This window comes from Hibiscus syriacus, unplaced genomic scaffold (assembly GCF_006381635.1).
Source record: "Hibiscus syriacus cultivar Baekdansim isolate YM2019G1 unplaced genomic scaffold, ASM638163v2 tig00117026_pilon, whole genome shotgun sequence".
NCBI classification, from domain to species: Eukaryota; Viridiplantae; Streptophyta; class Magnoliopsida; order Malvales; family Malvaceae; genus Hibiscus; species Hibiscus syriacus.
In genome coordinates this window covers 472534-616712 of record NW_024063529.1, presented here as the reverse complement: position 1 = coordinate 616712, position 144179 = coordinate 472534, and the positions used below count along the sequence as shown (strand labels likewise).

Below are 144179 nucleotides of genomic sequence, written 5' to 3'. Positions count from 1 at the left end.
GTGGGAGTTCAACTCAAAATGAAGCAAAAACAGTGCCACTGGATCAAGCGTTTAATGATTCAGGCGAAACACGATCAATATGGCAGTCTTGGGATGAGCATATGAATCAAAGATCGAGTCCGATCATATGGGAAAGGGGTAATACGATGGTAGGCGACGACTCATCAATTCATCAAGCTTTCGATGATTCGGTTGTTACTGCCTACACACCTGAGTTTATTCCACCTCCTCAAACATCCATATACGATCCCATGTTTGGATCGACATATGTATTATTGGGATAATGGTAAGCCGTACTTGATAACAACCATAGAAAGGAGGAGATCTATACAATATAAGAAAAAATTTAGCAAAAGTGAAAAATCTAAACTAAGTGCTACTGGATCAAGCGTTTGATGATTTAGGGAAAAATGATCAACATGGCAGTCGTGAGATGAACTATGAATCAAAGATTGAGTCCGGTCATATAGAAAATGGGTAATACAATGGTAGGCAATGACTCATCAATTCATCAAGCTTTTAATGATTCGACTGTTACTGCCTACACACCTGAGTTTATTCCACCTCCTCAAGCACCCATATACGATCTCATGTTTGGATCAACATTTTATTGTGGTGACATGACATCTATGATGTCAAATACGACTATTTGTCATATAAAAAGTGGTCGACAATAATTTACAACACCGGAGAATATGCCCTCGGTGAATGAGCAGGTTACCTATGATGATCAAACTCACAAGCAATCACAACGAAATCGATGAGCACCTCGACATTATTATTCAACAACACCCTGTCATCGGCAAGAATAATAAATGTTTCCTTGATCTTTGAATGAAAAATTATTATTAAATAAAATTTGTTGGCAACCTTGAATAGTTATTTTACCAATAATGTAGGATGCACAAAACACGTTGATGTGGAATTTATTTATATTTATTAATGTGACACTACAATGAAAACTAACTTGAAAATTTACAGTCGTCTCTCCTTCAACAATGGCGAAGGCTATTGGAAAGATATTTTATTGATCATCTTATGCAACGCCTATCAATAGTATATGCTTATATTGCTCGTACAACCATGTAGCATTTACTTGGACAATACGCTTGCAAAATGGAAATCATTCTATACATAGCTTGAATGCCCAAAAGAGTCTATGAAATATTCTTTTCCCTTGAAGAAGTTAACCTTCTTGGTTGTATGCAGTCATGGTTTGAGATTTCACTATAGTTCCCGGGATGAAACATTTCATAGCTTGTAACGAATCTGGTAGCTCATTGTATGATGTATCCTAATTGCCATATATCAACCTCATTGCCTTCTCTATTGTAGACCAAACTGGTTTGTATTTTATATTGTATCTGAATTGGTCTCGAATAGATGCAACTAACACCAAACAAGGGATTCTTGGATTTTGTTCAACGAACACCTTCACGTATTGACATATTACATCAAAATATAATAGTTTATGGTCTTGTTCGATGGAGTTTTGTAAACATGTGTGAGGGTCATTATACCTTGTAATGACTCAAGCATCTTGGTTCGTCATTTTGGATACTCTGATCAGCCACTTACACTCGGGGTCATATTTAACACACTTCGCATACAGAGTTTTCTGGTTGGACTCTACAACCTTGTAATCTATATGGCCTTTTATGCAATATTTTTAAATGTAAATGTAGCTTCATTTTTTCATTTAAATTGCTTCCCAACAGATAATTCACCCGAGTTTTCAGATGACTCAGTTATGTAGCCTGAAGTCATATGTGGCATCTATGTGAATTCAGGTGCCCTCATCACATCATAATCTATCTCGTACATGTAAGGAGTAGGTTGATACGATGTCGGATATTCATCATTGGCTAAATCAACTTCACCACCATAAAAAATAGTGTCATCGTTAACCAAATCAAGTTCCTCAGTTTCTTCATCTTCGCTGGAATCATCATGTGTTTCTCCCCAATGATTCTCAACGTCAATATCAATAGTCGATTTTAGATGATGTATACTTCTTGCCCTATACTATATTGTTGTCGATGTCTCACTGACTTCATTTGCACTTTTCAACATCGCCATAATATTGTTTATCAACTTATATGTTGGGTCCTCAAACTCACTTCCGAAAGTCATTTGAGATGAATTTCCAGCCACATTTTTTGACAACCCAGGAACATCAAATATCTTATGCACCTCAACAAATAACTCAAAAAATGAAATATTTGTTGTCTCATATACTTCAATCATTGTTCTAATATCATCATCTTCTTAAAGTGGTACTGCAACATACGTGACTAGATTGGGATATATCATAAACATGTACCTCAACCCATCAATTATAGCTCGTATTTTTCTTTCTATCATCTCCTTTATTTCTATAAATGTGATGTCTCTTTTAAACATCATATTTATTGTTTTTTTAGACTGAAAAACAACACCGACCTCATTCTCTATAATATGTCTATTATAATGGACAATCATGAAGAATTTTTTGCTCATTTTCCCCCCTCTCTCTCTCTCTCTCTCTCTCTCTCTCTCTATATATATATATATATATATATATATATATATATTTAGAACAAAAAATAAAATATTCTAACAATATTTTGTTATTATTTAAATAATAATTAATTTTTAATACTATTTTCAATAATTAATAAGGCAAAATGATATATCTGTTTAATCATTTGTAATCCAAATACTAAATCAATACTATTAAAATTTCATACTAATGATTCATAAGTCAAATAAAAACTAAAAATATTACAAAACTAAAATAGTAATACTTCAAATAAAATCTATTTGTACTTACTTCAAAACTTATTCCCCCAACTTGATTTACAAAAAATATCTCGAATCAACTTTTTACTCACTCTTTAATATGCAAATGAACTCAACAATATCATTTAACATAATAATAGGAGGTAAAATATATAAAAAATTATATAAATCATTCGAATACTTACTCAAGAAAATGATCATGCAAATTTGTTAAACATTTTCTCAAATGCTCCAAATGTTGGTTATTCCAACTGCTTGCTTTCTCTTTTGTTCATTATTTTTTCTTCGATTAAATAACACCCCCAACCCATACATATATACATCTAAAATTATTTTTAGACAAAGGTTGTTTTACACACATAGCAGGGCATGGGAACCTCTGCAGAGCATTGGGAAGTGAAATTGTTAGGTCTGTAAATACTGCATGGGAAGAGTGCTTCACTATTCACTCACGGGCTGCTACAATTGCTTCAGGGAGTCACTGCCAAATTCATTGATTGAGCACTAATAATTCACTACACCAACAACACTTCACTTCACGGGCAGCTGCTGCATTAAGGTAGCTTTGCATGCTGCACAGCATGGAGTAGATATAAACGTTGAAGACGCATGGAAATCTTGTAGTCTTCAGCTTGAAGACGTGTAGAAATCATGGGGTCTTTGTATACCCCCATGCAAGTTGATGACGTGAGGAAATATTGGAGTCTTCACTTTGAAGATGTGTAGAAATCATGGGCTCTTCTCCAAGTCATATGGAACGCTAAGCGTCTTCAAGAATTACTGTTGAAGTCACTCTATTTGGGGAAATAAACGATGGGGTGAAATATTTGGGGAAATAAAATTTCTCAATGCATTATTCTAGAATTTTTTTCCTCGATCATTTATATATTTTATTTTAAATAATAATAACGTGGGAGGAAAAAATGTAATTTTGACTTTCCAATTTCGACGCCCATATGAGAATATCTTTTGGAAATCTTACTGTGGTACTCTCTCCACCATAAATATTGTCGGTACAACGTAAACAAATAATAATAATAATAATAATAATAATAATAAGAGTAATGTACACAAGTGATCCTCTGGTTATAGGATGAAAATTTATCGAGTCTCTCAATTATTAAAAGTTATAAAATATTCTCTTATTATGGGATGTTGCTTTGTTAGTCTACCGACTATTAAAAGTTACAAAATGGTTACCCGACTATTCATATGCTTCAAACTCAACGGCCGTTTGAGTTGGATATTAACCTACTAATTGAGATATGATAAAATCATATTTTGATGATGTCTATTAGCATCATCATTGCTTTCAAGTATCAACTCAACAACACAATGTTTTAAGCACTGATTGGACAACATAATATAAACGGAGACTTAATCCACAAACACAACTCAAAAAATTCTAGGATCAGATTTTATCATATCTTAATGAGCATGTTAACGTCCAGCTCAGAAGATTGTCAATTTTTAATGGAAAATGACGAGTTTAGAACATATGAATAGTCGTGTGATTATTTTGTAACTTTTAATAGTAATAGGACTCAACAAAGCAACACTTATAATCAAGGGATCATTATATAACTTTTAATAGTCAAGGAACTCAACAAATATATATGCTATAGTCAGTGGACTATTTGTGTATTTTATAATAAGAATAATAAGGTAAAAGGGTACTTGAGGCCCTTGTACTTTTCCAAAAAAAACCAATGTGACCCTTGACATTTTCTTGCACTCAATGTGACCCTCGAACTTATAAAAAAAATCAATATGACCCTTTGACCAACAGTTTCTGTCGTTGACCATTACGATGCTGACGTGGCACTTCATGGTGTTGATATGACAGTCCACAGTGGCTGGTGATGTGGCTAATAGCGTGGCAGATGGGCTAAATTGGATTTTTTTAAGTTCGAGGGTCAAATTGATTTTTTAAAAGTTTAATAGCTTATTTGATTTAAAAATATATATTTTTTAAAATTCAAAATATAATATATTCAAAAATGAATAAAAATAAAAATTAAATTATTCAAAAACTAAAAATATATATTATTATTTTTTTATCTCGAATTTAACTTGACTTTTATCTATATAAATCTAAATTCATTCATATTGCACAAATTTTATTTTATATATTTATATCCAATTATCTTAAATTCCAAGTGTATTTCTAAATTATATTTCACTAAATTTTTATAACAATGAATTAAATAAATATTATAAAGTATTATAAAAAAATAAAATTTAAAAATATGAAATTATGAAATTAAAATTTATTTATAAATTATCATGAAACTATATAATTAAAAATTAAAAAAATATTTATCTAATTAAGAGAAGTATTTTTAGTGAATATAACATGATAGAAGAAAGTAAACTTCACCTAAACATAATCTTATAAAAAATAGGAATATCAACTTACCCCGGTAATTTCTATTAGATACAACTCTATAAAATCAAGGTAGATATAAACCCCACGTGTTCAAGATTTTTTTTGTCACCCCCAATATTTTTTTAAGAAAAATTCAAGGAATACCAGAGAGGTCTCAACAAAATAAAATAAATTAAAATTCACATTAGAACTCAGATGTAAATTCTAATTATATGAATTTTATTTTATTTTTTGTAAACAAAATAATATATATTTTATTATTTATTATTTTAATTTTTTATATTTTAAATTTAAAATATTTTTATTTTTAAAAAAATCAAATAAGCCCTTAAACTTTAAAAAATCAATTTGGCACTCGAACTTGAAAAAAACAATTTGGCTCATCTACCATGTCATTAGCCACGTCACCAGCTATTGTTGACTGCCACATCAGCACCGCGAAGTGTCATGTCAGCACCGTAACGGTTAACGACATAAATTGTTTGTCAAAGGGCCACATTGTGTTCTTTTTATAAGTTCAAGGGTCACATTAAATGCAAAAAAATATCGAGGGCCACATTTGTTTTTTTAAAAGAAAAGTACAGAGACCTCGTGTACCATTTTGCCTAATAATAATAAAGTCATCGTCGTATCTCAAAAGATCTCAATCCCCATATGAAGTGGACGACGAACGGACTCATCATTATTGTTGTATATGTCTTTAAGTGTATAGGGGCGAGACGAAAGGCGACTTTGTAAACAATGTCTCCATCATATATTCAAATAGCGGCATCTATATAGCAGACACGACGCATGCAGATATTGTTATTGAGAAATATAGTGGTGTGAAACGAAATCACACTAATAATGATAGATCGCAACCGTAATTTAGCTGGCAGCGACTAATTGTGACATTAGTAACTCGCTATTCTACTAATGTTCTGCTATTTTAATTATTTTTTTAAAAATCAGATTTTTTTTTTTTTAAAAAAAGAGAACTTCTTTAGAAAAAAAATCATAATCACGATACATCATAATAACATTTATTATATCCGTAACTACAATAATACAACGTAACAAAAAATATTATGGTAACCGCAATTTAAGTCCTAATCATTTGCATCGCTTCCAATTCCTGATAAGTTGATAATCCCGGTTAAATTCCAAAGCACGAAAACAAGTATCCGCCTCCTCCATTTCAGCACTTGGAGCAGAAGAAACACGCCAATGTTGGGGAACCTTACTCAGCACTGAAACCAAATCAGTAGCCTCAGTATAATCGGACAGGTACGGCTGTCATTTGTTGCGCAGCTCGAACGATGCTCACGCTCATGAACCCACACGTTACGAGCCTGCCAAAGGAGCTAATAACCATAACACTGAAATTCGACAAGTCCTTAGCAGAGATTTAATTCAGGGCAGACTAATGATCACTAAACTTTGAGTAATTTTTTTCTACTGAACTTTCAAGTGTTATAAATTAATCACTAATATTATTAATTTATAATAAATAAATCACTCGTTATTAATTAATAGTCGTTATTGGATTGATGAGATGCTGACATGACATATTAAATTGATTATTTGGCATCACTTGTCATAGGTTTGACTGTCAACTTTTGACTGACATTTGAGGAAAAATTTTGAAGAAAAAAGGTTCTCTTCTTCTCCATTCTTCTCCTCTCTTAGCTTTCCGCTTAAAAACCACGAAGCTCCATCTCACCATGAATAAAGGTGTGTTGCAGAGCTCAAACCAACGATGCTGAAAGCCTGAAACCAAAAGTAGAGACTTCTCAAATTCCTAGAGGCTTTGCACTGTAACACAAGTAGAGGAATTGAAATTTTTGATCGTCGTGTTTCCTGTCTGGGCTACTGGAATTGTGTTCTTTACTGTTTATGCTCAAATGTCAACTATGTTTGTCGAACAAGGGATGATGATGGATACAAAGATTGGTTCTTTCACTATTCCTCCTTCTCCCTTCTCAACTTTTGATGTTTTTAGTGTTGTTTTCTGGGTTCCCGTCTATGATAGGATAATTGTTCCAATAGCAAGAAAGTTCACAGGCATGGACAGGGCCTCTTATAAATGCAGCGTATCTGCGTATGGGAATCGGTCTCTTTATTTCATTCTTATGCTTGTCAGTCGCTGCTGTGGTGGAGATCAGGAGATTGCAGCTCGTAGAAGAGCAAGATTTAGTTGAAAAATAGGTCGTGGCACCCCTTAGTATTCTTTGGAAAATACCTCAATATTTCTTGTTGGGTGCTGCAGAGGTCTGCACGTTTATCGGACAGCTCTAGTTCTTTTATGATCAGTCCCCTGATGCCATGCGGAGTTTATGCAATGCACTTTCACCCTTAACTACAACTTTGGGCAATTGCCAAAGTTCTTTTATTTTGACTGTTGTAACTTACTTCACACCAAAAGGTGGGCAAATTGGTTGGATCCCGGACAACCTTAATGAGGGTCATCTCGACTATTTCTTCTGTCTTCTTGGCTGGCCTCAGCCTATTGAACTTGTTGGTTTACACCGTCTTTGTTTCCAAGTACAAGCAGAAGAAGGCTTCTGATTAGTTAAAGTTCTTCTGATATGGAAACTGGAGAGAAATTTAACTGTAATGTTATTTTAAGATAAAATCTGTATGCATCTCAATCTAAAGACATCCTTCCACTTTGAAAGTAAATGTCTGGTATCTTATTGTATTGATTTTAGTTTCTGTCTATTTCTAGCTTATTGCACATAAATAATGCATGTTTTTCAATTTATGTCATCCTTCTGTATTTGGACTAAACTGTTTGCATCTTATTGGATTAAAAGATTTGCTTTTATATATATAATTGATTGATTGGAGGTTTTGACAATCATTCTTGTTTACATAGGTACGATAAAAGTTGCAGGTTGTAACCATTCAACTGTGTTTTCAGCAATAAAAGCTCCAAAATTCATATCAGCTAAGTTCAACCGGTTAAACATATATAAAGCCGCACAAGAATTCAACTGTATTTTCATGCCATTAACATTGCACTGGTGAGCTCTGTAAGCTTCATGGTGGGATGGAGCTTCCGTGATTTTTAAGTGGAAAGGTAAGAGAGACGAAGAATGGAGAAGAAGAGAGATTTTTTCTTCAAACTTTTTCCTCAAATGGGGGTCAAAAGTTTTGGGAGTCAAACTTATGACAAAATAGTGTCAGATCATCGGTTTAACATGTCACATCAATATCCTGTCACTCCCAACAACGACTGTTAACAAAGAGTGATCGATTTGTTACAAATCAATAACGTTAGTTATCAATTTGTAAAACTTAATTAAACATTAGTGACCTTTGGTGTAGTTTATTCATTAACTAAATTATGATTATGTTCACGTTTTCGTTTAGGTTGTATTTATTACAATTATAGATATTATCAAACATTTCTGCGATGATTGTGGATATCGTAATCATATAATAATAATTTTTGATGATACTGTTATCACTCTATAACGGATGCTATTACAATAATAAATCAATATTTAAATCCCTTAGCATCTAGAGACTGCGCACAAGAAATTAGGCTATTACGAAGAGTAAGCCGTAGAACTTAAAACACAAGACAGACCTAACTCCTCCTAGACGACAACCGATCAAGGACATTCCATGAAGACATGTAAATTACTCTCGCCCACTTGATGGCAGCGGAACAAAAGGAAGAACTATAGTTTTAACACGTTAAACAATTTGTTTAAAATAAAGGGTAAATTACATCATTCATAACTCAATTATCTTTTCACTCTCATTTTGATTATTAAAGTTTTAATTTTTTTTTAATTTAATCACTCAAATTTTGATTTCTCTTGTTTTGGTCACCCTATAATACCCAAACCCCAATTTAGTAATTCAAATTGACCCGAGACCCATAAATAGAGCCCAAAAGAACTTATTAGAATAGTGTGGATCTAATTAAGTTGGAATTGGGTTAAGTTAGGCCCAAATGTTTAAGGGATGAGGATCATTTTAATATGTGGGATTTGTTAGGAGGACTAAAAGAGTAATTTACCCTCATTATTTTTTAAAGCTGAAAACCCCTTATTATATCATGATTCACGTATCCACTCCCCCTTAATCTCACTAAGCACTTTTCCTCATCATTTGATCCTACTACTCATCTTCTTCCTCACTCAAGTGAAACAAAGATTGAAACTTCAAGAATTTCAAGTTTAGTTGGATTAAGCGAAGTTAAGAAATGAAATCGCCATCCCAAGAGCTTCATTTTAAACCCCACATTTCAAGTTTTAGTCATAGTTTTCAACAACGGGTTCAGGGAGGCTTAGATGCAACAAGTGTTTCCACCCTGATCTTAGTAGATTCAAGTTATAGGAAATATTCTTAACCTTAATCCAAGCTTCTAAATGAGTAATAACTCATTTACCTTGTTTTTTATTAGTGAAAGAAGTGAGAGAAAACTCAAATATAAATGGAAAAGGGAAGTTGACTTTTGGATGATTTTGGGGAGTTTTTATAAGTTAGATCACCAAGGTAACACCTTTCTAACCTTCCAATATCAATTGTAAGCCCTTTTAGCATTGATGTAGCTTGCATTAGTTTTTCAAGGTTATAAGCATGTTCATGACAATTCATGGATTTATATGTTTCTAAATTTTAAAAATGATTCCTAATGACCTTAATAAACTCAAAGATACTAATAAGGTTTAGGCACCTCCTTATGGCCTTTAAAATGGTTTAGAAAGGGTTAAAGATGCCCAAACAGGGTATTTTTCAGGTGCCAATATTGATATTGTTCTTAGGCAAGACAAAAATCTAAGAAATTTTGGTACCAATACTCATTGGAGTATCGATATCAAGGGTTGAGTATCGATACTCCCCCATAGGCGTATCGATGCTACCTCTAATTTTAAGGTCAATTTAAAGTTGTCAGTATCGATACTCTAATAGGGGTATCGATACTCCTAAGTTGGTATCGATACTGATGAGTCAATATCGATACTACCTCGATTTTCTTTATTAAGGAGTTGGAACTTTTAGAAACATCATTGAGTGACCCAACCCACTCTTTAAATCTTCAATGAGACACCAAATGAGAACGATATTAATCAAGTTAAATTTCATGTAGAAACCTTATAACTTAGGGAATAATAAGACTTACCTTGTGTAATGTTCAAGAAATAAGATGAACCCCGAATCACTCTAGAACAGGGGAACATTTGTATGTTAAGTTATGGCCAACCCCAAGATAGTGCACTAGACACTTCTTTTCTAACTGGGTGTAGATGCCCCAAGGCTCAACGAAGCAAGTTAGTTGGGTGTGCTTTTCCGATGTAGAATTTTGAATTTCCTCCCTAGGTAGGATAGAGAGGTGTGTGAGCTCCGAGATGTAGCCCCTCAGCCGTACTATGATGCCTACATCTGTATGTATGATTTCGTTAGCATACTTGTATGCCATCATTTATGCCATAAGTATGTGAAATGGAGAATGCATATAATATAGTGTGGTTTTTACTGTGGCACTGAGTTTGTTAGCTCAGCGTTCAGAATTTGTTTCCTTGCATAAGTTAGTAGCGAGAGCTTTTGGGGGAGCAATCGTCTAGACCTTATAGCATCCAGCCGTCAACTTTTGAATATGTCTCGATTTTTGTTAGTGGGCATGTATTGTATATAGACCTTTGTATGTCGAGTCATAGTGATAGGTGGATTATTTTGAAAACTTATGTTCAATTATTTTGGGGGCTCCCGTAATTGTAAAAGAGTATTATAAACTTGTATGGTTGGTTATTTCAATATGTAGGTTTTTTAAGTGATTGAATGTGTTTTAAAAGAAATTTTTTGGGTTAGCGACTTCGGTGGTCCATGTGACGTAATAGTTTGTCGGTCTCCGAGTAGTACTGAATTAGGACGTTACACATCCTACCATTAAAAGAATTAACGACGTTATGACATCACAATCAATACCAAAACAACATAATTTTGGATCCAATAAAAAATCAAATTTAGACCAAAACAACATCGTTTTGGTCTAAATAAAAAGTTGTTTTTCTATTTTTTTCCCTTCTTTTCCCCTATTTCCTTCTTTATTTTATTCTTTTCCCTCTCATTTTCTCTCCTCAACCTAAAAGAACCCATATTCCAACCACCATACCGGTTGTCATTCTAATCATTGTTGGCCATCATCGCGAAAGACCAATGACTCCCAAAATTTCTCACTAAATGCATATCATCATTCTAAATGTGAATCCAATGTTCGTAAAGTAAGTTGGACCTGATAATATGGTGACCAAATAGTGTAAATCTAAAAATAAAATGATATGAGAAGAAAGGAGATAATTGAGTGATGAATTGAACATAAGGTCTTTAGTTACCATATTGTTAAGGGCTAGGTACTATCAGAACTTGAGTTTTATATGGGCACGATTAGGCTTGAAGCCCAAGCTCCTCTCTAATATCAAGGAGTATTTGGTGTGCGTGATGCCTTTTGGAATCAGTCATGACCTACAGTGGTGAATCCAAATAATATCATTGACTAAGCCAATATTAATATAATAAAAAAATAACCTAACGGAAGTATAACTCACATGTATAGTCTTTCAATTTAAAAATTTAATAACAACTAAAACTAGTATAAATAAATGTTCCAAAAAAATTTAAAATTAATGTAAAAGATACATAGTGAAAATATTCGATTTCTTTGAATTTAAAAAGCACATAATGAAAATAAATAAATAAGAAAGAGATAGCACCATATCATATAAGTTAGAAGAATACAACTCTTAATTTAAGATTTTAAAGAGGTAAAATTATAGTTAAACTTGAAATTAAATAGACTCTAATTAATTTAATTTTGATTAAATAGAATTATAATTAAAACCAAATTAGAATTAAAGTTTTCTCTCTTGACAATAGGGGACCAAGACTTAGATAGGCTCAGGCCTACCTCTGCCCCCTGATGACCCTGGTAAATTGAAGTTGAGTGATGAATGGTATAGTAAAAACTTGAGCCACTATGATTTAAAAGCAATCAATCGGCTATTCAATTTCTACATCTTTATGGTGTTCTTCTCCTCGAACGTTTCCGTCCCAACTTCCATACAAGGTTCATCTTCATTAGAGAAACCTACCGTAATGCCTATCGTGCATCATCCTGTGTCATCTATCTCCCGGTTTCGCCATCCAAGGCTTTACATTCGTCGTCACCAGCAAGTACTGGCTTCACCTCAATACCAGTCTCTTCAACTTTTGGATGATCCTTTACGCATCTCTAATGACAACAAATGCTTACGTGACGCTCGTGAGTGCACTCGCCCCAAGTTAAATCATCTGTTATGCCACCTTGATCGCCACCATTATTCTCTTCTTCCTCAAAGGGAACACGATTTCCATTTATTGGAGGTGGATCCACTACATCTCGGCCATCAAATACCCATTTGAGGCCTTACCCGTGAATGAGTTCAAAGTCGAGGAAATCTGCTACACACCGTGATATGGTAAGTGGTAACCAAGCAAGGTAGAGGGTGAAAAATATAAAAATAATATCAATAAAATATTTGTTAGTGCTTATGTGGAAGTTTAAAAATTAATAAAAAGAATTTATCTCATCACAATGTTAGAGAAAAACGGTAGAGTGACCATAATCGTTTAATATTCAAAGTTGAGTGATTAAATTAAAAATTCTTAAATTTAAGTGACCAAAGTAAGAGTGATAAGATAGTTGAGTGACGAATGATATAATTTACCCTGAAAGAAATGATGAGAAATGATATATTATTAATTCCAACTTTAATTTCGAATCAACTTATACCTTTTATTATGTGAAATAAAATAAGTTTCAATTACTAAATTTTATAATATATTTTCTAAGTTGATTTGTGATTTTTTACCCATATTAATTTCTAAATTCAAAATTTTGATATTCTAATGATATGAAACTTTATCTCTTAGTAATTCTATCACAACTATTTCATGCGAGTAATTTTGAATTCGAATTTAAGTTATGAATAATATAGTTTAACATAAATATTATTTTTTATCGATATCATAACATCTTAACTTGACCTATTAGTTATATGTTGCACCTCAGTCCCCAAGGTGATTGCTTCAATCTTCCTCAAGTCTATTTTATATTTTCCTTTTCTTTTACCAATAAATAGATAATATATATATTCATTTTATTGAAGGGTGTTAATCTATTAAGAAAAATAACACATGGGTATGTCATGTCAACTGACAATAGTGATCGTAATTTAAATTTTATAAATTTAGGGATCATTTTGTAGTTTAGCTTATTTTTAGTAATTTTTGTTAGGGTAAAGTATACAAATGGCTCTCTGAGTATAAGACATTACTTCATTGAGTCACTCGATTATTAAAAGTTATAGGGATATTGTAGACACACATTTTTGTCCGGGTCTTTTCTATATAATTTTATTTTAATTTATTATTATTTCATTATTATTATTATTATTATATTATTATTAATATTACATTTACATTTTTTGTGTAGGCCATCGAATCCCAGATTACAAGAGGCTCAATCCCGGAGCCCTACAAGCATCCCAAACCCAGATACACCCAAACTCAACATCTGGAACCTAGACCCGGCCCAGCGTCCTTGATCCATACCCGATTAGCGACCCGACCCGGTTTCCTAGGGTTTCTGAAACCCTAACCCTAGGGATATCATTAGCTCAGTTGCCGCCGCTGGATTTTCTTGCTCCCACCGACGCTCCAACTGCCGTTGATCCACCAAGCCTCTGCCAAGTCCTCTGAAGCCACGTCCAACGCCAACAGTGATCCATCCATCGAGCAGTGTCAAAAAACCATTAATCAGAAAAAGCATAAAAGAAAATCTAAACAAAATATATCCTAGAAAATAGGGAATCATTTCCCTACACAAAGGACCATTCATCAATCATCCATCAAGCATGCAACATAAAAGATAAAGAAAAGCACGCAGAGGAGGGAGAGGACCATTCGGTGAAGGAAAGTTTCAAAAACAAAGATAGAGGGATTCGGGGAAACCATTCGGGACGAGTTGAAAAAAAAAAGAAAATATATCTGACCCAAATAAAAAAAATAGCAGAGAGAACCAAATAGAAAGAAAAAACCATAGAGAAATTAGAGGAAAAGAGTGCTTATCTCGTTTTGGGTTTCACCAGGAGGCCAACGGTCACCGATTTCGAGAACCTTCGAAAGGTAAAGAATCATATATGGGTGTTGGGTTGAGTTTTAGGCTACAGGGAGGTTGTATTTGGGTTGAGGGTGGCAAGAGAGTTATTTTTGGATTGTTTTGGTCCCTCTGGCAGCCGTACGCCACCGTTCTGGGCGGCCCTTTCGTCCCCGATGAGGGAATCTCTAGTTTTGGAGATAGGAAGCAAATCAGAAGGTTGATGAAAATAAGCCTTGGATTTGGGTATAAGTACCCAAGTCAAAACGCAACCGTTTTTGGCACCCCATTCTCGTGTTTTCTGAGTTTTAAGGGGCTAATGGCATGTTTAGTCCCTGCAGGTTGAGAAACTCACCCGTGTTTCTCATATTTTTAGGGTAAATCACATTGTAGGTCCCAGTTCATTTGTAACCCTTACATTTTAATTATTAATTAAACTTTATGGAATTTTATTTTGAGCATCTACTTTTATCTGTTTTCATTTTAATCATTATCTGGTTGGTTATGATATTTTTATTAGTGTTTGAATTTGGATACAGTATTTATATTAATTTCATTTTAGTCACTGGTAGCATGTGTTGTATATTTTTACAAATGTTCGAATTTGGAACTAATATTTCTAAATCTTGTATTTTGGTCACTGTTGTTTAGTAGTTGGTTTAATTATTGTTGACCCTGTCGCAACCGTCTTTCGGTTGGGCTCCGAAATTGGGCTTCAACTTGAAAAATGTGGATTAGAGTCGCCACCGATCATTTATTTAAAACTAAATAGGTTGATCGGATACCTTATTTCTTACCTGATCTGTTTCTTTCCAAAGATGTGTCGGGTTCGGGAGTCGGTTACAGTCAAGGAAGGATTAGCACCCTTGAACTGCCCTTTCGGTACTATGTAATTTCCAGTTGTCTTTAATTAAGAAAATTATAAGTTTGAATTAAAAGATAAAATAATGATCCAAAATTACTTACCTTTGACGGATTTACAAATATACCCTTTAAAAGTCAAAATATGGGTTAGAAGAGATGAATAAATGATAAATAAAGTAAAACAAATAAAATAAGGAGATTAAGAAAGAAATAAAGTAAATATAAAATGAATAGAATATATAAAATAAAAAATACAATAACACTAATATATACATAACAAACAACTAAATAAAAATAAAATGATAATGCAAATAAATAAATAAAACAAGTAAAAAAAATATAAAAACATAAAATATAGGATAAAGATAAAAAGAAAATAGATAAATAAATGAGTAAAATATATAAAAAAATAAAAACATATATATATATAAGTAAAATAATAATAATAATAAAAAATCAAAAGTAATATACGTATTTATACAGGTAAAATAGGAAATATATAAATATATATATATATAATAACACTAAAAAATATATATATATATACATATATAATAAAATTAATAGAAAGTAACATGCATATATAACAAGAATAATAAAGTAGGAAAAAAATGATTTAGGGGGTAAATTAAATATTTAAAAAAATGAACACGCCTCGGGGGTAGAATTAAGTTCGAAACTTCGAAACCCCACCCTTTTTTGGTTATATGCGCAACCCACGTTTTGGGTTATTCAAACCAAATCTCAAGAAAAATAACGTGCACATGCGAGAAATGAACGAACCAATGTAAAAAAGATGCTACCTTTTATTTCCTTTTCGAATCGTTTACAATAGCTTTGCCTTTGTATTTTCCGTGTTTTCCTCTGTGTTTTGCGTGTAAATCGTGTGTTACAATAGTGAGTTACAATGGCTATTTATAGTGCTTGTGGATACTATCTTTAGGAGTTTAAATCATAGTAGAACTCTATTCTATTTTTAGGAGTTTGAATCTTAGCAAAATTCTATCTTATTTTTAGGAGTTTGAATCCTAGTAGGACGAAAAAGTGTGTTGACAGACCCTTTAGGATTCTGGTTTATTTTATTTTAGTCATATATGTTATTTATGGGTTATTTTTATTTTAGTGCCTGTGAATGTTTATATTTTGATTTTGGCTCTGTTTTTTTCCTTTATTTACTGTCTAGTCTCTTAAATTTCTGTTTTGCCATTTTAGTCCTTTAAATTTCGGTTGTTATTGTTTTAGCCCCTTTAAGTTTCTTTTTTCTCCACTCTGGTCCTTGTAATTTGTGTAACACTCACTTTGGTCATGGAATGAATTTGTTTCTGTTCTGGACATGTGTTTTTTTCTTTATTACATTCTGCTCATATGTTTCATGTTTTAGGATACTTTGAATTTTGATATTTAGTTGTATTAATTTTTATTTTAATCCCAAGTGATATTCATGGTAGTGGTATTGTAGTGTTTTCATTGTTTAATTTTTTCGGTGAATATTCTAATAATTACTATTTGATCTGTTTAGTCCTTTAATTTAATATTAGTTTTACTTAGTCCTTTTGAGTAAGCTTAACTTCCCTTATTTATATTATATTTTTAAATGATTCCATGTTTACAGTTTGGTCTTTATTTTATTAATACATGTTTGTATATACATGTGAATGATATTATACATTATGATTCTAAACATATTGTCGGAACCGTCTTTCAGTTGAGTCCCGGGATTGGGCTTCGACTTGAAAAATGTGGATTGGAGTCGCCACCGATTATTTATTTAAAAATAAATAGGTTAATCGGATACCTTATATCTTACCTGATATGCGTCTTACCAAAGATATGTCGGATTCGGGAGTCGGTTACAGCCAAAGAAGGATTAGCACCCTCGAACTGCCCTTTCGGTACTACGTAATTTCCAGTTGTCTTTGATTAAGAAAATTGAAAGTTTAAATTAAAAGGTAAAATAACGATCTAAAACCACTTACTTTGGATTGATTGAAAATGTACCCTTTAAAAGTCAAAAGACGTGTTAGAGAAAAAAAAGGAAAGCAAATGGTAAAGAACATAAAAACGTATGAAATAGAAAGAATAATAAGGAATGAAGAAAAATCAAAATAAGGCAAAGAGACAAATGAATAAAAAAATGAGAACAAATAATAATGACAATATGTACATAGCTAACAACTAAATAAAAATAAGAAGATAATGCTAATAACGAAATAAAATATAAAAGAGAAAAAAATGGATATAATAAATAAAATATATATATATAACGATGGTAAAAAGAAATAATAATATATATACGAAAAAACGTAATATACTCAAATCAATATAATATATAAAGGTATCAAAGCAATAAGCATAATATACAGATATATATATATATATAAGAAAATGGAACATTAGAAAAAATAGTAATAATAAATAAATGAAAAAGGAAAGAAAAAAAACCGTATATATATTAATAAAAATAAATACGCATATATGATAAAAAAACAGAAAATTTAAAAATATATATAAAAATAAAAGAACTAGATTGCTCAGGGGTTAAATCGAAGGAACCATAAACTATAGGTAAAAATTCAAAGCAATATTAAGGTGTGGATTCAATTCGGGGGTCAAAATAGCTTCTTGAAATTAACGAGGGGCCAAAAGGGTAGTTTACCCTATTCTAAAGCAAAACACGCTGGCATGAATATGGGTCGGGTCAGGCGGCTGGATGATTATTATTTAACCCAAATTTTTTTTAAAACCAGCTTCATTTCCCTCTTTCACGCGTGAAAAACCCTCTCTCCCTTTCTCTTTTCATCCTCTCATCTGTTCATCGAGGATGAAGAACACAGCCATACGCTGCCTCGCAACGGCGGCGGCCGCCTATCATCGGCGGCTATTTACAAAAAGTTTTGATTTTTTCGGTAGATCTCGACTCCCACTTTCTTAGTATCCGAATGATTCTTACAAACGAGATTGTGTAGATCTGACGAAATGTTTTCGAAAAAAACAATCCATTTTGGTCATCGACCGTACGTTTCAACAAAGAAACGATGAGAACAATCAATGCATACAAGGCAAGGAATGACTATAACAAAGGTAAAACGAAACTACCTTTTATTTCTCTGCTTTTTGAAAAATGATACAATGGTTCTCGATGGCTTTCTCTACTTGCTAGTAATCTCCTAGTAATTTCTGGTATTCGTAGTATTTTCTCTCAGCGTATCCCCCTTTCTGTGTTGATTACATACGTTATTTATAGCCTAGGATTTGCTAAGCATTTGAGTCCTATTCTAACTTGGTTGTCTTCGTGGGTTGTTGGTGTTGCCGGACGTTTCGGGATCGTTGCGTGTGACCGTGAAACTCGGACATTGGTGAGGGTTATTGACTGAGGGATTCGGCCACGGGACTCTTGGACGTGGACTGTTGACCATGCGGCGCTGGGGTGAGAGATGGAAAGTTGCTGAGACATCAAGAACCCTAATCTGTCTTAGAGTTTGTTACTGGGTCGAACACAAGTGGGCCGAGTAGACTGTTGTGTATTTATTTGGTCCTGTAAAATAAAAAGAAAAGTATAAATATATATATTATTATGTAATATATTCATTATATGATATGGTCGAAATAAGCGTCTACACATATTAAATGTATTTATTTACTATATTGCATGTTCGTGTTATCATCGCTTACTTTTATATATGATTTTATTATGTATCAACATATGCATGTTATATGTATATATTCATTTATGCCATATATTTGATACTTTTATACTCGTGTATATCTTGTTCGTCTTGAAGTTATTTTATGAGTTATTATGAATTTATTTTTATCCGAACATTTTAAGAACGTATTTGTAGAACGGGCGTGGAAAGTACTACTTGATCGAAGTGGTACAATCCAATACGACATTCGAACAAATACGAACTTAAAATAAATCCATTTTCTTTTACTAATTAATTTATTAAAATGATGCAATGTGTGTTATTTTTAATTCACTATTTATTTCCTTTTATTCGAATGCAAACGTCAATTTTATTTATATTCGATTTGCATATTTATCAATGAGGGAACATTCTATTATTGACAAGAAATAGTCGAGTTAGCTTTCCCGATGGAGGATTGCTAATTTCAATATTTCTTTTCGAATTAAAGAATTTTCCCTAACATTAATTAATTCGAAGCAAATTAATTAAATTTCAATAAATGGATCACATTTTAACTTTATATTCAATTTATATTTTCCATCATGTGCGACAATGTGTAAGCAACACAGTACCAGCTTGTGGGCATTGTGGGGGTGCTAATCCTTCTCCACACGTAATCGACTCCCGAACCCGTTTTAAATCGAATCTTTGGTTACACAGACCAATTTTTGTCTTATAAAAATGATTTTCCTTAAAATTGTTTTTAAAAGACGTTTTTAGGTTATTCGACCTACCTAACCCAAAGGTTGATGGAGACTCCTTTCAATCTAATTCCAATTAATCCAAAATCACTCAATTTTTCCAAATAAAAGTCATAATCGTTTTTTAAATAATACATAATTGTTTTTCAAAAAAAAAATGGTTATGACAGATATGATAGTCATTTTAGATTTTGAGATCAGATTTTATCATATCACATTCAAGATATTAACATCCAGCTCAGACTGCGATCAATTTTTTAACAAAAAATGATGATTTTAGAATATATGAATAGTCAAGTGACCGTTTTGTAATTTTTAATAGTCAGAGGAATTAATAAAGTAATGTTTATAGTTACATGACCATTTCGTAACTTTTAGAGTGAGGAACTCAACAAATTAGTATCTACAAGGGACCATTTGTGTACTTTACCCTTTTAGTTAATAGTATATTTTATAGGTTTAGACTTTGGAGGATATAGAGTATGGGGTTGTTTGTTTATCTCTTAATGGAACCATTCAGCGCTGAATGCTGAACGGTTCAACATTCAGCGCGTTTGTTTTGCACCTCTGAATGATTCAGTGTTGACTGATTCAACAAAACAATGTTGAATGATTCAGTACAGAAGTATATTCTGAATGATTCAGAGCCAGTAAACAAACAATATGTCACATTCAGAGTTAATTCATTAAGAGCCTTTGAATCATTCAGTATTTGAATCATTCAACACTTAATCATTCTGAAGTAAACAAACAGCTCCTAAGTGATTTAAAACAAAGTGGGCCTAGGTAGCAGGCCTGATCAATGATCGATTAATTGCAGCGGCTAATCCAACCTAGAGATGCCTATATTTGGGAGGGAACCTATGAGAGCTCAACTTAGACATGTTTTTAACGAATTATCCTTTTATTTTAAAAAAATTATATATTACTATTTTTATATTTTAGTACTTTAGGGTTTAATTAATCTTTTTAAATATTAAAAATCCCTTAAAACTTTCTAAAGAATTAATTAAACCTTTGATTATTTTTAAGAAAGATAAATTATATATATATATATATATATATATATATATATATATATATATATATATATATATATATATATATATTACATCATCGTCTACGTGTGCAACAATCATATTATGCAAATAATTTAAAATAAATAGAATTTTGAAATGACCTAACTTAAATAATCCCATTGACAAATCTAAACAAACCGAATCCTTAATGCTTGGAATTACCATGGTCCTTATGGATCAAATACGCCTAATCAACCTTATTTTGTGTACCAAAATCTACATTTCTTAATTGTCGGATTTTATCATAATTGTAATACCCTAATTTTGTCCGGGCCATTAAATTTTCTTGAAGATGTTCGATAATTAATTTGGCGATAATCATGCTTAAATGAAGATCTATTTCAAGTGATGAAGCGTGGAAGTTTGAGTTTGGAAGTTTTGGTGCTCATTTGGAATTGTAACCGTATATGGAAAATGAGACACAAATTGAGATCCAAAATCCAAATTAAGTGTCTAGTGTCCCTTTACATCGAACCCCAAACTAAATTAAAACACTAGACTAGCTAGACCCCAAATAACTATGGTCCAAATTACATATAGCCCAAGACCCGACCTAAGTTTAAGGCCTGATTCAGCAGCTTGATCCAGACCCAGTTGCAACTCGACCCGGTCACCAGCAGCCTCACATGAGGCTCCTTTGCCCATACGAGCACCAAGCCCGAGCTCCAGCAACCCATATTTTGTCTCCCACGTGAAGCTGCTGCCAGCACTACAACCGAGCAACACCAAGGCTCGGCTCCCCACTGCTGCCGCCTGTGACTTGCTCGTTCCCGTGACCTGCATACACACATGACAAGGAAACAAAACACGAGACAGAGGGCAAAACTGCAACCATATATCACCAGAGAAGAGGAACCAGAAAAGGGGGGGAGAACCCGAAAGTTATCAATCATGATCCAAGCAAAAGATCGATCAACTCATTAGCTATCATCGAAAAGAAAAAAAACACAAAACCAGAAAAACATAATCGCAAAACGGGTGATCATCGAGAGAAGGTTCAAACGAAAAGCCATCAGCCGCTAGAAAACCCAAAAGTCAGAAATCCTTACCTTTCCTGCCCAGATACGTTCTTCATCTTTGCTAGGAACCAATACCTCATCGAATCGAAGGTAAACCCCCTTCGTCTTCCATTGCTTTCCAGTCGTGCATGCCTGTTTGGGCCTTCGGTTTAGGGACTTGAGGGGTTTTCAGGTCTAGGAAGCTTGAGTTCGAGTTCTATGAGGCTAGGTTTCTGGGTAAAGGGAGAGTGAGGGAACCGAGGGGTCTAGGTTTCTCATCGGAACCAGTGGTGCAAGGTTGGCCACGGCGTTGGTCTTTGACTGGAGAGTGAAACAGAGTGGGATTCGAGGGTTTGGGTTTGAGTCACGGTTTAGGGTCGTGTTTATTTTAGGAAAAGTTCGGCTGGGGTTGTCGTTGGGGCTTACGAGCTCCTCATCGGAGCGTAGAACGGCGGAGCCATGGAGGCTCTGGGTTTCGTCGAGGGTTAAGAATGAGAGGGGGAGAGAAAACCAGAGAAAAGCGGCGAGTGTCTGGCAAGGGATGAGAGGATAAATGATTTAGGTAAAAAATATTATCCTAAGTATCATATGTATTCAATGACCAGAACGGCGTCGTTTAAAATAGGTCCAAAACGGCAGCGTCTTGATAGCTGAGGGGAATCCGTGTTTTGGGATGTTTGGGGTAAACCGCGCGTAAGGTCCATTAGGTTTGATCTGTTTCATTTTGGCCCCTATACCGAACTTTGTTATTTTTTGATTTTGTATCTTAATTTTCAGCGTGTTGCATCTAAGTCCAGAACCATGTTAGGGCCATTTTAATGATGTTTAGGCATTGGATGTGTAATTTGAGAAACTTTCAATTTGGTCATTTGCAGTATTTTGGTTGTATTATGTTTGCAGTACCTAAAAATGAAATGTTATGAAAGAACTTGTTATTTATTTTTTATGTTTTAGTCCTTCTAATATTTTATGCATGTTTGTTAGGCTAATTAGATTTATTTTAAATATGTTGCATGTGTATATTATTTCGAGCATGTTGTCCATACGCACTTAGGTGTATTTCTTTTTAAAGCATGTTAGCCTCGTTTACTTTAATCGCATGATCAATTAATCTTTGCATTAACATCACTTTTGTATGATTTGCATGATATCCTCATATGCATAATTTGACATTATTGCATAATCGGAACTAAGGGTAATGCCCTTTTAATCTAAAATTATCAGAATGGCTTTCCTTAACTTACAGGAAAGTTGTTTTGACGATTTTAAATAAAAATGGTATCCCGTCAGTAACGCCTAATTAAATTTGGATATATCATTGTAAAATTTGGGAGCGAAAGAAAAGGAAATATTCGACTATTTAAACTCTTCGAGAAAAGGTCGTTAGAACTGAACTAAAGATCTGGTCTCGATATTTTTAAATAATCGAATATTCTTTATCTTTCTAATGACTTGGTAATTTTAATTAAATCTGTTTTGTTCCTTTTCAATGTTTCAAGTTTGCATTTTTGTTGTCTAAAGGGATCATTAATCAAATTAAACTCAAACTTGTGAAATTCGTTGCAAAGACAATAATTAATCGACTAGGTACCAATTTAGGGCGTTGTGGGGGTGCTAATCCTTCCCCACACGTAACCGACTCCCGAACTCAGATTTTGATAACGCAGACCTCTACTTGTCGTTTTAATTAAAATTAATTTTTATTTAAAATGACAAAATGTTTTTGGGTGCCCAATCACACCCTAATCAAAGATTGGTGGCGACTCCTCGAACCTTATTACGTTACCGTAACGGAATTTCCAATTTTTCGAAACGAGAGGTTTTCTAAAATTGCATCGTTTTTAAAATTCAATTGAAAAGAGAACAATTAAAAATGACGCGGTTTCCAAATACCCCCCCACCCCGGGTTTAAAAATCGTTTCAACAGCTTGGCGACTCCGCTGGGGACTTTTTAGAGAGTCAGGCCTATAGTCGATTAATTAATTGTCTTTGCAAACGAAAGTTGTAAGTTCACTTTAATTTGATTTTTGATCCCTGATTTGTTTTAAATTGTTGTTTGCATTTTAATTTGCGTTTTAATTAACAAATAAATAGTTGTACTAACGTGTGATTTACATGTTTCAGTTTTTTGACCTTCACTTTAGTTTGTTGTGTTTCTTGGATCGAGGGAAAGGATTATAGGTTTCTCCTTTACAGTCGCAACAACCATTTTGATATTTAGAGCCTTCTAACTGTGCTCTGTCCCGTTAGGTAGGGGTGAACGCTACGCTTACGTGAGAAAAATTACTTTTCTCCGCATGGGCTTTAGCAAGTAACCTCTGGGGTACATGTCTTATGTTTACGAGTGAAACATTGAGTTTCCTCGCATGGACATAGGGAAATGTATCCTCTCGAAATTGAACTTGATCCGTTTTAAGCCTATAATGGGCGAGGATCGAGGGTTTGGCAAGCCCAAAGGGGCACCAGCAAAGGACAATTCGAGGACCCTTTTAGAAATACTGAAACTCTGCCCATCTTATGTTGAATTTCTGTCTGCAGACACGAAGGGGAAACTCATTCTAACCTTTTCCTCGAATTTATTTTTGCAATAAGTATGAGAACTAGAAAAGCATGCGGTTAGGTTTTATATTTTCGCACAAAACATGTGAATTAGGTACCATGCGGTTAGGATCTTTTATGAATGACAAAACATGTGGGTAGATATCATGTCGGGTAGGATCTACTAAAGCATGATTGGGTAGCCAGCATGTGAGGGTAGGTTTTATGTGATGTTTACGGTATCCACTATCTTGTTGTTTATCTTATGTGTACTAACCCGTTTTCGTTCTATGTCTATTTTATTGTGATTTTATTGCATTTGCATCCTCATGTCATCGAGGGGTGTTAATTCACAAGTGATTGACTAACAAGAAGGCTGACCATATTGAGGCAAGAAATTCTCCACTATGTAGTCAAAACCAGGAGATCCAGAGATGTTCAAACGATCCATGAAGGACACCCGATGAACGAAGAGATCTGAAGCTGATTGAAGAATTCCTTTAAAGCTGCAAAGGCCACGATGTTGACTCAAGGGATAGATACAGTCATACCAAGGACGAGAAAACCCTTCATAACGACATGAAGACCACTTCACATTGGAGGTGAGAATGGAGATTTCAAGATTCAATTTAAAGACATTCGACGTCATCAAAGGTGATGAAATACGCCAACAACTTTGGAGGTGCGATGCCAGATCCCATGAAGAGTACGACTCAAGGAAATGAAGAGATGAAAAATCGCAGTTGTATTTTGACTACATGGTGTACTTACGAAATTCTTGTTGTCTAAGTGAACGGTTGTTCTTAAGTGGTCACTTTTGGGATTAACACCTCGTGCATTTGCATTTGCATTTTGCATTTTCGCATTGCATGTATTAATTTAAGCATTTTACATGCATCAATCATGAAAAATGAGAGTAACTCGTGAATGATGATGCGGCAGAAGCTCTGAAAGCAATTGAAGTTACCCCGAGACGTGTTTCTGGAAAGATAGAGAGCAATGAATGAGATATTAGCACGAGTTAGTAGGATCGAGAGAATTCAAGAACGGCTCGTAAAGACCCAACAAGAAATGATTGATGAAGTAAAGAAGTTCCAAGTTGAATCTAGGGAACAAATGTCCAAGTTGATGAGCATGATGATTACAGTGATATATGGGGAGAAATCATCAGATGACCCTGTTGCACAAGAAAAGATGAAGACTTCGGGTGAGAATCTGAAGGTTAGCGCTGCAGCCAATGTGATGATAGCAAATGATCAAGAACCTGTTAGGGGATGTGGTAATTCAAGTCAACTCCAAAAATCAAGTAAGATTCCAGAAGATGCTACGGAGATCATACTGGGAAAAGCAGAAGTTAAGGGTGAAACTTCTAATACGAAAGTGGAGCCGGACTCAAAGAAGAGAGGCATAGAGGATGTTCAAATGCCAGTGAAGAAGGCCAAAAGAATAGAAAGAAGAAGAAGGGGATGTCTCTGATTTCGATTCCGATCTCATATTCAGACTTGTTACCCTTTCTTTTTGAAAGTGGGCTCCTAAAGCCTTTTCCTCCGAGGTATAATACTTATTTGCGTCCAGACTGGCAAGGTGTCAGAAGATCATGCGGTTATCATTCTCAAGAGTTTAGTCACTCTACAGAAGATTGTATGATCCTGAGATATAAAGTTCAAAACTTCATCACGGAAGGGTTGTTATGCTTTGAAAATGGAAAACCTAAGCTCCCCGGAAGCTCAAAACTTGTCGATGAAGGGAGATATGCAAATCAATGTCTCTCCCAAGATATTGGTCAAACGTTAAACCTTCAAAGTGAACGTTCCGGTGGTCAGTCACAGGGTCTTCAATATGATCATAATAACGGCAAGGAGAAAGTAGGGTCAAAAGAGCTTTCATATAGCCAGATATATCCCAAGTTGCTCCAAGCCCAGCTGATTTCTCCACGTCTGGCCAAGCCTTTGTTGCCCCCTTATCCGAGTTGGTATAATGAGAAAGTTTCCTGTGAATATCATGCGGGAGCCCGAGGACACTCCATCGATAATTGTAGCAACTTCAAACGACAAGTCCGAGATCTTTTGGCTCAAGGAGTTATAGAGGTGGATGCTAAACAGCTGAAAGTCAATCCCCAGAATAGAGTTGACGGGGTCAAAACAAGTGAAGTACATACGGAAGAGAGTGTTGAAAAAGAGAAGAGCAAAGTCAAGGAAATCGAGATATGTGAAGCAGAGATAAATTACCCAACTCTTGAGACCTCTCTGACACTAAAAAAGAAGATAGAAGTGGGAAGTGACAAGATAAAAGTCAAAGGAGAGGTAGTCCGAGACTGGCCGCAGAAGATGTCTTGGGAAAATACGACCCTCAAGGTTTTTCAAGTGCCCATTTCTGACTTGCTATCCCCTTTAATCAAGAATCAATACCTCACTCCAAGGCCATTAAGAATGAAGACTAGCCCATCCGCTTATGGCTATGACCCGAATAGTGCTTGCGATTTTCATCTAGGGGCATTGGGCCATCACACTGATAAGTGTATACCATTGATGGAAGAGATAGAAAGGCTCGTTGACAAAGGAGTCCTGACAAGAGAAGTGATCGAGAAATGGGGAGTAAGTGAGGGTAAAACCCTAATCCAATGGGGCACCCGCTATTCTAGGGAAAGTAGGGCCTTTTGGATGAACAAGTGAAGGTTGTGCTCCACCACAATCGCATTTTTCATTTGCGGCATCTTGTTTGAACATGTTTTTTTGTACTTTCTCATCTTTCTGTTTGTAAGGATATTTTAAATGAATTCATGTTACTTTAAGGATGGTGAGCATTGAATCGAATTTTCAACTTGAAATTCTTTGAATATCAATTGAATTAAAAGCTCTTTAATGATTAGAGTTATAAATCTTTGACAAAATGACAAGATTGAAACCCGATAAAACAAGGACCTTGACCTTACCCCCAGAAGATACAATCGAACACCATACCCTTTTCTTGCAGGAACCGATATAGCCTTCTCCTATCATAAGGGAATGAACCATAGGCTTGGTATTCAGGTATGCATAGGAGCGGACAACATGGGGCATCTTTTGCGTATGACATTACAAAATTGACTAGACCATTTTTGTTGACGACGTTCGATGATGATTATGATCTTTACGGATGAAATAGTCGAGTAGGTGAATCTAGTTTAGGTCAGTTGCTTGGAAATTGAACTCTAACGATGAGATTTTCTGACATTCAACAACACCTAGACTATGACAGGTTCTTCTTGACAAGCTTGAGAAATTGAATCCACATACTCATCAAAATATATAATATACATGTATACAATAAAGCTGAGCTATTCCACTAAGGCAATTGGTTATAGAGGAAACTCAAAAACCCTGGCTTTATGAATAGATTATACTCAAACCATGACCTTGATCGGGTACCTGGCAATTCGGTGTATGCTCCACTGTGATTGTCAAGTCAAAGACTTTGTGATGAGATGAACCCTTCAGCTAGCCTGATAAAGGCAAATTACAATAAAGCTGATTTCAGCTAGCCCGATAATGGCAAATTAAATCAAGTTTATCTAAATAAGGAGTTGCGATAAAATGGACTAAGGGAGTTAAGGAACACCTGTCATAGTCAATTTCACACGAGCACTCAGAAATTTCATTTTTTAGATCGATATTTCTGCACTACCTTGGTTAGAGGAGTCTACGAAGCTTGAACAAATGGAAGATTTCAGAGAACTGAAATGGAAGTGTTCGGGAAAGTCTAGTAATGGAGTATACTATTTGCGTCATTTTGTCCGCATCCGATTACAATACCAAGCCAAGAAAGAAGGGCATGTTGTGATGGTCACAACGATCAAGAAAGAGATGGTATTTTGGTGGTCGAAGCCTTAGAAAATAGGAAGCCAACCTAAAACCAACCCCTCAATTTTGACACTTGTCAAAGATTTATAACCCTGAAAACATTAAAGAGCTATTGATTCTTTTGATATTCTGTGAATTCATGTTTATGATTTGATTTGATTGTGAGTCTGAATTAAGGGACAATGTTTTATAAGATTCTTTCATTCTTTACTCCCTAAAATAAGAGAAAGAGAAAAGCATTTTCAAACAGGACAATTCAAATGTAAAAGGTCCTTGAAGCGGGTGAGGCTCATTGTGCCTCTATTGGAGAAAAAGAATAAGCGGCGCCATAACATGAAGCATTTCGCGACCTTGAAGTAGAAAGTCCAAGAGATCAGAATAGATGAAAGACAGAACTGGCAACATTTCTTTGTGACATTGTCAGTAACCAAGTAAGAAGAAGATTATCTCATCATTCAGAAGGGGCACATATCTCAGCCCGAATGAAAATGAAAGACATTGTGTTAGAAGGGTTGATCACTTCTTAAGTAGCACGAAAAAATGCCCTCAAACTATTTGACAACACTACTGTGTAGTGACACCATAATGAGAACATTCAAGTTGTGATATGGTACGACCGAACCCACGTCATGCTGAGATGAAAAGATTCAGACCAAGGAGGCACGAAGAATGAGCCTTACAATTTGAGGTGATGGGGCATTTTGAAGGCCCGTACCAGTGTAAGATAATGTTGGGGCACGACCGAACCCACGTCATGTTGAGATGAAAAGATTCAGACCAAGAAATTATTGAGAATGAGTCTCGCAACTTGAAGTGTCAGGGGCAGACCGTGAATTTGAGCAGAGCTTACCTTGTAAAGCAAATCAACTGAGCATCGATCAATAGCAGAGTCTTGGAAGAACAACTCTGAAAGCATAATTGAGCCAATGACGGAAATGGGGTAACGCAGTCGTATTTCTGACTATAGCAAGATATTGAGAGAGAAAACATTTTCTCCGAAATGAAGAAAGAAAACAAAGATGACAAGAAGATAGAAGAAGATCAAAGGGCTCGTCAAAATGCAAGTTGAAAACTATGAGTTGCTACACGAGTATAGAAAGCAGACCTTGGAAAGAATTATCAAATAGAAGAAGACTAAGTTCGCCACTTTGAGGGAAAACAAAGATTGATTCAACATTTATGCATTCATGAGAACATCATATGCATAAAAGAAAATGCATGACACGGATACATTTAATTGCATTCATGTTTTATGCATAAACACATGATTTTGACAGGTCTTCCATTGAAAAGAGAAGAGGCAGAATGTTAAAATCCTGATGATTGAAAGGAAGATTTCAAACCTCAAGTGCAAAGAGTTGTATTTAAAGAGGCATACACTGAAGAACAGAGAGGTCTAATCCACAGAAGAAGCATTGCTTTCAAGAGAAGACCATCAGATGTAGAAGAAAAACAAGATTTTCGTGTATGAAGAAAGACTTGCACACATGAGATTGGAGCAAAGTTAATCTTAAGCCTACACCGAAGAGAAGTGAAGCAAACCATCTGAAGCCTTCACTGGAGAATAGTGAAGCAAACCATCCTAAGCCTTCACCGGAGAATAGTGAAGCTAACCATCTGAAGCCTTCACCGGAGAATAGTGAAGCAATCAATCTGAAGCCTTCACCGGAGAATAGTGAAGCAAACCATCATAAGTCTTCACCAGAGAGTAGTGAAGTAAACCATCTTAAGTCTTCACCAAAAAGTAGTGAAGCAGATCCATTTTAAGCCTTCTCAGAAGAGTGTTGGAACAAACCATCCGACCATCAGATGTAGGAGAAAAAGAAAAAGTTTTCGAGTACAAAGAAGCTGATCAAGTGATTAAAAGGAAACACGCGCGAGGAGTCATTAACCGATTCAAGGTCCCATAAAGGGAGAGGTTCAAATGGCAGTCAAGTCAAGGAAGACTCTCGTATTCAATTGCGGCGAGACAAGCTCTCACAAGAGAAATAATTTCGAAAAGATTCTCTTAAATTTTAAATTTTTGAGTATAATGTTTTTCGAATCTTCAAGCATACATTAATGATTGATAATGCTTGATTTTCAGGTTCGACCTTTGAAGCAAATCAAACTCAAGCCTTCACAATAAAGTAGTGAAGCAAATGAAGATATGCGAGTTCTATACTCCTTAAAGAAAGAAGGAGCGAACCCGTTCGAAGATGTTCGAGTTCCATACTCCTTAAAGAAAGAAGGAGCGAACCCGTTTGAAGATGTTATAGTTCCATACTCCCTAGAGAAAGAGGGAGCGAACCCGTGTGAAGATATCCGAGTTCCATACTCCTTAATGAAAGAAGGAGCGAACCCGTTTGAAGATGTTCGAGTTCTATACTCTTTAGAGAGAGAAGGAGCGAACCCGTAAGAAGAAGATTTTTGAGTTATATACTCCCTGAAGAAAAAGGGAGCGAACCCAGTTGAAGATGTTCAAGTTCTATACCCCTTAAAGAAAGAAGGGAGCGAACCCAGTTGAAGATGTTCGAGTTCTATACTCCTTAAAGAAAGAAGGAGCGAACCCGTTTGAAGATGTTCGAGTTCTATACTCCTTAAAGAAAGAAGGAGCGAACCCGTTTGAAGAGATGTTCGAGTTCTATACTCCCTAGAGAAATAGGGAGCGAACCCATTTGTTGAAGATTGTTCGAGTCTTATACTCTCTGAAGAAATAGGGGACAGACGCGATTGATGAAGATTGTGGGTCTTATACTCTCTGAAGAAATAGGGGGCAGACGCAATCGTTGAAGATTGTTCGAGTCTTATACTCTCTAAAGAAATAGGGGGGAGACGCGATTGATGAAGATTGTGGGTCTTATACTCTCTAAAGAAATAGGGGGCAGACGCAATCGTTGAAGATTGTTCGAGTCTTATACTCTCTGAAGAAATAGGGGCAGACACGATTGATGAAGATTGTGGGTCTTATACTCTCTGAACATATAGGGGGCAGACGCGATTGTTGAAGATTGTTCGAGTCTTATACTCTCTGAAGAAATAGGGGGCAGACGCGATTGATGAAGATTGTGGGTCTTATACTCTCTGAAGAAATAGGGGGCAGACGCAATCGTTGAAGATTGTTCGAGTCTTATACTCTCTGAAGAAATAGGGGGCAGACACGATTGATGAAGATTGTGGGTCTTATACTCTCTGAACATATAGGGGGCAGACGCGATTGTTGAAGATTGTTCGAGTCTTATACTCTCTGAAGAAATAGGGGGCAGACGCGATTGATGAAGATTGTGGGTCTTATACTCTCTGAAGAAACAGGGGGCAGACGCAATCGTTGAAGATTGTTCGAGTCTTATACTCTCTGAAGAAATAGGGGGCAGACAAGTTTGTTGAAGATGATTCAAGTCTTATACCCTCTGAAGAAATAGGGAGCGAACTCATTTTTCTGAAGATTTATTGAATTCTATACTCCCTGAAAAGAATAAGGAGCAAGTACGCTGATTGAAGATTAATCGAGTCCTATACTCTCTGAAAGAATAGGGAGCAGACATTTTTTCCAAAGATTTTCAAGTCTCACTTACCCCGAAGGAGGAGTGAAGGAGATCTCTTATCAAATTTTGAAGCAAGAAGATGGAATTGGACAAAAACGCCCAAGTACAATATGAGTCGTCCGAGCCATTTTAAGCTTTCTTAGAAGAATGTTGGAGCAAACCATCGGATAAAAAAAAAAAAAAAAAAAAAAAAGGTCGAATATTCTCGGGTTTGTGCACGTGAGATAGAGGCGAAAGTCAAGAATAAGATTGGAAAAGGAAAAATGACGCTGCAATCAGACAAAATTAGGTCATTAATTGTCTTTGCTACATTCTTGTGTTCACAACAACGAGCAAAGAGGGGCAGCTGTAATACCCTAATTTTGTCCGGGCCATTAAATTTTCTTGAAGATGTTCGATAATTAATTTGGCGATAATCATGCTTAAATGAAGATCTATTTCAAGTGATGAAGCGTGGAAGTTTGAGTTTGGAAGTTTTGGTGCTCATTTGGAATTGTAACCGTATATGGAAAATGAGACACAAATTGAGATCCAAAATCCAAATTAAGTGTCTAGTGTCCCTTTACATCGAACCCCAAACTAAATTAAAACACTAGACTAGCTAGACCCCAAATAACTATGGTCCAAATTACATATAGCCCAAGACCCGACCTAAGTTTAAGGCCTGATTCAGCAGCTTGATCCAGACCCAGTTGCAACTCGACCCGGTCACCAGCAGCCTCACATGAGGCTCCTTTGCCCATACGAGCACCAAGCCCGAGCTCCAGCAACCCATATTTTGTCTCCCACGTGAAGCTGCTGCCAGCACTACAACCGAGCAACACCAAGGCTCGGCTCCCCACTGCTGCCGCCTGTGACTTGCTCGTTCCCGTGACCTGCATACACACATGACAAGAAACAAAACACGAGACAGAGGGCAAAACTGCAACCATATATCACCAGAGAAGAGGAACCAGAAAAGGGGGGGGAGAACCCGAAAGTTATCAATCATGATCCAAGCAAAAGATCGATCAACTCATTAGCTATCATCGAAAAGAAAAAAAACACAAAACCAGAAAAACATAATCGCAAAACGGGTGATCATCGAGAGAAGGTTCAAACGAAAAGCCATCAGCCGCTAGAAAACCCAAAAGTCAGAAATCCTTACCTTTCCTGCCCAGATACGTTCTTCATCTTTGCTAGGAACCAATACCTCATCGAATCGAAGGTAAACCCCTTCGTCTTCCATTGCTTTCCAGTCGTGCATGCCTGTTTGGGCCTTCGGTTTAGGGACTTGAGGGGTTTTCAGGTCTAGGAAGCTTGAGTTCGAGTTCTATGAGGCTAGGTTTCTGGGTAAAGGGAGAGTGAGGGAACCGAGGGGTCTAGGTTTCTCATCGGAACCAGTGGTGCAAGGTTGGCCACGGCGTTGGTCTTTGACTGGAGAGTGAAACAGAGTGGGATTCGAGGGTTTGGGTTTGAGTCACGGTTTAGGGTCGTGTTTATTTTAGGAAAAGTTCGGCTGGGGTTGTCGTTGGGGCTTACGAGCTCCTCATCGGAGCGTAGAACGGCGGAGCCATGGAGGCTCTGGGTTTCGTCGAGGGTTAAGAATGAGAGGGGGAGAGAAAACCAGAGAAAAGCGGCGAGTGTCTGGCAAGGGATGAGAGGATAAATGATTTAGGTAAAAAATATTATCCTAAGTATCATATGTATTCAATGACCAGAACGGCGTCGTTTAAAATAGGTCCAAAACGGCAGCGTCTTGATAGCTGAGGGGAATCCGTGTTTTGGGATGTTTGGGGTAAACCGCGCGTAAGGTCCATTAGGTTTGATCTGTTTCATTTTGGCCCCTATACCGAACTTTGTTATCTTTTGATTTTGTATCTTAATTTTCAGCGTGTTGCATCTAAGTCCAGAACCATGTTAGGGCCATTTTAATGATGTTTAGGCATTGGATGTGTAATTTGAGAAACTTTCAATTTGGTCATTTGCAGTATTTTGGTTGTATTATGTTTGCAGTACCTAAAAATGAAATGTTATGAAAGAACTTGTTATTTATTTTTTATGTTTTAGTCCTTCTAATATTTTATGCATGTTTGTTAGGCTAATTAGATTTATTTTAAATATGTTGCATGTGTATATTATTTCGAGCATGTTGTCCATACGCACTTAGGTGTATTTCTTTTTAAAGCATGTTAGCCTCGTTTACTTTAATCGCATGATCAATTAATCTTTGCATTAACATCACTTTTGTATGATTTGCATGATATCCTCATATGCATAATTTGACATTATTGCATAATCGGAACTAAGGGTAATGCCCTTTTAATCTAAAATTATCAGAATGGCTTTCCTTAACTTACAGGAAAGTTGTTTTGACGATTTTAAATAAAAATGGTATCCCGTCAGTAACGCCTAATTAAATTTGGATATATCATTGTAAAATTTGGGAGCGAAAGAAAAGGAAATATTCGACTATTTAAACTCTTCGAGAAAAGGTCGTTAGAACTGAACTAAAGATCTGGTCTCGATATTTTTAAATAATCGAATATTCTTTATCTTTCTAATGACTTGGTAATTTTAATTAAATCTGTTTTGTTCCTTTTCAATGTTTCAAGTTTGCATTTTTGTTGTCTAAAGGGATCATTAATCAAATTAAACTCAAACTTGTGAAATTCGTTGCAAAGACAATAATTAATCGACTAGGTACCAATTTAGGGCGTTGTGGGGGTGCTAATCCTTCCCCACACGTAACCGACTCCCGAACTCAGATTTTGATAACGCAGACCTCTACTTGTCGTTTTAATTAAAATTAATTTTTATTTAAAATGACAAAATGTTTTTGGGTGCCCAATCACACCCTAATCAAAGATTGGTGGCGACTCCTCGAACCTTATTACGTTACCGTAACGGAATTTCCAATTTTTCGAAACGAGAGGTTTTCTAAAATTGCATCGTTTTTAAAATTCAATTGAAAAGAGAACAATTAAAAATGACGCGGTTTCCAAATACCCCCCACCCCGGGTTTAAAAATCGTTTCAACAATAATCTCAGCTCACCTCAGATTATGTAGGAAATGACAAAACGATGAATCCAATTTAAATGGACGACTGAGATTAAAATTTTATGTATTATTGTTGTTTCTTTAATTCTTATAAAACAATAAATTATTTTATTTTAAGTTCAATTGTTCGTTCCACATTCTTATGGTTGCTTCTCTTTCTCCTTCCCCTTCAAGGCTTTAATTTGAAAGCGACTGTAAACTAATTCTTCGAAAGTTCAAATCATTGAAAGTAAAACTAAAATGAATAATAATAAAAAAGTTCTCAATGTTTCACTTTTTCTAGTTCGTCTTACTATTTTTCCTTTAAAAATTTAAACCCTAAACTTTATTTTTCTTAAATAGTTTTGGATAAAGTAAATAAATGATCCTAATTATGGGGTTGCTTTGTTGAGTTTTCTCATTATAAAAGATATAAAATGATTATCGACTATGAATGTCACTTTATTGAGTCTTTCGACTGTTAAAAGTTACAAAATGATCACATGATTATTCATATGTTCCAAACTCGACTTTTTCTGTTGAAAATTTGACGATATTCTAAGCTTAATGTTGGCTTGTTGACTAAGATATGATAAAATCTTATCCCAAAACTGTTTGAACTTAATGATTATGATAAGATTTTATCATATCTCAGTCAGAATGTTAGCGTTCAACTCTGACGTTTGTCATTTTTTAAATGAGAAGGACGAGTTTGAAACATTTGAATAGTTGGGTGATTCAACAAAGCAACGTCCTATAATCAGATGATCATTTTATATCTTTTAATAATCAAGTAACCTAACAAAGCAATACATGTGAGGACCATTTGTATATTTTATCCAATAGTTTTTTGGTTGGTGAATTAATGATTAATGTTTTATTCACGTGATATGACAATGTTAAAGGTATAATTGAAAGAAGAGAGGATGTGGTAAGCAACTTAATATCGCTTAAGCAAAGTATTAGGTTCAAGTTATTGTGTATTCAGAAAATTCTCGTTAGGACACTCACCAAAATCATATTTGTAACTCGGGTTGATCTGGATTAGTCAGGACGAAGCCTTAGAACTTGAGGTGGGGGAAAGTAAGTGTCAAGTGCTTTTTATGCTAATCATATATCACTTTTTATTTGTAATTTTATTTTAAACGGGTAAACTATATTATTTATATAAAGCAATGTTTGAAAGATTATGAAATATGAAAAATAAGATAGACTACCAGAAGTATGTGATTATAAATAAAGTTATGAATTATATTTTAATTTTATTTATCTTGATAGCAAATGCATTTATTTTTAAATTTCACTATATTATTAAACTTATATTTGATTAGTACGTAACATGTCACATACGAGTAAAAGTATCAGATTTTATTACATTCATAATGTTGGTGGAAGATGTATAAAAATTTATTCAATGAAAGATCACAAGTAGAATGATACAATATTTTTATGTAGATATATTAACCTTGTGTTTAATCATTAAGTAATAATTTTAGTTATTTTATTTAAATAAAAATAAAATTATAAATCAAAAAAAAGAAAGGTATAAAATAAGAAAAACAAGCTTCAACGTTTGTTTATTTTTCATTTGTACCCCTGATAATGTCATGCCATTTCGGTAAAAATACTGATAACTATTAATCATTTAAAAATAATTTATTTAAATAAATTAAAATTTTAGAAGCTAAATTACCACACACAAAACTCTAAAATACAATTGAAGAAGTGATAAACCTTAAAGACTTGGCCTATTTACCAGTCTGCCAAACTATAAACTCATCTATCTGTCACTTTTGGCTTGGTAGATTTCTATTTAATGAACTTTAATGCCTTGGGGCCTGTTTTTATGACCACTCGGAAGGGATGACAGCCGCCGGCTGGCTTGCTGGTTGGCCTGGCTCCATCTATTTATCATGGACAACTAAATTTTTTATATGTTATTCAGGTTCGGGTATGTGTCGAATACAGATATATATCGAACATATTAATATATATATATATATATATATATATATATATATATTAAGATAATATCTTTATTTTTAAGTATCAAACACGAATAATTCAAGAAAAAATGAAGAAACTATACAACATACCTTTTTTCATCCAAACTTAAAAGATTGTTGACTTTTACACGGCAACACAAAAAGGGTAAAAACTTGGGTGGTCCATTGTTAATGCTAGTGTTTACTTGTGCAAACTGCAATTTGTTGATCCACAAAAACTACCCTTTTTCTGCTAAATACTCTCTTTTGCACATAATGAAGTTGGAACTATAATTGCATACAGGTTGATCTTCAGCTCTCAAGAAATAGTTTAATGATCTTCAGCTCTCAAGAAATGGATCCATCCATTTGGTTGTTTCTGCTATGTTTTTTACTTCAAATGTGTGTCACAGCGGCTACTACTGATAGTGGTGATTGTAAGTTTCTTAATTTACTGCATACATGATTTGCACTTGAATATTGCTTGTATGTATGTGATCAAGGGGAACTGTTGCCCAATTCTTCTGCAGCTGCCGCTCTAAGATCACTAACTGATGAGTGGAAGAATTTGCCTCCCGGATGGCTGCTAGGCGACCCTTGTCGCGATGGATGGGTCGGAGTCGAGTGCAGTGGTTCTCGAGTGACCTCGATGTAAGTTGTTGGTTCCTTGTACCCCTTGAAGCATTGTTTGATTCTGTTGTCACAAGTAACAGATTTTTGCTGGTCCAGTACATTGCCAAGCATGAACTTGGAGGGAGAGTTGTCGGGAGACCTTTCGATCATATCGGAATTGCAGCAATTGTAAATCCTTTATATCCACTCTCTGCCTCCATTCTTCATACTTGGATGCAGTAGTTTCCATGGTTTGAGATTTTGCTTCATTTTTTTCAGGGATTTATCGTATAACCGTGACCTTACCGGACCTCTTCCATCGACAATAGGGAACTTAAAGAAGCTAACGAACTTGTAAGGAGAATCTTAATGGCTCTTTTGAAGTTCTTAATCATATAAATTTCTTTTGAAGTTCTTAATTGGCCTCTCTTTATCATATAAATTTTGCAGAATCTTGGTTAGCTGTGGTTTCACTGGTCAAATTCCTGATACAATAGGATCTTTGCCGCTACTGAAATTCCTGTAAGAATTCACCTTAACCGAAAGGCGTTATGTGACTACATGTATTTGTGATGTTTAATGGCCTATATTGCCTGCAGATCACTGAATTCTAATGCCTTCACAGGCACTATTCCACCATCGATCGGTAATCTATCTAGCCTTTATTGGTTAGACCTGGCCGATAACCAGCTTGAAGGACCGATTCCGGTTTCAGATGGATCGACACCAGGGTTGGACATGTTGGCTCATACCAAACACTTGTATGCAGGATTTCTTTGTACATGCCTTTTCTTTCCATGGTGGTTCTATTTTGCTTACAGTGATGTTGTTCTCTGCAATCTACAGTCATTTCGGAAGAACAAACTCCGGACAAATTCCATCTAAACTTTTCAGTTCGAATATGAGTGATACATGTGTAAGTTCTGTACAGTTTGCTATCAAGCAGGCTTTGCAACGTATAACATTCCATTTATTGTGCATCGTTTCGTTTGTCTCTCTTTGCAGGCTATTCGAAAGCAACAGGCTGTCTGGACTCTTCTCCCACTCTAGGACTCGTGCACACTGGAGGTGGTGTGAGTATCCCAACCGAGTACTTGAGTGAGTTCATGTTGGTGTTTTCGATTCCTTTTAAATGATGAAGACGATTTCGTGTCTGCAGACGCTTTGATAACAATTCACTAAGTGGGAAACTTCCATCGAATCTCAACAATCTTACAAATGTTCATGAACTGTAAGCCATGGAGATACAAAGGCTCATAGTCTTCTACACTAGTTAATCTTCGACAAAAGGGAGCTATACCCTCTCTTCATTAACTGTTCGATGTTGATTTTCAGGTTTTTGTCCAATAACAGGCTGATTGGCCCTCTGCCTAACCTTACTGGCATGAGCACTTTGAACACCCTGTAAGTAACAAATGCTTTAGTAACTTTAGCCATAATATTTGCCATCACTAATATTTTCTTCTCCCTTTTCTATTCCATGATTTTGCAGATACTTGAGCAACAATACTTTCGATTCATCGGATTTCCTTTGTGGTTTCAATCTCTGTCGTCCTTAACAGTCTTGTATTTTCCTCTCTCCCCCTCAACTGTTTTAAGTGTAGAAACAAGATCCTTTTTCGACAACTCAACTTAGTATAGGACCATGCATTCTCATGTTATCTACAAATTGTCTGCGATTCTCGGCATTGGACATCTATGCATAAGTTCTGTCTGTACAGCTTTATAATCATTTCCCTGGCAGAATGATGGAAGATATCAGACTTCAAGGTCAAGTTCCTGCTACATTCTTTGAGCTTCCACATTTGCAGACTGTGTGAGTATGCCTGATTATATATGGCACAAATTGTGTTACATAGTTGTTGCAATATCGAAATAAATAGTTGGTTCCCCCCCCCCCTTTTCTGTTATGTCATCGACAGGGTACTAAAACAGAACCAACTTAATGGTACATTGGTCATTAATCCAAGCTCTAGCAACCAACTGCAAATCATAGATTTGCAGAACAATGAGATATCCGATTTCAACAATGCGGGAACATACAACTTTGAAATAGTGTAAGCCATTGCCTGCAGTCATATATACTTGATGTTAAAGATTACTGATGCCTTTTAAAATCACTAAATTTCTTTCTACCAATCTCTGCAGACTTGTAGGTAACCCGGTGTGTGAGGAGACCGGAAAAACCGACACTTATTGCAAACCACCCCCATCGACTTCCTTGTATTCGACCCCTCAAAAGAACTGTCAGCCCATTTCTTGTCGTTCGGGCCAAATCTTGAGCCCCACATGCAGATGCGCACATCCATATACCGGAACACTAGAGTTCCGAAGCTTTAAATTCCTTGACATGGGAAACTCAGTTCCATATGAAACTCTTGAGCAAGATTTGAATAAGTTCTTTCAGTCCCATCAAGTTCCGGTGGAAACCGTTTCGCTAAGCGATCCAAGGATGGATTCATCTCAATATCTTCTCTTGAACCTTGGTGTATTTCCATATGGCCAAGAGAGTTTCAATAGAAGTGCAATTTCAATGCTTGCATACGTGTTTAGCAACCAGACTTACAAGCCTCCTTCAAAGTACTTTGGACCGTATGTTTTCAATGGTGACAAATACAAGCACTTTTCGGGTAATGCACGTACTATAGAACTAATGGCCTTCTGAGATTTTTTAAGTTTAGATTAATTGTTTTCCTTGTACGTGTGTTTAATAGATGATCCTGGAAAATCGAAGAATACAAGTCTTGCCATCAAAATAGGAGTTGCAGCCGGTGCTTCGGTGCTGTTTCTGCTGTTAATGCTTGCTGGGGTTTATGTTTATCGACAGAAGAAGAAAGCAGATCGAGCAACCAAGCGGAGTAATCCGTTCGGTACGAGAAATATTTCATTTGTTCAGCATTTTTCCAGTTGATTTTAGGGAGTATCTTCGGTTTATAACTGATTTTGTTCTGTAAAAACATAGCACACTGGGACTCTAAGAAGAGCAGTGGTAGCATTCCTCAGTTAAAAGGAGCAAGATGCTTCTCGTTCGAAGAGCTAAGAATACACAAACAATTTTTCAGAAGCATGCGATATCGGATCAGGAGGTTATGGAAGGTTAATTTCGACTCTCATTCTCTCGCTATGTCGAATATGTTTTTCATGTATGCTCACCGAGACATGCATTGATGTATCACCTTGGCTCCATCGAGGTGGTCTCATGCTAATACCTGCATCCTTATAGCACCTCGGCTCCATCGAAGTGGTCTCATGCTCCATGTCATGTTGGGGATTTGGTGTGTTGTATTGCTGCAAGACATCGAAATTCATAATTTATTGCTGTTCCGTGGTGGTCAAGCCAACAGACATTGTGTTTTCTTTCTCTATAGAAAGGCCATGGTGATAGTTACAATGATTTCCTTTTTCCAGATAATTCTGAATTTCTTTTGTTACAGGTTTATAGAGGAACTTTACCAACCGGGGAACTCATTGCCATCAAACGTGCTCAGCAAGGGTCTATGCAGGGTGGCCTCGAATTCAAAACCGAAATCGAGCTTCTATCGAGAGTTCATCATAAAAACGTCGTCAGTCTATTGGGATTTTGCTTCGACCGTGACGAACAAATACTAATATATGAGTATGTCGCCAATGGTTCTCTTGCTGATAGTCTGTCAGGTACCCTTTCTCTGTTTCCCCCGCTTTTTCTTCCTAAATCAACAATAAAACGGAGTTTTATCATGCAGACAGGCTTGCATTCTTTACTACTTTATCACATACTTAAAAGGCATCTTATACTATATCAAGAGCTCTTTGTTCACCCATTTTTTCCTTATTCGGAACATACTAAAATGCAGGTAAGTCGGGAATCAAACTGGACTGGCCGAGACGGCTAAAAGTAGCCCTCGGATCAGCTAGAGGTCTTGCATATCTTCACGAGCTTGCGAATCCTCCGATTATTCACAGGGACGTCAAGTCGAGTAACATCTTACTAGACGAGCGGTTAAATGCTAAAGTCTCCGATTTCGGTCTGTCCAAACCTATGGGCGACAGTGAAAAGGGTCATGTTACTACTCAAGTCAAGGGTACAATGGTGAGTTACAGAGTTCTTCCAATTTTGGATAATGCTAACAGTATTTACCATCGTAACGGTTGTCGTTACCCTCGTAGGGTTATTTGGATCCTGAATATTACATGACCCAACATTTGACCGAGAAGAGCGATGTCTATAGCTTCGGAGTGGTGATGTTAGAGATAATAACCGCGAGAAAACCGATAGAGCACAGGAAATATATCATACGAGAGGTGATGATGTTGATAGACAAAACGAAAATTTTATATAATCTCCGAGAGATTCTTGATTCAACTGTCGGTTGGGATTCAGTTACTCTCAATGGCTTGGAAAAGTTTGTGGACGTAGCATTGAGTTGTGTTGAAGAATCAAGAGTTGATAGGCCTACAATGGGTGAAGTGGTGAAAGAGATCGAAAACATCATGCTGATATCTTGGCTTGAATCCAAACGCAGAATCGGCATCGAGTTCATCGACTTATGAAGATTCAAGTAAGGGACTTTCTCATCCATACCGTGGTAAGGCCTAACAGTGTACACGGTCTGAGCCAGATCAGATTCAGGTTGAATTTGTGTGGTATCAATACTGTACACACTGATTTTTCTCAGCATGGTTAGGGCGGGAAGATCGAGTAAGGCCTTACGGCCATCGACTTTGAATGCCGTATCTCATTCAACTGGAGTCTTTTTTTTCTTCTTTCAAAATTCATAAACATGGCTATCTATCTGTTCGACGTAAAATTAATTATACAACAATCATGCATTTACATACATCCCTATTGCCGTCCGAATAATATCAGATGCAATAATACATCTGCACATTGCCAAACAGTCTAAGACACCAATTAAGTAGGAACCATATGTTCATCGATCAAAACTCGAACATCGAAACGATACGGTCATAAGACAATAGTAGAAAAGAATTTCGCCGATAAAGATTCCTATGATCTCGAATCAGTCAAGCATGCAGGCAGACAGGGCAGAGATATTTTCTCTCCTAAATTTAAAGCCCTAAGCCCTATGAACTCAAACCAAGGACCAGAAAGCACGCAAAAAATGACTTTTAAGTGATAGAAATGTATCTTACCGATACGATCAGCTTTATCTTCTGAACTTTGAAGTTCTCGAAACCTTCCGTCGCCATCAATACAAGAAACTCTGCCTGACATGAATGTCGTCAAAAGAGAATGATGTCGTAAAGGGTTCACCATAGAAGCTAATGAATTCTCGAAAAGTAGCAAAAGCATATTTGTGAAAGAAGAATTCCGAAAAGCTGTTTCCTATGGAAGCCAAGTACTTCTTATGTCTTCTTCGTAGTAAAACAACTGTTATACAGAAGGGACAAAGCCCTCTCACTATTTAACTCGACTCAATTGTCTGTTTCGAACTAGAAACGCTATCACTCAAATCCTGACCCATAGTCTCTACCGGGAACAGAAGTATGCATATCCCCGCCACAAAAATTATAACCTCAAACAACAAAATGGCAGCGGTTTGATGACATCCATGCACTAGACCCACCGCCACGAGCGGACATACCATCCCGCCAATTCTTCCCATCGAGCTCGCAATTCCAACACCGGTTGATCTAAGAGATGTTGGGTATATCTACGGGATAAAAACAAATGAATCATTACTTCACACAAAATGTTAATGAACGTGTTAAAAGATCAAAATATCGGAACTCTCTTCTTATACATAATCCCAATGCAATCCATCAAGTGCTATACTAATGATTATCAATAAATTTTAATGCTCGATTTATTTTCCGTGCTTTATAAAGGGATAAAAGGAACTTGCATTACCTCCGGCGCATATATATACATAACCGTGAAGCTTGCCGTGATGCTTGCCGTGATGCATATTCGAGCACCGAAGAGGAGGCCTGTTGTCAGTCTCTGAGGCTGATGGACTACCAGTGGGAGCAGGAAAACGCAAGACATGAAGAAAATAACTGCCATTGAAAACTTACGACCGTATCTATCGACAGTGAAAGCAGAAATGAGGAGGCCAGGAAACTCTAGAAAATGCATCAAAAGCTAGATGTCAGCGAGGTGCCTTCCGGGATTGTCAAAAACAAACTTTTACTATTAGATGAAATGATTACTGGGACAAGCAGAGAAAATTACCGGCAAAAGTAGTAATGAAAACATCTTTGTAGCTGACGCCGTCGAGCTTTTCTGATCGCAGTGCTTCTGGATGACAAGTATTACGTCCATTGTGCAACTCCGTTGTCAGTAATACAAGTCCATAATATGAAAATGCATTTCCAAAGAATACCATCCATAAGAGCATGGTTGACCGAACTAATTCTCGTGAAAGAAGGTGCAACAGCTATGAGATGCCTCCTGCGAGTTTCATATCCGTTCTCTTCTGATTGAAGCAACTGTGTATCTTCTGTTGGAACACTCTTTTCAGCTAACTCAATTTCATTCTCAGAAACAAGAATTCCAGAAGGCAATTTCGCTCCATTCATTCTAGCTATTTTCTCCAGGACAGCAAGTGTTTCCTCTTTTCTACCTTCCAGGCATAGATACCGGGGTGATTCAGGTGCAAACACATAGAATACAAGGAGAACCGATGAAGGGATAGCAGACAGAACAAGTAACCATCTCCAGCCCAATCTAGGCATGACAAACTGAAAGAAAAAACAATATAGTAGATCGGAATCAATATGATTGAGCTCTGAATATGACCTAGTACGACACCAATGGACACCATTCCCATCACAATCGAAGTTGGATTGAAAATGAAGCAGAAGCAAATAAAAGATGATAAAGACATTATATGCATACCCATGCAAGTGAGGCCTCAGAAACTGTCCCAAAAGTCCAGAACGCTTGGAAAATAACCATCCAAGTGCCTCTGCTTGGGGCAGGAATAAATTCTAGAAACCATGAGCAAAGAACGGGGCCACCGTCCAACCCAAGACCAACCAAACAACGAAAAATAATCAATGAAATGTAATTTGGAGACAAGGCGCTCAAAAAGCCAGCTCCAGAAGTAACTACAGCTGTGATGAGGAACCCTTTCCTGAATGACAGAAGTAAACCGATAAAAACAAAATATCATAGGGCATAAGAATATTCAACACGGAACTGCATCAAATTCACTTTCGCTTCCATTAGGGTAGTTCTAAAATTCGCTTCAATTCTTCTAAGTTTTACTTCTCAACTAAAGCTATAGCATCTATGTTCGCATGACTAACAATAATATTTCCCAAAGCAGGAAGATCAATGAGAAATCCAACTCTATAGAGCTTCATTTGATCATATTTTATAGAATGGACTCGAAATCATTATTCCACAGATCAAAGGTAATTTCAATTAGAAAGACTAAAGACTTTTCGTCCAAAAGCGTGCAGAAAGACCAAAAAGGAAGATAAGAAGCTTAACCAAATTGCAGGATTCCAAGGCAGACAAGTCGAGCAATAATTCTACACGATAATCACACCAAAATAAAACACTAACTTGTCTAGTTTTCTGGAACGAAAAAGAAAGCACTAGATGCCACACACTTATGAGCGTGCTAAATTGGAGGCAAAACAAGATACTAATATCGAGCATACTCATCTAAAGAAATACGGGCCATTAAAGCAGGGATTGAGTACAAGGAAAAAACCATGAATATGAAAAAAAGTTCCCACCTTCTTCCATATTTATCTGAGACAACACCCCATGTATACGCTCCAACAAGCATCCCGAGGAAAACAACACTGGTTATTAGGCCCTCTTGATGGTAAGTGAGACCCCATAAAGCTTGAACTGCAGGACCAATAAAAGAGAGAAACATCATCTCCATAGCTTCTGAAACCCAACCCATTCCGGCATAAGCAAGCACGAGAATTTGGAATTTTCCAAACCCCATGTGCAAAAGGGTATCATCCACAGTAAAGGTGGAGGCTCCATCCTCTCCCATTAATCACTGTTACAAGAGAAACAAATAAGCAAATTAGGGTTAAAATCATATGATTCTATGTTCAATAGCTTTATAAGAATATCTAAACATAAAATTCAACATTTCTTTGCTTCAGCTATTCAATAATATTAGCAAGCCTGCAATCACAGTAAGAAAAATTTCGCTTCACGATAAAACATAGGATAAACAAACTCAAAAATTCCATCCTACTTGAAGAATTTGAAAGTAATGTTGATAAAAAAAACAACAAACTATATTCAGCAAATATTTGTAACACTTTTTTCCTACTACTATTTATCAGAATCATACCAGGAAGAAAGTTATATCCAGATCAGATCATCTAAAATCTAGGGAGTAAACAAAAACTGGTGAACACTGTGACCTTTGAATGCTCAAATATTCAATTTTTGATATGTCGGCAATATGAATTCCATTCATTCAAGAACTCCACACACAAAATCAATGAAAACAAAACATATATGAATCAATTAACTAACAGAGACAACAATGCAATAATCAATCACACAACAAGCCTTGATTAGATTTCAGGGTGAGAACAAAAATTAACAAAAACCACAATTGAAAAAAAAATGAAAAGCAAGATCTTTACAATCTTTCAAAGACCATAAATTCGAAAAAGAAAAAAATAACCTGATTGAAGCTTGAGAAAAAAAATGGGTATGGTGAATCTTCTTCCCCTCCAGCCTTTGTATGAATGTTGAAGGGAAATGGTTAATCTTCGTGCCAAAAAGAATGGGGTTTATGAAAAAACAAACAAATGAAATAAAGGGTTGACTTTAGATGAATAAATCAATGTTGAAAATAGGATCTTTGTATGTCAGCCATTGCAGATAAGGGTTTTCTTGTGTGTGTGTGTGTGTGTTTTCCCCTTTCTTTTTTATTGTGGACTGATTCAACAGCTGCTCGAGTTTAGAAATCAAAAGGAAAAAGGAATGTTTTTTGTTCAAGGAGCTTTGTTTTCTTTGATTGAACTTCTGGTTTTCCTTTTCTTTTCCCAGAAAACCTGGATTGGAACGTACTTTGATGAGATTATATAACAATTACGTGGATTAAGGATGACGTTTTCATAGATCTTTAGATCTATTTGACTTTGGGCTTTACTTGAAATTCAATAAAAAAAATTAAGGAAAACCTTTTTCAGTTTCATGTGCACAATTAGCGCAAGTAAAGCGTCGGCCACTGCCTTACTTCCAGCTCTTTTCACTCGCTTTTCGTTTTCGGCGTGACGCTTTAATGTTGGAGTTGGAATATTTTTTAAAGATTATTTATTTATTATTAATTTAATATATGTTCTAAATATTATTAATTATTTAATAATGAATGTTTCAATATCATATAATTATTGGTATTCAAATCCAGAACCTCTAACGATAATAATTATTCTTTTAATTATTAAGATAGTTTGATTAGTGTTTTTAAAGATTATTTATATTGTAAAAGATAAAGTACACTAATGATTCTTACTATAAAATATTATTTTGTCCAATCATTCGACTATTAAAAGTTATAAAATGATAACTCAAGTCTATATATGTTATAAAATATTTTTTGGAGGGAGTATCTCGAGCAACTGTGTTTACAATGAATCTATTTGTTGTTAACAGTTAAAAAAATTCTAAAAAAAATACTATTTTTAACTACATTAGATTATCCAAGAGGAAAAAAAGCCTGCGCCAAAGGTTTCCTCATATCCTATATCATGCTCTTGGCCTTAAGAGTGTTCGTTTTGTTAGAAAAGGAAATTGGCTGTGTATGCCAAAATATGGGCAACTGCCCAACGACAATGAAACAAGAAAAAGCATATTTAACATTACATCATTGTATCATCATAATTTAAAGGGGTTGAATGACAAAAAAAATTACATCGGAAGAACAAAAAGCTTCATGGTGAAGTTGATAATATCATTTAGAAAGATATAATAGTTTATGAACTTAATAAAATAATATTCTATAATCGATAAATCATTTATACACTTTATAAAGAAAATGAAGCACGCAAAATCTCCTATTGAAGTAATAACTATGATATTATCATCAATAAAAACGTTGAAGAGTCAAATGACTACATAAGCATAAATGTGGGGATTTGAAGCAAAGACTGAAATACAAACTACACAATTACAGTTATAAATGTTATGTTAGTCCTTTTCTTTCCCTTCTTCTCTCAAGTGATCTTTGAGTTTGTCCTTTTAAAGCACTACAAGAATTAATGACATTGAGGTTTTATTATCAGCATCAGCTAATAAAATGGCGCAGACTTAATCTTTTAAATACAATATTTTGTAATTTATAACCAAGCAAAACAGATGGTGCAATGGTTGTGAGGCGCAGCTAAGTTTCCTTCAGATCTAGCTAATTTATTATATTAAGGGTAAATATATAAATAGTCCCTGAACTTTTAGTGCGCTTGCATTTTGGTCACCCAACTTTTAAAACTTGCAATACGGTTATCGAACTTTTAGTTCGTTTTCAGTACGGTCCTTGCCATTACCTCCCATTAATTTTTTCTGACATGACAGTTAACCTTCTTTATGTTTATTTTTTAAGTTATTTAAGTGTAGTTACTTGTAATCCCAAATTATAAGCAATTTTAAAAAGGGAGTGCTATCTACCCCATTACAGTTGAGGGGGGAGAATAGGGCAAATTTGTATACTTGTTAAGACTATTTTTTACAATTCAAGGTCCATCAATCCCAATCAATACTTGAATTTAGAGGAAATGAACCCCCTCCCAGACACACACACAATGAAAATAAGGTTCTTACTATATGAGTACTACGACCGTCGAATGGGCAATGCTTAACTTGGTTCCAGAGAGAGACATAAAGAATGAGTTGGATTAAGAGAGAAGAAGAAGAAAGAAGAAGAAGAATAAGGGATCAACGGGAGTTGAAGAAGAAGAAAGAACCGCCACGTCAACAAAAAAATAAGGTTAACGAAAGGTTAACTATCACGTCAGCAAAACTAACGGGAGGTAACAACAATGACTTTACTAAAAATGAACTAAAAGTTTAATAACCATATTGCAAGTTTCAAAAGTTTGGTGACCAAAATACAAGTGCCCTAAAAGTTTAGGGACTATTTATATATCTTACCCTTAAATTAAATCAAACAAAATAAGATAACATCATGTGCTCAAATTACGTGTCACCACTTGATTTGATGAAAATTTTATTAAATTGAACTAAATTATAATTGATAAGATATGTAAATATTAAAGACTAAATACATAATTATACTATTTTATTAACTGTCACATCAATTTTCTTGTTAAATTGATTGAACCTTTTAAATAGTCAGGTAATCTGATTGACAAATTTTAAAATTAACTCATTTAAATAGTTAGGTGATTTAATTGAAAAAAAATTAAAATCGACAGTGAAAATAAAAAGAGATAATAATTAAGAGATCATTTAAATAATTTCCCCATTTTTTAATAACATTTCAGAAAATTACAAACATATAATGTCATAATATGAGTGATTCGCGAATTTTTTAACAATCATAACACAATTAACCTTATAATACATTAACACCTACTTTGATTAAAAAAAACTTTCAGCATCTAAAAATAGACAAGAGGTATAATTTAAACACTTATTTTTCAAACTTAAATCATATGATGAATTGATTATGGCACAAGGTAATACTTAAATCATTTAACTTGGATGAACGACTCATGACCATGTTCCATTTTCATAGACCACACAATATCATTGAAATGATACTCCTTAATCGAGATATGACTTCTTATCTACAAATGAAACTATATTGTATATAAGTCGCATACCCATCATATCAACCATCAGCTTACTATCTTGAGACACATTGGTTCTGTATTTACCCGGACTAAATAAATATATTCTAAATGTCACAAATGAATTTAATCTATAATAAATAACGAGTTTACTTGGGATTAAGTTCGATCTCTTCAGAGAGAAAAATATCCCAAGAATAATAACATGAGATAGTAAAAATATTACAAAAAAATTTGAAAGATCCTAAAACATGAGAAAGAGATGTTGACAAAATATGCTAGAAGGTAAATGATAAGAAGTGGATGTCATTGTAAACGACAAAGACAGAATAGCTTATAAATCAAAATATGTACCAAAACATGCAGTGCCGTCACCTGCACTTTGCTTTCTGCTTACTAACGTAACATTAATATTCCGTGTATCTTTCCAACTGCATTTTTTTTGGTTGAACCACACACCATCAAGAAAGATCATACCACAGAACTCATCAATCAAGTGGTCTCAATGGTTAAAAAGAGTTACTCTCCTTAGAGGTCATGAATTCAAACAGTTGTGTCTGCAAATATGTGTGCATTATCAACAGCTAAAAAAGATTATGAACAAATATTACATGATAATCACCCTAAGACTATTAAAAGAAAACACCGTACTACAAAACACATCCTCACTTGAAACCTATAATATATATATATATATATAATAATTTCATAGTATTTTTAAGAATGAATGGATGCAGTTTCATCTCTATTTCTACTTATTGTTCCATTTTTAATTAAATGACCATACTACAAAATGGGGAGGGAGGGTCAATGTTCTAAAGGGGGAAAACATAGCAAGAGAGCAAAAAGAATCGAGGGAAAACCTAAAACAAAAGATTTTGAAACTAACCTCCCACATTCCTCTGTAAGAAAGCAATTTTGACAGATTAAATAGATTATAGTACACTCCCACCAAAGGCAGAACACATCGGTATTCGAAGTCATCCGAACGACAGAGTTGACAGCAGTTGCAGGTAGATATTGAAACCACATTAGCCTTCTTCATAGGGAATTTAGTCACGGTTTACTAATGAAAGTATTGTTCCCTTATCATTCCTTTTTAGTAATGTATGCATAACCCCTTCAGACACTCTAGATTGGCGATTTCTTTTCGTCACTTGCCTAGTTCCAAGCAGTGGGCAACTTTATTCGTGTCGCTAGATAAGGGAGCATTTTTCGTTGAAGCACCAAAATGTATGTTAAAACACTTTGGTTTTACCCAGAATTACCAGCAACCTCTGCAGCTCTCTGTCTCATCATCTCCATCACAGCAGCCCTGCGCCGAGAATCAGATTGTTGTTGAAGCCTCCTCAAATGTTCCTTAAGGTCCCTGTATTAACAAGTTCAAATCTATTAGCTTTAACTTGAACACGAGCACAAACAGAGAATGGCAGTTTAGCAGGGATAATGTACCTGCAACGTGGTACGTGGCATTGAGATTCTTTACATGCTCTAGCATGAAGTTGCAGCAAATACCACATTTTCTTGCATAGTACACAGCCACCAGAAGCACGGATTCTGCATTGAATTCCATGGCGGAAGAGCCCCTTCACTTTCCGACAAATTGGGTATTGGCAATGTGCGGAACGACATTGTGATGCATGCACCAAAAGGTCAAGCATTTTCCTCAGCTGAAAATTTCAAGAACCAATCCAGTCAGATGAACACATCAAGACTCTCATGTTTGCAGTCATAAACTCATTTTTCCCACAATCTACTTGCCAAATCAGAAGGAAACTAACATATTCAGGGAATATAAACATTTTACACTCTAGGATATTTCAATGTTCAACTGCAAAGTGCTAATAGCATCTTAGAAGCATCTAACTATAAAGTTCCTTAGACACACTTTTCAATGTTGTCAAGCCCATTATTCATAACCCCATCCCCTCCCCCAATAAAAGACAGTAAGTCCACAGAAACGCCACCCTCAGATGTTCATTGTGCTGATCTTTGAACAGATATTTATATTGTTGTAACTATACTAAATACATGCTTTACTTAATTATAGGGCCTACTGTTGGTAGCTTGATTTAGGATCTGGCTAGATTTAATTTGATTACGTTCCGCGAATATAATTAACGATTGCACTGTAGAAAACAGAGTAAGTCTCTGTTATTTCATTCTTATCTTTTTCAGGACATATTACATCTTTATATACAAATTATGTCTCTAAACAAGGAAACTCTAAGTTAGGAAAGATACTAATCTTAGGAGATGTAATCCCTTGAAATAAGGGATTGAAAAACAGAAAGAATAATTACAGAATCTCTTAAGAGATGGAACAACTCATTTCTATAATTCCTACAACCTTACACTTACATAACCTACATGTACTAAAGGTAATGAATAAAAAGAAACCTTTCTTCTTTTTAAACATATATGACTTGACAAGATCTAGCTAAAGGAGTTATTTATTAGAAAAATACCTGAAGAACCCGTAGTTGCCTAGCCTCTTTATTTTGTGCATCACGCTCCGCAATGGATGGATGGTTTGTTAACTTATGAGGATGATCAATGCCCCCATCCTTTTGGTAACAGGCATTGCACACATCATAATCAGGGCAAACTTCGCAGCGCCAACCTTGGCCGGTTTCGATGTCCAGATGACATACATTACATGTAGTGACAAATGCAGGAGCAGTTGGATTGTGAAGATGGTAGAGTACCATCATCGAGGAATGTTTAGCCCTTCTTAGGGTATCATACTGATAATGGTTCCCTTGACAGAGACTCAAAAAAGGCCTGCCTAGTATCAAAGAATTCACTCTCGAGAATTTCATCTTTATCCTTCATATCAGTAGGTACATCAGTTATTTCAATCTGCATGATGACAATTTGTCCACAAAATTCAATTAGAAAAGAAAAGAAAAATATGCCTACAGAAGCAGCAATAGACACATGCTAGAAATAAATTATTGTAATACTATGACAAACTTACGGGATAAAAAACATGTTTTTCCCTCAGATGTGTGGGATGTCTCTCTCTTTCTTCACGTTTCATTTCTGCTTCGTGGCACCTGCAAAGATAGAAAGAAGCAACTATAAGATACATTTATCTAACCGACAAAATCCTCACGTACTAGAGTACCATCACCCATCCAACACCGAGCCACCCTGCTCCCCAACCAAAAAAAAATAGAAAAAAAAGAAAGAAAAACACACGCACAGAGAGCTCAACTATACAGGATGTTTATGATACACAGCTAAACAGAGGAAAGCTTACTTATCACAAATCTGATATTTCTTGCACTGGTTGCAGACCCAGCGGTTTCCAGATACCATTAGGATACAACAATGAGTGCAGCAGTGCTGCAAGTGGACCATGATAAAATCCTCCTTCATTGGGGAAATGGTCTCACCTAGCTGCAGTGAAGAAGAAAGGAGGGAAACAAGTCACCAGTCCCCTGGGTCGTGATATAAAAAATGCCAACACTAAGATAGCAAAATTGTAATTTCCACATTTACTGGCTTTGCACAGAACATCATCATACAGGAAAATAAGCTGAAAGATTAGGAAGAAAAGAAACTACCTTATGCATCAGCAGGAGATCCTTAGTTTCATTAGCAGAGAGATCAGACTGACCCGATGCTGCTTTTAAAGCCCTTTTTGATATAGTCTTTTTGAATGTTGTTTTTTTGTTCAGCTTTCTGCCATCTTCTTCCTGACGAAGCTGGCTAATTAGATCTTCAGCAGCCCCAGGCCAGTAATCACCATCAAAATACGGCAGCCTAGTGGCCGTCACTTTGGCCTTACATTCACCAGTAGTTGTAAAGAAGTGATCGTATAAATTAGTAAGATCAACTACAATGTTTTCCTTGGAAGCCTTCCTTAACATTGCTAAATACCTGAAACAGCATGCATTCATACAAGGGAAGTTAGTAATAACGGATAAATAAAAACATAACATGAGATGCAAAGTAAAGAATTAAAGGAAAAAAGAAATGCTTGATAACTATTTGCCTCACCATTCTCGCAGTTTATCTGATTTAGGTGTTTTCTGAATTTCCGGATGACAATATAAGATATAATCTTCCCCCTTAAGCGGAGGGCAAGCCCATATATAGCAACTTGTAAAGCCACGCATCTTGCAATATTCAAGGTATCCAATCTGAAAATTTCAGATTTAAAGTTCAATACGTTAGACAATGATCACAACTTACTAGAAGTCTAGAACTATACTATATGTGAAATTAAAATCATAACATAATTGTTCCTTAGCAGAATCCAATAAGAGTTTGGACTTACAAGAATTTCATGGTAAACAAATGTACGGAGAGCTTCTCCAGTAACCGCTTTAACCTCAGGCCGAAAATACTTGACTGAATCTAGGTATGACAGATAAACACGGCGCTGATTTGGAAATGCACATTCTGATCCAAATTCTTGAACATACATACCAAATAAGCACACTTCTACCCCTTCTATCTTCTGAAACAATAAAAATTACCTAAAAGAGAAAAGTATGTACTCATAAGTATTACAAAACTACAATTTAAATTACCCCTTTCAGAATATAAGTATGTGTTACACTATATATATATATATATATATATATATAGATATAGAGAGAGAGAGAGAGAGAGAGTGGGAGAGACACAAGTTACACTTAATTTATATCCTCCACACCTTTGATTTATAGGGAAATTCAAGTGGATAATTCTGTTCCTGGAAGATTTCAAGAAACTGCTGCTTCACTTCCAGTTTTTTGTCAACTGATGAAACAACTCTAATTACAAGTGCCTCAGCCCCAGGCACCTGGAAATATCAAGGAAAAGGGAATCAAATATATTTTTCCTTTTGTATCTATATGCATGTGAATTGGTTTTGAACATCTTTAAGCAACATCAAAGTAGCAAAACAATTGCCATAAACAACATAGAATTAACTGTCATCGGGAGAATATTGATCACCTCGTCATAACTTTTTCCTTGAACCCTTGCTCTTTCTTTTCTTTCCTGTTTCAGTCTCCTGAATAATCGCTGCTCTATTTGGTCACTAAGGATTGTTCTTGGCAAATCTTTGGCCCCAAGGACAGCACTCTGAGGTAGGGGATTACGCTCGCCTCTTTCAACCTCAGCAATATAACAATTAGGGCATGTATATTCAGCTTGTCCACCATCATTCCTTCTACCATTGAATAAAGCACAAATTTGATGTTGCCAGGCCTCACACTTGTCACATTGAACCCACTGGAAAATTTTATTGAAGAGACAAAAAGAAAACATGTAAGAGCAACTTTCGGGATGACAATAATACAAAAAATGGTATGTATTGCACATACCCATTCTTCAATCTCCTCATCGTTCTTCTTCTTCTCAAGCCTTGCCTTAGGAATGGCAGTTCCATCAACAACAATGCTATCTCCACGAGCCTCATTATGGCACGGAATACAAAAGTAGTGGGGGTATCACCAGCTCCCATTGTGTAGTACAATGCATTTCGCTTAATGCGAGCACCACAAGGACTGCAGTATATAGGTGGTGGTTCAAAAGTAAGTTTCTCAACTGCACATAACTGACAGGAGTTCTCGCTCATTGAGTGCTCCATTGCTTGATTCCTTTCAGCCTTTGCTTTACTCTGTGAAGGAAAGAAAAAAATAGCTATCATAAGTATACCTAGTTCTGTCTCAAATTCCAGTTTTTCAGTACCTCACATATCAACCAAGCACATATCAACCTAAGACAACTTGTGAATGATCTACATACAATAACAAAGAACAGTGTCTGAAACAAATCGCAACACTATAATAAAGATACCTGGCCAATCCATCGCCTGAGACCTGTAATATGCTCCCGAACTTGCTCAGGGGTGAACAGTTCAGTCAGTGATACCCCCTTTATAGTTGGTTTCCCAGACTTAGTTCCAGCTGCACGTTCGGAAGACTGTGCCACATTTTCTTTTTTAATGGAGTCAGGCTCCCTTTCGATCTTAGCATTTCCTTGCTTAGGAAGACCACCAAAATCATCAATTGTAACACCCTCATCATCAGTCTTCTGTTTGCTCATGTCATCTACAGAATTCTTCAACTCAATAGTAACTGGAATATCTGTAGCACAACTCGTGGGGACTTCAGTCTTGACTTCCATAGGATGAGGTTTAACTGGCATACACTGGCTAACATGTTGATAATCTTGGTACTGGATATCCTGAGATATAGTCTTCACTTCCATAGGCTGAGGTTTAATTGGCATGCGCTGGTTAACATGTTGGTAATCTTGGTGCTGGATATCCTGAGATATGTGAGGTTCAGCGATAGAACCTGATAACACAGAACCTTCACTTTCAGCAGTAACAGACTGAGAAGACTGCTCTATCTTCATGCGTTTTAGTGAAGGTTGTATGCCTACGGAAGTATCATTCGACGCAGCTGTAGAAGTCATTCTAACTGAAATGTCTCCAGCATCATTTGTTTTAGCAGATCCACCATCAGACAATGGCAAAACAGAAGCAGAGTTTTGACAGGCTCGTGCCATCTGAGCCTGCAGATAATTTTTAACAGGAATACAAACAGGGCATGTTGAATTCGCACAAGTCTTGTAGTGACGAATCAATATCTTAGAGGGGTGGCATCGCGGATGTGAGCACTTAGATGATTCACATTTATCCATATGACTCAACAACGTTCGTGCTGTGAAACAATAAGCGTTACACCTACCCTCAGAGGCTTTACAACTACGAGCATGGCGTAGAAACAAAAGCCACTTCACTTGATTTCTAAACTGCCGATCATGGCTCCCATTTTCAGATTTGGATATGCTGCCCTTAGAATTTAAAGGGTCTGATGAGCTTCTAGCAACAACCATTGGACTGATGGTGGATCCATCTGCAGATAAATTGCGACACTGAGCTTCATCCTGCCCAGATGTTCTCTGGCAGAAATCTTCTTGGAAAGGCTGCTCATGTGAGAGGTTCCCTGGAATTTGAGCCCAATCTTGCGAGTGAGGGTGCCACTGGCTATACACAGATGATTCCAACTGTGCACCAGCTGAAAGTTTATAATCATTTCGAGGCTCTGGAATCAACTGGTCTTCCTGCAACATCTGTTGCATTTGTTCGGAATTTTGTGGCAGTGATGAGAACATACCCAGCTGCCTAGGGAGCTCTGCACCATTGTTCTGCAGAAACTGATTCTGAAACTCATGGCGCTGAAATTGTTCAGGGGCTTGTTGACATAGTACATCGCCATAGTGTTGTAGTCCAGGTTCACACTTTACTGACTACCTATATCAGAGGCCAATGAAGACTGACTATAACCACTACTGCCCAGCAGATTTTTGTGCTGCTGATTTTGCTGCTTCTGTTGGCGTTGCTGTTGCAGAAACTGCTGTTGTTGGAACTGAAGAGACTGGTGCTGGGATCGTTGCTGTTGATTAACTTGAGGAATATCATCTCTCGAAGTTAAAGCAGGTTGGAAATTCATCTTTTCAAGCTGATCCATGGACTGGGGCTTCATAAGGCCAGCTGATTGCACAGCATGTAAATTTGACTGATTACTTGTTATAGAAGAGTTTGTTCTGGATATAGACTGTAAATTAACAGGACTCAAATTCTGAGTGTGTGTCACTGATCCAACAGATGTTGCAACACCGTACAAGTTTCCAGACCCAAAAGAATCAGCAATGTTAAGCCCATATCCATCAGCTGATACAGAGAATTGCTTTCTTTGAGACAACTCATACATCTCAATAATAATTATTATGATTCACTATTACTAAATCAAATAGGAATAGAGAAAGACAAATGAAACCAGGATGTTACCTAGTGTCACGGGTAGCTGATGCTGATCAATTTTTTGTTGCAAAGGTGCAGTATGATATCCCACAGATGTCCCAGGTTCACTAACAATATTCATATTATTGCTCACCATACCCAATGCACCATTTAGGGACCCATTAGGTAATCCAAAAGCTTTCTGCTGCAAGCCTGACCTGATGCTACTACCCATTTGGCTTCCAAGGGTGTGCAAAATACGACTGTTTTGACCACCGTGTGGCTTTTGCTGCTGTGGTTGCGATACCGTTGTTGATTCAACTGTTGAAAGACCAAAATTATTAGAAGAGTGATTATTACTGCCACTGCTATTGTTAAAACTATTAAATCCAGGAGTGGGAATCATTTGGCTAGTCATTCTTTGCACACCAGTTGATGACATTCCACCAGAAGCAAGAGGAAAATTGGCAGGTGACTGTTGATGCCCATTAGATATATTTCCTATAGAAGTGCCATTTTGTAACTTTTGGTATAAAAGGATATTTAAATTATATTAAAAAAAGATTGTGAGGCTCAAATTTACCTTCAGATCCAGTGAAGGAAGCACTAAGCATGCCACTAGTAGGCAACAAGCCTCCTGTATTGATATTCGTAGGAGCTATGCTTGCATTGGTAGCACTCATAGATTTATCTATAGAAGATGAAACCAAAATGCTAGGATCGCCACTGTGTGATATACCGGGGGTAGGAATCATAGTACCAGCTGATGCTGAATTAACAAGCTGTGGATGTCTTTGGTTGTGCATATTTCTGCTCCCCCTTAATAGAATATGTAAACGGTGCTCTAGAGTACTCAAATTTGTATAGTCCTCCTGGAAAACGAATTTCAAGCATTAAATACATAGGGAAATAAATGAAAGTTCTAGCACAAAGAATTAAAAGTGATAAGAAGAAAGCAAAAGAAATGTGCTTCTACAGTAAATAGAGAAAAAAAGGTGAAAAATATACAAATAAATGCATAGAAACATCAGCGAAGAAATAGATTTGCAAACATAGTAATTTAACAAAATAATTAACCTTTGTATGAGCAATCTTAAATAGACCTTCTTCCAATCGTCTTGCAAAATCCCGATACTTTATCATTGATGCCTCAGTAATAGGATGCTGGTTCCGCAATTTTAATACATCGATGCTGAGATAAAAGAGATTAAAAGCTGCATTAGTTTTTTTTAAGGAACGCTAAGTTTCATTATATTATGAAAAGAAGTTCTAAGACGGAAATGCATAATAATATGATTGATGTCTCATCAAAGCTATGTAGCAATAATGATTATATGAAATTAATGACAGGAAAATAAATTTCCACGGCACATAATTTAAATATACATCTCCATAACAAATTATTACAAGGATCATCACATACATGGATTCTTAAGAATCCACAAATTTAAATGGCCAGTGTCTAATGCAAAAAGGAATGCACAAACTTGAGCTTGAATGAAATATAGACATCTAAGTCCTACAGTGATTTTGCAACCAATTCACTTTTATATGCTAAACTCTATGCACATATCTGTAGAAGTAGAGAAACAAAAAAAATATATCATACAAACAGAAAGGGGTGATTTTCAGTGGTATAAAAAAAATTTAAAAATCCTAGATGAATTTCAACTTGAGCCAAGAGCCTTCCTTATTGCACTGGACATAGGCCACATAAGTTTGTTGAAACAACCTTTCAATGATGCATTAGTCAATGTAAATCTCATGAAGAGTTAACATTACCTACAGGCTCGTAAAATCCTACACAAACAGACACATAAGTATTTATATGCAAATACCTTTTTCACTGTTTCCTTTGCACAAAAATCCTAGCAATTACACTTAATATAACATAGATCACTGACTTCAAGTGAAAATATACACACCTCAATCCAACAGTGATTTTGCAAGTTTTCGATGCCAACTTCTATGCACATTTTGTGCAAATAGAGAAACAATAAACCAAAATAATAACAAGCTTCCAGTATCAAATAGCATTCAGACAGAAAAAAAGACAAGGTTAAATGCAGCTTTTATTTCAAATTTCTCCCTAATTTAAGCTAAAATCAATCAGTAGATGCAAACATTTCATACATTCAGCAACACATAAACATGCATCTTTAAACAATGCTACTTTCAATATAAAATCTTACATCTTTCCTCGCATATATTCGCGTGTCCTGAGTAGGTCAGGGTTCATATTTAACATATTATGTGAGGACCTCCAGCACCGACAACTCCAGCAGCAGTCACACCTCCAGCAACACCTGAATTCTGCATCTGGGCAGGCTGAAGAAGGTTCCCATTTTGCTGGGTAATCCCCCTTGGTTAGCTACCTGTCTTGATATCTGTCCACTCAAATGCGCCTGAACATTCATTTCTATCCTTATTCCTACTTCCTTTTTGTCTCGTCTCAGTAACTATCACAAGCAGCATAACTTATTCAACACTCCGGCTTTACAATCACAAAATCGACTACTCTCATACTTCCTTCCTTTTTCCCTCCTTTAATTGTCACTTCAAATGCACTGCTTTCATTGCATTTCTGCATTTCATGCACCACACTTAAAGATATTTGGGAAATTGAATAAATTAACTCAAATTTCAGTACTTCAATCTCAAATTTCTGCAATATTTGAAACTGAAATTTTCCAAAATGGATTAAATTTAGGGGGAATTTTCGGTCAATGAAAGAAGAAAACCTCCAATTTGGGATCCCAATATAAACACGATCCTAATTCGTGAAATTAAACACTAAACATAACTAACCGTAGTTTAATTATAAAAAAAACATTACTTCCCTTAAACGATCAAGAAGAAAATGAAAACCCTAAAACATAACCTGGGGAAAATGCGAATTCGAAAGCAGAAGACACTGGAGATTGGAGCTTCGAGAAATCCAATGGTAAGACAGAAAAACCCCGACGGCGAAATGATCAGAAAACAAAACCGGCGAAACAGAAATGGGTCGGCGAAGCACCGCCTGAATCGCACGTGCGAAGAGGGGATTGACACGAGCCGACACGAGCCAACACGATGGGGAGGAGATGAGAAAAAGGAGGTAGAAGATCGACGAAGGGAAAAGCGAAATAGTTGAATTAATTTTTATTACAAATAAATAAATAAATAACTCAATTGCTATTTTATTTTATTTTCAGGCCATGTGAAATTAGGAAACAAAGTCGAGATTTTGTGTTTTTTAATGTTTTAGTAAAAAAATTATGATTATATTTTAATTCCACATTTATTATTGTAAGATTTGTGATATTGTGACAGTGAGTTTGAACGGTGTAATATTTTTTAAGGGTTTTTAATTTAAACCTCAATGAAATTCGAGTTATTGAAGGGTAAATATGTTCTAATCATAATTTTTGAATTTATTATAATTTTAATGGTGAATAATATTCTATTTAATTTTAAAAAATATTTAAATTAACCAAATCAAATTATTTTAATTATTTATTTGATTTCAATTTCTAAACTCAATATTTTAAGTTAATTTTTAATTTTTTATATACTTTAAAGTCTTTAATATTTTATCATTAGATTTAAAAATTCATAATTATGATTTAATTATTTAAAAGATGATAGTGTATACTAAATTTTATTACATATTTTGGACGAATGAATATATTTTTATATAAAAAAAATCAACAAGCAATTATAGGTTTGATAAATAGTTTGTATCTATATTCATTAATTATTTTAATTCAATATGATATAAAATTATATATATATATATATAAGACTTTTTTTTTTTTTTGAAGTGGATATATATATGACTTAAATGAGCATAAAGCATATGTTATTTTGTCTACTATTTTTAATTGAAAAATCTTTTTCTCTAAACTCTAAAATGTTTTAGTCACTTACCTTGTTTTTTATTTCTTTGGTTAACATGTATTACTACTACACTAGTCTTAGTGTTGATCGTGGACAATTAATTTTTTTTGTTTTTCCTGTACTTTTATATATCACATTTTTACTTTTTTAATTTTCAATGACTCAATTTTTATGATACACGCTTTTCTCCGCCTTTTTACATATTCTCAATTTTCTTTATTAATCGTTTTGATCATTCTTTTTGTTTAATTTTCTATTATTAAATTTAATATCACATCAACTAATTAATATAATGTTTATTTTTATCCTACTAATCTTTCCTATTTTGAACTCTCAGATTTGAATTTGGATAAACAATTTACATTCGGAAGTAATTTCTCATGTCACTCGACTCTTATTTATATTTTAGAATTTTATATATTTCTTTAAAAACTTGTTATAATACTTTGAAAATTTCAAAAAGGAGGAAAGTAATTTTTTAAAATAAATTTGAGAATATTCTGTATTTTTTTATTTTTAGGAATATCATTTTTTAATTTAATATTATTTATGTCGATAAAACTTATAAACACAAAAAAATGAAAAAGTTCAAAAGTTTAAACCTGATGCATAGACTTCACTTAATGTTGTTTAACATCATAAAAAATGTCATATATTCATTGTAAATATATAAACATAGAACATGGAGAAAAAATCAAAACAATTAATAAAAATTATGAATAAGAAAAGGAAAATAGGAAAATAAATGAATGTTAAGAATTTCCTTGTCACTGTTCCAAGACATGTAGTATGGATCACTAAGAGGTCTGCCAATTGTTCAACACACAAATTATTTATTTATTTAGAATGCATATATGTACGTATGTTACGTATGCATGTATGTAAGAAAAAGAAACTTGCCTTGGCTTGATAACATAGAGAAGTATGAAGAAGGCTGCCAAAAACAAGCATATCCTTCCTAAAATGATATATGTATGCATGTATGTATTTATGTTATGTATGTATGTAAGAAAAAAAAACTTTCCTTAGTTTGATAACGTAAAGAAGTATGAATAAAACTGTCAAAAACAAGCATAGCCTTCCAACAATGACATATGTATGCATGCATGTATGTATGCATGCATGTATGTAAAGAAAAAGAAACTTGCCTTGGCTTGATAACGTAAAAAATTATGCATATCTACATATGTGTGTGTGAAAAAACAACTTGCCTTGGCTCGATAAAAGTGTGTATGTATATATATGTATGCATGTATATATGTATGTATATATATATGTGTGTAAGAAAAAGAAACTTGCCTTGGCTTGATAACATAAAGAAGAAGACTGCCAAAAACAAGCATAGCCCTCCTACAATGATATATGCAATTCCCAGAAAATCATTTTTCCCACCTATCCAGCTTGTGGTTGAAAGTACCACCATCTTCTTCCCCCAAAACTGTAGGTGTTGTAATTATTTTGTATTTCAACCTGTATTTTCTTGTTCATCGGTAGGTCCTCCTCTATCTTCCCGTACAGTTTCCTGAATGTCGGCAAAGCCGTTGTCCGCATCCATACCATCAGATCCTCTTGTTTACTTAACTACATCCACAAAACACACATTCTGTCTCTTCTCCCTCCGAACCAAACATGAACATAAAAAGCATTCCATATATATATGTTGAAAATTAAACCAACTTTCGGTGGAAAGTTGGATTTAATTAATCCACCGAATACAATTGTCAAAAAGCAGTAAACAATTATTGATTTTTCAATAATGGTAGAACCTCAATTTTAGCCATTATAATTTAGGGTATTTACAAATTAGTCCTTAAGCTTCAACTATAAATACCCTAGCTCATTTAGCTCCAAAATCATCCCAAAGCATTCTAGCTTTCTTCCAATACTAGAGAGAATTTAGAGAGTTTCTTGAGAGTTGTTTTCTCATTTTTATCAAGAGAGAATTATCATTGTTTTCTCCTTGGTAGACCGAGAGAAGTTGTAATTCTTATTTTCTCATAGTGAAATTTTTCTACCGTTGCCTGTGGTTTTTACCCTATATTTTTTAGGGGTTTTCTACGTAAATTTTGTGTATCTTTTATCTTAATTTTTATTTTCTCTAATTATTAGTTGTTATTTTGCTCTATCTGATAGTCGTCTTCCGCAACAATTGGTATCAGAGCCAGATTTGAATGTGTAATATCTGCTTATTGTCTTTGTGGTTGCCACCAAAAGGTGGATCCTCCAACATAAGAAAGTAAGAAGTTATTACCCATTCTTTGAAGGTTCCAAAGAACTATTCATGATAGTGAAATAGTGGGAGCTATCCGTAATAGAAGCTATGACAACGAAATTTGATATTGAAAAATTCAATGGGAGAAATTTCTCACTGTGGAAATTGAAGATGAATGTCATCCTGAGGAAAGACGGTTGTCTAGCAGCTATTAGTGAAAGGTCGGTGGATTTCACAGATGACAACAAATTGATCGAAATGGACAAGAATGATATGGCAAACTTTCATCTAGCATTAGCAGATGAAGTATTATCAAGCATCGAGGAGAAGAAGACAGCTAAGGAGATATGGGATCATCTCACAAATTGTACGATGCCACATCGCTACACAATAAAATTTCCTTAAGAGAAAATTATACACTCTTCGATGCCAAAATCTAATTCAGTGACGGAACACTTAAGTACACTTAACACTTTATTTTCTCAGCTTACATCCTTAAGCTGTAAAATATGAGAACAAGAACGTGTTGAACTTCTACTTCAAAGTTTACTGGATTCGTATGATCAACTCATTATCAACTTGACAAACAGTAATGTCACCAGTCTAGTCTTCGATGACGTTGCAGCTGCTATTCTATAAGAAGAAAATCGGCGCAAGAACAAGGAAGACAGACAAGTAAATCTGCAGCAAGCAGAAGCATTGACAACAATGAGAGGGAGATCAACAGAACGTGGCCAAAGCAGCAATCACAAACATGGTAGATCGAAGTCGAGAAGCAAGAAGAATTTAAAGTGCTATAACTGTGGAAAGAAGGGTCGCTTGAAGAAGGATTGTTGGAGTCTAAATAAAAACTCCAATCCACAAGGCAATACCGCAAACACTTCAGATGATGGAGATGCTCTATGTTGTGAAGCGTCAACCACCGTGGAAGGCAGAAAAAGATTTGCAGATATATGGCTCATTGATTCGGGAACAACATATCACATGACCTCAAGAAGAGAATTGTTTCATCATTATGAACCTGTCTCAGGATGATCTGTGTATAGTTGCAATGATCATGCCTTAGAGATCATTGGCGTGGGAACCATCAAATTGATGTATGATAGAACAATTAAAGTTGTTCGAGATGTGCGGCACGTGAAAGGCCTGAAGAAAAATTTATTATCCTACGGATTATTGGATAATAATGCAAGCATGATTGAAACACGGAAATGAATCATGAAGGTGTTCCGTGGAGCGCTTGTGGTGCTGAAAAGTAAAAAGATACCTGCAAACTGGTACATGCTGAAGGGAGAGACTTTGATAGAAGAAGAAGCCTCTGTTGCCTCATGTAGTTCAGATTCGGCAATGCTATGGCATCAGAAACTTGGACACATATCAGAACAATGAATGAAAGTCCTTGTGGAGCAAAACCTACTTCCAGGCTTAACAAAGGTAACACTTCCTTTATGTGACCATTGCATAACAAGTAAGCAGCACCGGTTGAAATTTAACAAATCAAATTCTAGAGGCAAAAGTGTTTTAGAATTGGTTCACTCTGACATATGGCAAGCACCAGTTACATCCCTAGGTAGAGCAAAATACTTTGTCTCATTTATTGATGACTACTCTAGGAGATGCTGGGTGTACCCTATTAAGAAGAAGTCAGATGTATTTTCAACTTTCAAAAACTTCAAAGCGCGGGTTGAACTTAATTATGGAAATAAGATCAAGTGTTTCAGAACAGATAATGGAGGAGAATACACAAACGAATAATTTGATGACTTTTGTAGGAAAGAATGTATCAAAAAATAGTTTACAGTGGCGAATACTCCTCAACAAAATGGAGTGGCAGAGCGGATGAACAAAACCTTGTTAGAAATAACAAGAGCAATGTTAAGGGATGCAGGCCTAGAAAAACCATTCTAGGCAGAAGCAGTCAATACCGTCTGTTATTTGGTGAATCGAGCTCCATCAACTGCAATAGAGCTGAATACACCAATGGAGATGTGGACTGGTAAACCATCTGATTATTCAAACCTCCATATATTTGGAAGTGTTGTGTACGTGATGTACAACTCCCAAGAAATTTCAAAGTTGGATCCAAAATCCAGGAAATGCAAATTCTTGGGCTATGCTGATGGTGTAAAGGGGTATCGCTTGTGGGATCCCACTGACCGCAAAGTGATCATCAACATGGATGTTATCTTTGTAGAAGATAAACTAAAAAGAAAAGAAGATGATGATAGCACTGAAAAGTCATAGACTACACAGATATATGTGGAAAAGGAGGTTGAACAAGAAGATTCTTCTTAAGTAGAACCAGCACATGATGAACAAGAACCAGAGAGTTCTGAAGCTCCAATAACTCGTCAATCAGATCGTGTGAGAAGACTCTCCAATTGGCACTCAGATTATGTTATAGAATGTAATATTGCATATTGTCTTTTAACAGAGGACGGTGAGTAATCAACATACCAGGAGGCAATAAACAACTCAAATGCTTCATTATGGATGATGGCGATGCAAGAAGAAATTGAAGCCCTTCATAAAAATAATACATGGGACCTTGTGCCACTACCACAAGGAAGGAAGCCAATTGGTAACAAATGGTCTTCAAAATCAAGCGAAATGGTGACGATCAAGTTGAGAGGTATCGTGTAAGACTGTGGTCAAAGGATATACTCAAAAAGAAGGTATTGATTTCAATGAAATATTTTCTCTTGTGGTTCGACTAACAACAGTTTGAGTAGTTTTGGCAATGTGTGCTACATTGGACTTACATCTAGAGCAGCTAGATGTTAAAACAGTTTTTCTTCATGAAATCTTGAATAAGAAATTTATATGCTCCAGCCTGAAGGTTTTGAAGAAAAAGAAAAGAAGAATTTGGTTTGCAGGTTGAACAAATCTCTGTACGGTCTAAAGCAGGCGCCGAGGTGTTGGTATAAGAGATTTGATTCCTTCATTATGTGTCTTGGATATAACATACTTAATGCAGACCCTTGTGCTTATTTCAAGAGGTCTGGTGATAACGATTTTGTTATATTGCTGTTGTATGTGGATGACATTGGTTGCAGGACCCAACAAAGATCATATTGACGAATTGAAGACACAACTGGCTAGAGAATTTGAAATGAAGGACTTGGGATCAGCAAACAAGATTCTAGGGATGTAAATTCACCGAGACTGAAGTAATATGAAGATTTGCCTTTCACAAAATAATTACTTGAAGAAGATCTTGTCACGATTTAGCATGCAAGATTGTAAGTCAATTTCTACCCCTCTTCCTATTAACTTCAAATTATCCTCCAGTATGAGTCCTAGCAGTGAAGAAGAGAGGATGGAGATGTCTCGAGTACCGTATGCATCAGTAGTTAGAAGTTTAATGTTCGCTATGATATGCACAAGACCAGACATTGCACAAGCAGTGGGAGTGGTTAGTCGGTACATGGCGAATCCAGGCAAAGAGCATTGGAATACAGTAAAGAGAATCCTGAGATACATTAAAGGAACCTCAAATGTTTCATTATGTTACGGAGGATCAAACTTACTAATAAATGGGTATGTAGATTCTGACTATGCAGTGGAATTGGATAAAAGCAAATCTACTACATGATATGTGTTCAAAGTTGTTGGTGGAACTGTAAGTTGGGTTTCAAAATTGCAGTCAGTTGTGGCTACATCCACAACAGAGGCATAATATGTAGCAGCTACACAAGCCAGTAAAGAAACAATTTGGTTGAAGATGCTATTGGAGGAGCTTGGGCACAATCAAGAGTATGTCTCTCTGTTTTGTAACAGTCAAAGCGTCTTGCATCTAGCAAGGAATCCAACATTTCATTCAAGGACAAAGCATATACGAGTTCAGTACCATTTCATTCGTTAAAAGGTAGAAGAATGGAAGGTAGATATGCAGAAGATACCTACCAAAGACAACATAGCAGATTTCATGACGAAAACGATCAATACCGATAAATTTACTTGGTGTCGATCCTCTTGTGACCTGTCAGAAACGTAAGCAACATGATGGTACAAGGTAGAAAGAATGGTGTGAAGATATGATTGTTTCAATCAAATCTTCAAGTGGGAGATTGTTGAAAATTAAACCAACTTTCGGTGGAAAGTTGGATTTAATTAATCCACCAAATACAATTGTCAAAAAGAAGTACACAATTGTTGATTTTTCAACAATGATAGAACCTCAATTTTAGCCATTATAATTTAGGATATTTATAAATTAGTCCTTAAGCTTCAACTATAAATACCCTAGCTCATTTAGCTTCAAAATCATCCCAAAGCATTCTAGCTTTCTTCCAATACTAGAGAGAATTTAGAGAATTTCTTGAGAGTTGTTTTCTCCTTTTTATCAAGAGAATTTATTATTTTCTCCTTGGTAGATCGAGAGAAGTTGTAATTCTTATTTTCTCATAGTGAAATTCTTCTACCGTTGCCCGTGGTTTTTACCCTATATTATTTCGGGGTTTTCCACGTAAATTTTGTGTCTTTTTTATCTTACTTTTTATTTTCTCAAATTATTAGTTGTGATTTGCTCTATCCGATAGCCGTCTTCCGCAACAATATACTTACAGGTAAGGAGGAGTTCAGTTTTGCAACTCCGATCAACCCTCCAAACTGGAAATTTTTCGGATATACATCCTTTCCAAATTTATGATCTTTGTCGCTCTTCTACGCTATGTCGTGTTTGTTTACTTGTATCGCCTTATTATCCAGTGAAAACCAATATGTGTCGTTGAACAAACTCCATGCAACCAGGCCACAAGGAATGATCGGACCGTCCTTCGTTTTGTCTTCAAGGGTACAATCACTCACGTCGTTCGCAGCTGACTTTCTCCTCAATTGTTTATCACTCCTACTTTTTACGTAACTGCAACCATTTTTTTTCAAATTTATAAATAATTTGAACGATGAAAACTAAAAGTATTGAAAGGTTATCTACAAGCACCGTAGAAGGAAATGCATAAGAAATACTACTAAATCTTTCATGAAACAGTTATATATCATGAAACTTAAACACGGTATTTGAATATGATTTCACACCCCGGCGATGGTTTTGGTAGTAGTTATCAAGCTGATAATAGATATAAATAGGCTTTTTCATCAGCTTAGGAACCTGGAAAAAAAGAGAGGAGGAAAATAAGAAGAAAAAAAAAAGTATAGCTTAATGCTCGTTAGTGGAACCGACGTGTTAAGATAAAATGTTTGAGGAATACGTAAAATAGATATGAGACAGTAATTCCTTGAACACCATAAATAAAAAGAGTAGAGAACAGAGAAAGCATTGGACTAACTGGCAAAAATCCTAACGCAAGACTTGTCAGTATCAGCGCTTTGGATAAACTTAAGCTTATTATTGTAATAATCAGAAGGAACACGACTGTCATCATAGCGATCCACAATTTCGACCACCTATATGAACATCAGAAACAACATAGATTTCAAAGTTCAGCACGAATCGAACAGCAACAAACGAACACATTTAGAGACGATAAAGAGAGAAGAATTCACTAAATGCTCCGACGGGGCCATGATACAAGTACCAATGGGATGAAGACGATTCCAATGACGGTAAATGTTGCAATGACCTGAAAATCCTCCCCCAAAATGGAATCTTGCATTAAAATAAACGTGAAAGAAAAATCATAGCATTCTCCTTCCAAAGAGTCTAGGCATAACCTAATACATGTATTCAGGTACTTCATGTAAGGAAAGTTCCATACATGCATGCACACCCCACACAAACACATACATAAATAAATGCATACATACATTTATCCAGAAAGAAAAAGAAAGAGAATTGGAGACATACCAATCCAGGCGTAAGAACAGGTTTGCAAGCAGGAAGCTCTTGATGGGGCCTGGGTGAATTTAGAATCTGCAACCCCAACAAAACAAGAGATGAAAATCTACCATAACCCCAATTCTTGATTCTCAAAACTATACTAAAAGCTTCAACAAATTATCAATTTATCAGCACATCAAAACTATATAATCAACTATTGCAACCAAAATCCAGAGTTTCTTTTCTCTTGTTGGGTATTATAAGCCACATTGCATCCCGTTTCAACAGATTGATAAAAAAAGGGAAATTAAATTAAATAAAAAAAAAAAAACCAATCCAGGAAAGAAAGGGAAAATACATTTGGGTTTTCTTGAATGCTTTTTGGTGGAAGATTTTGAATTCGAACCACCGGCGGCGGCGGAGTTCATGGCGTCTCCGTTAGCATCCATCTCGTGTAATCGGGAAAATCCCATTTTTTCCTTTCGCCGGAATCCCTAAACGAACACAACACCATAATCTTTTCATTTTAGTAGGTTAGTATCAAAGAAAAAAAATAAAACAAATTATAATCAAGAAAGTTGGAAAATTAAAACGATTGGAAAAGAGAGGATTTGGACAGTGTGTGTACTTACGGCAAATTTTATCAAATAATCGTGTGGAAAAAAAATCGTTAGATAATGTTGTTGAAGAATTAAGTGTTGAGATAAGATTTTTGCTACAGTTCGAACACAGATCGCCAAGCCGTCCCGACCTGAGCTGTGTGATCCCTGTAGGTCGCCATGCAAGCATCACGACCTGGAGGTTTGGCGGCAATTGATCTTACACAAAAGCAAGTTTTGGACCCGACAAACAAATTTTGTAAGAAGACATCTGTAAGCATTTGTTGGCTCAAGCCTTATTCTTCTTCTTCTTTATATATATTAAAACCAACCCTTAAAAGAAGACAAGTTCTCCAACTTTAATGTGGTTGTCTCCAGAACTTGTTTTTGTGTAAGATCAATTGCCGCCAAACCCTCCAGGTCGTGGTGCTTGCATGACGAGCTACAGTTGGATGGGATCACATGGCGAGCTACAGTTGGATGGGATCACATGGCAACCTCAGCACTGGTCGCAGGGACGGCTTGGCGATCTACGTTCGAATTGTAGCAAACATCTTATCTCACAGCAAATAATTCTCCAACAACATTATCTCACGAAATTTTTTTTCCACCAATATCTGATAAATTTTACCACTTACACTAACCCACCCAACCTATATATACACACCGTTTGGTTAAAAGGAAAATTATTTCATTTCTGGTTTATGTTCTGAATTTTAAATATTTTTTACATGTTAATTTAAAACTAAGAGCACTGAGGATGAAGAAATTCATAACACTTTAAACATAAGAAATACTTTGTTAATTACCAAATAAGACTTGATTTGCATTAAATTCAGTGTGTCGAATAGTGAAAAATTCAAACTTTATGAATAAAAAATAATATAAAACTTCGAGATTGAAAAATACGAACACAAACTGAAAACAATTTGAAGTTGAAACTAAAATTAAAAATATATATTTACAAGAAGCTGGTGCTTAAACAGATTCATATTTGGTTTCTTTTTCTCCCTTCTTCTGCATTGTTGTACTATTTGAAAACATCTACTTATATAGCTCATAGAATAATAGAATAGAACATATTTTCATATACATGTGTGTGTGTGTATATCCGATTCATCTTTCATTTGGAATTTGTTGAATACAATCTTCCTGAAATGGCAGCTGCAAGTGCCGCAGTGAAATTGGGGTCTTTTGTTAAAGAAGATGCCATATGTTCCACCAAATATTGCTTGATTTCGGGTGATTCTATTTTCGGTTTGGAGTGATTCCTAGCTTCATCAACGCCGGACTTTGGTTTCGTGAGGTCTAGAGTAATGGTCGGTCCTGCCGACTTGACCAAGGCCGAACCGGCAGGGACCGAACTGAGGCTCACGCAACGGCTGGAACCCGATGTTGCTTCCATTTGAGATGGGGGAAGGTGATTATGCTCGCCTTCATATGTTGCAATTACAACACACTGGTCATCAACGCTTCTTTGTACCTAAGAAACGTCAAACATATATAAAAAAAGTTCAAAACTCGGATTATCCAAATTACTTCTTAAGTTTATATGCATGTTATATATAGATAGATATACAGATAAACCGACCTTCTTTTTAACGGGGCAGCTAGGTGCGAAGGAGCACTTGAAGTAAGCTCTTGGGGAAGGATTATCCCTGGTGACCTTTTGGCCATATTTCCTCCATTGATATCCATCTTTTACGACCTGAATTACGAATCGAAATCGGATAAATAATGAAAAGCCTTTCCTAACAGTATGTATATAATAACATACTATTATACGATATACATGTATTTGTGCAGGCATGTAAAGGAAGGTTTTATAGACTTACAAGACTGGTATCAGAAGCATCAGTTCTCACATAGGCTCTTGAAACTTTGGCCTTGATGATTTCTTCTCTAGGTTTCTTACATGATTCTTCATCGGTTGAGCTGCTCTCAGAATTTCCGACGATGTTGTTCTTGTTCTCATCGTCGCCGTTGCTCTCGGACTTCCGTTTCTTCGTCGGACTAAGCTCAAACTTTTCCTGCTTGTTGTTGCTCATTAAATCCCCCAACTGGCTTTGTAATGCATTGTAACTCTCACACATTGCTGTTAGCATCTGCGTCAGCTTCTTATTCTCTTCGTTCACACGGTTCAATTCGTCCACTAAAGCATCCGTCTTCATAATTCACACATAATTCACATACAATGAGACTCGAATTCGAGAACTCAGAAAATCCGGAATTAACATAAAATAACCATTAACAACAACTCAGTAACTCACCTCTTCTTTCACTGTAAGTTTCCTTCCAAATACAACAAAGTTGCTGCCATTTGTCTCCTTCTGCAACACAAAAGCTTCTCAGTTCATCAAATCGGTTCCGACACCGGCCATATACATACCGGTACCATAACAAAAACGATATACCCATCGATGCGGTAAGGTACAGATCGAATATAATGACTTACCGGAGTAGTAGTTTCCAGTTGAAGGGACCTAGCTGAAGCATTAAGATCCAAGGCATCCGCCCAAGAAGAAGAATTCATATCTATTTCCTTTTAATCTTCAAGAAAAAACCCAGATCAAATATATTCACCAATTAAGAAGAAGAACTGAAGTTCCAAAACCAGTTGTTCCAATTGGATCAAATGAACTTAATGATGGAGCATAAATGGGAAGCAAAAGGCTAAGGAAACTTGGTGGAAGAAGGGCAATAAATGAGGTCAGAGGAGGCTGGTGATGTGCTTTTTAGCAGAAAGTGATAAAAGAGTAATAACTAATAACAGGTCTTTGTTTACTTATATAGGAGGGATAAGCATGTAGAATGTGCTCATATATAATAATAATAAACAAAAAAGAAAACGCCTAATTCTGGTTTTAGTCCTTGTACTATGTTTAAATTTGGAATTTAATTAATCACTCTACTTTGATTTTGGTTGTATTCATATGAAATATTGAGTGTGATTGTATTTTTTTTAATTATGAGTTGAACATAATTGATTGGAATTACATTACCTTAACTATGTGATCGAATTTTAGTAAAGAAATCAACATTATTAATTTAATGGCATTAATTAACTGATTATTAATTTGACTTACTAATAACATTGTAAAAATAGATGAATCATATTATGTTTAAACTAAAGTAGATGGATTAAACTCTAAAAAGTAGCATAATGAAGGGACTGGGATCAAAATTAGACCCAATAGAAAATAGGATGAGATGGTGTAATTCTGTATGTTTGGTTTGAAAACCTTAATAATTTATTGTGGTTTTGTCAAAGTCATGAAACACGCCATAAAAGTAATGCAAAACCCTGGGTGGGTGCTGTTTGGTTTTTATGTTTCTAGTTAGAGAAGTTCATTGTTGACCAATCTCTGACATACAAAAAATATTAAACATAAACATTGATATATATATTTGTCTTTGTTTTAAAATATTTTATTTTATCGAAAACTGAAATTTCAGATATCACTAGATTTTCTTGAATGACTCGTTTATACAATTGAAGTTGTAATTTCATCAATTATAACATTAAATTATTTTACATTTAATTATGACACTCTATCGTTAATCGCTAATGAGACGATGGCATAACTAACAGTTACTTAGGTTGTATGCCACACCAAAATAATATAGTTTGGTCTAGCTGTCCTGATGCCTAAAACGACAACATCGTTTTGGATACTAAACTTTAGTAGCATAACAGTTTTATCACTAAAATTCTAAATGATATATTTTTTTGGCATTACACTTTCTGTATGTTGTCAACAGTCAATTACAGGCCACTAATAAATTATCTTTCACGATAAAATTAGTACTAGAATGTTCATATTTCACTCTTCTCGTGTAATTAAATTTTCACAAACTCACTTAAGACAGTCGTTTTGAAAAATATCAAATATTTGATAATAAAAATTAAAATTTTATCGAATATAGTTTAACGACTTAATTACGAATTTATACATAATATAAATAATGATAACACTAAAAATGGTATGCATGAGTTTGAAAATTATTTTTCTCGTTGACCCTTTCTGTCAAATCAGAATTAGGTTTAGGCATTGCTTATTGCTTATATATCAACCAATTTGGACTTTATTGTACACATTATTCCTTTCACATTTTAGGAAAATGACAAAAATCAATTAAAATCGGTAATTTTTAACAGAAAATGTATCTTCAATGGATTAAAATAAAACTTGTTAAACGTGTTCACCAAGATTTCCCATAGAAAATATATTTGAGAAAATAATAAATAAATAGTCAAATTGACATTACGAAATCATGATTAATTACATTACACATCACTTCAAATATTGAACTGAAAGGCTTTGCTTTTTGCTAGGGTTTTAGTCCACAAACTACGGCCGACGCCCGTAATTGAACGAAAATATTTTTCTTCTTATAGTTTTTTTTTTTATATTAATCTAAATTAACATGTCTTAATCATTGGACAAAATCTTGATTTTACGTCTTTACGATATACTAGGTTAAATTATGTCATTAGTTCCTGTAATATGTATAAGTTATAAAATTAGAATATATACTCTAATGTGATCAATGTTAAACTTGTACTTTTTAAATTTTAAAATCTCAATCTTGATCCATGTAATACAATGGCAATACAATTTAAGACTTTGATTATTATCTATTTGGATTTTTATCCACATTTATCCGTCAATTTAGATTTTTGGATAACTTTAAAATACCATGTTATTGAACTGATTAAATTTTTTATGCAAATAAAAGTCGTTTTTTATATATATATATATATATATATATATAAAATTAAGCATACAATTATGACATTTTATAACTATTGACACAGCAAAATAGTCACTTGAGATCATACAAGGAAAAAAATAAAAAATAATTCCTTAAAAAAACTCAAACAAATATAAATATAAATAGATCTGACTGCATCGACAAACGAATCACAACAGAAAATCAAGCTAGTGAAAGACCACGACAATCACAAATCAGAGTCGAGTTTTATGAAGAAACTATCTCTGAATACAAATCTCATATCCAAAGGGTTTAAAACAAAAAATATTAATATGATTATAAATAAATGATATTTTAATAAGCTGAAAAGACATCAAATTTAACTCTAAAAAAGTTAAATAAAAAAGACCAAACGGTCAAATGAGGAAGAATAATCCAGTTTTACATTTTACATAAGGCATAATACTAAAATTACCTCCCAACGTTTATCAAAATAGTCGTTTCAGCTCCCATTCTTTTTTTGGAATATTTTGGCCCCAACATTTTATTTTGGGGCAAAAAGTTAATCTATGTATGAAAATAGTTAGTTAACAAACATTTAACGCTAAAAAATATGAACTTTTTTATCCTAAAATGAAACGTTGAGGGTCAAAATGCTCCAAAAAATAAGAGTCAAACTGTCTATTCCATCAAACGTTATGACTTTTTTGCCGTAAAATGGAACGTTGAATCTAAAATGCTCCAAAAATATATAGAGGGTAAAATGGCTATTTCAATAAACATCAGGGGGGATTTTGGTATTATGCCTTTCCAAAAACATGCATGTGTTCTTGGTGTTTGGTCAATTCATTGAACCTGTAAAAGTAATGTGAAAGCATCGTTAGACGGTTCAAGTTGTGTGATAGGGTTGGAAGAATGTCCAGGTCCAATTAATTAGATGACCAGATGTGAATAGCGAAGACCGACTAATTTTGGATTGGGATATTTTATGTCCCCCTCCTTTTAATTCTTTCGACAGTATTAAGAATGCTTGCCACGACCAATTGACCAAATCACATGTACAATAACTCAGTCAATCATCTATTAATAAATAAATATTATATTAGCCTTCAATGAAATTGACACAATATAAAAAAGAGTTAATTGCACCATATGTCCTCAAATTATAACCCTAATTTTAAATTAGTCCCTAAACTTCTCAATGTTTCAATTTCATCCATAAGCTATGACTATCATTCTAAATTAGTCCTCAAACTTTTGAGTTTTCAATTTCATCATCAAACTACGACCCTCTTTCTAAATTGGTCCCCCAACTTTTTGAGCATTCCGATTTCATCCCAAACTATACGTATCTACAAATCACATTCCTTGTCAATAAAATTGTTTGTCTAAGTTATATTATTATATGTTTGAAGAAAAACAAAATCTAGTTTAAATTATGATTGAAACTAATTACGCATTTGGAAGAATTTGAGATGAAATCGGAATATTCAAAAGTTAAGGGACCAATTTAGACATGGACATAGTTTAGGGATGAAAATAAAATGTTCAAAAGTTTAAGGTCTAATTTAAAATGGGAGTCATAGTTTTGGAATTAAATTAAAATATCTAAAAGTTTAGGGACTAATTTAAAAAGAAAGTCATATTTTGGGGACATATTATACAATTAACTCTAAAAGAATCTAATATGTTTATCTTAGTCGCATTTTGATTTTAACATTTTTTAATATTTTAGATTAGAGTAAAATGACTTCTGTTTTATGACGTTGAGTGTTTGTTAACTAATAACTTTTATGTAAAAAAATTTGTTCTAAAACAAAATATTAAGAACAAAAATTTTAAAAAATTAGAAACTCAAATAATTATTTAGTTAAATGTTGAAAAAAAATTACTTTTTTTATTAAACATAATATATACAAAGATAGATTAAAAAAATTTGAAAACGTACTTTTAGTTTTGAAAACTAATATGAAGCAGCCAGTTGAATTAAAACATTTGCTGGCATGGATGTGCTCACATCAAATTCCCTAGCGGCTCTCTTCCTTCACCTTATCCTCTCCTTTTTTTATTTACAATTTGTGTCTTTCTCTATAGATCGAATCAACTTTTTCTTCTTTGACTTTGTTTAGTCGTCAGTGACATCAGTTTTGATACTGGTTGTCGACCGTCGGTTATTTTTTTTATTTGTTTCTTTTTAAATTTTCTAATAAGAATAATTATGTCTTTGTAATATGTTTATCTCTGTCTTTTGGTACTTTTCGATTTTTTTGTCGTTGTTTTCGTTTATCTTTTTTCTTAGGGTTGGATTTTGCATCGCCACTACTGATCAAAATGGCGCTTATCTATTATCATGTTGATCTTTCATGTTTTGGACTCTCGGATTGATTTGGATATGCTTTTGCATTCGTGGATAGTTTCCTCACGTTGCTCGAGTCTAATTGTGATTTGTCGGTGGTCTCTCAGTAGTTTCATCCTCTTTTGTGGTTCATTTACCGATGCAGTCAGATTTATTCATACATTTATTTTATTTGAGATTTTTGGTTAGGTTTTTTAACAGTTTTCTTATATGTTCATTATGTGATCTGGTGACTAGCTTTTGTCTCAATGGTAATAGAAAAATGCCATAATTATATTTTAACCTTACGATTGTGCTTGTAAATCTTTATTATAATTTTAAATATTTTTATTTTTAATAAAACTAACAACTTTCTATAAAAAAAATTGAAAATAACTTATGTATAATACAATTTTAAATTAAAACAAAAAAAAACTTGCATATTATCAACATAAAATGGGAATAAAACATGAATACTCGTAGATCTAGACCATGACTTTTACCAAAAAAGACTAGCGAAGATTTATACATATACCATTCTAGATTTCCTAATAAATCCAAAAAGAAATAAGAAAAGATAGGCAGCCACGTACACAAGATCACAGACAAGAATCCTTAAAGTGATGAAAATTATGGACCTTTCTTTTTTTTAGGCTTAATACATTTTTTAAGTATCTAAATTATACCTCAAATTATTTTTTAATCCTAAAAAATATTTTGTTAAAAATAGATATATAATATTTTCCGTTAAACTTTCATATGTTTACAGTCATATTTTTTACTTTTTACTTTTTTATTTTTTAATAATAATAATAATAGTTTAAAAAAAAAAAACTCCAATGTCATCTCTCTCCCTCTCATCCCCACCTCCGACGATGACGAAAAGCCACCACTAGTTGAGTTTTGTTCTGAGCAGGGAGAGAAACTTAATGGTGGTGGCCGTGTAACATACGGCTAGTTGTAGTCATCAAAATTGTTAGAAAATAGAGAAGAAAAACTTAAAAAATTGACGACCCTTCAAGACACTTTTCACGACGATTGACACAGTTTCACAATGAGTGGGAGACTGAGTTTTGGTCGCGGTGGGTAGAAGATTCTGATAGTGTTAACAATGACAACCACATATCAACGATGGTCGATCAACGGTTAGATTTTGGATTTTTTATTTTTTTTAAATTATACTATTAAATTTTGTTTTAAATATATTTTTTTAAAATTTTATATGCATGACACGACACGTATTAGGTAACTACCAAATTTAATGACCGTTACAGTCCAAACAACTAAAAGTATAACGTTGAAAACGTTAGACATCTATTTTTAGCAAAATATTTTTTAGATGCCAAAAGTCAACTTAAAGTATAGTTTTGGCACCTAAAAGTGTATTAATTTTTTTTTGTTACAAAAAAATATGGACCTTTCTATTATTAAAGTTTATAGAAAATTTAATTATTGATTTAAAGATATGTGACATTAGATTTTTTAAATAAGATTAAGAGTATGATTTTTGATGTTATGAATTAAAAAATGAGGAAAGATCGTCCTCATAGTTACAAGAATTGATGTAAATATTTTTAATAGAGTAATTAGTTTTATTAAAAATAGAAAAGGTAAACTAAAAGTTTGATCACATTCATTTAAGTTTTGTAAACTCTTACTCACATAATTCAAAAAATATAAGATTTTGTCACTTTCGTTTTTATTTAATTAATATGTGGTCATTGAGGGTTAGTTGTTGTTAAACCTTTAACATATTATTAACATGCACAATGAATTTATATAATTAAAAAGGATAAAATGCATAAATGATCATTAATATTTGAGTAAATTTTTATTTTCCCCATTGAAGTTTCAAAAATAAAAAAATGGTCACTAAAACATCAAATAGGTCCTTGAATAATGGTTTTATATCTAATTTATTCCAAAAGCTTTCTAAAAAAATTTATTTCTCATTAATTATTCGATTGCTTAATGTCTAAAAAAGTTAATTTCTAACTTTTTAAAAAAATTAAAAAGTATATTTATATAAATTGGAAAAAATTAGAAACTTTTCGAAGTAAATTAGATATAAAATCATTGCTCAACGACCTATTTGCAATTTTAGTGACCATTTTGTTACTTTTGAAACTTTAGTGGGCAAAAGAAAACTCACTCAAATATTATTGACTATTTGTGTAGTTTACCCTTTTTAATATTATATATTCACTGTGTCATGTCAATAATTCGTTAAATGTCTAACGACAGTTAACACTCAGTGACTGCATATTAACTAAATAAAAACGAAAGTGATCAAATCTTATGTTTTTAAATTTAGTTAAGAAAAGTGTACAAAATTTAAACGAAAAGTAATCGATCATGTAGTTTACCCAAATAGAAAATATTCAAAACTAAAATGAATTTTTACAACCATAAATGTAAACTAAACACTTGATTAATTACATTTTTCTATAATCATTAACACAAGAAATTAATCACTTGAGATCATAGAATGATCATACAAGAAAAATGTAAAAAACCCAACCGAAAACTAGAACAAAAGATAGAAACGAACAAATTTGATTGAATTAACATACAAACCATAACAAAAGATCAAAACAACTAAAAGATCATTGACAATCACAAATCAGAGTCGAGTGCATGAAAAACTATCTACAAACATAAACTATGTATTCGATTATCCAAAACAAGGAAGATCAACATGATAACAAATAAGTGACATTATGGATCAGTCGAGACAATGTCAAATCTAAATTAAAAAAGATAAACAAAAAATAATGATCGATAAAGAAGACCCAAAGCATGTTAAGGAGAACATGAAGTAAAAACAGAGGAAAACATGTCGTAAAGATGGAATTATAAAAAAAATTAAAAAGAAGTGAGAAGCAAAAATACAATATAATAAAATAATAATAATTACAATCGTTCGACAATCAACACCAAGACTTATGCCACCACTTGTCAAACCAAAAAGAAAAAAAGAAAGAGCTATTGACTATGGAGAAAACATAGGCGGAACCTAAATTTTACCCTATAATTCAATATAAATTAATCAATTAATAAATCAAATATTAATATTTCTAAAAAATTATAAAAAAGTTTGGGTGATACTAAATCAACATGGAACATAATTACAAAGGTATTATTGATACATATGTGGTGTAAAATTTGCCTTTTATATAATTTATTTGTAACCCCCTTGACTCAACCTATGCCTTAAGACTAAGTATAGTGAATTACATTAAACAATTCTCAAACATTTATAGCCCCTTTCAAAATCGAGTAATGAAAAACATAATTTAAAATTAATAAAGTTCAAACTGAGTAAAGATAACAAGAAACATCATGCATAAGTATGGAATACTAAATAACCAACATTGTAAAAAAAATTATGCATCAGTAGTAAAACATAATGTATCATAAAACAAGTATAACAAAATATATGCACATGTCACTCATAATAAAGACAGTCTGGAAGATAGAAACATTGCAACAAAAGTACGGTACAAAATGTGTCAATCCTCCAAGTGTAAAGTCCAAAAAATGTCTATCCAAAAGTATTTGAAAGGAAAATTTTGGGGGAATGAGCTAGGGAGCTAAGTGCGTTCCAATAGTGCATAATAAATCATGATGATATTTCAGAATATAGTTCAATAATTTTTTTATAAAAGTGACAGTAAAGTTTTCGATAAAAACATTTAGTTACCCTTCACCCATACACCATATAGAGTTCCCCATGCTTATCCTAGGCCCATTTGGCGTAGGAGCCAACCTAAGGGAGTACCTTGGGGCCTATGAGCCTACCCAAAGGTCACCTTAGGTCCGTAAGGATTTACCAGCTTGATCAGAGATGAACCTCCATACTCCAGCCTACACAGATAAAATCCAAATAAAACAAATCAAGTAGTAAGTATAATTCCATAATCTAAAAGTCAGACATATTCAAAATTTTCCAATAAAAACATATAGCAAGATATCATGTATAGGGTAAACATAATCCATAATCATTAAATTAGGAAATCATGATATCGATCAAGTAAAGCATTTATAAATTAACTCAGCTAAACCATCATATTTCAGAACAAATAAAACAATTATATAGACACAAGAAACACACCTCAAAAAGGAATCAGTCAGGGCAATCTACTGCATACCGGCCTCACTACGTTGTACAGCGAAACTCGAATCTAAATCATAATGAATTTGGGTTACTTCTGAAATAATATTTAAATCTAATTATTTATAAGGTTACAAAACAATATGAGTAAACACGGGCTTGCACAGTCTAACGACTCGGGAGTCGCTGGGTCGAGCTGATGAGCAGTCGAAAGTAGGGGTGTTCGCGGTCAGTTTGGATCGGTTTTTGGCTAGAAATTCATCCAATCCGAAAGTATAAATGTTTGCAGTTTGGATCGGTTTGGATGTTTTTAAAAAAAAATCCGATTTGATCCGATCTAATTAAATGCGATTTGATTCGGTTTGGCAAAAACCTTTTCTCGTTGTACTATCCTTTAGCTTCCCCCAGTTTTGAGATTGAAGTCGAAAGAAAAACACGGTTACCCAAATTTCCTTAATTTGATTCCAGTGCCTTTTCATGGTTTTATCGTTGTAACCAAAGCTTGCCATTTGGAATGAAGAAAAGATATCTCTATTTATATAGATATGGTTATAGAATGTCTTTATATATTATAATATGATAGCATACACTCTCTAAACAAACATATTATTACAATACTAATACTGATGCATAAAATTAAATATGAAAGGATAGAGAAGGGAAAATGAACCAAACACCCAATGTTTGTATTATCAAGAAAGCAAAAGGAAAAAAATTAAAAACTAGGAGCCTATCCGGGTTTGAACAGGTGACCTCTTGATTTGCAATCGGATGGTCTACCACTAAGCTATGGAATGGGTTTGTTTCAAACTTGTAAATTAACTATTCTATTTTATCGGTTCGGTTCGGTTTAGATTGGTTTCAGATTTCCAAACTGAAACTGAACCGAACCGAACCAATCGGTTTAAAAAAAACCAAACACACTAAATTAATTTCGATTTTTTGGATTAGTTTTCGGTTATTTGTTTGAATAGGAATGGATCTGAACACCCCTAGTCGAGAGAGTCTCGAGTACATTCAATAATTAACAACATTAATCAGTCATTGACCTTAATTAAAATGCACGTAAGTAAAATAATTAAATACATATGTATGCTCAGGGTTTAGCTTTCTATTTGAAGGCTTTCGAGTTAGAATTTCGCAAAAGGACTTTGGATTTGGACTCAAGACGTCAAAAAACATAAAATATGACTTTTCAAAAATTTTGACTTTTTGGTCAAAGTCAAAGTTGGTCAACAGTCTGGGTCAAAGTTAATAGGTCAAATCAGTTCGGGTTTACTCAAATCGATTTGAGTTGACTCGACTAACTCAGCCTGAGTTGGCTCGGTTCTAGAAATTTCAGGCTGCCAAAGGAGCACCACGCATAGGGGCACTGAATGTCGGCGCATGTGGTGGTAATAGGGGTAGAGAAAGGTGGTTGATTAACCGGAATGCTCTACAACACCAAATCCAATTTATATTATCTCAATAACTCAACTAAACATTGATGAAAATTAAAACAAAATGATTGGCTTACCCAAAGACGAATAACGACAAAAACAGCGATGGTGGGAAGTAACACCAGTAGGGTTTCGGTCGGACAAGCTCGAGGATCCTAACGGTGGAAGCGGTGAGGCTATCGGACGACTCAATCGATCGGAAATCACTAAAAATAACACGGTGGGTTTAAAGTTTCTAGAGAAATTTTGTACAACATTTTGTGATGACCGACGATGTTTCATGACACGAGGTTAGAGGGGTTTTGATCGCGGGTAAACGACAGTCAATATGGTAATGACGGTGTCACAAACATCAGTCGGACAACGACTAAAATCGGTGATGAAGCACGAAAGACGGTGGGGTTTTAAAACTTAGGGAAATAAGTTTGGGGATTTAAAATCCCAACCGAGTATCTTAAAAAAATATAATTTTACCTCATTCTGACATAAATAGTACGTAGAGCTTTGCCCTATTGACTGGGTTTAAAACCCATCTGCCTAATTTTTATTTTTATTTTTTCCTTGCAGGAAAAGAAATGGAAAACATGGAGTTGGGTCCCTAAACTTCTTAAAGTTTTAAAAAAATACCCTAAATTTTTAGAATTTTATAAATTAGTCCCAAAATTATTTAAATTAATTAATTAAAATTTTGAATAAAAATAAGGGTGTCACAATTCTCCCCTAAAGAAAATTTCATCCTCGAAATTTACCTGAAGCAAAAAGATGAGGAAATTGCTCCTTCATTGATTCATCTGTTTCCCAAGTAGCTTATGTGGGACCATGGTTACTCCATTGGACCTTTACCATCGGAATATGCCTATTCCGAAGAACTCTTTCATCTCAATCCAAAATCTGAACAAACTCATCATTATACGATAGATCTGGTCTCAACTCGACATCCTCGGCCTGGATGATGTGACTTGGATCTAGATGGTAAAACCTTAACATAGACACATGGAATACATCATGAATGTGGCTAAGCCGGGGATGCAACTCTAATTGATAAGCAATAGGTTCGACTTTTTCAGAATACGATATAGTCTAATAAATCTCAGACTCAGCTTACCCTTAGATTCAAATCCCAACACTTTCTTCCATGAATATATTTTCATAAAAACCTTATCCCTAACTTGAAACTCTATTTCCTTCATCCTTTAATCAGCATATGACTTCTGCTTGTCAAAAGCCTCCCTCAGGCGATCACAGAACAATTTGACAATATCATCAGTCTCACGGACTAATTCTGGGCCCAAAGTCTTTCTATCATGCAGCTCGGTCCAACAAATAGGAGTGTGACATCAGTGCTCGTACAGAGCCTCATATTGTGCCAAACGGTTACTAGCGTGATAATTATTATTATAAATAAACTATTCCAAAGGTAAAAAGTCCTCCCAACTACCACAAAAGTCAATCACACAACCTCGCAGCATGTCCTCCAAGACCTTAATCACTCTTTCAGAATGACCATCAGTCTGAGGATGAAAGGCAGTGCTGAAGTTCAAACAAGTACCCAAAGCCTCGTGTACGGCCTCCCAGAACCTTAAAATAAATCTCGGATCACAGTAAAAAAATGATAGATACATGAACCCTATACAATCTAACAATCTCTGAGATATACAACCTAGCCAACTTATCCATATAATAATTTACTCGAACGGGGATGAAATGAGCTGACTTGGTGAGTCTATCAACAATCACTGAGACATAATCCTTTTTTGAAGGACTAAGAGGTAGTCTGGTAACAAAATCCATAGCAATGCACTCCCATTTCCATTTATGAATCTTAATAGGCTGCAATAAACCAGATGGATATTGGTGTTTTTCCTTAACCTATTGAAAAGTTAGACACCTGGCCACATAGTCATAAATATATTTCTTCATGTCAACCTACTAGTATCGTTCTTTCAGATTATGGTACATCTTATCTCTACCTAGATGTATAACATACAAAGTAATATGAGCCTCATGAAGAATGATCTGTCTCAACTCTGCATCATCAGGCACACAATACTGACCTTTGAAGCATAAAACTCCATCCTGGTTAAAGGCATAGTCTGAGGTAGATTTCTGCTCAACTTGATCAATAATAGAAAACAATGAGCTATCTAACAATTGTTTGGCCTTGATCTCCAAAGTAAAGGTGGGTTTAACCTGTAGCATGTCTAATAACATGACATCATCATATAATCTTATCCTAGCAAACAAATACCTCATATTAGATATCGCCTTGCGACTCAAAGCATCAACAACAACATTAACTTTACCCGGGTGATAATTAATCTCGCAGTTATAATATTTGAGAAGCTTAAACCAACGATGTTGTCTCAGATTAAGTTCTTTATGGGTAAGAAGATACTTCAAACTCTTGTGATCATTGAAAATATAACACTTATCCCCATAAAGATAATGTCTCCAGATCTTCAAGGCGAAGACCACAGCTGCTAACTCTAGATCATGGGTCGGGTTATTACACTAATGCAACCTCAACTGACGTGACACATAAATGACCACCCTCCCCTCCCACATTAGAGCACATCAAAGTCCAGTGCGCGAAGCATCACTATAAATCATAACATCTTTACCTTGCTGAAGTTGAATTAAAATTGGGCCCTGAGTCAAAGATGTCTTCAATTTATCAAAACTTTCTTATTGAGCATCACCCCAAACAAAATGAACACCTTTCCAAATAGCTTCGTCAAAGAGGCAATAATGATGGAGAAGCCCTTGACAAAACGCCTATAGTACAACCCAAGAAACTACGGATTTCAAAGACATTATTGGGTCACTTCCAACTCACAATGGCCTCAATCTTGCTCAGATCCACCTCAATACCACTAGCAGACACAATATACCCAAGAAAAGACACCTCTCGAAGACATAATTCATATTTGCTTAACTTAGCATACAAATGATGCTCTTTTAGAGTCTGCAGAGCTATCCTCAAGTTCTCATCATGTTCTACCTTAGTCCAGGAATAAACTAGAATACCGTCAATAAACACCACTACAAACTGGTCTAAGTAAGACTAGAAACACAGTTCATCAGATCTATAAAAGTTTTTAGAGCATTGGTTAACCTAAAAGGCATCACTAGAAATCGTAATGCCCATAACAGGTACGAATAACAGTCTTTACAACATCAACATCCTTCACCTTCAACTGATAATACCCTGATCGAATATCGATCTTCGAGAATACAGTGGTTCCCCTCAACTGATCAATTAGGTCAGCAATCCAGGCAAGGGATATTTGTTCTTGATTGTCAACTTATTAAACTTCCAGTAGTTGATATACTTTCTAAGCGATTCATCCTTTTTTTCATAAATAAAATCGGAGCTCCCCACGATGAAGTATCGTGCCTGATAAAACCTCGATCAAGCAACTCTTATAATTGGGCCTTCAGTTTTTTAAGTTCCTTTGGAGCCATATGGTACGGTGTCATAGAAACATACGCAGAACCCTGATCAGTCTTAATCTTAAACTCCACGTGTCTATCCAGAGGTAACCTTGGCAACTCTTCAGGGAACTCACAAATGGTGTAATTTCTTCGATCCTGGATAAAGAGCCTCTAGTATTCAAAATACAGACAATGAAGTTCTCATACCCCTTACAGATCATCCGATTAATAATCAAAACCGACACGATATTATAAAGATATCCTCAGTGTTCTCCAATTAATACCACAGTCCGATCATTAGAAGTCTTCAAAGTAGCCCTCTTGTACTCAAAATCCAGATTAACTCGATGCTCGTTCAACCAATTCATCCCTAAAATCAAATAGAACTCCTCTAAAGGAAGCTCCATAAGATTAGCTAGAAAGGTTTCTCTCTGAACCTCTAAAGGACAATATTGGAGAATTTTATTTACAACCACTAACTGGCATACTGGGCTCATAATAGTCATTGCACTATCCGTGTCTTTGATTAAAATTTTAAGGTATCGGGATACGAAACTCAAAACATAGAAGTGGGTGGAACCATTGTCTAGAAATGCAAAGTATGTATCAAAATAAATAGTGAAAATACCTACGATAACCTCTAGCTCGTCTCTATCATCGCGAGGTCTGGTGACATACACAAGAGCTGGTTGTATAGCCTCATATACCACTAGGCCTCTACTTTACTGTGAACGGGTTCTAGTGTCAGTTCTAGAAGCATGTCTGAAAACTCTCCTATGGCTATAATCACTAGTTGGGGTTTGAATAGAGGTCTAAGAAGGTGTGGGAGTCTGAGTAGATGATCGTTCTATAGAAGCTAGTCATGGGTAATCCTTTCAAAAATGACCATTAGATCCACAATGAAAGCAAGCATCTGACTTCTTATAACACTCTCATTTGTGTCGATTTCCATAAAACTCACAAACAAACACTTGAGGAAAACCCGAAGAATCACCTTGACTAACAGTTGAGGGTAGAGAAGTTGTAGACCTGGAACCAATATTACTCTTATGGGGAGTAGAAGTACGAGCCCTCTTCCCAGGTCGTGCAGAAGACTCAACCGAGCCAGATGACTTCCTAGATCGCCCTCGATCTACTTGGTCTCTATCAAGAACGATGACCTGAATCTCTTTCGCTCTTTCCACTAAACCATCCAGTACCTCATCCTGATGGGTCACCACCTGCCTATTCAGCTCATATATGAGTCCTCGAGCAAACTTACAATACTTATTCCTATCAGTAGGAACCAAACTTTCACCATACTTCATTAACTTCAAGAACTCTATCTCGTACTCGGAGACTGTCAATCTCCCTAGACCAAATCCTGAAACTATCGTCGTCTCTTAGCAAGATAACTCTCTCCCAGAAAATGTTTCCTAAAAAGCTCCTTGAAGAAATCCTAATTCAGACGATCAACAATAATGCTGCTCACTATAGACTCCCATCAAGTGTGGGCATTCATATCCAAAATCAAAACGGCACCCAAATATCTCTTATATGGATCCAAACCCAACTAATACACACGTCTCTCAGTATCATAAAGTCAATCCTTAACCTTCATATGAGCTCCACCAACCGGGCCTCCAAATGTCCTAACTCTATTAGTAATCAGGGTCTGCGAAATAAAAACCTCGAGTGTGGTACTAACTACTCTGACTACACTCTGAATCAGCTGAAGTAATTGTCTACCCAAAGTTTCATCCAAAACAACTCGTGTAGGCTCAGTCCCAATAACTGGCGCTCCTCTAACATGTGTCGTCATATCGATCCTGGGAGTAGGCAATGAATCTTTCGCAACTGACGGGCTAGCAGTGGCGGGAAGATCTACTCCTAATAGTCGCGGGTCTTCAATCGGATCAGCAAATATAGTAGGTCGGCCTTGTGCACGGAAAGGTCGAACGACATCGTCTAGCACTCATACTGGCAGATCTCATGACTACACAAAGGTAATAACTTATGATTAGATATGACACTTTGAGTACTGTACGCGGTTAAACTTATAAAAATCTTGTGACGCGGCCTTTAAAACAACTTTTGAAAACTTTTTCAAAATAATATTTTTATTTAGAACTTATCCACTTTCCGAGATTTTAAAAACCAAAAGCTCTGATACCAACTAAATGTAACCCTTTAGACCTAACCTATATGTCACGACTAAGTCTAGTGAATTACATTAAATAATTCTAAAATATTTCTAACCCCTTTCATAATCGAGTAATAAAAACATAATTTAAAATTAATAAAGTTAAAAACGAGTAAAGATAACAAGAAACATCATGCGTAAGTATAAAATATCAAATAACACGCTTTGTAAAAAAATTATGCATTAGTAGTAAAACATAATGTATCATAAAACAAGTATAACAAAATATAGACACATGTCACCCATAATAAAGACAGTTTGGAAGATGGAAACATTACAACAAAAGTACGATACATATGTGTTGATCCTTCAAGTACCAAGTCTGGGAATGCCTATCCAAAAGAATCTGAAAGGAAAAAGTTAGGGGAGTGAGCTAGGGAGCTCAGTTTGTTCCAATAGTGCATAATAAATCATGATGATAAATTTCAGAATATATTTCAACAACATTTTTATAAAAGTGATAGTAAAGTTTCCGGTAAAAACATTTGATTACCCTTCACCCATACACCATATACAGTTCCCCAGGCTTACCTTAGGCCCATTGGGCATATGAGCCAACCAAAGGGAGTACCTTGGGGCCTAAGAGCCTACCCAAGGTTCACCTTAGGTCCGTAAGGATTTACCAACTTAATCAGAGCTGAACCTCTATACTTCATCCTACCCAGATAGAATCCAAATAAAACAAATCAAGTAGTAACAGTAATTCCATGATCCATAAGCCAAGCATATTCAAAATTTTCCAGTGAAAACATATAGCAAGATAACTTATATCGGGTAAACATAATCCATAATCCGAAAATCATGATATTGATCAAGTAAAGCATTTACAAATCAACTCACGTAAACCATTATATTTGAGAACAAATAAAACAATTATATAGCACACAAGGAACACACCTTAAAAAAGAATTAGTCAGGGCAATCTACTGCGCATCGACCTCGCTACGTTGTACAACGGAACTCGAACCTAAACCATAATGAATTTGGGTTACTACTCAAATAATATTTAAATCTAATTATTTATACGGTTACGAAACTATACAAGTAAACACAGGGTCGAATAGTCTAATGGCTTGGAAGTAGCTGGGTCGAGCTGATAAGTGATCGGAAAAGTCTCGAGTACCTTCAATAATTAACAACATTAATCAGTCTTCGACCTTAATTAAAATACGCTTAAGTAAAATAATTAAGTACATGTGCATGCTTGGGATTTGATTTTCTATTCGAAGGCTTTCAGGTTAGAATTAGGTAAAAAGAACTTCGGATTCAGACTCAGGATGTCGAAAAACATAAAATATGACTTTTTCAAAAAAAATTACTTTTTGGTCAAAGTCAAAGTCAATGCTGGTTAATATTCTGGGTCAAAGTCAACGGGTTAAACCGGTTCAGGTTGACTCAGATCGGTTCAAGAAGTTTCATGCCCGCAGACGAGCACCACGCGTAATGACCGCACGTGCGACGGCGATAGGGCGGGGAAGGAGGTCGATTAACTGGAATACTCTATAACACCAAAGTCAACTTAGATTATCTCAATAACCCAGCTAAACATCGATGAAAATTAAAATAAAATGATCAGTTTAACCAATGACAATTAACGATAGAAACAACGATGGTGAGAAGCAACACCGGTAGGGTTTCGGTCGGACAAGCCCGAGGATCCTAACGGTAGAGGCAGTGAGGTTGTCGGACGACCCAATCGACCGAAATCACTAAAAATAGCACGGTGGGTTTAAGTTTTTGGAGAGATTTCGAACATCGTTTTGCGACAATCAATGACATTTCGCAACACGAGGTTAGAGGGGTTTTGGTCGCAGGTGAACGATAATCAAGATGGTGGTGACAGTGTTGCAAACTTCGGTCGGACGGCGACTGAAATTGACGATGAAACACGAAAGTCGGTGGGGTTTTTAAAACTTAGGGGCTTTTGGGTTTTATTTCTGAATGGGGGAAATGAGTTCGGGTATTTAAAATCCCAACCGAGTGTTTTAAAAATATAATTTTACCTTATTCTGTCATAAACAGTGTGGCTAGGGCATGACTACCCATGTCCTCTTGTCTGGGTTTGAAACCCACCGACCTCAACTTTATTTTATTTTATTTTTCTGCCCAGGAAAATAAGGGGCAAACATGGAGTTAGGTCCCTAAACTTCCTAAAGTTTTAAAATGGCCTAAATTTTCAAAATTTTACAAATTAGTCCTAAAAATTAATTAAACTAAATAATTAAAATTTTGAATAAAAATGAGGTATTACATTATTTATTTTAATTTTAAATCTTAAAATCTAAAACCCTAAGTTTTAATCGCAAAATCCTAAAATCTAAATTATAAATCTTATAACATAGACTGTTAAATCTTAAATAAAATACATATTTTTAAAATAAACATATTTATATAAATTAAAATCTATATAATCTATATATTAGATAATTTTTTATAAATATAAATATTTTAATATATATATATATATATATATATATATATATTTTTTATAAATATATATAAAGTACAAGTCTTTAGTTGCGTGTGTATAAAAATACCGCTAAAATACAGTCTTTAGCGGCGTTTATATAAAGCGCCATTAAAGTACGAGTATTTAACGATATTTATGCTTAAAACGACGCGATATGCATAAAATTAGTGGCGTTCCTAACAAAATGCCGCGAAATTTGTTATTTTGTGGCGTTTGTTCAAAAAATGCCGTTATAAACTCATTTTGATGTAGTGTATATAGTGTAAAACTAAAAAAATTTATATTTTTTAAAGATCGTTGTATGAGAGGAAGACTGAGACTAACAATATAGTAAATGAGAAGATATTTACAAATGAATAGTTAATCTCATAATTTGATTTCCCTTCATACAATGATCATAAAAGAATACATTTATAAAAATTTTATATTATATATAAGTAGATTTTAAATCATATATATATATATATATATATATATATATATATATATATATATATATATATTGCAATCGTGCCATTTGAAAGGGATACACCAATCATCAAATTCATCCCAAAAGAAAATATATACTTATAAGACCAAAAGTTTGACACGTTTTCTCCCTCGTCGTGGATAGGGTCTCCTCTCCTCATTCAATTACTTTAAATATTAAAAAAAATGGTTACAATCAACATGCTAGACGAGTTGTAATGCCTTTAGAATAAATATTATTAAAAATGATTATTAAATAAATATTATTTTATTTTTTATAATATAAATTATTTAATTTAACAATAGTATATAAAATTATTCATCATAGTATCAAATATAAATTATGTTATATCAACGATGAGCAAAATTCTTCAAGTAAAAAAAAGTTGATTCGTTTAGGATGTTGAAATATTTATTTGTTAAAATAGAATGATTGGTACAATATCGATAAGAAGACGTAAAGATTAATTAATGCTTTTAGGAAGACGCCTAAAACATTTGATATTTTTTGGATCACCACCCTAAATGTTTTTCCTCAACATATTATTTAAATTATTTTTTTGCCAATTATGGAACATTATACATTATACAAACGTGTTGACTTGGACTTGAAGGAGTGAGACAGAGGGTAGTCGGTGTGTCCGAAATTTCAACTAGAAAACTCGTGGGTCGTGAAATTAGACTCTAAATCAAACCCACAGCACAATCAATAATGGTCTGTGCTTCCAAGTGGCTGCCCTAATTTCTACAGCTACTGTTTTGAGGATAAATAGTTAAAGCTCCACTCGAGGATGTGACATGACATGGGACTTTTGGTCCTTGTTCTTTGCACGTGTCTTGGAATTGGAATATTGGGTGGATCCAAAAGTTTTCCAAATTCGGGATTTTCTTGTGAAGTACTATCCACGTATAATTTACTATATTTATCCCATCTATTAAGTAATTTTAATAATAAAAAAATATTATTCTTTATAAAATTCATTAATTAATTTTAAAGATAAAAATGTTAATTTTAGAGGTTTTAATTGTGTTTGCAAGATATGCGTGCAGTGTTAATTGATTTTAAAAGTTATGAAGAAGTATTATATTTTAATATTTATTTTTAGAATAGTCTGAGATGATTACAAGATAATAGATGTTTAAATTTTTCTAACACATTAACAAGGCACACACCCAACAAATATAGTTCGAATCGAGAATTTATAAAAAGAATAACATTTTTATACTATTGAGACCACTTACAAATTTTCGTAATTCTAATCATTCTAGTATCTCAATCTTACTATTAAACTGAGGTTGCATTAGCTTTGTGATAATTTCCTTTGTTATTGTAAGAACATAATAAAAATAATTAAAAACGCTAGTCAACATAACACAATGTTAAACGTAAATAAGGAAATTAAATTTCGAATACTTTAGATTTGGATTGAAAATGGTAAAAAGTATATTTGAGTTATCTCCAACCTAATCTCTATCAAACGATCTACAAAGCGAAGTCTTCTTATTGACCTACATGACATGATGGTATACTCCAATTCACAAACCATACATGCATGGCTGCCTAAAAGAAGTTTCAAAAATATGATGACATGCATGATATCATCACACTTTTATGAAACACATAGATCGACCGAGAGGGACGGATTGTGTCAGTTGTCCCCTTAAAAATTTTAAATTATCTTATTATTTAGATTTTTTGTTTATTTTATATTGATAATTTATTTTTGTTCCTCTAAAATATTATAAATTTACTCCCCTATAAAATTTTATAAGCTCGTCGCATAACATAAAATCGTACGTATGTTCACGATGATACACTTGATCATATATAATAATGGGAAATTTTATTATATGTATTTTTGCTCTTCTTTTCTTGTTTCTCGAAGGTCCTACCTATCCCATTTTGTCAAGGTTCTTCCCTTGAAATTCCTTTAGCCTTTAGTATGAATTTGATGTGCTTTTTTGTTGTTGTACTTTTTCGAAGGCCCAATGCAATGTTGCATAGAAACGTTATAGCCCAAATTTAAGAATGAAAAGATGCAAGTCGTTACACGGATTTTGTATTGATTCATTTCGAATAAAATATTTGTTTTAAAAATAAATTTAAATGGAAATGCTTAAAAACTTATTCAAATTAGGGAAAAGTATTATTAAAATTGGGTAGAGTACATAAATGTTCCTTCAATTATAGGATGTTACTTTTTAAATCCTCTAACTATTCCTCTAACTATTAAAATTTATGAAATGATCCTTTGATTATAGTACATTACATTGTTGTCTCCTACTATTCATATATTCAAAACTAATTATTTTATATTAAAAAATTGATGACAATCTGAGCTAGACGTTAACCTGCTGGCTGTGATATGATAAAATATAATCCAAAAATCTCAAACGACTATCATATTTTAATAAACATGTTAACGTCTAGCTTAGGCTGTCATCAATTTTTTTAATAAAAGAGAATGAGTTTAGAATAATTCGGGGTGACTATTTTATAACTTTTAATTGTAAGAGACTAAATCAAATAATATTTCGTAATCAAAAAATCATTTTCTAATTTTTAATAGTCTAAGAACTTAATAAAATAACACCGTACAGTCAAAGATATCGTTCATGTACTTTAGCTATTAAATTAAAATTTTCATGAATAAATTTCGGATCGATATCAGCTCTAAATACAGTAGGAGGAAGGTTGATTGAGGATTACGCAATATTACAAAATTGCCGTTGGGATTTCGAGGTTGTAGAGCCATTGTTTTGAAAATCGGACCGGACCGGTCGGTTCAACCAATTGAACCGGGAACCGTGTGTTAGTCCAGTTCAATCTAAACCGGTTGAACCGCTATTAATGAATCGGTCAGAACTGTTGAACCGTTTAAACCGGACCGGCAAAAAACCGGAAAAAACCGGAAATTTTGTTTAAAAAAAAATTAAACCAAACAACGTCGTTTGTTAAACGAGCTAAGTCGAACTCGAGTATTGCTGAGCTTGACTAGAACTTGAAAACTTTAAAAGTAAGCTCAACTCGACTCAAACTCACAAGCTAAAAATTATCAAGTTCAACTCAAACTCGAAATATAATATTGAAACTTAAACTCAAAAAGGCTTGAACTAAAAAAAAATTTAGAAGCTCGATTGAAGCCTAAAATTCGAGCTTGATTGAAGTGAAAGAATAGTTCACTCAATGCTCACCAAAAGGCTCCATGATTTTGAATGCCAAATTACCTCTATTATTTATAGAAGTTAGTTGTGATGCTCTTCTATGTTTCTTAGCAATGTGAGATTGTTTTGTTTTCATATTTTTACTCTTTAGACTTTTGGGATGCTCTTCTATGTTTCTTAGTCATGTAGGATTGTTTTTTTTAAAAAAATTATACCAAACAATATCATTTTGTTATGATTTTTTTAACCCCAAATTTATTTTTTAATTATAGTTATATAATTATATTTATTATTTAATATGTTTTACCTTAAATATTATGTTGTAGTTAATTTGAATCATTTTGTTTCACTTGATTTTATGGTACTACCAATCTCTGCCTCCAAGCAACCGTTAAATTCCCTCGTTCCATTTCAAAACGCACCGTTTGGCCCTTGATATTCTTTTCAATTTTTGTATAATATTTATTTATACATAAGAATACAAACACAAGTAAATTAAAATCCTCAGGAATAAATTTCCAAGGATTTTGTAAAAATTAATCGAAAGAAGAATTTGTTAAGCGATCGATAGACGATTAACGATGGAGGTGCCGATCTCATGGGATGCTCTACGCAAACAGGTTTTGCTGAATTTCTCTCTCTCCTCTTTTGGCGCTTAATTATGTTTGCCTAAGAATCGGGATAGAAAATAACCTAGGATTTTATAATTCTATTCGATTCGGTTGATTAGGTTTCGATTGTTGAGGAATTTGGGATTCTTTAGGAAGTTCTTGAGCTTTGTTATTGGAATTTGTTGAAATGAAATGGTAATATGGGATCTCAATCAATTGAACCTGATTTCCCCCCCCCCCTGAGGCCTTGAGGGTGATTATATAGAGAAACACAGAGAGATTATGGATTTTTTGATGCTCATAGAGGAAAGGAATTCTTTATGTTTATTTCCAGCGTTGGATCCGTTTAAAGTAATCAGGGCCTTAAAGAAGAGTTACAGTTTTGCTAATACTTGTTGCCTTTTCTGTTTGTTTTCATTAATTTTTTTTGAGATGTCGAGCTTTGGTTTTCCCTAAGGTAACTTGTTCAACACATATTTGGGACATGGTTATGGGGGTATACTCTAAATGTATAGAAATGATTAGGAAAAATTGAGCATATTTGCTTAGGAAAAATTGAGCATATTTCTGTTTTGTTTTCATTAATTTTTTTTTGAGATGTCGAGCTTTGGTTTTGCCTAAGGTAACGTGTTCAACACATATTTGGGACATGGTTATGGGGGTATACTCCTTTAAATGTATAGAAATGCTTTGGAAAAATTGAGCATATTTGTGTCTAACAGATATCTGACTAGCTCCAAGTCCGGTTAATGTTCTGTTCTATCTTTCTCTCCTTAGTCATTGTTGAAGATAAACATTGTATTTATTTTTTAAAGTATTCATATTATCTTCCGGGTTTGCTGTGTGGTTGATGCTGCAAAATAAGACGAAGGGCAATTTAACCTTGTGTCAGTTTACTTGCTAACAACTGGAGTTGAAAGTCACTGAGGTCGATCTTATGATGTATAGGTGTTTTATTAGTTTGTTATCTTACCTGGCATGGATGAGAGTGATGACAGATGAGTGTTAATTGATTACCTTCCTTGAATATGGTAAATGGATGACTTTTCCAAGCAGGTCTACATAGCTTATATAACTGGTATAGTCCGACAACTATAGCTTATATAACTGGTTCAAAAATTGACAATACGTGAGAGAGGGTTCAATATGCATTTTCGGATTATCTTTATATGTTAAGAATGGAAAGTATGATTTTGGTCACTAATATCAAAAAGTTTGGGAAAAAGGTTCTTCATAAATTTCTTTTGGGAACATTTCTCTTCGCCTTTTAATATTTTTCTTGTTAACGCCCATATTTCAATGGGCTTTTCAAATTGTAGGGGCAATTAATTTGACATCCTTAAATTTGTGGCATTGGGATTATGCTGTTGAACGACCTTCTTTGGTGTTAATAACCTTTTATTTCCCCAGAAGATATTGAATATATCCTGAAATGCAATAATTGAATAATTTATAACTTTTTTTCACTATTATTGCAGGCAAGGAAACTCGAAGCTCAGTTGGATGAGCAGATGAATGCATATCGCAAGTTGGTCTCCAATAAGGTTTCGACGAAAAATGACTCAGAAGAAAATGATATTGAATCTGGTATAGACCGATTGCTAAAACAGCTACAACAAGTAAATTTGAAAATGCAAGACTTGGTCTCATCTGGTGGTTCTGAAATGGTTTCTCATACCTTGACTAGGCATCAGGAAATTCTTCAAGATCTCACTCAGGTAATGTGGTTTATAAAATATTTTTATCTATCTGTGTGCCACACAATCATCATCATTCGCTTTTCTTTTTAGACCTTGTAAGACAAACTTTTCTCCTTTCTTCCCTTTTTCAATTTAAAACTAAACAAAAGTGGCTTCTTGTCAGTCTGTTTGGAAACCAATAATAAAAGAAAAAAGGAGACTAAAGGCCTTCATAGTTAATGTTAAATGTCTCATATTTTCTTATCTTGCAGATATTCCAAGTATGTTTTGTCTCCACAATCATTTTTTATACCCTGCGTACTAGTTTAGTTTGACATCTTCATGAGTTCTTTCGGAACTTCCAAATATACATTCTTTTGTTATGAAAACATTAAGGGGAGTTACTATGATTGAACTGCTCAGAAACTAACCTGATATTAGATCCGTTTGAAGCACAGGAGTTCTATCGTCTTCGCTCTAGCCTTAGAGCTAAACAAGAACACGCTTCCCTACTGGACGATTTTAGGGAATTTGATCGGACTAGATTAGACTTGGAAGAAGGTGTGGGTTCCACAGAACAGGCACTAATAAAGGAGCATGCAGCCATCAGCCGGAATACAGGACATGTATGTAACATTAATAGTAGTTAACAATAACTTGATTAAGAATGATTATATTACTTAATTCCTTCTACAGAAATTCCTTAAATTTCAGTTAATGATGGGAAACTTGAGTTTAATAATCAATCAATTAGCAATGAGATCGAGGATAGACAAATGGAGCAAAAAGAATTTCGAATCACATCATGGATATAATTGTGTCATCTTTGCATTTGTTATAGCTTCTTTCCTTTTACTTCATTTTAAGGTCTAAAAGGAATGGTTACAGCTGGTTAACAGTCTGAAAATGTTATGATAAGGTTGATCATCATCACTGCTTGCACAAGTTCGTCAGAAAATCTTTAAGAATTTGCTATGTATTCTTTATGGATAGATATAATTTGCAGGTGTCATCTCATTCAATTAATTAGTGGATCTCATCACTTGGGATCTTTACATGACACTTATGACTTTTGGAGTATTTGGTCATTCTTGTTCAAGAAAATTTAGAGTTAGAGAAGTACACATTGACTCTTAAAAAGTCTTAAACATGTCAACTTCCAAATATTGAGAGGTTGAAAGAAAAACTTAGTTCAAATCCTTGTCATTTGTAATGAATTGAAGTCTTCTTACCTGTTTGATTTATTTCTAGTATTTACATATAACTACCTGCCTACCTGGTTCTTAACACATTGTAAAGAAGCACATTAACAGTGGTGGTAGTCTTGCTGTTACTTCTACCTATTTTTAGTACAAGTGTATAGTTCTATTAGAAGTATCTTGATGAATTCCATTGCTGTTCATGTTTTTAATCTGTCAAAGCAGGAAAACCCTCATCTATCCTTGGTTCATATTAAGTTTCCAACTGAATTCTGGTTTTCTAGATGGATAATGTAATTTCACAAGCTCAAGCAACTCTTGGTGCACTTGTCTTTCAACGTTCTACTTTTGGGGGGATTAATTCAAAGCTCAGCAATGTTAGCAGCCGTCTACCAACGGTATGAATACTTGCAAATGTTGATAGTAGTGGTTCAAGTTGCATACATTTATTAAGTACTTTAACAATCCAAGGTTTAAGCGTCTGACATGCTATTTCCCTGTTATGATTTCCACATAGTTTGATATATCTGCAAGAAATTATCATAAATGATCAAATATACTACATAGTTTATGCTATGTTTGGGAACATGAATTTGAAAATTTGGATTTACATTTCATTTACTATATAATTTGTAAGAGTGAAATGTACTTTCAAATTAAAAAATATCTATAGGAATTTCAAATTCACTACTAAATGCACACACACATGTATGTTTTATCGAAATTTGTTGTAAACCTTTAAATGCTTGTGGAGTCTTAAGAATTCCACTGGAAGTAACCAAATAATTTTCTTTAACATCTCTGTGGAGTGGTTTTCAACTGTTTTTTCATGTCCACCATCATCTTGTACTACTGTGCAGGTGAGTCAGATTTTGTCTTCAATAAAGAGGAAAAAATCTATGGATACCATCATTCTTTCTCTGGTTGCATCTGTATGCACATTTCTCATCTTCATCTACTGGTTGAGCAAGTGACCATGTATGTATCCATGCATGCCAATGATTGTGGTGAAACAGGTTCCATCTTCGGTTTGATGCCATGTATCGAGCTAAGAAGGGGTGTTATCTTGTAAGTTGATATTGGACATTCTTAGCGGGCACTGCCACTATGGGATTCCCGATATATAGGTCAAATTCAACATTCACGTATGCTTAATTTCTTTTGTTTTTTTAGGTATCATCCCTGTAAAGCGAGTGAAAGGGTACAAATAAGAAGATTATTTCATTACCTTTCTTATTCATGATGTGCAAGCCCGTTTCTAAGATTATGTGGCCAATTGGGCCTCTAATACTAAATATCCAAAAAAATAAATTTTAAGAGTAAAATTAAATTGATTTATTTGTAAATTATACATTTTTATTACACTCAATGAACTATTTAATAAATCCAACAAATTTTAAATGAAAAAATTTAAATTTTTTTATTAAACACCCGAATTACTGGCATAAAATAATTTCTATGAACATTTTTCAATGTGAAATTATTAATAATACTGTCTACATTAATATGGTCTAATGTATTTTTCTCAATGCATTAAATGAATATATCATTAAATCTTTCTTATAACATTGAAGATTTCAAGTAATTTTTAATAATTTTAATAAATTTGTTTCGACAATTGTATTTGCCATTGACATAATTAAATGGAACCAATAAACAATTAAAACATTTGGATAATAATCTACAATTTTAATTAAGCTGGCAATTCAAATACCGATATTTACTCATTTGATAAAGTAATTTGCAACACTTCTGATTCTGAAAAAAAATTATATGTATCAATATTAGATAGATCATTATAGAAAAAAGTAGTCTTAAAGTTGTTGTAAGATTTTTTTTTTGTAATTCATCATTATATTAAGATTTTAATCTTTTTGAGTCAAATAAAAGTCTCAAAATATTATCAAATAACTCTAATTGTTTAAACCTATTTTGTTAAAATATAATCAAATCTACTACTACAAATTCAATTAGCTAAATTGTAAAATTTTAAGGGTAAACTGCACGTTTAGTATCTCAACTATCATATTTGTTATGTTCGATCACTCAATTATTTTTTTAAATCATACCTAACTTTACATTTTGGTCACCCATCATTAAAAAATTAACAGAACTATTGATGTAATATTATTATTTTTTTAAATGATGACATGACATTATATTATGGTGAACAACAACATTACCTTTAATTTTTTACCCGTTGTGACCAAAACGAAGCTACAACTAAATGTTAGACATGATTTAAAAAATAGTTGGGTGACCAAAACTGAACAAAAATTATAATTGGGGTACTAAACATCTAGCTGACCCATTAGTTGCGGATCTATTATGATTTTTGCGGGGTATGTTTCATTTCCATTTTAGGGTTTATCTTGGGGGTTCGGCTTGTCCCTTTCCACGAACTAGTCTCAAAGGTTGAATATGAGTTTTCTAATTTGGAATGCAATGTGCCGTGTTTTATTATTTCTTTGCATGCTGTGTTCTATTATTTCTTTGCATGCCGTGTTCTACGATCATCAAAATTCCCAAGACACATTAAATAGCTAGTCTAGCACACAGTTTTGAAGCTCCTATGCAGTCTTTTGAGGTGTTTTTCTTGCTAGAACTAGAAGAATTAACACCTAGCTCAAAAAGTTCCAACCTTTTGACACTAGGAAATGTCTTCATCCAACGTGTTGTGGGTTCGGGACAAGTGTAATTATGTCACAAGTTTTCATATTTTTAAAAATTTTCCATCTATACCTCAATTTTGAGACATTGAAGCTATATTTGTACTTTAGAATTATGGTGAATTGATGGTACTAATGTGTCAAATCAATTCTAAATTTACTCTAAGGTTGTGTTCCTCTCCATAAATTTGGTCTGGATAAAGATTGATTTAGTTCACCCGAAAAACCATCATCTTATAATTTTATCAAAACCATGATAAACAATATCATACATAATAGTCATATCATATTATTTTTCATATTCATATACAATACAAAACTTTCATATCTCATTTTCATCTTTCATCTTTCACTTTCACATTTTATTTTCATATTCACTTTCACATTTCATTTTCATATTCACTTTCACATTTCATTTTCATATTCACTTTCACATTTCATTTTCATGATATGTACTTTCACATTTCACAACTTATTCTCATATTCATAACTTGTTTCCGGACTCATAACTTATTTCAATTCATAACTTAATTTCAGATTCATAGCTTATTTTCAAGTTCATAGCCCAATGCATATTTATGAGAATGCAAGGTACGTGAGTCAGACGAGTGTGCGCAATAAGCACTTCAGTGCTATCATCAAAATCAGATCATGCACTCCAAGTGCAATCATATCATGCACTCCAAGTGCAATCATATCACTTGTACCAACGGTGCTATACATAATGTACATAAATGTACCAGATCATAATCATAATCACTCTACCTCATGGCATGCCAATTATACCTACGACTCTCAATGTAACATACATGGGCTTTTCCATTAATTGTTATATGTTATATAATTATCAAAGATATCAATATATCAACATATCCAACTTTTCATATCATAACATGATGGGCAGTCCACACCCTAAATCATTCATAAAAATTTATAGAAATATCATGGAAATAATTCATAATGAAAATAAAAACGTACTTTAAAATAATATGAGGTTGACTTATCACAAGTCTTCCTTGATCAAATAATTAAACAAATTACGACACTTACCTTTCTTTAACATACACATCATATTCATCATGGAATAAATACCATAATTATTATGTTAACTATAATAAAGTTGACTCATTTTGAACATTTATAATTTCATATAACATAAGAGTAACTTGAAAACACAATTTATGACAAATTTCATATACTGACAGTTTGCACTATATTCAAAAAAAATATTATTTTATATTAATCTACACACTTAAAAATTATTCCGTTTATAGCAATGGAAACTATACTCGAATACAAATCTAACCATATAATACACTCATTCTAGTTCATCTTGTACAATTTATAGTGAATTTTCAAAGTTGACTTACATAAGCTGTTTTGAGCAGAATATGCTACACTGTTTTCTGACCTAGGCTCGATTAAAAATTCATATCTTTTTGTATACTTCTTGAAATCAGTAGATGTTTATTCTCAACAACACTAGACTGATATACGAATCCAACTGCATAAAAATCATCCCCTAATCATTTCTATAGTATTTATGGTGATTTTATAAACTTACAAATAGCTTTCTAAAGCTTCTAGGATCCTTCTTACATCAGTTCTAACCCTTATATAATTTTTTCATAATTTTTCTCACTTCCAAAAGCTTAGGCCGAATGTTAAGGGGGTAGGGTTTCATTATTTCACTTGATTTTTTTTGATTTGAGCATGAATCAACATCTATTAAACATTTTAAAACCTCTACAATCAAACCTATTGGGATTTGCGGAAGCTCGAATCGACAACCGAAACGGTTTGCAAAGAGGGGTCAGAATGGTTTTTGTGTTTAGGGAGTAAGGAGATTTAAAGATAGAAAATTTGCACAACGATTAATAGTGGTTCGACTTCTCAACCAAGTCTACATCTACTACCTTAGCTCCTCACCAAGGAATTTCTATCAAATTCACTAATTTGTTCTTTTTTTTACAGGACAAAGAGATAACCTTTATAACTCCCTAGTTTTTACGGGCTAAACTAGAACCTTTCCCTAGCTTTTCACGGGAGAAACTAGAAATTTTTCCCTTTACAAGGATAAAAGAAGTAAACAAATAAACCTCTCAAAGGTAGGTGTTTACAAGAGTTAAGCTCACAAGAACAAATATTTACAAGAGAAAGATGAAATAAGAATGAAAAAATTCTTCTCTTGTGTTTGAATGCTTGGATAGGTGTTCTCTTATTTCTTCATCTGTTCTCAGCTTGTATTTATAGCTTGAAATTAGTTTGAAGTCGTATATAGCCATTGGGGATGTTTTGGAGTCGTTTGGGGATTATTTTTCTGCAAAAATAGACTGTCCAAAACAGGGGGTATTAGTACCCCTATATGGGGTATCGATACTACCTTTGTTAAATTCAAATTTAACTAGCCGTTGCTAGCCGTTGGAGCCTTGTAGGTATCAATACTGCCTAAGGGGTATTAGTACTACTTTGCACTATGGTATCGATACCATTGCATGGTATAGATACCCTTGCATGGTATATATACCCTTTTTGCATTCGATGTTTGAGTCTTCATAGGGGTATTAATACCCATTCATAGGGGTATCGGTACCCATTCATAGGGGTATTGATACCCATTCATAGGGGTATCGGTACCTCTTAATATTTTTGCTTAAATCCGAATTTAATGAACTTTGAATTATTTTTGAAATCTTTTGAAAACTTTGAATAAATTCAATTCAAGTCCAAAATCATTTTGCCTTAATTTGTTATATCGAAACATAGTTGTACAAAACCCCTAACTCAACTTCATCAAATCACAAACTTCCCTAATTTAGGGTTTACGTCAAAAATCAATATAACATTTCTAGGTGGTTTTGATCATCAAACAAGCTTGGAAATGATTCTATAGCTTTAACAACTTCAAAATCCATCATCAATTTATAAAACCCTAACATGAACATAAACCATAAAATTTGGGAACTCAACATTCAAGAAAAATTAGCATGCAATAATGGTACCAAATGATATAGCTCTGCGAATAAACCAAATTTCTATTTCACGATTCGATACAAAATCCAAAAGAAATTGCTCAAAAATGAAAAGTAAAATTTCTCTCACCTAGGTTATGAGGAGCATGAAATGGAGGTTGAAGAAGGCATTATTTTCATGAAATTTCTAGTTAATTTCATGTTAATTTGTCATTTATTAAGCTTAAATGAATTTAAAAATTCATTTAATTAGGAAATGACAATTTTACCATTAATGAAACTTGATAATTACATCCATACTAAGACACATGTTGGTTATCATCTTCCAAATTCAAAGATGAACAAAATATTATTCCCTTGACAACTTTATCCATTCAACTTTCCAAGAATTTCAATCTTGTCATTTTCATTCAACGGTCGAAATTGAACTTGGAAATAAATTCTCAAATTCAAGGTCCATAATATTTTCCGCCATTTTAAAATGTGAAAATAATATTTCTAAGCTTAATTTGATATCGTTCAAATTTTCTATTCGATCCGATTTACTGAATTTTTACCGGACTTTAACACTTAATATCTTTTAACATAAATTCCGGATCAAAAATCTGATTCTCACCAAAACGTCATTCTTGGATTGAACTATTCATTTATGGGATCAAAAAAACCTAACTTTTGAAAATCACTTTTGGTTCATGAACTATTGGAAAATTACCCTTTCAGCCCTAAAATTACCAAACTTTATACTTTGGCCACTAAACTTTCAAAATTTACATTTTGGTCACTAACCAAAATTTGGGCATTATAGTAACATGGTCGATGAGAAGGATGATGATCAAACATTAAGAGGGTGTTTGGACCAAATTGATAGAATTAAATGTAGCATGTTAAATTTTCTAATTTATCGAAAATTAGGATCATGTTAATCCGATTCAACCAAAATCTAAGTTTCATAAAAAAAAATCTGACCATATCAAATCAAATTAGGTTAAAATATGTCAAGTATGATTTTTTTATCATCTCTATTTATTATTAATTTATAAATAAAAATAAACAATATGAGATCAATAAGAAATTGATCATATACAGAAGACAAGACCTAATGCGACTCAACTTTGCTTACCCCAACGGGCGAGAGAAACAATAATTCATTATAAATGTAAATATCACAATGAGTATAAATATATAAAATTTCATGTTACTCAAAACCTTGAGATATCTCATAAACTTTTTCACTATCCAAAACTAATCTCTATAACTTAGACATGAATAACTGTAAAGATGACAAAAATCATTGTATTTTTTTAAATAACTATTTTCTATAATTTAAAGATGATATATTCTTACCTATTAACATAATCGTCAAGTAATCTTCAAAAGATATAAATACATAAATTCATGTATCCCATAACGTTATATATATATATATATATAGACATATATAGATATATGAATACCCGTTATATCTCAGAAACTATTCCAACATTCTTACAAAACAATCTTTGTAACATATATCTCAAAAGTTACAAAGATCACATAAAAGATTATATATCTTCAAAATAATTATCTCTTATAATTCTAAAGGGTTGGATCAACTCTATAAGTTATATTTATAGAGAAAACAAAATGATCTCTTAAAAAAATGAGGGTAAGCACACATATATTAACAACACAAAATTTTTATGTATGGGTGGATGTAAACAAGATATAAAGGTGTGCACTATTAATGAAATAGATAACTAATAAAAAAAAGATTTCAAGGTGGGTACTTCACCTTAAACGAGTCCTGCATCCTTCACTAATGACCAAGAATCTTCATTCCCTAAAAATTCTTACACAAGTAAATTTTATTATAAAATTATCTTCAATCACTAAAATTATAACAAAATACATCTTTTTTCGAAATAGATTAGGATGATTACAAGATAGTATCTGTTTAGAATATTTCTTAGCTATTGACAATGCACACCCACCCACAGATACAATTGTTTGAATTCAAAACCTTCGTGGAGAACAATACTCCATTTAACCATTAAGACCATTTGATGAGTTCACAATAAAATATATCTTAATAATTAAAATTTAAGTGAATATAAAATACTAATTTAATTAAAAGGTTTGGCCTAAGAGAGAGATCAACCATCAGACGGAGTTATTAAGTTGTTGGGAGCAAAAAATTAAAGGAAGTAATTAAATGCAGGAGAGGCGTTATTCTCATGCAAGAGAAGTAAATATGGGAACTGAGGTCAATGAAGCGGGCGTAGGGTCTGGTGTTTGGCGGTACCCGATCGAGTCGTGTTACGTTTCCACCAGCCATTTAATTGGCCCTCTTGTTTTGTGGGTCTTTTCTACCTGACTTACTATAGCTCGGATTTCGTAAGTGAAGCAACCAACCGTGGTCCATCCCTTCATCAATACCATGTACCCATCATCATCTTCCATTCACCTTTTCATGTTGTTTCTTTCACGTTTTCCATTCACCTTTTCTTGGGACTCTCAACCTATCAGTTTTTAATTCATTTCAGTTTATGGTCAAAATGAATGGTTCACACGAACCAAATGATCGCGGTGGTTAAATGATGATTGTTATTTTTGGAGGTTCTAAGGTTCGAGCATGATGTCTACATGATATTTGAGCGTTCATTATTAAATGATTGATAATCTTTTGAACATATTATACATTTTAATCACTCTAGACTAATAAAAGAATAATTTGTGGTTGATTGTTTAATAAATTTATTTTTGAGCTTCGAGTGTAAAAATTTTCATTTAAAATGTGATGTAAATTACCATTACATCCTACACTTGTTGAGAGATCGAACTTATTTAAGTAATGAGAAATTTAAGATTTCATTGAATACTATTATGTAAATTTGAAGACTTGAAGTAAAATCAAACTATTTGAGCTGGATTTATGAAGATCGCTCACATGGTTTGCATAGCTTGAGCTTATTTGGTATACGCTTTTTTTTTTACAATTAAATAACAAAATTTAAGGTTTAAGTTTTAAGTTTATATATACTATTAGAGTTGTATGACATAATTTTTTTATTAGATCCGAAATGGTTAAAAAGAAATTTATTTAAAATAAAGATTAAAATGAGGATATACGATGGTTATGAATAGTTCAAATTGTGTAAAACTCTACTTTCTTCTTTTTATGTGTTGATAAGGAGTATGAAATTCAATTTGAGTAGATTTCTTAGATTTAGAAGTAAGTTGATTAAACCCTAAATCATGTTTATACGTGAATCTTTATGTACTCTTTTTGGGTGTAGTGATTTTTTCTCTTCTTTCGTCTGTGATTTTTTCTCGAAACATAAAGCAAGGATTTGAGCATTAAGTTTATACGATTACACTCTTCCCCAAAAAGATGTTAAATTTTCGATGTACGATTAATGTCCCCCATATCTTTAGGGCATGATATTCTCCCCTACTCAATCTTGTGACGTCATCGTCACAGTTGTCCACCTTGTTTACCCCCACTTATTGAGGCGCTCGATGTAAAATTAGACAGTCAAAGAGTCACTTTGATACTACTTGTCATGAGTCATTACACTCTTTTCAAAAGATATATTTGATAGGATATGCTATTACTATTTATCATAATGTGGAGGGGTGAGCATTTGGAATGGGTATTGTTTGCACTTTGGTGGTTCTCTTTTATTAGGAGTGCATTTTGCAGGGATGAGAATGGATGTTTATATGTTTTGTACCGTCTCTTTTCTACTTTGCTGGGAGAATGTACTATTTTCCTTCATCTAGACTTAAGAAGGTTTTTAATGAGGCATTCTCCTTTGGCCACGACTTTATGATTACATCAATAAAATTCATATTTGTCGAGAAAAAAAAGATATGATATACAACGACACTGCTTAAAATCTCTATGTTGAGTTAATCGATTGACGAATATGGCCAAGAGGGGGTGAATTGGCAATTAAAATTTTGGTGGAAGCTTTTGCAGAAAATTGAAAGAAATTTGCACAGCGATTTAGAGTGGTTCGACTTTCTCAACCAAAGTCTACGTCCACTACCTTAGCTATCCACACTAAGGATTTTCCACAAATTCACTAATTTGCCTTTCTTTTGAGGACAAAGAGTAACCTTACAAACCCTCAAGAATTATTCCCCAAATTCTCGAGAACACTCTCTCCCAAAGACAACAATATAAATTTGCAAACTTACAAGGAAATCCTCACAAGGTAGATTGTTTGCACAATTCTAGAACAAAGAAAAGAACACTCAAGAATGAATACAATTGAGCACAATAAGTGTTCTTGAAAGCAAAATGAATATTGAATGAAAAATAGGCTTGAAATGCTCAAACTTGAGGTTTGATGCTTTCTCTTTGATTCTCTCTTGATTCTAGTTGCTTGATGTTTCTTGTTTTTGATCAATGGCTTCTAAGCTTGCTTAAATACACCTTGAATCACTTCTGAACGTTGGGGGATCATTAATGAAGTTTTTGGAGCCGTTTAAGTGTGAAAACAATTAATATTTCTGCTTGGAGCGTGGGGGGAATCGGTACCCCTAATGGGGAATCAGTTCCCTAAGTGTAAAATTCAAATATTTCGACCGTTGAACAGTGGGGGGGGAATCGGTTCCCTCCGAGCATACTGGAATTCTTGGAGCCAAACCATTCAGGGGGAATCGGTACCCCCTTGGGGGAAATCGGTTCCCTCTGAGCAATCTGGAAATTTTGGCTTTGAAATGGTTCGAAATATTTTGTAAAATTGTTTTGAAATTATTTTAAGACTAAAACTTAATTTTACAATTGAGTAAGGATTAAAAATGACATTTGAAAGATTTGGAATAATATTTTGATATTCGAATAATTATATCGAATATACTTAGAAAATCTTTTTTGAAAATCTTAAAATTCATTTAACTTAATTTGTTATATCGAAATATCAAAATGTATTATAGCGACCATCTCATGAGTGAGTTCATTAATACGAGCGTTGGTTGCTTCATTGTTTGCACGAATCTCTTGGAGAATTTACAATTGTTGAGCTCCCATTGTGGATAAATGAGACTCTATAGAAGTAAAGCGTGAATCTATGGTAGCATATCGGAAATCGAATGTCTCCATAAAAGATTGAAAATATAGAGGCATTTGATTTGTTTGTTGTGCTTGCTCCTTGGGCTGCTCAGGCTCATCTTCGGCTTCATCGATGTCTCGCATTAATTGTTCAAGCTCGGGATAGTCGTCAGCTTCTGGTGGAGCTCGTGAAGAACTAGCTCCCGGAGTATTTTCAGAAGATCGAACCCATTCACCAGTTTCCTTATCCTTTATCCATCCCTCTCTCGTTAAGGAAAGAAGATTAATTTGTTTCTTTAGAGGAAAGACGGCATCTAGACCTACTCTAAGCCCAGCTTTAGAAAAAAGATTACTCAGAATGCAACCGTAAACTAGAGATGAACAGAGTTTCTTGTTAGGAACAAGATTTATGGTTTCAACGATTTCAGCAAAAATAATCTGAGGTAGGTTTATTTTAATACTGTTTTGGAAACAATGTAACCACCAAAGATCTAAAGCACGAAGAGTAGAGTAACGACCTTCGGATGGTCGAAACCATCAAGAAATCATTAGATGAAGAAAACGATCATGAAGGTCTAAGACACTCGCACTATCCCTTCTTTTATAACGAGAACCTAAAATCTGTTTTTCATTTGATATACCATCATTATCTAATCCTAATGCTTTGGTTATGTAAGCCGAGTCAATATGTAAGAATTGTGCTAGGAGGTAGGAACGAACTCCTATGGTTTCAGTTTGAGCTCAGTTTTTGACACAAACGACATTAGAATAAAAGATACAAACAAGTTGATGGTAAACTATAGGTTCAAGGTCACAAAGTTTATCAAATTTCCACTCTTGTAAAAGAGGAAAATATTTAAAATCAATATCTATCATAGCTTGACGAGAAGGGATACGTTATTCTCTAATTTTGTAAGAGTCAAAATATTGATAATACCAAAAACGATAATTTCTAGGACCATGATGATTGAAGCACGAGTTTTGGATAGTCATATTAGGATCAATGGGATTAGGATTAGGAATTGGAATTTCAGGAATATGAGGAGGATTTGGAGGTGGGTTGGATTGAAGGTTTGAGCGACTGGATAACCTGCAATTTAGAAAACACATATATGCAATTCAATCAATCCCAAAACTCAATTGAGTCCTCAATATTTCAAGGTTCTCTAAACCAATTCTAATGGGCAAAGTTTTTGAAAACTATTGAAAAATAAGGTTTTGAAAAACAATATATGTATAGTTTTCATAACAACAACATAATTCAATTAAAACACAATAATTTGAAAAACAATTTTTTTTATTTCAAAATTTTCAAAATTTTTTGGAAAATTCTTGTGTTTTTAATTAAATTAGTTGTAATATTTAGTTTCTAATCACTAAACAATCAATGTCCGATCACTATTTCTATCTAGAACTAATTAAAACTAGTTCCATGTTCAAAATCAATGAAATAGAGAGTTTAGAAAAATTTACCTTGAAAGATGAGATTGAGTGGATTTTGATGTTGTTTGCACGATTTTAATGATGCAAGCAAGTTTAGAAGATGATATTTGAAGATAATTCCGATTAAAAACATTGTTTTGAGGTAAAGTGGAGATATGGAGAGAGTAGAAGAGGAGAACGACGGCAATGAGAGAAGAAGAGGGTTTGAGATTTTTAGGAGTTCTGCCCGTGTTAAAATCCAGAACCCCAGGGGGTAGCGATTCCCCTAAGGGGGAATCGGTTCCCCTTTAAAGGGGGAATCGGTTCCCTCATGACGGTATCGATTCCCTCTGCACCAAAATGCTAAAATCTGATTTTAAACACACAAAATGCTAAATTAACTTTCTCTAGTGGTATTGGCAACTCATATATTGAAAATTAATCATGTTCAAGCAATCAAATTAATCTTTAAACTATATTTGAACATAAAGTTAATTTTCATCAAGAATCATAAACTCCCCCTAACTAGTAGCAATGAATGCAATCAAAAATTACTATTCTAAGCGTTTTTCATTTAGTCTTAAAAGTGCTAAAATTATTTTAAACACTAAGTGAAGATAGGTTGATTAAACCTAATTATCTCCTAAGTGTGCAAAATCTTTCCTTGTCTAAAGGTTTTGTAAAGATATCCGCTAATTGGTGCAAAGTATCAACAAATTCTAGAACTACATTTTCCTTAGCGACATGGACTCTAATGAAGTGATGTCTTATTTCAATGTGCTTAGTTCTAAGTGTTGGATGGGATTTTTAGTGAGACAAATAGCACTAGTATTGTCACACTTGATAGGAATGGTACTTACTTCAATTCCATAATCAAAAAGTTGTTGTTTCATCCATAAAACTTGTGCACAACAACTACCAGCTGAAATGTATTCGGCTTCAGTGGTAGATAATGCAACACAATTTTGTTTCTTTGAAAACCAAGAAATCATCATATTTCCAAGGAATTGGTAAGTACCGGAGGTGCTTTTCCTATGTAATTTGCATCCTCCATAATCCGCATCAGAAAAGGCATGCAAGCTAAAGCTAGAGTCTCTAGGATACCAAAGTCCTAAACTAGAAGTGTCCTTTAGGTATCTAAAGATTCTCTTAACAGCTAGTAAATGTGATTCCTTAGGGCATGATTGAAATCTAGCACATAAGCAAACACTAAACATAATGTCTGGTCTATTTGCAGTTAGATAAAGTAGAGATCCAATCATTGACCTATATAATTTAACATCTACACATTTACCTCCTTCATCTAATTCAAGCTTTGTTGAAGAGCTCATTGGAGTGTCATGAGGTTTGCCATTTTCCAATCCAAACTTCTTGAGCATATCTTTGACGTACTTAGCTTGATTGATGAAGATGCCATCTTTTCTTTGCTTGATTTGGAGTCCCAAGAAAAATGAGAGCTCCCCATCATGCTCATTTCGAATTCTCTTTGCATTAGTTTAGAAAATTCTTGGCAAAGAACATCATTAGTAGAACCAAATATTATATCATCAACATAAATTTGAACTACTAATAAATCTTTACCTTTATGCTTTAAAAACAATGTAGTGTCAACCTTTCCTTTTGAAAAGCCTTTTTCAATTAAAAAATCTGACAGTATTTCATACCAAGCTCTAGGAGCTTGTTTTAAACCATAAAGTGCTTTTGTCAATTTAAGAACATGATCCGGAAATTTTGAATCTTCAAAACCTGGAGGTTGTTCCACATACACTTCTTCTTTTATAAAACCATTTAAAAATGCACTTTTAACATCCATTTGATATAGTTTAAATTCATGAAAACATGCAAATGCTAATAACATTCTAATTGCTTCCATCCTAGCTACGGGAGCATATGTTTCATCATAGTCTATGCCTTCTTCTTGAGTATACCCTTGAGCAACAAGTCTAGCCTTGTTTCTCACTATATTACCACTCTCATCAAGCTTATTCCTAAATACCCATTTAGTACTTACAGTAGATTTATTACTAGGCCTTTCAACTAATGTTCATACTTTACTTCTCTCAAATTGATTTAATTCTTCTTGCATAGCCATAATCTAATGTTCATCTTTTAATGCTTCTTTAATATTCTTAGGCTCTATGCATGAAATAAATGCAACATAATTACAAATATTTCTAAGAGAAGATCGAGTTGTTACCCCTTTGGATGGATCACCTATAATCTCACCATCCTTGACATAGTTGTATTCTCTTGGATAAGATACTTCCCTTTTTTCAATGGTTGGATTCTCAAGAGGATCATGAGTTACCTTATCTTTTGTTTCTTCCTTTGATGATGGTTCTTCAACGTCATGTCTAACTTCATTTGTATTTATAATACCTACATCATCATTCACACAAGAATCCTTCCTCTGAAGGGGATTATCATCGAAAACAACATGTATAGACTCTTCTACAACTAAATTTATTTTATTAAATACTCGATAAGCTTTAGAATTTAAGGAATAACCCAGAAAAATTTCCTTCATCACTTTTAGCATCAAATTTGCCAAGGTTTTCTTTACCGTTGTTCAAAACAAAACATTTACATCCAAAAGGATGAAAATAACTAATGTTAGGCTTTTTATTTTTGAAAATTTCATATGGAGTTTTCTTTAAATTTGGCCTAATCATTACTCGATTTACAACATAACAAGCGGTATTTGTGGCTTTCGCCCAAAAATATTTTGGCAAATTATTTTCACAAAGCATGGTTCTAGCCATTTCTTCTAAAGTTCGATTTTCCCTCTCAACAACTCCATTTTGTTGAGGGGTTCTAGGTGTTGAAAAATTATGGCTAACACCATTAGAATTACAAAACTCAATAAATCCAAGATTTTCAAATTCAGTGCCATGATCACTCTTAACACTAGTTATAGAGTAACATTTTTCATTTTGGATTATTTTTGAAAATGTGATGAAATGTTTTAATGCTTCATCTTTAGTGCTTAAAAATAGAACCCAAGTATATCTAGAATAGTCATCTACCAAGACAAATGCATATTGTTTTTCACCCAAGCTAGTAGTCGTAGTTGGCCCAAAAAGATCTATATGGATCAATTGTAATACTCTACTGGTTGATACGTCATTAATGGATTTAAAAGAAACTCACTTTTGTTTTCCTTTAGCACAATCATCATAGATTTTATCATTATCAAATTTAAGCTTAGGCAACCCTCGAACTAAATCACCTTGAATTAGCCGTTGCAAAACACTCATACTAGCATGTCCTAGTCTCCTATGTCATAACCAACTATCATGTTCATCCTTAGCAACTAGGCACAAATTAGTCATATCAATAGAATCTAAATGCACCATGTATATGTTTCCTATTATATGACCAACAAGCATAATCCGATTAGATGCAATGTCAATGACTTTACAACCATTAATATTAAACATGACATTGAATCCCTTATAAAAAAATTGACTAATACTCAATAGATTATGCTTTAATCCATTCACATATAAAACATTCTTAATTTTTATGGAAGAGGTATTACCAATAGTACAAATACCTTCAATGTGACCTTTTGAATCATCACCAAAAGTCACTTCTCCTCCATTTTTGGCGTTAAGCTCAATGAACTGGCTTTTGTCTCCGGTCATGTGTCTTGAGCATCCACTATCAAGGTACCATGAATTTGGATTTGTTTCCCGTTCCTTGTAGCAATGCTCATTTTCCTACAAACATAGATTAATTTCTAATTTTTGGTACACAAATTCTTTTGGGTCCATATTCATTAGTTTCCAAAATCCTAGTCCCCTTAGGTATCTATTTGTGTAGGATATCCTTATCTTTAGTAGTAATAAGCTCTTTAGGAACCCATATACTTCTAACAAATTTTCCATTAGAGGTTCTTTGGGGACCTTTATGATTGTAGTTTTTAAAACTTTTTCTAACAAAATTGGATTTTGAATTTTCTCCATTTTCAAAACGTTTTGTTCCAACTTTATTAAAAGAAGCTTTAAGATCATCAATTTTCTTTTGATGATCATCATTGACATTTGAAAGTAAATTTTGCAAATCCAAATTTTTCTTTTCAAATTCTTCTAGTTTGATTTGCAAATATTTGATTTTACTTTCAAGATCGTTGTTGGTTTTGGATATGAGTTTATTTTCATTTTTCAATTTTGAAACATCATTTTTATATTTTTAAAAACAATTTCTCATAATCCGAAGTCAACCCATTATATTCCTCTAATAGCTCATCATAGGATAAATCATCAAAATCAGATGAGTTAGAGGTTACCTTAGAATCTTCCCCGAATGCCATCAAGCACAAGTTTGCTACTTCTTGTTCTTCTTCATCGGAACCTTCTTCATCGCTCCATGTAGCCACATGATCCTTGTGCTTATTCTTTGATTGACCCTTTCTCTTTAATTGTGGGCAATCATATTTGACATGCCCCGACTTTTTGCATTCATAGCAAATGATCGGGTCCTTCTCCTTTGGTTCATTTTTAGGCCTTCATTTCGTTTGAATTTTCTTCCTCGGTAAGGTCTCATCATTTTTCTGAACCGTTTGGCAAACAATATCATTTCCTCGTCATCGTCATCTTCATCCGAATCACTCTCATCTTTTGTGGATTTGAGAGCAACTCCAATGTTTTTCTTCTTCTCCTTCTCCTTTAGTGTCTCTTCAATCTTATCAAGGTCCACCTCATCTTCAAGCATCATTTCATGAGTGAGGAGTGAACTGATTAGCTCTTCAAGAGTTAAGGACGTTAGGTCCTTAGACTCGATGATTGCCGTCTTCTTTGATTGCCACGATTTTGGAAGGGAGTGGACTAACTTCCTCACAAGCTTTTCATTTGAAATGATCTCTCCATATGATTTGAGACCATTGACAATCGTTGAAAATCTATCCGTCATAGCTTTGATATCTTCATTTGGTTTCATCCTGAAATTTTCATAGCTATGCGTTAGAATACTAATTTTAGATTTCTTTACCTCATCGGTACCTTCATGAGTGACTTGAAGTTTGTCCATATTTCTTTGGCGGTTGTACAAGATGAAACTCTTCCGTATTCATCTGGTCCAAGAGCACAAAAATATGATAAGGATGGCTTTGGAGTTGAGCTGGAATATTTTTGTCTCTCCTTCACTCCACAATCTTGGATGAGTGAGAGGCTTGATGTATCATTCTTCTACGACATTCCATGCTCCCATGTCACTTGCTTGAATGAAGTACATCATCCTATTTTTCCAATAGGCATAGTTAGCCTCATTAAAGAAAGGAGGCTTGTTGACGGGCATCGAATCGAGACCAGAGTCGAAGTTTGAAGTAGAGGTCATTGATGACTTTGATTATCGATGTAACTCTTCCCGAATCGACTCAAGAGGCGATTAAACCTTCAAATGAGTTAGGCTCTGATGCCAATTATTGAGTTAATCAATTGACGAATATGGCCAAGAGGGGGGTGAATTGGCAATTAAAATTTTGGTGGAAGCTTTTGCAGAAAATTGAAAGAAATTTGCATAGCGATTTAGAGTGGTTCGACTTTCTCAACCCAAGTCTATGTCCACTACCTTAGCTATCCACACTAAGGATTTTCCACAAATTCACTAATTTGTCTTTCTTTTGAGGACAAAGAGTAACCTTACAAACCCTCAAGAATTATACCCCAAATTCTCGAGAACACTCTCTCCCAAAGAGAACAATACAAATTTGCAAACTTACAAGGAAATCCATACAAGGTAGATTGTTTGCACAATTCTAGAACAAAGAAAAGAACACTCAAGAATGAATACAATTGAGCACAATAAGTGTTCTTGAAAGTAAAATGAATATTGAATGAAAAATAGGCTTGAAATGCTCAAACTTGAGGTTTGATGCTTTCTCTTTGATTCTCTCTTGATTCTAGTTGCTTGATGTTTCTTGCTTTTTATCAATGGCTTCTAAGCTTTCTTAAATACACCTTGAATCACTTTTGAACGTTGGAGATCATTAATGAAGTTTTTGGAGCCGTTTAAGTGTGAAAACAATTAATATTTCTGCTTGGAGCGTGGGGGGAATCGATACCCCTAATGGGGAATCGGTTCCCTAAGTGTAAAATTCAAATATTTCGACCGTTGAACAGTGGGGGGAATCGGTTCCCTCCGAGCATACTGGAATTCTCGGAGCCAAACCATTCAGGGGGAATCGGTACCCCTTGGGGGGGGGAATCGGTTCCCTCTGAGCAATCTGGAAATTTTGGCTTTGAAATTGTTCGAAATATTTTGTAAAATTGTTTTGAAATTATTTTAAGACTAAAACTTAATTTTACACTTGAGTAAGGATTAAAAATGACATTTGAAAGATTTGGAATAATATTTTGATATTCGAATAATTATATCGAATATACTTAAAAAATCTTTTTGAAAAATCTTAAAATTTATTTAACTTAATTTGTTATATCGAAATATCAAAATGTATTCAACACTCTAGAATCTCTCCTTTTCTCTCCGATGTGAGATTGACGTTCTCCACCTCACCAACGTAAGGTTAAATTAAGATTAAAATAATAAAAACAGAAAACTCAATTAATCTTAAAAAACTTGCGAGCACAAATATCTCGTCTACATGTCATTATTAGATAAAACTATAAACAAAGCATACAATAACGCCGACCCCCCCCCCCGGTGAAAATCAAATTTCAGAACCTGAATAAGTAGTCGTTATGTATTTGGTTCAAATATTTGTGCATGGTGGATAGTGGTAGGTTGATGATTAATATTTGTTGGTCCGATGATTTCAATTCTCTCCATTGTTGGATGTTTACAAGTTACCCTTCCGGCAAAAAGTAGGGGGTTTTGTCTTTATAGTGATAAATAATGTAAAACGAACATCATACATAATATGCTTTTATGGCAATTGCATCTAAAACAACAAAAAAGAAAGCAACTTAATAGCTCCCCGACCTAATATGCTGAACACCATATGCTGGTATTAGTTGAGTTTTTTTCTTCCGAAAAGTTTGTTCAAATTTTTTTTAATTTATTGATAATGTACATACACCTTGCAAAGGTCGTCATTTGAACCGAGAATCTATAGTGAGATCAACATTCTTTTTTACCGCTGATGCCACTTAATAAATTCGGGTATTAGTTGAGTTAGTATGGATGTTGTACACACTTCTATAGGTTATGCTTTCTCCTCGAGATATTTGGATTTTTTTTTAAAAAAAATTATTTGAAAAATAAACACATGTAACATATATCAAAGACATACAATTACACAAAAACAAGTTTAAGAGTAGTGGTAACATACGTTTATGGACTCTATTTGCAATTACTCAATGTGCACATGCTTAAAAACTATATTTAAACACCTGAAAAAACTTATATCTAAACAATAAGAGATTTGAGAATTTCAAAATCAAAACTTATTGATTTTGAAATATTTGGGATCATAGTATCTAAAATTATCTTTAACTGTCATATATATTCAAGTGTTTATATATACCCTTTTAAAAATACACTCATTAAGTGATTCTAGATAAGACTTATACACGTACGTCATTGTCGTCTTGTTCTTTTTAGATTATGACCACTAAGAAGAAGAAGAGTCAAACTGTACTTACGTTACACTTTTAGGTGCATATTGTTAAGAAACCGTTAAGTGATATGTGTCACATTCAGATTCTTTTAAATAATATTTTGAAATAATATTTTATATTTTAAAAAATAAAAAATATAAACATGACACTAAATAATTTTTTAACTGTAAAAATCTAAAAGTGTAATAGAGAAAACATTATACACATATTTTTAATAAAAAAATCTTTAGAAATTAAAAGTCAATTTTAAATATAATTTAATCACTTATTTTTTGTATTAAGCCATTTAGTTTTAGTTTTACCCTTCATAAATTAATCAATCATGTTAAAATTATATTTTCTTATTTATTTGAAAAAAGTGAAAAAAAATATAAATATAAATATTATTCATATATGTTAATAAGCCAAGTGACCACACTTGTGATTAGTTTTTATTATCCTTGTTATTATTAATATTAGTCATATTTGCATTAACTTTGATCATAATATTGCTTATTTATGGAATATGACCTAGCACTTGTAAATTGATAATAAAAGTGCGTTTTTTTATCATTATTTGATCAATTCTACTCTTGTACCCTAAACATTTAGCTGTAAACTTTCCTCGTCTTCTTACCAAAAATAGTCCAGAGTTCAACCAATATTATAAATATTTATTATTAAATATCATTCTACTTTTATATATTAATTTATAAAGTTAACTTTTTAAACATTATTAAAAAAACGTATGCATTACTAACGGAGGTTGGTTCAAGTGGTAAGCAACTTGATATTGCTTAAGTAAGATTTTCGGTTCGAGTCTTTGTATATGTAGAAAATCTCCTCTAGAAGACTCACCCGCAAAAAATTATATATATATATATATATATATATAAAGAAGATTTAGTTTTTAAAATCTTTTATTTAATTATTATTGAAATGAGAATCTGATTGATTTAATTATCAATCCGGTATAAGTCCGTTATTTCTCTTGTCTTTTTACTTGTATTTTCTTTCTTATTTGATTTTAAGTTAGTAACTATTTATATAGTTTTCCTATCAACATAATTGTTTGACCTCGAATCTTCTAAAAATATATATATAACATTCACTCCTACTCTCATATTATGGACTTGAATATACCCATAAAAGGGTGAATATAGAAGACAAGAAATGTGAACAAAGAAAGAAAAAACATACTTATGGGGTATGTACTAAAGTACCAAAATGTTTGATAAAACAACACATATCTTGGTCCCCCTCTTCTTCCACCTTTTTATTCTTTCTCTCTCTGTCTTACAATATTAAGACCTTGTACCTGTAAAAACATTTCAGATTTGGATTGTTGCGGGATGTATTTACAATAGACATCAATATTTCAGCCTGTCTATATTTAGTTTTAAACCCCTCCTTTTCCACTAGGGACTTGTATTCTCACAAAAACAAACATTCATATTGATAAAAGTCCTATGGAGCCTCCTAGATCTTCAGGGCCATCTCTCTCGGAAACTTCCACCGTTAACTCGTTCTCGAACGGCCTCAGCGCCAAACAACATGAAGATGACAACTATGATCTTGTATTGGATCTGAGTCTTTCCGGCAAAGACGATTCGAACACTGTTCAAGACTCGAAACAAACCGAACTCAATCTCATCGACTGTTTCAAGATCGTCGATCCGTGTGATGATCGGGTTTCGCCGGAGACTCCGAATCAACAAGGTAACGAAACTGATCAGCCTAGAGTGTTTTCATGTAACTATTGCCAAAGGAAGTTCTTTAGCTCACAGGCCTTGGGTGGGCACCAAAATGCACATAAACGAGAAAGGACAGTAGCCAAACGAGGGCAGCAAAGGATCGGTGCCGGTGCGGCGGCATCTTTCGCGACATTCGGTCGATATTCGAACGTGGCTTCGCTTCTGTTGCAAGGCTCATTCAATAAGTCACTTGGGATTAAACTCCACTCTATGATACACAAGCCATCTTTTCTACCTTCACCACATGTTTATGGGCACAACGAATGGTCTCGACGGCCGATTCATCAAACACCGGCTACCATACATCTTTCGATGGAGAATTTTGCCGCTGCCGGATCATCAGTGAGTAACGATACGGCTTCTAGGTTCGAAAGTAGTGTTCGGAAGTTCAGTCCGTCGACGGAGGGGAAGAGTAGGTATTGGTGGGATAGTAGTGTTAACCCTTTCAACACTAATCAAGATGAGTTGAAACTCGACTTGTCTTTGAAGCTCTAAATAGTCTTAGTTTTAATCTTCTAGTAAACGTGCTTTTCTAATCTCACTAGAGTTTCCTTTTGCCTTATTTTCCTTTTGAGTTGTAGTTTGATCTTCTGTAATTGCATTTTGGTTAGAGAAGACTTTCATCAAACACCGGCTACCAACATCTTTCGATGGAGAATTTTGCCGCTGCCGGATCATCAGTGAGTAACGATACGGCTTTAGGTTCGAAAGTAGTGTTCGGAAGTTCAGTCCGTCGACGGAGGGGAAGAGTAGGTATTGGTGGGATAGTTGTTAACCCTTTCAACACTAATCAGATGAGTTGAAACTCGACTTGTCTTTGAAGCTCTAAATAGTCTTAGTTTTAATCTTCTAGTAAACGTGCTTTTCTAATCTCACTAGAGTTTCCTTTTGCCTTGTTTTCCTTTTGAGTTGTAGTTTGATCTTCTGTAATTGCATTTTGGTTAGAGAAGACTTTTAGAGATGCTTCCAAATTCATTTCGTTAAGTTCTATTTGATCCAATATTTTTCTTTTTTAATATGGATGATTCTTCGTTGCTTCAATTTTTCTATGAATACTTTTTAATTTTTCACTGTTAATCTCAGTCGTTTATTTTCATTTATTTAATGATCCTAAAAAAACATAAAATTAAAATATTTTATGTGGTGTACGTAGATCATAACCACATATATTAAATACTAATATGTCAAAAAGTGACTTTAGCAGTTGAAGATTGCTTCTTGTTCACACTTTGCATGAACTAGGTTTTGACTATCTATAGTGCACGAAGAATGAAGATGCAAATTGTACGTACAAGTATATAATTATGGTAGCCTAGCATTATTTTCAAGGATTTCCTTTTAAATGTATTGTAAATTTGTATGTACAAATTTAAAAGTATAACCTGGCTATAAGTACATAATTTTGGTATTTATAGTGCATGAAGAATGAAGATCCAAATTTGTACGTACAAGTACATGCAAATCCATAAATTTAAAAAGATAAATGGCCCAAAACATACGAGTACAATAAATATGCGTGGGATTATTTCAAATTGTTATCGTATGTAACACATACGGTCAACTATGTGTATACAAATTGGATGGTTGAGAGCAATCTACGATGACAACAATTTTACCCACTTATAGTTTAAAAATAAAATAAAATTTAGCTGTGTATTCACATCATTTAGAATATTATATTATATAATAAAATCTTATTTGTCTTAATCTCTTACCTAAGTGAAATGGGTCCAATCAGAAGTGGGTGTAGATCGATTTGATGGGTACAATTTAGATCATGCAAATCACCATTCTATAAAACATGGTTTCCATGTTATGATGGGGAATAATTTCCATATTTGAAATATTAAAAATTGAAATTTCTCATTTCCCAAATCTGCATGGTGAAAATCAGATGGGCCTTCAATTCCTTGTTAGTTTGTAATTTATTATTGTTATTTTTTGAAATAAAAAAGGCCGCCTTTGAAATTTCGAAATCTATCTATGAAAACTATGAGGCTATCAGTTTATGGGATGAGAATTAGGTGAAAAATTCATGCTAACTACATAAATAGTCACCGAACTTTTAGGGTGATTGCATTTGGTCACCAAACTTTTAAAACTTACAATACAGTCACTTAACTTTTAGTTTTTTTTTCCGGTAAGGTCCCTGACGTAACCCTTCAGCAGATCATGGCAGCTGCCCAAACAGCACAAGAGAAGAAGAATAATTATCATGCTTATGAAGAAGGGAATCATGGAACTAATGATGCATGTAGTGCAGAAAAAGGGAGGAACGCAATATCAGGAAAGATTTCAGCTACTGCTGGGCAGTTGATTGCCTTCTTTAGGCCGGATCTTCCTGATTCGTCTGTTTCCACTCTTCCAGACAACAGTGTTATTGATGGTTCTGCGCCTTCAATTAGTCTTTGCTCTGCTTCTGCCAGAACTTCACGTTCTGTTATGCCAGCTTCGATCAGTGGTGTAAATTCTCCTAATGCTCAACAGCAAATGATTCAGCTTCACAAGTCGCACCAATTTGGGATAGCTGCTTCTTCTCAAAGTAAGCTGCCGGCAACAAGTAGTGGAAGTGCTTATCCTGATCACCTCCCTTCATCTTCTATGGCTGCCAAATTTCCAAATGTTCTGTCCTCTTTTCCTCAAAATATAGCGCAAACAAGTAGCAGTCCAGCTCAATCTTCTCAGTGGAAGAATTCTGCAAGAACAACTGCTTCTCAAGTATCTCCAACTTCATCAACCTTAAAAAAATTTCCCAGCAACAAGTCCGATCACAACAATGCCACACAGATTTCTTTTGCAGCTAATCTTAAATCGACACAAAGTCAACAACCTCCTACCAGCAATCCATCCTTCTCACCTCCGATGATGGTTGGCTCTCCCACAACTTCAATATCCAGTACTGCTGGTGGTAGCCCCCCAAGACAACAGGTTCCACTTCTACCGGCAACAAAGGTGGTCAAGCACCTAGTTTATCATCTCAACAGACCAAGAACTCGCCATCGGTGCCTAGTCAGATGTCGTCTCCTGTTGGTGGGAGGAGTGTGCCTTCGGTCCTAGGAATTTCCCACTTAGGTTCATCGTCAAATACGGGTACCAAACATCAGGTGGTGCTACAGCAACAGCAGCATCAAAAGCACGCGATGCATCCTGCGCAGCTGTTTTTTTCAAATGCTTACATGCAGTAGGCCCAAGCTCAACACTCACCAGGTACAACAGCTCCAAGTGGGTACTTTCTTCAAAGACACCGTAATGAGCAACAACAAGCACAGCCTCCGGGATCATCAACAAATTCAACGTCCATGTTGTCGTTATGTTCTCCAGTTACTCTTGCCAACATCGGTACCACTGATCCTGCAAAGCAGACCCATCATTTTACAGGTGTAGGATGTGATTGTTACAGGGCCCCTAAAATCAGAGGCCTCACACTTTAAAAAAATGCTAATAAAAATTTACTTCCTAATAAAATTTGCTATCATTCCTTTATTAATTTTCAATATATGATTTTAAAAAGAATCTTTTAGTTTTTTCTTTTATTATCTCAATAAGAATTGTAATCATTTCTTCCTAAAATACCCTACAATAAATGAATTATAATAATTTCTTCATAAAAAAAACCTACACTAAAATCATAATTTCTAACCGAAAAAATATTTTAGGAGTCTCATTTTATAATTTTGTTTTATTATAAAATAGTTTAAGGGACTCATTTAAAAAAGTAGCACAATGTTTCCGCATCTTTTAGGACGGGCCTGCCGCAAAGGCAGCAGTAGCTGCAGACAATATGAAGGGAGGTGGATAACACCACGGGACTAAACCATGCTGCTCAATTTGTTACTACACAGTCATCTGGAAAGCCATATCAGCTTGTTCCAGGTTTGTCGTATGAAGAAGAAGAAGAACCAGCTTGTTCCAGGTTTGTCGTATGAAGAAGAAGAAGAAGAGTTAATGGGAGGTAACGTGCCACGTCAGATAAAAGTAACAGGAGATAACGCCAGGGATCTTACTAAAAACGAAATAAAAATTCAGTGATTGTATTGAAAGTTTTAAAAGTTAAGGGACAAAAATACAAGTGTCCTAAAAGTTCGGTGGCTATTTATGTAGTTTACCTTAGAAGATAAATATTGAATATCAACATTAGGAGATAGTATAAATTTATACGGTTTTTACAAGTTAATAACTCATTTCATATAATTTTTGACACATTTGTATATTTTGTTATGTTCACTTTACTATCCGTGCGCTGATATATTTTACTCAATACTTTTTATATCATTTTACCGCTGACTCCCTCGCAAAACAGCAAACCAATTCTGATGGCCTACTACACGGCTTCCAGAAGCAGAGATCGTAGATCTCTGATGTAAAGGCCTTGCCTCCTCTTCACTTAAAAATGTGTAACAATATATTTTAGAATTATTAGTAGTAGAGTCGAAAAAAATTCTAAAGTAGGATTAAATGATTGTCTTGTATTTTAATATAAGTTTTTTAAATAATCAAAGCAAACACATGCCAATCATCTAATCATGTTTGTGTAATCTTTTTAACTCCACTGATAATAAATAACCTTATCGTTTTTTAAGGATAGATGAAAGACCTTTAGGGTGAGTTAATCCCTAAATTGTTACATCCTGCAACGACATTGCTTGATGGAGGTTCATTCAGTATCCCGTTTAAAGTCAAATTAAGACACTCAACCCCCTTTCTTTCGAAATAACTCATCAAGTGTCTCCGGTATTTAAAAAAATATCTTTCTTTGAATATTCTGATTTTTAGTAATTATATTTTGGTCACAGAATCATACCTCTTTTTCCTCCGAGCATTAGCTCTCCTAATTTCCCAAGTTAGCAATCAACTCCTTTACGTCGATTGAAGCTTCAGAATATTCTGAGTTTGAATAGTTATATTTCGATCAATTTTTGTTTAAGTTAAATGATATCTTTCTTTTTACAGGTTTCAGTTGCGATACTTTGTTCCTTTCCTTGTTTTGGATAAATTCTCCAGGTTGATTCTCCCTCTTTTTTCTTTCTTCTTTTAGTTTTGCTTGGATGTAACAATTAAAAAGTGATCTTTTTAATTATTGTGACAATTACAAATGAGTAGTTTTTTATTCTATATATATACATTACTTTTTTGTCAATTACATATTATATCGATTGAGTTTGAATTCAATTGATATTTCTTAGAGTTAGAGATTATAAATTTAAATACATATATGGGTAATTATCTATATTTGAATTTCTAACTTCGTCAAAAACCGATAAACTTAATTTAATCTCGATCAATCTTATAACTTTTTATTTTTTATTTCGATCTGTCCCGAACAAAATCCAACGTGACTACTAAAATTATGAACTTCGACAACAATATAAAAAGGGCAATATATGGTCAAATACTGTAGCTGATAGTCATGGCATTAAAGACAAAGGAAGACGATGAGGGCGACTTGGGGATGGGAACGGGGCTTGAAAGTAACATGAAACGTGGGTGTCTCTGTTTTTGCCTAACAAAATGGCATATGGGTTGTTTTCCCTAAGCATAGTAAATATGACGTGAGCCACGTTTCAAATAAACCCCTCTTAAATAAATTATTATCCGTGTTTATAAGATATCATGCATTCATAATTTTATTTATTTATTGATGATTTATATACATTATATAGATATAACTGTTTGAATATGTATCTTTAAAATAGATTAATATTCTCTTTTACCGCTGAGGTGTTTACAAACACAGTTGCTCAAACCCAAAACTTTTAGTAAGAATAACATTCTCTTTTACTACTCAGACCACTTGATGAGTTTACATTCATTTAATAAATTTTTAATACAAATTCACTAATTTTATTTAAAATAGAAAATATACAAAATTATAATAAAGATTTACAAGTATAATTGTAAACCTAAAATATAATTATGACATTTTCCTATTACCATTGAGACAAAAACTAGCCACTTAGATCACATAAGGACCAAAGAATATAAAGGTTAAAAAACCTAACCAAAAAGCTCGAACAAAATAAAGATACGGGCAAATCTGGATGCATTGACAAACGAACTAAAAAATGGGACGAAGCTACTGAAAGACCACCGACAAATCGCAAATCAGAGTCGAGCGACGTGAGAAAATTATCCACGAATGCAAAACGTGTATCCAAATCAATCTGAGGGTCCAAAATAAGGAAGGTCAACATAATAAATAAACATCATCTTGATCAGTCGTAGAAATGTCAAATCCAACCATGAGAAAAAAAGATAAACGAAAACAATGGCAAAAAATTCGAAAACTACCAAAAGACATAGATGAACGTGCCACAAAGACAGAGATAAATGTGCCACAAATATAAAATTATTCCTATTGAAAAACTAAAAAATAAACAAAGAAAAAAGACAACTGGTGGTTAGCAACCAATATCAAAACTGGTGTCGCAGTCGGCAAAACAAAATCAAAGAAGAAAAAAATTGATTTTGTACCACCCTAGATCGGTACAACACACAATCGACCGATGTAGGATACCACATATAACCACCAAAGTGGCTAACCAAATTTAAATTTACTTTCTCATGCTATAAAATGATCATTATAATCAACCATAAAATAAATTGAAATATAATAAAATCTTTTTACTGAGGAGCTCCAAAATAAAATATTTACATTTCAAAAATATTATAGAACAACTCTTAATAAATTTATGACTTAACTGATACAACATGGTTTATAAAGTATACATACCCTTTAAAAATTGTTGAAACATACTCTGAATCTGCACTGAGTCTAGACTTTGGTCTATCTACTGCTTCCCAACTAATTGATCTACTAACCTGCCCACGAAAACATATGTTCTACTATCTGACGGCTAAAACATATTAATTGTAATTCACTGAAAGGCTTTAAACATTCAAGTCTACTAGTATAAGGTCTATTGTTATCTGTTATACTAGCCCACTCCTTGAGTGTTGGACCTTGTGCCCAAGCTAGTCTGTCTTAAAATTGCTTTAGTGAGTGTTCTCGAACATTCACTCTCTAAGCTACGGTAGAATCATGGTGCGACTGAGAGTTCTACATCTCGGGGCTCACATACTCCTCTAGTCTACCCTGGATATGGCCCCCGAAATTCTCTTCATCAAAAACCATATCATTGACTAACCCACCCTTTCTTCTAAAGAGTGTTAAGGCATCGACAAACATAGTTAGTCAGAAGGGCCTTATCCCTACCTAAGGATATCCAGAATGAATCTATATTGTCAACTTTTCTAGCTTTTCTAAAGGAACTCGGGTGTCCTAGTCATTTTCTAGAGCATTCAAACAAGGCTAGTTTTATTTCTCCTAACTATAACTTGTTTCTACGTTTGAAAATAACATTAATGTTCTCACTTGTATTCTTATATGAAGAATTACTAAAGTGTTGGGGTACCTCGAGTCTAAAACTCTAAACAACTGCCTTTACTGCTCAAAATAGACTGGAAGTATCGATACTGTCCCTGGAATATCCATACTCCTGCTAAAATTTTGATACTTTATATAAGTACCAATACTTTTTAGCCCTTTGTTCTAGCAAGTTTTGATACTTGCTGGGGAGTTTTAAAACTATTCTTAAAGTATCGATACTCTTACAAGAGTATCGATATTCCTACCCAGAAAACACATATTTTGCTTGGAATGATAAACAAGTATCGATACTCCACCTGCAAAAAAACACATTTTCACTCGAAATCTCCTATTCATTTAACCCAAAGACCTTAGTGAGGTCCCCAAACGTTCTTAAAGTCTTATGTGATTAAAGAGAAGCATGAATAAAGCTTTATACCATGCTTATAACACATCTTAACTTTCTACCATGGAAATTGTTAAACATGCTTTAAACTTAACTTTCTAACACATCTTAACTTTTCATGATCGACAATTGGTATGAGAAAGTTATAAGTGTGTTACCTTACTGCCTTGGCTGCTAAAACACCTCTTGAATCAACTAGGATTCACCCTGTGTAACACCCCTAACCCGTGCCCGACCCAGATACGAATCCAAGGTGTCACATTGACTTTTCAAAACATATGTAATTAACAAATAAGAACAAATTTAAAATTCTTGATCAAGATAAAAAGGTATATAAACCTTAACTTAAATAATATAATCATTTCACATTCATATTTACACAAAAGCTTGATAGTTTACATAAATACAAAATATATGATTTTACAAAATTGATTAGAGCATTTCAAATTAAACGTATAATACATGCCAACAGTTTAAAAAATTAACACAAAAACCTACATTTAATTTGTCTTGATATGATCTTAACGGTATGCTATCCTCGACAATTAAGTTTTCTGCTTTCTTCAAACCTACGCATGAGAAAATCACACTCTAAGTCTATGACTTAGTGAGGCAAATACTAAGAGTGCTAACTTAATAAACGAAATATTTATTGGTTTTTATCGAAACATTTTATAAAGTATTTCAACTTATTTTCCATATAAAAAAGGTATACTTATAAATATTATTCACTTTGCGTATCTTTGTTCCAAATGCCCAAGGTATACTACTGAGAACGCTAGGTATTTGAGTACATTGAGGTTGTGCACTAATGTGACACCACAACTCGTAATTTGCACCAAAGTGCCACATAATTGTCCCAAAAAACCACATAGGTTTGCACCGAAGTGCCACATATTTGTCCCGAAGGACCACATAAAACCCTCGACTCTTTTCATGCCAACTATACATCTAATCCTCATACATATACTTTGGGTTTTTAATCATATAATTATGTTCAATCATTATTCGAAGTGTCTCTTACTCACATAGTTACTTTCACATAGAGTCTTTTCACATACACTTTGTAACATCCTTAATACTGGGTTAGTGACCAAATTGTAATATTTCAGAATTTGGTGATTAAAGTGGAATAGTTGAAAAGTTCAGTGATTTATTTGAAAATATTACCTTGAAGATGTTAGTAATTGTAAAAGGTATTAAAGGGAAAAAGGGTCATTTGACCAAGAGATGAATAAAATAATGATATATATATATATATATATATATATATATATATATATATATATAGATAAGGATGAGAGATTTTTCCAGAAATCTCTTCTCTCTTTTTCTTCTTCATCTTCTTCTTCCTCCCATAAAGCTCCAAGGCAAAGATATAGAATGAAAGCTTGTTCCGGAACAAACTAAGGATTATGATTGATTCGAAGCAAACGAGGCTCAGGTGAGTACATACAAGTTAGTTTATGATGTTTAATGGAAATAAGACTTGCGACGAGTCTATTTTCTATATTAGAATGTATGAATTTATGATCATATGTATATGTTTGATTTGAGTATATATGATATAAATTACAGTAGGTGTTAAATGATTTGTGTGAATACATGTAGTGTGATCAGTTATAGGATCTAATATGAATGATCTATATGATTGCATGGAAAGTGAAATAAGTTATATGATGGATGACCATACATGTTACAGGGTATAGGTGATTAATTATGAGAATCAGTATAATATATTTATGACTACATGAGATGGGTGATGAGTTAAATAAGACCAGACTATGGAGTAATATGAGAATATTTAAGAGAATAATATATAAATCAGAAGATAATAAATTAAGAGACTTTATGAAAATGGTATATATATATAAATTAGGGGGACATGAGCATAACGATGATACGAACCTATAGGATAAACACTATAGGAAAAAGTGATATGCTTAAAAGAGAACTATGATATAGAAGTTATAAAATGAAGAACTATAAAACCTTATGAGAAGGTTATAGGAGCTATATGGAACTAAATTAAATGAATAGAATAATTCATAATTAAATAACGTGAGATAAGTGATAAGGGTTATATGTTATTGTACATGTTAGTATAATAAATCATGTAAGCTGATACAAAGGGAAAATGAGATAAAGATAAATAGCTTTTACCTATAGGATTGATATAAGATTAAATGCCGGTGTGATAACATGTACAAGGGAACTAAGCTCTATGATATGGATCCATGTGAGTATAAGTAACGTGATTGCATAAACTATATATATATTTTTATGATTTGGTATATGCCATTTGATTCCTGGGTATACATGTAGATAATATATGTGGATATAAGCTATGCAAAAGTGATCTATGTGACTAGATGTATATGAAATCTAAGTGATATGACTTATAGGTATTTCTATTATAATGTTACATGATATGTATGTATGTTAAATGAATTATGTGATGGTATAAGAAATGATATGAATTATATAGGCAAAAACATGTATATGTTATGAGATAAGATATATGACTATGAGTTATGTGAAAAGCTATGTGATACGTGATATGTGAAAGTGAATTACATGTTTATGTGAATATTTGAAATGAAATAAATGATAATGCCCATGTTATGTGTCATGAGAGCTAGGGGTATAGTTGGCATTGGAACATTTATGAGGTCTTTGAGACACATACTTGGTCCTTGGTATATATATATATATGATTCTTAAGGAATTTCTATGTGGTCCTTATGGACATTATATGGCACTACGGTGCATTTCTACGCGGCACTTCGGTGCAATTCTACGTGGCACTACGGTGCATTTCTATGCGGCACTTCGGTACATTTATACGAGCTGTGGTGACAGTATTAGTGCACAACCTCTATAGACTCATATATCTATAGTTCTCACAAGTGTACTATGGGCTAATCAAAGAGATAACATGAATACAATATATATATATAATGTATGTGCTTTTGGTTACAGGGATTATGATTTATGGGTGTTTCTTGGTGAAATGATATATGTGTGATATGATATACATAAATGATAAGTACAAGATCAGGTGATAAATAATTGGATGATAATGATAGAAATAGTTATAATAATATATATGATAATGCTAAGAAAGTAGATGATGATATATGTACATGAGTGTATTTGTTATATAAAAAGGTGTGTGATTTTGTATGATAAGTTAGTATTAAATGTTCATGTGGTTTCTTATATGGAATATTTTATGATTTATATTATATGTTTTATTTGCCTCACTATGTCATCGACTTAGTGTGTGATTGTTTCACACGTAGGTTCGAGAAGAATATAGAGAGCATTGGGGAGCAAGACAGGTTAGTATCTCCTTTACAAAGTTCAGATCATAAAATATATGTATTTGGCATGTAAATAAAAATTTGAATTCGATATACTCGAATTGGTTTTTGTAAAATCATATGATACTAATTTATGTAAATTAGTCAATTGTATTTAGTAAAAGTTTTAAAATTATTCACTATTTTGTTCAAGTAAAGGTTTTGAAAAGTCAATGTGACATCTCGGACTCGTAGCCGGGTCAGGTACGGGTTAGGGGTGTTACACACTTGTTCAAAGTTCACATTTCCATAATCATATGATCATAAAACATAGCTTATATAAATATAAATTGAATAAAACATAGCAATATAACATAAAATAAATTGTAAAGTTTTCGATCGAAAACACTGAGGTTGGCTTATCGTAAGCCTTCCTCAATTCTGTTACAAAACAAGAAGTTGCACTCACCTTTATCTCACTGAAGTTCTAAGCAAAATCCTTAACTCTTTCGAATTGGTACTTAATATGTCGAGCTGACCGGAAGTTGATTACGTTCAATCACTACACAAAACAATCAAAAATCAATATCGTTCTTCAAATCGCTTATATCCAATCAGAATAACTTATAATGAGAGAAACCCTAACTTTTCGTTCATGCCTAGAAGTATCGGTACTACCTCTCCAGTACCGATACTTCCCTTCAAGGGTATCGATACCTCATTAAGGTACCGATATCATTCTGGCATTCTGAAATTGCATCTTAAAAATGGTATCGATACTCTCCCCCTGGTATCAATACTACCAACTCAGTATCGATACTCTCTTCAACTGGTATCAATACTACCTTTAAGAAATACAAAGATTTAACCCTTGAAGTATCGATATTGTTCTAACGGTACCGATACTCGAAGCCCATAATGGCTATTTTAACTTAAAAAATAACCCAAAAACATTCTAAATCTCTTATATTCATCACACCTTAAGCCTTTAAACTCACTCTTATACTTATAAACCAACTTGTCCTCATTTACTACTCCCTAACATACAAAATCTCACTAAAACACTTACATCTAAAAAATCATATCATGTTTTCAACCAAGCTCTTAATCATTTCTGATACTCCTAACCCTTTAATTAGTTCATTGACAAGTCAAATATCTCATTAAAACTTCAAAAACTACTCAATATCAAAATTTCATTTCAAAACCCATTTTACAAATTCCTTTCAAATTCACTTATCTTGTTGTTATACTCCTCTATAAGTCTTCCTTAAGGATATATAACACCCAAGCTTTCATTAACAAACCAAAAATTGAAGAACCCAACAACTTTTAAAAGAACTTACCTTTGATGGAGATAACGGAAAGAGAAAGAATGAGAGAAATATAAGCTTCCAGAACCCTTTTTATCCAATAACTTATGTTAAATATCTCTCCCTAAATGAATTTTTAATTCACTCCATCAAAAGACTACTTTGCCCTTTATATCTTCCATCTTTACTAAAAAAAACCTAAATAAAATTTCCAAAATTAATCCTTAAACTTTTCAACTTAATACAATTTAACTATTAACTTTCCTTTCTTACTTTTTTGGTCATCAACCTGATGTTTGGGATGTTACACCCTGTCTTCAAGAAAAACTCATTTTGAAAACTGATTCTAAAACTTACAAAAATATAGCTTAAAACAAAACTTGAAAGATGGAGAGAAACATTATTACCTTGGCTACAACAAACTAAGCTTGAATCCTTAAAACTTCACTTAAAAAAGAAAGAAGAAAATAGAAAATGAAGAAGAAGAAGAGATGAGTGTTTGGTGAGAAAATGGTGGGGTGGTTCACGTAAAACATGATATAAAAAGGGGAGGGTTTTCAGCTTTAAAATATTAAGGGAAAATTATACTATTAGCCCCTCTACTTTCTCTTACATATAACATTAATCATCTATCACCTAATCTTTTGGGCCCAACACAAGCCCACTAACATAAAACTGATTAGTTATTTTATAAGATCCTTTTGGGCTTAACTTTGGGTCTCTAGTTGACCCATACTACTAACTCGAGATTCGGGGTGTTACAGATTTGATCTATAAAAAAAATACACAAATTGTAAAGAGGAAAACCAAGGGAGAGGATGAAGGGAGAGAGCGGCTAGGATTTTTTAGTTTAGTTGGATTCGTTTAATGATTTTAAATCAATATAAAATGAAAGAGTTTATGTAATATAAATAGGTTCTATCTTATAATATAATATTTATATTTAATACGTTTTAGTGGGTAAAATTTATACATAAAAATTATATTTTCTATAATTATTTTGTGGGCCCTATTATTAGGATAGGCATGGTCAGGTTGGATCGGGTTTTTGGTCCAATCGACCCGACCCGAGAACAAAGAGTCCTCCACCCGAGACTCGACCCTACCTGACCAAAACAAGTTTTCACCCGACCCGATATATAACTTAAAAACCTGACATGCCCGAAATAATAAAAATGATTTTTATTCAATAAAAATGATTTAATTGAAAAAAAATAATATATAGAGGGGTATTATTGTAATTATACCTAAATATATAAGGTAAAATTATTTATTTTTTCGGGTCAAGTCGGGTCGAGTATTTTTCACCCTAAACCCGACCCGACCCGAACATCACATTTAAAAAAACGACCCGAAATCAAATTTTTTATAAAAAAATCCGACCCGATCGGGTCTGGTCGGAACTTGTCGGGATCGGGTCTCATGCCCATCCCTACTTATTATTCAGTTTTTTGTTGGTCGTTGATCACCCCCAATCCCCATTCACCAAGGTTCACAGTGCTGCAAAAGACGTATATATATTTATATGAACCTCCTCCATTTAAGCCTTAACTATCTCCCACTTGCTCTGCTCTTCTGATCATATTTTTTGGTATGCCCTTTCTCTCTTAGGCATAGCCACAAACACATTTCCTCCTTAAAATTTTTCCCTGTAAACAACTACCATGGGAAGACCTCGGCAGCGATACCGCGGAGTCCGTCAAAGACATTGGGGATCTTGGGTCTCCGAAATTCGACATCCCGTCCTGTAATTTCCCGTTTCGTATCAAGAAAACGTGTCCAATATGATTGTTATTATTATATATTTCAATGATTGAAACATTTGTTTATTTTGCAGGAAGACTAGGATATGGCTAGGCACATTCGAAACAGCAGAGGATGCCGCAACGGCATATGACGAGGCTGCAAGGCTAATGTGCGGCACAAAAGCTCGAACCAATTTCCCCTACAATCCCAATGATCCTCAATCTTCTTCATCGAAGCTTCTCTCGGCTACCTTAGTAGCCAAGTTACATAAATGTCACATTGCAGCACTTCAGTTGGCTAAAGCAAATGCAGCAAAAGAGCCTTATGCATCACAATGTCACCACCCTTTAACTCTCTGCCCTGGCATTACCGTAGACAATGAGGAAACGGATTACCGACGGCAGCCGGAGAACAAATGGGATGAGGTAGAAAGTCCGGTGGGGAGCAAACAACAGTTGATTCCACTAGAAGATGATGATATAGACCAGATGATAGAGGAGTTGCTTGATTATGGGTCTATTGAACTTTGCTCTGGTAATTCTACTTAAAGGTCTAGTATTTGTAAGCAATTATCCAAATGTTAATGCAGCTTCCTTTTCCTTCAATTTCTCTAGTTCATGTTGTATTATTATTAAGTACTAGGATTGGATTCAGATGCTGCATTTTGCAATTTTAATTAGCATAAAAATATATAGGGATGAATGTAAATGGATAACCGAGATTATAGGGTCGAAATTAATAATATTTTTTGGGTTTGATTATGATTTAAAAGTGAAATCGTGTAGAATTTGGAAAGTGCAAAAAACTGAAGAGGAATCGAAGGTTCAATGCTTCTTTTAAGATGAACCTTTTGTTCCATTTCTTTACATTTCTGTTCCCTGGGGCAATGAATAAAGCATAGTACTTTGCTTGATTATACCTCCCCACTGTGAAAGCAAGCATGTTATGCTTTCAATAAAAGATATTGAAAAAAATAACTTTAGATTTATCTGATCAAATATTATCAAATTGTAAATAAATTCACAAACTTTAAAATAATACGATTAACCCTTCAAAATATCAATATCATATTAGTCAGGTTTTTCTATCTCTCTAGATGTTATTTGCATGTTAAATACTAACTCCTAGAACATTTAAAACATGTGAAACAAAATTTTGAATACGTATGTATTTATTTCATGAAGAATTTGGATTAGACATGTTTTAAAAAAGTAACCTTTCTAAATTTTAACGGTGTTATCTATGTTCTCAATACGTCACATCTAAAATTATGTCTGTGTCAAAATATAGACATATTTAAAATTTGATTCACTTATTTTAAATATATTTTATATCACATTCGGATTGAGATTTAGCGAGGACTTAATTGATTTGATAGTGATTCTTTAGAGACTTAATTAAAACATTTTGAAAGTTGAGGAAAATTTCAATTCTAAATCATTTTTTTATGTCTGCAATTAACCCTTTGCACCATTACAAGTCATTTTGAATAAAATCTAGACAGTGCAAGACAAACAACTAATGTTTTTGAACAGTGTTTTGTCATTTCTTGTCTGAAAAAACAAGTGTGATGGGCGGCCAATGTGAAAGATGCATCGTGATCTCCCTCGCTGAACATTCCCTGTATTTTCCCACTGCTTTTCTCTCTCTCTGTTTTTTTTTAAAATAAAAAATCTAATTGAAATATGAAAGTTTTTTTTCCATATCAATCCATGGCAGATCCTTTGATTTCTTTAAAAGCAACACATTTGAACTCTTTGTAAAAATATATTTTTGAGTTCAAATAAAATTACAAAATTTCATGATTAAGACTAAGGTTTTTTAATATTAAAAGAATTTAATTGGACTATTAATTATTTTTAAGGATGAGATCATACTCTAAATACTTTCTCGGTCTATCTCTGAAATAGCCTCATATATTCAAAAACTTATTCAATTGCTTATACCCTACAAAATATTTGGAGATTAGGCTTAGCTAGCAGCCACCATATTGAGAAATCATTGTTGATTTCATTTTACTCGATCTTAGGGAATTCATTGTATATTAATTAATACCAAACTGTTCACACTTGAGACACATATGGCCTATCAAAATTAAAGTATAATTCCTAAAGAAGTAGAGCATTGTTCTTTTTGGGAAAAAGATCACTTATCATTGTATAAATTTATATATTAATGGATTATATGATATTATATATTAAGAATAAATTATCTGCATTTTTAAATATTCTAATGGAAGAGTTGCTCTCTCTAGAAGTTTAGTGTGTGTGCGCGTTATCAATGGATATAAAAGATCGTGAACATATAACCCCATACTATATTCAAATATGATAAAAATAAAAATTCAAGGTTAAAGATTCAATAAAAATTCAAGGACTAAAATGACTATATCGATCAAGTTAAAAGGCTAAAAAGATTATTCTACCAATATTAAAATTATGCTAATTATAGGGTAAAACACCCGTTTTCTTCTTCGCTTTATCTTTCTTTTTGTAAGAGTGATTTATCGGTTGTCTGTATGTGAGTGCATGGGAAGTTCGCTCGTGCATGCTTACAATTTCCAACAATTTAGGACCCACATGTCATTATGTTGGAGCTTGGAGGGCTTTATAAATTACAATGTCAAATTTTCTTCACTTGATTTGCTTGTGTGAAAAAGGTTTAAGCTTTGGGATTGCAGAATATCAATCTTGTCATGCAATGATCGGTCAAATAGCTTAAAATATATAATTCTGTCGATTCTCCATATTTATGTCTTAGTACAGATTCTAGTAATGTTTTAGAAAGATATTTTAAGAGGGTAAATTACAAATTTTAACCACTCAACTTTATTTTTACTCTTATTTTTCTCACTAAAGTCTAAAAATTTTCATTTACATTAAATTTTTTATTTACTTGTATTTTGGTCACTTGACCATTAAATAATTAATGGAGTTATTATGACTGGATATTTTTTTAAAAATATATGAAATTGTCTAAAAAACTTTCTTCATTTTTTTTTGAAAAAACCTAGTTTCGATTTTCTTTTGATTTCTTGATGAAGTCTCTTTTTTCAAATCCAATCATTAGGTAGGTGGAGAAAGAGAAAACGAGTTGTATATATTGATTCCATATTGATTAGATGGTGGAAATTATAGATTAGAGTGATTTGGGGTTTTATGAGTTTTGATTTTAGGATTGAGTTTTATGAGTTTTAAAGTGATTTAGGTGAAATATAAAATTGATAGGGGATAGGAGGCAATGCGACGAGTTCATTGATATCTTGAGGGGTTGAAGAAGATGCCAAAGAATGGTCATTGCAGTGTCGACATGATATAAAGATGCAATTGTAAAACTTTCATCTTTAGAGGAAGAGTATAGAATAAAAAAGGGGTAAATAAAATGGATGACACATAGATTTCATGTTGATAAAAAGCATTCGACATCTTGTGTTGCCATGTCACCCTTCCATTATGGTCTAACACCCGAGTGACTAACATAGGAGCAAATTGAAAGTTTAATGAGTAAATTATTTTTTTAATTTAATTATCAAAATAAGAGTGAGAAGAAAGTTGAGTGATTGAAATTTGTAATTTACCCGTTCCAAAATGTTGGTGGCTATAGACCCTAATCTACCCCATGCCGCCATGATTAATCATGTTAGTCATGGGTACTTATTCCGTCTCCCACACTTATGTTTGTGAGTCTAAAAACAATAGTTTTTGTCATCTCCTTTTACCTTAGCTAGCATGCACATTTGAACATCTCATGATGTAATGTTAATGCCTCACTTGATGAAAATATTATTGATTTATTAAAAAAATGATTGCATTTTTTCAATTCCATCATTTTCTCAATTTTAATCATACACAATAAAATGTCATAAATACACGAATAACACATGTCGTATATGTTGATTGATACAGATTTTGAATTACAAAACAGAAATATAATAAAAATTTTAAGAATAAATATAAATTATAATAAAAAAACTAAGAGTGAAACACTTAATTTATACATAATTTTACTCGAATAGAGTTTGATCTTTAAATAATCTTTTATTTATTTCAAGTAATAAAAAATGAAAGATATTGATATCTAATATTGAATGGTGGAAGTTGACCTATGATTATGAAATGAAAAAATCATGAGAGATCAATAGAAGGTAAGGTTAGCCATTTGTTTTTTTGGCATTAAAAATCCTAAAGGGGACATAAAAGTAGCCAAGAATTCATCGTAGCACATGGGATCTCGTGCACAAATCATGAAGGGAGAATATGGGACACTCAGCATGGAAACCCCTAATCATATTTATGTCCATCCCTATGTTTTAACTTTTGATATGCTCATCATTTGATTTAGATACTTTTGAGTTGAGTTAATCACGCAATTTTGTGCTCTACCAATTAAAATTATTTAATTCCCATTTCTTAAAAGAGTTATATTTATGTTATTGAGACAATAATTATAATTATAGTAAAGATTATTATTCGATCTAAATTTATTGAAGGAACACAATGATAAAGTAGAATGTTATTCTTTAAGGATATGTGTTCGAGTAGTTGTTATTGTAAGATGTATAGGTTAAGAAAATTTTAAACATATACTACATTATAATCATCACAGACTATTTAAAAAAATATTATTCGATTCATCTATGGATCTTAGTAAAATAAGTTAGGAATCAAATTGTCTTCAAAATTTAATGAGGTTAGTGTCAAGGACTTTGTTACATTTTACAGTATTAGGAGTCAATTTGACCCCGAAAGAATTCAAGAACCAATCCGATAAAAAATCAAAAGAATTCGTTTATATATATATATATATATATATATATATATATATGTGTGTGTGTGTGTGCGTGTGTGTGTTATTTGTGTTTTTGTTCATTAATTTTCCCCATTCCTTCACGTGCACAAGTTGTTACCCAAACATCAGCTTCGACATGGTTTTTAGCTACATCATATGTATAAAATGAAGACCCAACATTGCTCTCTCAATATATATGCAATCATATACCATCAAAACATAAAATATAATTTATATCTTAATTTCAATATATTCCATCTCACATCCTCTTATATATTATACCAACAGTGACTGCAAATTTAAAACGTAAATAATTAAATATACTTTCACATAATTTTATTATTTATTTATATAAATACTTCGATCGATCTCTTATGATTTTGAAACATACACATTTGAAGGCCAAACATAGTTGCGATATTCAGCTAGAGCCCATAGTGGGAAAACGTTCCTATACAATGCACAGTGCAACATACAGTTCCTCATGAATACTCCAGTCAATCCCTGTCATTTTTCGGTCGATTCGAAAATCACAATATTAATACATACTATTTCTTTCTCTTTTCCATTTCTTGAATTTTTGTTATGGTTTATATATATATAGAGAGAGTTACCTGCTGGGGAAAATCACCGTTTGGCAACTGAGAATTTATCGACAATTTTGCACTTGGATGTAGAGGTGTAGGATCCCTCTCAGCCTATTCAGTACCATATATGTACAGTGATTAAGAAAATTATTCAACAAAGCAATTAATTTTATAATATATATCCATTTTTTTTTTGAATTACAAAATCGTTGTTAACTTGTATGTAAAGCATACCTGGCCACCAATAATCAAACACACAAAGCATGTGCAGTGTTTACCAAATTTGATTCTTTTCCTTCTATGGGTGCATATACCTTCTGTCACCAAGGGAAAAATTATTATAATTACATATATAGTTTCCAAATAAAACTAAACATATTATAAAATAGGGTTAAGTACACAAATGGTCCCCAACTATAGGGTACTATTTTATTAAATCCATCGACTATTAAAAGTTATAAAATGATCATTCGACTATAGAGTGTTGCTTTGTTGAGTCCCTCAACTATTAAAAGTTACAAAATGGTCACCCGACTATTCATTATGTTTCAAACTCGTCATTTTTTGTTAGAAAATTAACTATTTTACTATCATATCTCAGTCTTTATGTTAATGTCCAACTTAGACAACCGTCGATTTTTTTAAAAAATGATGAGTTTGGAACATAATGAATTGTCAGGTGATCATTATGTAACTTTTAATAGTCAAGGGACTTAATAAAGTAATACTCTATAGTCGAGGACTATTTTGTAACTTTTAATAATCGAGAAACTTAACAAAGTAGTACCCTAATGTTGAGGGGCCATTTGTATGCTTTATCCTATAAAATAATGGATGGTTCATATAAGAAATAAATCTCAAATTTATACCTAAACTTCGATATATGTTAAAATTTTTATTTTAGTTCAGTTGTAAGTAAGAGATTTTAATTTTTCGTATTTTAAAACTAATAAATTTAATTATTTTTATGTTGGGAGAATATTATATACTATAAATAGATGTAAAAATTACCTTTCTTGGACAAGAAAGATAGCTCTCTCCCCGACCACCATCTTCTCTGTGTTTTAAGCAAGAAATCAATCCTTTGCGAATAGCCAAACAATTTTTGAAGGTCTTCCCAGCAGCCTTAAGACCTAATAGTGCAAACTATGTGCCATAAAAGAAGCAAATTCCCCAATTTCCATACCTATATATATACATATAAATGAATCTTTTTTTGATAGAAAATATAAATGAATTATATATACATATAATGTTTCGGAGAAGTTTATTAGAAACTATCGAGTAATGTTAGTAATAAAATAGAGTGTTGTTCTCCTTAAAGGTTTCATATTCGAACAGTTACGTCTGTATGATATATGTGTTTTAAATAACATGATTATTTAAATAGGTACTACCTTATAATCACATACTAAAAAAGGAGTTTATTAATTAATTACCAGGAACCATCATGATATTGTATATCTTCAATGAATTTGATAGCTCTTTTGATGCTATTTTCAATCTCTTTTGCTCTATGCCCTGGATATAATTTCTTGAAAAGTAGTGCCTGGATTGAAGATGAAGTGCACTCTACATACCTGGATTTTTACAAATTTTTACCCCTTTTCATTGGGTCAAAATATATAATTCGATTTCTAATTACACGGAATAATTAGTGAAATTAATTCAAGAAAGAAGCTTAGAATCTTACTCATAATCTTCGACTTAGTCCTCAAGAAACTCGACTGGATTAAGCCACTAGAATGAAAATGAATTTATTTAATTGATAAAAGAATGTAGTAATATAACGATTGAAATAGTTATTACCTCCCACCAAAATCCACCTCCTACTGGTTCCCAAGCTGAAAACCCACCATTTTTAGTCTGCAATAATACAACAGGATAGACTATATATCATCCGACCATACGGACTTTGCTGGACATCCTGTCCATGCAAGACTACACATCTTCTATTAACTTTTGGTTAAAAATAGGAATTAGTTGTTAAAGAAAACTCCTTTTAATATTGAACTATTTTTATCATCGAGTAAATTAACCTTAAGACGAAAATTTAAAATTCGTACGTGTGAAACTTTGTAACCCACAACTCTTAATGATCAATGCATGTTACTCACGTGTCATTTTCACATATGCTTAATTACTTCCATGACACATGTCACACTATCAATTTGTGTAACATGAAACATATCACGGGACATATCGTGTCATCTCCTTTTGACATGGCGTATGCCACATGTAGGAATGACATGTTACCAACATTCGTTGATAGGTAGTCAACTAACTGTTTCCGTCCAACAATGACTAGTTTGACCAAAAATTAAAGCTTTGAGGGTTAAAATACTCAAAAAAGAAGAAGACCAAAGTGACAATTTTAACAAATGTTGGGAGGATCAGTTCTGTCATTTAGCCAATATAATAAATATTTGCAAACCTGGATGAACGGGAAAAAAAGAACGAAAGAGCCAAAACTCCGGGGGCATAGGATTGCAGCCAGACCATTCATAAACACCCAAAATCTGTGACAAAAGTAAAACGAAATGTTAAAAGATTAAACTTAAATGTTTAATGGAAGATAAAGAGGAAGAAGACGAACAGAAAGCCAAGTTTTTCCCCAGGAATAAATGGAAGTGACACCCCCACGAACAAGAATCCATTTTCGAGCTCTCTCGGAAGCATTATTAGGCCACCATCAGGCCCTACTCCCAGCAAACGCATAGAAACGTAATTGAGAGCAGTGCAGAACATTGTACTGTGACCCCCTATGTATAATCCCCAACCTCCATCCTCTTTTTGATGGCAGTAACTGTACCGGAGAATCTCTTTGCGATGCTCTTCGGAGAAAATAATGTTAAGATGGCCTGTGATATATATAGAGAGACATGACCAGAGGAGGAAAATAGAACAAAGGGCCAGCATTCTCAGCAGGCCAGTGACCGTGTTTGGATTGTGGAGCTGAAAATAACTGCACACTTCTTTTCACTGCTGCTGTCGTAGCTTCGTATGTTACTTCTTCACCATCTTCTATCTTTGGTTGGGGAATCCTTTGCTTCATCTTCTTCTCTAGTAGAAACTGCTTTCATCAAACATAAATATTAATCAAGAAAAAGTTTATTACGGCCGCATCGCAACGGATTTGGAGGTTATCGTGACATAATATTAGCGAAACACGACAAAGGAACTGCATTACGACTTTTGTGGTATAAAATCGTTAAATAACACCGCAATAGACAAAAAATTACGTCGCAACAACGCCGCAACAAACTTTCAAATTGTCCAAAATATAAAATTACATAGATAAAACACTTGAATATTTTGACTTAACAAGAAATGATGTTAAATATTAACAAACATTTAACTTATGGTGCATCTCTGAATAAATATTAAAGATCGACTATATTTATATACCATTAAACAATAGTTAATATTTTAATACTTTATCGAAAAGAAAATGTATATAACCATTATATATCATTGTTTCATCTACATCAATAACATTTTCTTATTGCATCAATAATAAATATTGAAAGCTACTAACAATATAAAGTTATAAAAAGTAAAATCAATTTCATGCTAGTAAACTCAAATACAATCAAACAATGAATCATAAAAAGATGAGATAACAATTTCATGAATCATTTGCAGATTTATCATCATATACTTTAACTATAATTAAAAAAATTAGTGAATCATTTTGGGATTATCATTTCAACAAATCATATACATATTATTCACCTCAAACTTTATTTATTACTATTTATTGTATCACGTGTTTATTGTCAATTATGCATCTTATAATACACACAATATGCTATTCTTTTTTTACATTAAAATGAGGATGAATCAAAACTAAGACAATGATAAAATTGAAGATGTTTTAGATCTTCTACTTAATTTAGTTTGGTGATGAATTATTACAAATTTATTATATTTATATTTATGTATTTTTTTATTTTGTAAAATGAACTTTTAATGCTAAAATATATGATATTTTTTTTAATATTTGACTGTCTATATGCTATTCATTAAGATTATGGTTGTTATTATCTATTATATAGTATAATAATATTTGTATAGTTTTTAATGAAATTATATATATATAATTAGATTTTTATTTTTAAAATAAATTATATAAAAAGTATATTAATATTAGAATATTAAAATATGAATGTAAAATGTATAAATATAATATTTAGAAATAGTATATTTTTTAGAAATAAACCACGCACGTAACGTAACGTCCGCAACCGTAATTTAATACTATTAGCTCACTCAACTTTTGAATTATTTTTGTGTTGGTCACTCCTCAACTAAATACTTGAAAGACACTATGATCGGTCATCTGACTTTTTAAATTATAAAATCATCACAAAATACATAAATAAGACATATTTCAGATCTCAACAGTGAAAAAGTAGAGAAAAAGAAGACCAGACATATACTCTGATTTCGTGATAATTAGTTAATGGAGATAGAGGGGTTTTTGAGTTTCGCAAACTTTGATTTAGGGTTAAATTTTATAAGTTTTAAAAATATTTTGAAAAAATTAAATCGTGATGGAAAATGAGAAGACAAATTTATTGATGTATTGAGGATTAGAAAAAAACATCAAAGAATGAATATTCCAACGTTACCGTCACGCTTATGTTATAAAAGTTTCAATTTTGGGAAAGAAGATAAAATAATAAAAATAATAGAAAAACATGAGGCGGACGGTCTACACATGATGACCATGTCAGCAAAAGGCAGCTTTCCTTAGTAACAAATAAGTCAATCATTTCGTTGTATCTAATATAACATTCAAGTGATCAAAATAAAAATAATTTATAAATCTAATAATTAAATTAAAAAAATTAAATTTAATGACCAACGTAAATATGATATAGTTGATCTCGAATTTATTCCATGCGTTATATGAAAATCTAGATATGATATACACTGAGCTGGTCTTTCATTTTTGTTGTTCTCTCCGTTGTGTGTCATAATAACTAGAAAACACATCTTATTCAGACACATCTCATTCAATTGATTAGGTTTGATCACTACGTGATATTTATTTTCTTTTTCGAAATTACTATGTAATATTTCTTAGTCTAACGTAAATATGTATATATTTTTTAGTATTGATGGTAGAGAAAGAATTATATTCGGTACCCTAGGTAACTTACACGTTTAGTATTATAACTATCGCTTTTGTTTTGCTTCGGTCACCTAATTATTTTTTTCAAAATCATACCAAATATTATGTTTTGATTTCATTTTGATCACCCGTCGTTAAAAAAATTAACATAACTGCTGACATGACATTTAAAAAAAAAAATCCAATTATGGTGTTATATTATGTTTTGATTGGTGACCAACATGTAACGTTAGGTGTGATTTTGAAACAAAAAAAAATAGTTAGGTGATTAAAACAGAATAAACGTGATAGTTAAGATATTAAATGTGTAATTTACTCTATAATTTTTCTTGAAACAATATCATATAGAACCGACAACTTTAGTGACTGAGATCATCTCACTTTTTATTACTTTCTTCTAGTTTCTTAATTCTAATATCAACCGCCTATTTTCACTAATCTAATAATAATTCAAGGAAGTCGTAAAACTAAATATATATTTGTGTGTGTGGATGCAATAACGGATCATGCCTCGTATGTACAAATATACTAGATCAAACTTTTAAATTGCACCATGTTTTGCAGTAGTGATAATACATGCATTTGCCAGAGGAGGTCAGAACTGTGCTGAACATTGTACCTATTGTTGAAGAAGTTAATGCGAGCTTCTTCAACCGCTGCTCGTTCTTCAGGAGTGCCTGCGTTCGGATCGAACTCCCATGTTTGTCTGTCTTCCATAGTAGTTGTTGGTGCTGTAAATGTAGGGATTAATATTGCCTCCTTCCCCTATCTTAAGCCTCGACTTTAAATTTAGTGCTTCACAGCTGCAGAAGAAGAAATAGGGATACCGTTTGATGAACAAAACCTCCCATTTATCTACACTTTTACGACACCAACTGCTTGCCACGGTGGATATTAAATTAACATTTAAACATTTCTTAAATATACAGAGCCACGATGGATATTGCATGGTAAATTACAGGAATAGAATTCTCCTGGCCCTTTATTGTGCCCAAAAGAGTCCCACCAATAATATTAAAACACGTGGATTGCTTTACTTATAAATTCTATTTTTATTGGTTTACTATTGACGGTTAAATGCCGTTACTTTTGTTTTTTCGTTATTTCTATTTTTCAGGACAAAATTCTATATATTTTTATAATAACTTTCTTTTGAAGTATTATAATAACTTTTTTTTATCAATAA

General features: G+C 33.7%; 4 protein-coding genes and 5 pseudogenes across 4 annotated transcripts; 4 read left to right on the top strand and 5 right to left on the bottom strand.

Annotated features, from left to right (window-relative positions):
* Positions 1-36852: 36852 nt before the first annotated feature.
* Positions 36853-41967, top strand: LOC120196114 (annotated as a pseudogene).
* Positions 41968-42474: 507 nt separating this feature from the next.
* On the bottom strand, positions 42475-58501 carry LOC120196073 (annotated as a pseudogene).
* On the bottom strand, positions 49635-59761 carry LOC120196074 (annotated as a pseudogene).
* Positions 59762-61113: 1352 nt separating this feature from the next.
* Positions 61114-68965, bottom strand: LOC120196032 (annotated as a pseudogene).
* Positions 68966-70034: 1069 nt separating this feature from the next.
* Positions 70035-71688, bottom strand: LOC120196050 (probable WRKY transcription factor 40). Its single transcript, XM_039197943.1, has 5 exons — positions 71571-71688; positions 71386-71445; positions 70951-71280; positions 70707-70823; positions 70035-70598 (listed from the first exon to the last, which is right to left on the bottom strand). The coding sequence occupies exons 1-5, from the start codon at positions 71646-71648 to the stop codon at positions 70239-70241; spliced, it is 945 nt and encodes a 314-aa protein (XP_039053874.1). The 5' UTR covers positions 71649-71688; the 3' UTR covers positions 70035-70238.
* A 22232-nt stretch (positions 71689-93920) lies between these two features.
* On the top strand, positions 93921-98152 carry LOC120196104 (Golgi SNAP receptor complex member 1-1-like). The gene is made up of 5 exons (XM_039197983.1): positions 93921-94059; positions 95529-95768; positions 96188-96355; positions 97213-97326; positions 97789-98152. Exons 1-5 carry the CDS (start codon positions 94021-94023, stop codon positions 97900-97902), a joined length of 675 nt encoding a protein of 224 aa, XP_039053914.1. The 5' UTR covers positions 93921-94020; the 3' UTR covers positions 97903-98152.
* A 19905-nt stretch (positions 98153-118057) lies between these two features.
* On the top strand, positions 118058-118837 carry LOC120196107 (zinc finger protein 1-like). Its single transcript, XM_039197985.1, has one exon. It carries the CDS (start codon positions 118058-118060, stop codon positions 118835-118837), a length of 780 nt encoding a protein of 259 aa, XP_039053916.1.
* A 13528-nt stretch (positions 118838-132365) lies between these two features.
* On the top strand, positions 132366-133095 carry LOC120196096 (ethylene-responsive transcription factor ERF003-like). Its single transcript, XM_039197975.1, has 2 exons — positions 132366-132479; positions 132570-133095. The coding sequence occupies exons 1-2, from the start codon at positions 132397-132399 to the stop codon at positions 133024-133026; spliced, it is 540 nt and encodes a 179-aa protein (XP_039053906.1). The 5' UTR covers positions 132366-132396; the 3' UTR covers positions 133027-133095.
* Positions 133096-137632: 4537 nt separating this feature from the next.
* On the bottom strand, positions 137633-143710 carry LOC120196031 (annotated as a pseudogene).
* Between the last annotated feature and the right edge of the window lie 469 nt (positions 143711-144179).

Coding starts and splice junctions, on each gene's coding strand:
- LOC120196050 (XM_039197943.1), bottom strand. CDS start 71,648: ATGAATTCTTCTTCTTGGGCGGATGCCTTGGATCTTAATGCTTCAGCT. Junction 71,281..71,385: donor AACTTACAGTGAAAGAAGAG/GTGAGTTACTGA, acceptor TGAATTATGAAG/ACGGATGCTTTAGTGGACGA. Junction 70,599..70,706: donor GCTGCCCCGTTAAAAAGAAG/GTCGGTTTATCT, acceptor GACGTTTCTTAG/GTACAAAGAAGCGTTGATGA.
- LOC120196104 (XM_039197983.1), top strand. CDS start 94,021: ATGGAGGTGCCGATCTCATGGGATGCTCTACGCAAACAG. Junction 94,060..95,528: donor GGGATGCTCTACGCAAACAG/GTTTTGCTGAAT, acceptor CTATTATTGCAG/GCAAGGAAACTCGAAGCTCA. Junction 95,769..96,187: donor TTCTTCAAGATCTCACTCAG/GTAATGTGGTTT, acceptor TTTGAAGCACAG/GAGTTCTATCGTCTTCGCTC.
- LOC120196107 (XM_039197985.1), top strand. CDS start 118,058: ATGGAGCCTCCTAGATCTTCAGGGCCATCTCTCTCGGAAACTTCCACC.
- LOC120196096 (XM_039197975.1), top strand. CDS start 132,397: ATGGGAAGACCTCGGCAGCGATACCGCGGAGTCCGTCAAAGACATTGG. Junction 132,480..132,569: donor GAAATTCGACATCCCGTCCT/GTAATTTCCCGT, acceptor TTTATTTTGCAG/GAAGACTAGGATATGGCTAG.